The sequence below is a fragment of the Neopelma chrysocephalum genome, unplaced genomic scaffold, assembly GCF_003984885.1.
Source record: "Neopelma chrysocephalum unplaced genomic scaffold, ASM398488v2 Primary Assembly neopelma1_135, whole genome shotgun sequence".
NCBI lineage: Eukaryota > Metazoa > Chordata > Aves > Passeriformes > Pipridae > Neopelma > Neopelma chrysocephalum.
Genome location: NW_020897797.1, coordinates 275,583 through 419,120, shown reverse-complemented (window position 1 = coordinate 419,120; position 143,538 = coordinate 275,583). Strand labels below are relative to the sequence as shown.

The window sequence follows — 143,538 nt, the reverse complement described above, 5'->3', positions numbered from 1 at the left end:
TGGCATCAAGAAAAGGTTGGGCAGGTGCCCACAGAAAATGGAACAGAGGGAACTCTGTTTGGAGCTGGTGCCCTGCAAGAGCCAACAGACTGAGCTGTGAGCTGTGTTTACTCAGCTCCTGAGCTGGGACTAATAAACTCTCACAGATGGGCAGTTTGGTTCCTCTCTTTTGGCCTGTTTAACTCGATGTGCAGGTTTCCTGTGGGATGCTCCAGCCTAGACAGCAACCCATGAACTCCAACTGCTGCCCAAAGTCGACCCCTCCATCAAACCCATGTCACATAAAACTGATTAGTCATAACTAGGACTACAACACTGATTCATTTTCCCAAAACTCACTTCTAAATGCCCATGCTCTCTCCATGCACCAAACTCTCCAGACATTTCTTAGGTAGGCACTGAGTCCCTCCTGCTATTTGTTTCCTGGTGAACACCCTGATCTCTGGTGACACTTCTGGTGATGTTGCTCCTTCCTCCTCTTTGGACAGGGCCTGATCTGGGCTCCTTTCTCTTCCTTTGTCTCATGGCTCTCTCTTGCTGTTCCACAATCACTCTCTGCTGACTCACAAATCTGCCTTCCCAACCTTACCCCACACACATAAATCTCTCCAGCACATCATCCAGCATAACCCCCCTGCCAGCTCAAGGGCAACTTGGACAAAATTGAGCACTTTATTTCCCATATCCTCCACCCTCCCCCTTCCTGCCTTTCTCCATTATTTTCTTAATTTCTCCTCCCTTCTGCTCCCTCCCTTTCTCCCAGGCCAGCACTGTCAGCACTGCCTTTTATTCCTCTGCCACCTCCTTCTCACATATGAGCTGACAAGATTTAGCGAATTCACTTCTCCATAGTATTTGACCCTTTATGTCAGTCCAACCAACTCAAACTTTGCTATGCACTTTTTCTCTTCTCAGTCTCACTCTTCTACATCTCCAGCCTCCTCCTTCCCTCCAGGCTGTTGAAGATCACTGGTGTTTCCTCTCCAGCCCATCAGCCTTGTGCTCCTTCTGTATATTGTTTCACTGACTTCTACTGCAACAACTTTCTAGCTGTGTGTCCACAGCTCTGCCTCCTTTTTCCCATATTCTTTTTTGTTCCTTTGGTTTCCAGCTGGGGCAATCCTGGCATCCACGCCTCATGTTATATAGAGCACATCCTCTGTGCCTCACAGATTCCAACAATGTGCCTTTGTCTGTTTAAAACAGGAAAGCAAGAACAAAGGAAATTTTGGGTTATTTTTGAAGTGTGAGTTGGATGGACTTTTTTACCATGTCCAGAAATGCTTTCCTGAAGTATAAGAGCCCATGTTGTTTGGAAGCAAATGTAATGGTAGGAGGTGAGTTTTATTGGAAGAATTGTTCTTCATTCCTGCACAATGAAGGTGATGATGCACTGAGACTTTTCCAGCTGTAAAGCTGCAGTTGCTCAGAGTAATTCCATGTATATTTGAATTTCTGTTTAAACTGGATTGTTTGGACATGGCATTCTTTCATGGGAAAGAGGAGGGGACATATTTAGGGTGCACCCGAGGCAAAAGAAGGCTCCAGTATCATCCCTGGGAGTGTCAGCATCAACAAAGGCCCCACTAGGCAGCCCTTCTAAGAGCAGACTGCAAGCATGAAGTAAGGTGTGCCTTGACAATCCTTTACTTCTTGGAGTAGGAAGAGACTGGGTCTCAAATGTAGGAAAAAAGAGAGATGCCCTAGCTCCTCCCACCTTTCTTTTCTTTGGCTATTTTTACAAGATACTAAAAAGAAAACATTTCATTGCAAGGTCAGAGAACATGTTTTGTATTGGAGTATTTTACTTCTTCATTTTCATTTCAGGGTGAAAAACATCAGATCTACTTTGTTTTGATACAGAGTAAATTTGTTTCCTCCAAATTTTTGTTGTGAAATTGGAAAGCAAAGTCTCAACCCACTAGAAAGCTGATGTGTTTTGCTCCCATTCCTCACTAAGGGCAGTTTCAGTTGGGTCTTTTCATCTCAATAGTATAAAAAAGACTTTTTTTCAGTTCTGCCTGGATCCCTTCCAAGTGTCTCTCATTTTTCGGTCTTCCTCTGAAAAATAAAAAAAGGACCCTCTGGAGAAAATTATTCTCTAACCTCTGCTTTGAGTTCCTTCCCAGCAGAGTCAGTTCACTGGATTCTCTGTCCTCTTTGTATTTCCCAGTAGGAAATGGCTTGGAGCTTCATGTTCCCCTCAAGTGCCTTATGAATTCCTTCTCCTTATTCAGGGCATTGAGCTGAGTCCTGTCCAAACAACCCTGACTTGCACCCCAGAAAAGAGCCTGGTTTGCCCTTAGCGGTTCCTTGGGAATTTTCCAAAGTAAAGGAAAAGGAAAAAATCTATTGCATTCGCTAAGAAAGGAAAACCAGGCAAAGTCACAGCTCTGCATATCCCTATAATCCTGCAGCAATTCCAGACCTAGGAGGCTTCCTGATGTACTCAATGGCTTTCAAAAGACAAAAGCATTTTGTCTATATCCAGGGAAAATCCTGTGAACATTTCCATCAGTAGCACTGGGAATCTACTGATGTGAGAGGCACAGTGTGTAAAAATTAACTGTTAATGCAACCAAGTTTTAGCCCTTTTTGACTCTTGGGAAAAGCTTTCAAGTATATCCCAGCCCCTCCAGAAGCACCAGCAAAGGAAGAAGCCCCTGTTCCCACAAAAGAGAAATAATTCCTCTCGGTCAGGGCAGAGCAGAGCTGGCAGCAGGGAAGCAATCCAAGCTGGGTGTTCCCAGCCATTGTTCCACACATTCCCAGATCCTGCACGGGTCACAAAGCAGAAATGAAGATGTTTTGCACAGACAGGTGCAGGCACTGCTGTGATTAATCAAGCCATAATTAGGGACCTGTCGGCAGGCGCTAAATATATGTTCTGGGGCTTCAACCCTCTCAGAAATCCATGGATGGAAAACTTGCCAGGCAGGAAATTTATAAAAACAGAGAGTCTTTGGATGATGAATGTGTACAAGAAAGGAAACTTTCACCAGCCTGGGATAATGACAAGTCTTTCTATTGCTCCACATGTATAATTTTTTTCCTATTTCTCTGAGTTTATTCAAGTAAACTGACTACATTTAACAGATAAATTCTACTCTCTCTTCAGTAAAACAGGCCCCGTTTCAACATCTACAGAGGAGTACTGGTTTTACTGTTTTACACTGAGCCTGTGAGTCTGTGGAACACCAGAGTGTTCAGATACGCTCTGAGAACAAAACTGGTCTCCTCTGCCACTGCCCTCACCTGAAATAGCTGTTTACACCTGGGCAAAGGTAAAACACCTCCCTCTGACAGTGAGCAGAGAGTAGAAATTCAGTGGCATTTTATAATCTGCACATATATTAGTGCAAAGTGAAAGCTTCAGATATTGTACTTATTTCTATGCAAATGTAATATAGGGCCTCCCTTCGCAGAGCACAACATCACCCTGGAACTAAACTGCTCAGTACCCACTGAGGAAATTCATGGGGTTCAGGGGAAGAAAAGCAAGTAAATCCTGCTTAGACTTGAGAAGCACCATAAGACAGGTCCAGGGGAAGCCCAGCAAATGAAACAAGGTTATCTGGGGACTCTGTGCCAGCTAATGCTGCCCTGTTCAGATACAGCAGCTGAGGGGCTGATGCCACTGGTTTACAGCCACCACCCCCACAGAATTTAAGCTTCCATGTGAATATTCTCCTCTCTCTGTTCCATTTCTGTCTCTGTATGAACCAGCTCCTTCACACGATAAGACGGTTTTTTTGGACTGCTCTGAGATACAAACATGTTTCAGTCACAGCAGCTCACAGATCGACCGTCAATAGCATGAAGGTGCAGGGTGAGGAATTCAGTGCTTAAAAAGCTGTCCATCCATCCACCTTCTCAGGGGCCGGTAGCAGGTGCTGAATTTACAGCATTTCATTTCTGGATGTTGGTTAAAATATATTGAGGAAGACAAAGCGTTGGGTGTCGGATTGAGCTCAGTGTTATTAAATGCGAGGGGAAGTCATCTAATGTCTGTTTAATTGTGGCTGCCTTTGGTGAGTAATATTGATGATTAATCAATTGACCAAAGGGGACAAGCTGAGAAGGGGAATAAGGCTGAATTGATGTGCAGGAGAGGATGGGAAGTAAGATGGACTCTGAATCGATGGTGTTGCCACTTGTTCAGTTAGGCTGCAGATTGGGATGTGCCCCCTGCACGAGCTCACGAGCAGTGCAGAGAGGTTGCTTCACAACAAAGACATTTCACTGCTTTTTATTTGTATTGATTTCCCAGTGAAGTGTGTCTTGGCATTAGGGATTCCCACTGAGCAAGGAAGAAAGATCAGCTTCTTTCCTCAGAGGGTCAAGAAATCCTGAGTGATGAGTCTTGTCTTCTCAGAAAAAGAGACAGAAGCAGAGGTTTGAATCACAGAATCACAGAATATTCTGAGTTGGAAGGCTCTGCGTTGCCTACTAGAAAGGAAGAACTGAAAGTGTCATTAAAAGAGAGGAAATATAAAAGTATCTGAAACTGAAAAGCTGTGATTAGAAAGGAGGAATGTGTAAAAAAAATCTGAGCAACAGAAAGATTGATGATGTCAGTGTTGTCAAAGGGAGTATATCTGATATGGTGAAATTTAATTTGGTATTTATTTAGGGCTTTTGTACTTCAGACAAGTGTATTCCATAGACACCAAAGAATCACAGGCATGAGAGCTTTCTTTCTCAGCTGTGCTTTACCCCCAGCCAAGCAGTAAATCGCTGAGCAGAGCTGGAAGAAGTGCTGGCCTCTGCTGGAAGGAAATCTCGTGGCTCAGCTGGGTCAGAGTCCCTGAGTAAATGCTTGAAATCCTGTACCTGGTGCCAAGCAGGAGGGAAGGGGGTCTGTTGGGCTGCACTGCAATTCTCAGCTATTGGGTGCTAACTCTTTAGAGTTAGCAGGGCTTTAGCACTACATGGCTCTGGAGTTGTTTCAAGACTCTTCCCTCGTTCTTACTGATGGACAAACTGTATTAAACACAGAATAAATGGCAAAACTAAGACCAGCCCAGGCATCCAAGCTCCTATAAAGCATGCAAACAGCCAGTCACTGCAGCACCAGATTGTAAAGAGCCTCAGTAACACTGATAAATCATTCAGATAATGTTACAAATGAAGACAGTGAACACTGAACTCTTCCTTGCTGCTTTCTGTGCTTACTGAAAGCCTTGGCTGGTTCAAAGGAGAAAGTGTACTACACTGCAGGTAAAACAGGCCTGTGAGCAACTGTGCTTCCCTGAGGAGCTCATGAGAACAAGAAAAAGGGCTTGGGACTTTTCCCAGATTCTCTTGCCAGGTGATATTCAACGTCTGGATAATCCTGAGGCCTCACGTGTAACTTAAATCTTGCAGAATTTGTGTTCATGCCCCATTAGTACTACCTGGAATATTCCCCCACATCAGGATGTGGGAATAGACACTAAACTTCACCCTTACAGCTGCTCCTGAATGTCATTCCACAGCCACCTATCCTACACACTAGAACAAATGAATATGGATATTTTTCTCTCTTTTTGTTTCCCATCTGCATGAAACATATGCCACATACAGTGATTCCAAAAGATCAGAACAGGGTCTACAGTCCACATGCTAAAATTCGTAATAAAATATGCATGACCAAACCTTGCAGAGGAAATCACATTTCAACCCAGGAAAAGAGCCCTCCTTTTTAATGAGGGTTTAATTAATGTCAGATGGGCTCAGTTGGTAACATTCTTGCCTCTGGTGTAGAAGGTCATGGTTTTGAGCCCTACATTAGGCTCTGGGCTCATAACCAATGCTGACACTGCAATGTACTTCTGCTACACTGTTAGAGGTTCTGACCTTCAAATGAGGTGTTTAAACTGAGATTCCTTCTGCTACTCTCTGGTGGTTCTTCCAGCTGGAAGCTAAAGATGTCCTGGCACTTTTTGAGCAGCCCAGGGAATAGTGTTTGCATCCTAACTTACCCTTGCTGAATAAAGCAGGTTATTATATCCAAAGCTGCAACTCTCAGCCATTGCTGACAGTTGACAACACCCACTAATGAGCCTGTTGTGTTTATTTATGTGCTGACTCCACTCATCACCCAGGGAAAGCTGCTTTGTCACAAATGGTGAAGGACTTTTGCTCGATGCTCGAAGAAATATAGGGAAGACGTTAAAATAACATTAAAAGGGCTCAGTTCCAAAATGAGAATGCCCCATGTATTTTCCAAGAAAAATGGTACTACTTAGAATAGGTGAATATTTTAGGCAAGGAGAGACAGAGGAGATTAGAAAAAAACCCTGTGAGGCTTAGGAAGTAGGTAACAGCTGTTTCAAGATTTTTTGCACTCTAAGTTACATTAAAACCAAGACTGACCTTCAGCAGCACAAGGGTTAAAAATCTCAGGAATATTATTCATGAAATAGCAGTCAGATTGGTATCAATCTGTGTGATCTGTTAATCAGCTGAGTCATCACAAAAGACATCCTATGAACCCATCTGGAAATTACAATCTTTATGATCTGTCCATTCCAACCATCACATATGATTTAGAACTCAATACCAGGACTGATCCACTTCCAGCCTTACCAGCCCTTCTCCCCCCTGCCCTCCACCCCTCCTCCCACCACGAAATCATTTTAGAATCAAAAAGGTTCTGATTTCAGCTCCAAGGTAACTCTCTTACCTAAAGCAAGTCTATTAATGCAAAGTATTAAATTAGTAAGAGAAAAAAAGCAACAGCAAAGCCCAGAACTTCATCTTGGTGTTTCTCACATGCCCCCTCAAGAATGTTTGCAACATCTATTTAAAAATATTAGATATCAAAGCTACTGATCATTGAAACCTAAGAGGCTTCCTAACACCTAAGAGGCTTCCTAACATGGACTTTTTGTACTTCTGATGTTCCCTGGTGTCCCCAGTCACAGTGTTGGGCTATAGGACAAATTCAGCTACATCAAACTTTTTCTATTGACTCAAGCTTGGCTTGGGAGGAACAGCAAACTGGATTACACAATCAGCTCCTGTACAGCTCCCACAAAACAACTTGTTGAGAATAATCGAATATAGTGCAACAAGCCAAAGCTTTGATTATCTAGAATCTGGTTTATGTCTGGGTAAATAAAATACAATCAATTCACATACAGAAATTTAATTGGATTTATTTCTAAGACATCCTACCTCCTGCCTTTTGTTCACTCTGCTGGGCCTACTGCCACTTGAGCAGAGCAAAATTGAAATGATGCCATTTACCTTTATGAAATTACATCTAAGATATTTACAGAAGCTCATGTCATGAACATGGACTTTTTTTATTCTTCAGTAAATCATTTCTGGTCTTCAGGTAATAATTTTAATGTTAGAAAGGCCTGAAAGTCATTTATGTCTCTGAAAACCAGAAAAATTTGAAAAGAACATATATTTTTAAAGAAGGTAAGCTATAGTTCCTACGCATCCCAGCTGAGCTCCCAGCCAGCCTCCCGTGGGAATTCAGTCCCGAAGCTTTTGTATGGCTGTGTTATTCAAGACTCTGAGCAGTGATCATATTCTAACCCTGATAGCATCTGTAAATTCTATAGGTAGAGTTGGTCTTAGTGCAGGGTAAACGTTGCATTCAACTGTATTTCCTGTGATTTTATACACAGTGTAGTGTTGAATCAGCTTCTAAAAAGGCACAAGGTTCAAGCACAGAGCTGTACTGCAAGAACAAGGAACTGAAATGTCAGATATGAGAAGAAAAACTAATCCTTGACTATTTAAGCTGAGTGGGTGGAGTGAAAACAGTGTTCCTGCTGTCAGAGGAGCTGAAAGCAGGCTGGTGCAGCCACACTGCCCCTCTGAGCAAGGCAGGCACCCAACAGCTTGGGGCAGGTGGCACGGGAACCTCGGGGGGGGATTCTCTCACCTCATATTTTAGTCTAACTTCAGCAGGGCAGCAAGCCTAAATTAGTTGCCCGGGCTCTCACTATATTTACTGAAGAGGGAAGTTCAAAAAACCAAATAGAACAGTCTTAAAATGAGTGGGATGGATCATTCTATGAAGCTGTGTGTTTCCTTCCACTGACTCCAGAGGGAATTCCAAAAGGTGAAAGAAGACCTTAATGACAAGTCTGAAGACAGCACATGTCCTTGGTCCCCCATTAAAGATATGCTTGGCCAGGTTGGATGAGGCTTTGAGCAACCTGTTCTAGTGGAAGGTGTGGAAGTGTCCCTGCCCATGGCAGGGGGGGTGGAATGATCTTCAAGGTCCCTCCCAACCCAAGCCATTCTGTGATTCCATGATAAGGAAGGAAATTATCAGTAGAAAATGTTGCCCTTTCCTTGTGCTCTTCGTTGCACAATGAATTCAATGTAGAAATGAAAACAAAATATGGGAAACTATAGGATTCCCAGACTTGGACACTTGCCCCTCTGAGCAGCGACTCCTGGACTAAAGCTGATGGGATCACTCAGGGCTCACAGAACTACTTTCATGCTTACAATGAAGTCTCTTTTAAGCAATGTCACATCCTGCTAAACTCCAGCCAGGGTTTCCCAAGGCTTTTTTTTTTTTTAGACATGGTAGCTATAGCAACAGGAAGCCAAACAACCCCGTTCCCTACATGACACGACTTTGTTGGGTGTTTCTTACAGTTGGAATTGGGCTGTGATCAAACGCACAGGTGACAGCTCTGCTGAGGAGGTCTGACACACACACAGCACGACCTAATCAGGCTGCAAAGGAACCTGAGGAGATTAGAGCAGTGGGAGCTGTAGGCAACACACATGGATTTGGGAGCAATGCCAGCCCCAAACCACACAGGGAAGAAATCAATTGCACTGTCACAAAACGAAGATTAGAAATAGGAGTTTCTTCCTCCATCAAAGTGAGGAACATTAATCCTTTTTAGTGTGCTCTTTTATTGAAATGTGCTCTGGCTTTCAATGAGAGTGGCTGCTGTGCTTGGAACACAGGACATGGGGAAGTGCAAAATACTATTTCTGTGGTGAAAATCTACAAATGGTTCCAGAGTCTCTGCCTTGGTGACTTTTTCTGGAGGCCACTGTCCTTGCTCTGCTGCCCTGGCTCACTGGCACTACTTCCAGCAATGAACAGGGCAGTGCCTTGTGTTCATCCCTTGGGCAAAGATATTTTTACAAGTGTAGATTGAGCAGGCTGCAGGGCAAGCAGACTGATAGCAGCAAGCTGCTTCTATAGTGTGGCTCACAAGCATGACAGTGAAATCTTCTTTATTCCTCATCATCACCTCTGTCAGTGCATTTGAAAGCAAAGTTACAAGATTTAGCATTTGATCACCACAGTGTGTTTAACATCTATATACCAAATGAAAATATATTCTAAAGCCTTTAGAATAAACAAACCCACAAAAGTAACTTAATCATTTGTTGGTATCATCTAACAGTGCCTTTTGCTTAGAAATCCTCCTTAAAAGGAAGCTGATACTGCAGCTGAGCTGTTCTTCCCAGGCTCTAGGAGCACGGCCAGAGGCTGAAGGGACTTTCCTCTGGAAGATGTAGCCACTTCTAGATAGAATATGGGGCAAACATGTCTTTGGTTAGAATTGAATGGCCACAGTTCAAACAAATCAAACATTCAGGCCTGACCATAAGTCTGATAAAGAGTGATTTTGTTGTTTGCCCGTGGCTGTGAAGAAAAGTCAGACATACATCCTTGGAAATGGGAAAAAATGGAAAGAAGGCATTATTTCCAGAAGGGAAGGAGAAGCACTGACAAAAAATCTTCTAACAGGAACATTTCTGGAAAGCTCTTCCCAGTTCCAGGAGAATTATTTTAGCCAGTCGTGGAGAGAAAAGATTGGATCTTCTCCCTGTATTTGCAGAGAAGAGGCCTTTGGAAAAGTGTTCCAATGGGAGTGTATGCCAGAGATGAAGGCTGCAGCACTTGGAAGAGCTTTGGTAGCACAACAGTCTCTTACCACTGTGATCAACTGTCAATAAATCAGAAGTTTATTGGTATTCAGCTGCGGTGTGAAGCAACAGGAGACACAGACTCACCTCACAAAGTGGAGTTTCACGAAAAAATTTACCTATGTTTCAGTTAAAAAAAAAGTAAAACACTTGGCTAACATGATAACTGGTTTTAGTGCATTTTTCCTTTCTTCTGTTTGGGGTAAACCTGAAAATTCAGCTATTCATCTGGTCCCAGCTTTCAGAACACCAGTTCCCAAGTAGCAAAAAAGCCCATTGCTCAGGAGCTTTAATCTGGAGTTTGGTGTCAGAGCAGAGACATAAAAATGTTCAAAAGATTGAGTCAAATTATTGTATCTTTAAGCTCTTCTGCAGAAATGTGGATCCTGAAGAGTAGGTAAAAATGGCTGCAGAACAGGGCAGATGATACACTACAGAACATCCTAGAATAATTCTAGTCCTTCCTAAATTATAAATAAAGATATGTCTGTGTCTGACATTACCATTGCATAAAAACTACTGCCCAAATCTCAGTGCATCCAATCACTCAACTTTAACTTAATTCCTCCATATGACTTCCACAATCCAAGGGCATGAACCCACTCATTAAGTACAAGCATTACCCAACCTGAATATAATGCAGCAAATAACTCAAAATTGGTCATAATAGACATGTAAAACTCCTGTTATGGTGTGACTAATTTATTTTTCCTTCATACTTGTAGCTAAGGAAAATAACTTCCACTGATAAATAATTCCTCACACATTCACTCCACTAAAGAGCTGAACAGGTGTGGCCATGTCCCCATTATCCAAATTGTCCCGGAGATGAGTTTTAATTTGCCATAAATACTTTATGCTGCATCCTTTACTACTGTATTATTTATTTTCTAGCAAAATATGAGGCAAGTAGTTTCACATGGGAAAAGACAGTAGACGGATACTGGCTGGGATTTCTTCCTTTTCCAAGCAACCTTCAGGGTTTTCTGGAAAGCAGGAAAGACTGCTGATATTGAGAGAAAGTGGCAAGATCTCCAAGAAGTATTTAGGAGAGAATTTCCCTCTATTGGGAAATACTTCAACATTTTTGAGTGTTCCAGATAACAATAGAAAGTCAAGATGTGAGTTACATAAGAGAATAAATTCCCTCTCAGCCCTGAGAGACATTTCATTTAGATTTCAAATATTCTTACTTCAATAAAAGCACCAAAAGGAGTCATAATTTTGCACTAAAAAACCCAAAACCTATTCATTTTCAAAAGTATTCTATACTAACAGTTTTGTGTTTCTCCTCAAAACTTCACCCTAAAACCAACTATGCTCTAGTAAACTGCCAGCTTTCCATTATGCTAAATTTTTGCATTATTGTGAAAATACAGAAGCCTTTTGGGTGATTTGTTGATGCCAATCATTCCTTAAAGTACCCCTAAACTCAACAACAACTTGAACTTCTTGCTCTATTCTTCCTCAAATAATTTAACTCTAACAATCTAAAGATTATCAGGCAGCTCACAGTGGAACAGAACTTCCTGGTGAACACGCAGGAAAGTGATCCACCCTCTCCAGGAAAAAAGTTCTTAATTTAATATTAAATTTTCCTGACAAAAAGCACATTAGACCTGGCTCAAAGCACACTGAAGTTATTTAGAATGGTTTTTATCTGGTTATCAGACCTAAATAGAATAAACCTTGATGTTTCCTAACAAACAAGGAACCATCAGTGACATGACTCAGAAAATGTGTTACAACTTAGACCTCACAAAGCACTCTCAAATCTGGTCTTTCCTCTATTCTGCTCTGATCCTTCTTCTTCCCCCACTCTGAAAAAGCCGTGTAAACAGCCTTTCCTGCCCTTAGCAGTGTGTCACAGAGTCCATCCCTGTACCAGTCTGCAAACCTGCACATCTCAGCCATGCTGTCTTTGGAGGTAGACAGGGAATAAATGGATAATAAAAACAACCCAACAAAAGGACTCCAGGATCCTGCTCCAGCCCTGCTGAGATTTGTTCCCTTTGAGCTCAGGGTGCAGGTCTCCTGTAAGATCTTTTCAGAGTAACTGACAAGAACAAAGCCCACAATTATTAACCTTTCCACTTGTTCCCATAGTTTATTGTGACAAGACAATGCAATAAGCTTGAAGATAATCAAAAAGCAATTTTGTAGTAGTGAGCTTAAAATGACAAACCTTTCCTTTTCTAAATAAATCACCATTATTCCCACATGGTCCGTGCTTGACAAGTTTGTTTCCTTAGTAACAGAGTACTTAAACAGGGTTTGTGTGCAAAGATTTTACCTTTAGCCACAGAAGTGAAAGAGGAGACAAAAGGACAAATAGTGATCCACCCACCTGAGCCTGTGATTTGAGGATCTGTCAGCTGGGTAAGGACAGGAGCCAAGGCTGTGCAGGAGCCTCTTCCCTCTGTGCTTTTGGGGCACTTGCTGGAGTGCAGGGACTCAGAGGGGTTTTCAGACTGCAGTGCCTAAACTGAATGTAACAGTCCCTGATGTTTGTTCAATAGCTCACCTAATGTGGAGGTCAGCTGTCTTATAAATTATTGAGCACATTAACAGTGTTAGGACTGCAATATAAATAAAGGGTATGAGAGGCAGGAAAGACATACAGGGTGTCTGGCTCAAACACAAAAGAGGGAATGGACAGAGGAAAAGACTAATGTGCTCTGGTACACCCGAGAGCTGTCTGTTTGGTTTCATCAGTAATTAAATGAGTGATTGCTTTGTAATAGTAAATGTGTTTGACTGGATACACAAAACCTGATGTTATGTGGTACTGAGCTCAGTCCAACATTGGAGAAAATCCCTCGTCCCACTCTGTTTGTCAATGCTTAATAAATTCCTAGCTTTCTTCCATAAAATGTGGTGAAATCAAGTAAACACTGAAAGGCCAGGCCTTAGAAAAATTGCTCGCTGTAATTAAGGGACAGCTTTTCTAGCTTTCAAGTTAAGTTGGTGCAAAACAAATTGATTTTAAGTCTTTCATCATTTTTTTAATATATTTTCCCCATTGTCAGCTGATGGGTTTCAAATTCCCCTTGATAAGCAAATGTCCTAAAAGGCTCTACCCAGCCAGCACGTTGATAACTCTAAATCTGATATTACAGAGCCTACAATTTTTGCAGTCCTCCATTCAGCTCCCAGCCACTGATACACAATGAGCCAATGTCTATGCAAAATGCCCCGTGGATCCAAAATACTTCCCTCCTGACCTGACTGTGTCACCAGCTGTCCCAGAGAGCCAAGTCACAGCAGTTTGTCAAGTGCCAAGTAACTTAATATGAAAAGGAAAAGGAATATTTCTATGTCTTGCATCAATGCTTGAAAGGCAGTGTTGGTAACTGTGAGTAGCAGAGGCAAAGATTGTTTCTGCAGAGAAATTATCTGAATGAGTTTAAGCCCAGATTCAAAACTTAATTTCAAATAAAGCTGGTGAGATTGTAATGATGATGAATTATCTCTATTGTTTATAAGTAAATTTTCTCAGCATATGTAGATGGATGTCCATAAATGAATATTAAACTTGTGAGTTAGAAAAAACTAAGGCAGTAGATATAGTACCAGACACAGCTTATTTTAGATTCCAATCAAAAGCAACAGACTCCAACACTCATTATGGCCTGAAGTCATATTCATCAACACTTTGAAATGACCAGGATGAGCAGAATTCCCATTTCCTTACGTTTCCCAGCAGCCACACAGCTTGCTCACAGTTTGAACAACTCCTCAAGATTACAGAATTTGCTGCTAGTATCAGAAATATTGTAAATGCTGCTGGCCAAGAGACAACCAGATGGGTAATGCTGAAGGTCACTTGAGGGTATTGTTGCAATGAATGAGGGGAGGAGCACTGATGGATAAGTTACTCTTGAGGAGAGAGTTCTTACCTTAATCAAAGTCATCTGAGTTTTAGAGATGGGAAAGATTTAAGCAATTCACTTCTGTTCAAACCAGAGTTTTGTCAAAGTGGCCCAGAAAACAAGGCTCACATGTTGAAAAGTAAGAATTCCAGAGGAAACCTGCAGAGCTGGAGGTTTCATTAGTTACTGAGAAATACCACCAACAGGTGACACAAATCATTTTACTTCATTTGTTATTGGTGGCCACAACAACTGAGAGTCACTTCTGCAGATATCAGGAGCATAGGAATGTTAACCTCACAATCAAAAAGCTCTTCTCATCCATCTCCTGCCTCCAGAGCACCCACTCTCCCTCTTGCATCTTTTAGTGTAGCCAACACTTAATATTGAGGATGAAAATCAAGACAGAGTTTTGCTAGTTAACAATTTACCTCTCTGCATGGGCAATAATGAGCCCTATTCCTTTAATTCTCAGGAAATTAGCCTGTCTTTTTTTTTTTAATTTACTGAAATATAAAACTTGCTAAAACTAAATTACCGGCTTAATAACACATTTGCCCGAACATTCTTGGATGAAACATCAGTGTGGAAGAGGCGCCAGATTAGATCCATCAGAAAACATGTTGTAGAGTAATTTAGAAAATATTAAAATGTCAACTTCTCTCCAATCCTCCCTCTGAAATGTAGGAGAGGGTATTGTTCAGCTCAATAATTCTATAGCTTTGTTTTCTTTTCCCTCCCCCCACATTATGTTCTTTTCTAATCGTCTCCTCTTATGAGAGAGGAGGAAAATGAACCATTATCAAATGTTTTCACTGAGTGTTTTTTCTTTACTCTCTCTGATCAGGAGTGAAACTTTCCCTCCAAGTACAACTTTCCAAACCATGTGCAGAGATTAAATTCTGCTGTTCTACACACTCAGAGAGAACCTACCAAAATCAAAAATGGTTGTACAATTTTTAAGGAACAATAATTTTATCTTCCATCTGTGCCAACCCAAAGTCTATCAGGTCTTTCAGTAAGAAAGTAGCATTTTGCATTACAGAGATGGAATTGAGAGATATATTTGGAAAAAAAATTAGTGTTTGCACCAACTTCAAGCACTGCAGTGCAGATTTATGCATTCCCCACTGGCAATTTGCATTAGCAATAATCAGATATAAAAGCACAAGGCTGCAAGAAGGACACTTCCTTCTGCACTTAAGAAATCAGGTGTGCAAAGGTATTTTCTAACATTTTTTAAAGTTGTTTTAATCCCATCTATGATAGTCAAAAGTACCTGTAAACTGAACATTTAACCTGTGGTTTAGAATGCTTTTTCATTAACATTGGTTTACTTATTTACAATATTTTATGGAACAGGTTAAGCTGAATCTTGCTGCCAAGCGAAGACTCCAGGTTACTGTTTCTCACTCTTCCACAGTTGTCCTGTGTGATCTTTGGTAGATTACTTATCTTTAAACTTGAATATTTATACCAAGTACCTGTACAGAGTATTCAGTCCAGTAAGGTAAATCTTTAGGCATGGAAAGGATAACCCACATTTAGGTCATGAGGAAACCTATGAGCTAAACTGGCAGGATTTAACCTCTGATACGGAAATCCTGAAACAACTGAGAAAATAATAACCTATTTAAATACTAGGCCTGAATCTCTGATCCTTTGACTACAAACTATTGATGCCAGTAACTCCTGAGCGTCAGGAGAGATCCCTCATTCAAATGTTTAAACTGACAGAAGGCAGGGTTAGATCAGATATAGGGAAAAATTCCTCCCTGTGAGGCTGGTGAGGCCCTGGCACAGGTTGCCCAGAGAAGCTGTGGATGCCCCATCCCTGGAAGGGTTGGATGGGGTTTGGAGCAACCTGGTCTGATGGAAGGTGTCCCTGCCCATGGCAGATGGTTGGAACAAGATGATTATTAAGGTCCCTTCCAATTCAAACCATTCTGGGATTCTATGGTGACTGACTATATTCTATAACTGAGCCTATTCTCACCTCACTGACAAATCCTGGAAAGATCCTGACACTGGAATAAGGAACCCCAAAATTTAGTCTGTACTAGACTGTAGTAAACTTGTATCACATGATGGACACCCCCCACCCCAGGATCACCCTCCCACTTCTCAGCAGGTCTGTGTGACCCAGCCCTGGAGCAGGAACACAGGGTTGCTGAGAGAATCCTCTGCTCTGGAACAGACTCGCCTCTGCCCTAGGGATGTCCTGCTGCAGAAAAGGCAGGAAAAGGCAGCAGCCTGGTTTCAGGACACTCTTCAGGATGCCAAAAGGTCTGTGCTGAAAACCACTTGCACAGAAGGAAGGTTCATCATCTGTATTTGGGCCTTTGGATACTCAGTTGCCAAGCAGCAACTTCACCATCCCGTGAAGGGGTTTGTAGGTTCCTCTAGCAGGAGCCTGTCCCTCTACAGTCAGCAGGAAATAAATAAACTACTAAACTAATACAAAACCTAAACTACTAAGGAACATTTTGGTGGCCAGAGAAAGAATAATGACTGGAAGTTTGAGTGTCCTGCTCCAACTCTCATAAGACCACAACCAAAGTCTTCTATTTACCCACAGAGACACTCAAGATCTGCAAAGCTGTGCTTTAGATCTCAGCCATCACAACTGCACTTCACAAGAACGAAGGTGTGTGAGAGGAACTCAAGTTTACAGACAGATCAGTGGCATCAGGTTATTAATTACCCACTGTCTGTAAGTCTCTTTGAAATGCAATGTGTAAGCTCACAGCATTATTAAAAATTCCCAGTTACCACGCTGATGTGCAGTTCAAATGGTTAGAATAAACTGTTATCCTGCTCATTATTCAAATCACTAGGATAAACTGTAAAATCCTGGAATAGCATTACTGAGTGTCTGGGTGGAATCTAATAGTTTTACAGCTTCAAGTCCTGATAATATATTCCAAATGCAACTGAGACAGTGGTGTCCGTCTAAAGCTGCAGATACACTGAGACAGTAACTCTGAGAGTGTGAAATCCATGGCTTCAAGACTTGAAGATTCCCTTGAAGATTCATGAAGACCGTGCACATGTGAGAGCACATGGACAGCCCAATCCAAAGGGACAGTTTTTAGCCAGTGAGCCAATTCCTGGGTCTCCCTGCAGCTCAGAGAGCACAAACTAGAGCACAACACTGCCTCTGTTGGGGAGCACTGCAGCAGGGAAGGATCAAACAGACTTTGGAGGGCTGAATCACTGCAGAGACCTCCAGTCTGTAGAGTCTCTGATGCCCTGAATTACTTTAGTAATCACTTCAGGCCCAACTGCTTTTAGTGAGCACTTCAGCCTCTGGTGCCAGCAGTTCTTACGCAGATATACAATTTTAGATTAATTTCTTGATTAGAAGCTCATAGTTATCCAAGTCCTTTGCTCATCAGTAGTGTGACATTCACAATCTGCCAACACACCACTCTGGGAGATTAGGCAGAATAGATTTTAAATGCTATGTTATTGATATTTCAATTATTTAAGCCTCAGTAGAAAGTGACCAGATGAGGTTTAGATTATAAGATTCATCTCAGAGAAAAGTTCTGCTGGAAAGGATCAGATGAAAAGAAGGGATAAGAGGTGGCTCAGGTACCTATAGATCAGAGCTGAGGAGAGAGTGAGACGGGTTGGATAGACTTGCTAAGGGGATGGATCCAAAAGCGCTTCATAAAACAGTGAAAGGGATAGAAATGCTTTTCCTAAACACCTCAGGAAGACAAAATACCTGAAGGAAGAAGCATGAAGCAAAAGGGCACTGACAGCAAGAATGAAATGAAAGGGCAGCCGCAAAACTGTTGGTATAAATCAGCCCCAGCAGAATGAGGAAGTTTGGTGGGTGGTTTCTAATAGTGAGAAGACCAAGATTCTGAAATAACTCCAGTGGAGGTAAGACAACATAACTATTTGGGAATGGGATTATAGCACATGCTTGACAAAGTCAGCACCACAGGCAGGGCTCAGGGACTGGGACATCTTTCCTAGCCCCATTTGCCCAAGGAACACAGCACTCCGTTAAAACCAGTTGTCATATTACTGCTACAAAATGTGAGATATAAAAGTACAAGTGATGTAAAAGCCTCACATTCCTGCTCAGAGGGTATCTCAGGGTTATACCCTGTTCTGTGTGACAGTGCCTGCACCCTGGTTGGATGGTTGGAAGACTCCAACAACAAAATATCAGAACCACTGGTAGTCTGTCATTATACAAACCTCACACGTAACAGTCTGCCTTAGTTTGCTTAAATCTTTGTTAAATGTTCTATGTTACAAAAGGTCTAAAGAGCTGGCCAGCAGTATCTGTATTCTTATTACTAATTACATGGTCACAACAGCCAGACAGAACCAGGTGGACCCTCTAAAGAGGAATAAAATATATGAGGTTTTTGATTTTCATCAAAAACTGGGGTAACTCTTCCATTTCCAAATAAGTACAAACACACTGAACCTCTTGAGGATGGCTGCAAAGTGGGAGGAAGCAGTGAAGTATTTGAGGGTTTTGTATTAATAATTATAATAATTAAAACTGTCACTGGTAAGCACTGAAAACACAATGGCCAAAATGTCTTTATGCAGACATCTAATTCCAAATCCAGCCACATGGGCAGGGGACTCTTAAAAATGAGCATCTCTGGGGGGCTGATCTAAAGAACTTCAATAATCATCTCATTTCTGAACAACTGCACTTTGTCTTTTTAAGAAAACACTTCAGCATGTACTTAAGTGCTGATATAAACTGGGACATTATTTGGGAAATTGAGCAGAGTTTGGTGCCTAATTTAAACACACAAGTTAAAACACTTTGGCATAAATTTTACAGTTCCGCAAAGACACTCTCGCTCACAGAAACAACAAATCAGATGTTTTTCTTACACTGTAAAACCTCCAGCCAAAGTGTGAAGATGAGGATATTCCCTTCAATTTTTAAAGAATATCTGAGGCATATTAACTGCCAGACTAGGAGGGATGCTCTGCCAAGAAAAAGTGAAAGATTTTCCAAATTTCATTCCTGGGGAAAAGGTTTGTCATGCCACCTGAAGCCATGAAAAGAAAACAGTAAATATAATGCAGCATTAACACCCATCAGGCAGCATGTTTATAGGCAATTGTCTGCTTCACACACCTTGAGCTGTATAATGAGACACAGTGAGTTTTACTACCTATGAAGTAGAGCAATCATCCTCAAATGAGCTGCCTGGAAAGTATTATTGCTGTTATGAAATGGAATTTATATGTAAAAATAACAGAACAGATTTGAGTATTAAGTAGGTTCTTGTTGACATGATTGGAAACAATGAAAGCCAACCAAAAATTGCCTGTGATTTATGACAAAAAAGTGAGATCTGGGAAACCACTTTTTCACTCTTCTACAGACCCTGAAACATTTATTTTTTTAACTTTAATCTTCATTTATTCATCACCCTTAGGGCACCATGAAGTTTCCATTAGTAGCTAATTGGAAACTTGTCCCTACCTCAAAATAGGTAAATTCCTCTTTGGTCTTAGCTCAAACTGAATTTTTAGAAGCCATAAACAGGGTTCACAAAGCAGCCAGTGAACTGACTGCCAACCTAAGAGGCTCAGTCTCAAAGGGTGCAGAAAGCTCACCTTATATCCCTACCTGGAGAGGAAGGAGCAGGTCATGGACAGCAGCTCAACACCAATCCAAAAAAAGGCAGCATCACAGATAGATTTTGGCTACAGGACCAGACATCACTTTTAGACCTTTCTCCAGCAGGAGGGCCAAGATTCAGGGGAGCATAAATGAAGGGGTTTATGTGTGACAAAACAGCCACTTGGATGTTGAAACCACTCTTCTCCTTCCCCTTTTCCCCTGATCCTTCTCTCCTGTCACTCTACTGTAACAGAAAGCCCAGACACAGATAACTATGAAATCATTAACCGGTGGTTAATTATGGTGTAAAAATGGGGAGTGACTTTGCTGTGAAATTTTCCACTCGTAAGCGCAAAGAAATAAAATGTGGGGTTGGACTGGATAGTAGCTGTCTGACTCCATCTCCTCTTTGGTGAGTGCACTTCAGACAGCATAACTGAGGAGGGCATCTCTGCATGTAGACAAGCAGGCCAATAAATATGAAAACATGCACAAATGATGACATTCTGCCCCACATGTGGCACTCTGCACAATTACAGATTTTCTTTATAGGAACAGAAGAGGAACCTGAGTGTTCTGTGAGCTGGGCCAGCTGTCACATGGAAAGATCTCATACACGCACCCCAGAGGATTTGTTTCCCCAAACAAACTTGAAATCATCTGTCTTTTTAAATATAACTTCTGTGACACACGGAGGAGAATCAGAAAGCAATGCTGAAAGCTTTCCATGCTCTATTAATTTTATTATGTAAATCCACTCCCCAATTGATATTTTCATTCAAAACTAGCACAAGATCCATCATTATTCCTGGATGTGAAGGGAAGCAAAACAAGTAGTATTCAAGCAAGTACTCTCATTTGGATTATTATTTTAATACAGCAGTATTGTCTGTAGGTAATTTTTAAAGCATGTTTGCATAGCAATTCAATGCTGCTCCTTCCCAGAGACTATTTAGTTTTGTCAATATTTATTACTGCTGCTTTTGTAAATACAATAGAAAGCAGAAATGTTTGACTTGAACCTAATAAGCAGATTTTGAGCAATGCACAACATTGCTTTTTGAGTTATCTGTCTCCATCCCTAATAATGCAGCAACAAAGGGAAAGCCAAACTCATAAAGACCAAAACCCCACGGAAACACGTGCAAGGCATCCTCAGTGCCTGAACATCAGCTCTACTGCCAGAGGGGAGTGTTAAATAGTTGCTTAAAAACTGCTTTTAGTGTAGTTAATGTAATACACTCACCCAGTCCTATGGATATACAGACAAATGTATGTATTTCATTTAAATCCTACATTCCTTAAATACCTGGAAGTGTTCCACACTGTCATGGTCTACAGGTTGTACTTGGTCTAAAGGCCAAACACAGGGTTTGACTCTGCTGTGGATACTGGAGCTGAGATAAACCTGCACAACCATACAGAAGTTAATCAGAATAGCCAATAAATCGAAGCAACAGAAATTCTTTTTCTCCACAGAAACATATTAGTTATGTTTTCTCCAAAACATTATCAAATTGTGATTTATAGTACAGAAGCACCAAGTGTTTTCAGGTAAAACTTTTGACTAAACTCTCCAAACACAGAGCAGGAATCAATCCTCAAAGCAAAGAACTTCAAAACAAAAAAAGACAGCAACAGTAGGGAAATCGAGGCAACACAAAGCAGACGTGATTTGCTCCAGCCAGGAACAGACCCGCACACCAGTTCCATGAGCTGCTTGTGTCAATTTGGATATTCAAAGTACAACTTCTGCATCACAATTCCTAGGGGAATTCACCAGTACCTGGCAGTGACCATATCATGGATCTGCCAGACTGTCAGGGCTCTGAGGGCACTAAAATCCTTAATGGCCCTGACCAGTCTCACCTCTGGCTTCCACCCACACCCAGGAGACCACAAACTATTTAAGCTCCTTCCTGAGGGGGGTTGGTGGAGTGTTGGTTTCCACTGTATTGGAGTTGTGCCTGGCCTTGGTGCTCTTTGATCCAGACACAAATTGCAGACCCAGTTCCTGACTTGAGCTTGGCCCTGCCTCATCCATTTGGCAAGTGCTGATTCTGACCTAGAGATGAACATCCTGGTTTGATCTCAGACCTGTCTTTTCACCATGATGTCTCATGATCTGGGCTCCTAATTGGACTTGGCCACCACCTTTGTCCTGTTTGCCTGGCTCAGGTACTGTGGGATGTGGGCTGGGCTGGTGAGGACCCTGCTCAGCTGCTTCTTGTTGCTCCCAGGAGCTCCTGCTGTTCCCTGACAGAGCAGCTAAAGGTGCCCTAAAAAAGCATTGATGAAGGTATTAATGAGGTGTGTTTAAGTGGAGGTGTCATCTGGTAAGACATTGGCTGAAACTAAGTCAAGAGGGTTTGGTTTATGGAAAATGGAAAACTTCGACTCCAGAGCCAAGCAAATAAAACACACTGCTTCCAGTGTTGGTATTGCCACTTAGAAACCTCATGGCACAGGGATTGGGGCTGCTGAGCCAAACAGGAGGTGTTTGAGGCCAAACCTGAAAAATTTCTTATTCTATGAGGGAAATGAAAGGTTGTTTCTCTGTAGGACCTGTCAAGGCTGAATCAGGAGCAAAAAAAAATGAGGGTTCAGGAAAAGTCAGAACTTGACATTCACACTCTTGACGTGGTTGTTCCCTTTTCAAGGTCCACTACACATTTTCTGTCACTGAACAAAATTCTAGTTGAGGGTGGAAGAAGAGTTTTTCAAGAATCATGTGTAAAAACACATGTCCCCATTTTCCTGGGGAACACAACACTATCATATTTTTCACAGTTCTGTTTTCAGCCAGTTTTGAGTAGAGCTTAGTTGCTTATAGTTACATTTTGTTTTGGGTGTCTGCATTTTATGGCTTAATTATTCTCCTATGAACAACTACAACAGGGTCCATGTTTTACCAAAGGGAAAAAAGGCAAGTAAATATTCCAATTATCAAGAGGCAATGTAGCACTTGTGTATATCATTATGAAGCTGTTAACAAAAATGCTACATTTTCATTAGCTAAAAAGCTATTTACCCCTAATGGGTTGTTAAAGACTAAGGGCAAAATTCTGCTTTCAGTTACACCAGCACAAATCTGTGATCTATCCAAGTGCCTTTCCATTTATATTGGTGTAAGTGAAAGCAGAATTTGGCCTGAATGCTCTTGGGTTTGAGTTTGTAATCTGTTTCTACTTTAAGAAAGTTATTGTACACCAGTAAGGACCAATCAATAACAGTAATACTGGGGGGAAGGAGAAATTAAAGGAAAAATCAAAGGAAATTCTTTCCCCCTCCATTAGATTTAATAAGTCAAAGCATTTTAATAGGTCTGTTCTTCACAGAAAGCTTCGGAGGCAAAGATAAGTTCTGTTTGCTGTATTCTGGTACAGTAACAGTAGTAAGTGTAACCAGAAAGTATCACATTCCTGCTTGCCCCAGTTTTTAAAAACTAGCAGATTGTTGCTAATACATGGTTTTTTTCTGTCTTCTGTGATTGATTCATCTATTCCTTTTATCTACTTTCATCTATGAAAGTATTTGCCATCAGTAAACAAATAATATAAATATAATTAAATACAAAAGAGAAGCGAGATGCCTTGCATTGTATGAATTATCACCCAGAAATACATTATAATAAGCATGAATAAAAGAATGTTTACTGTAAAAGACGCAGAAACACACAGCTGTATAAACATTTCTCAGTAGTAGTAAAAGTATGATTTCTCACTCTCCTTTTCTTTACTTAGTTGAATTTAACTCTATAATCCCATAAGCCACTAAACCCTGGAGAGTATATTTAAAAGTAGAATCACTGAGGGCCAGCATTAATTCACATTACATGGCGTGGTAAAATATTAATTTACAATGAAACACAGGGTTTAGGAATCAGTGAGTCCAGTGTGGATATCTGTGTGGAGCAGATGGGGAGAAAAAAAACCCTTTCCAAGTATGAGTTAAGAGAGGAGGTTCCTGCAGTGACAATGACAGCATTTCAAGATTAAATGTCCCAGCCTCTTCCTTCCAAAATATTCTTACCCTCACTTGTCTTGATTGACATGAACATAATGTTACAAGCAAATACAGATTAGTGTCATGATACCACCAAACACCCCGTGGTCCTTGTCCACATTGTTCAGCCCTGCAGTTCTAACACCCGTGTTTTCCCATCCTTTGCAGGTAAAGAAGCAATTGGATCCCTTATTGCTGCTGCACTGGAGCACAACTCCAGGAACTGGTTTGCCTGGGTCGTACAGGAAGCCTGTGACAAAGCAATAAAATGAACCCAGGGCTCTTGAGTATAGTCCCAGGCCTCTGAACTATTTATTCTTCCACTCTCTGGGGTGAAAGGTTGGGAAAGCAAATCTATTTCTTTGATGGTCTCCAAAGGAGAACCCAGCACAGAGGCTCAGGAGGTTTTGTTATTTGTGTTACTGGATGGTCTGTGCAGTGCAGCACACATGTTCACCTGTCACACATTTTCAGTCTTTGCCAAAATTCTCCTTTTTTAATCCTTACTTCCTCTGCCTTCTGGGTTACAACCTCTTTCCTTCCCTTTATTTCTCCCTTTTAGCATGTTTATCACATCTTTGTACAGCGTCCCACTGTACAAAGCAGCAGAAGCTGGTGGAAGAACTGTGCACCTGCTGCTGATGTGTGTAGAGTACACAGAGGGTGAGACGATCCCACTCTTCTCTGCATCCTGGCTGTCTGAGTCAGGGATAAACAAGGATTCCTGGCTCTCATAGCTAACTACCTGCTAATTGTGTATTGAGGTTTGAAGTCCTGGGAGAATATCAACCACTGTAGAATTTCTTTCAAATTCTAAGTGGAAAAAAAGCAGATTCAATATTCTATTGTTAAGGAGAATTATGTTTTTAAAGCCATAGGGCAGAAAGCTCAAGCCTTAACTGTTTCCAGGTTGTGATGAATATGAATGTCACAGTGAAATAGCAGATACTCTTTGGAAAGCAAAAGTGAAAAGTCAGCCTTGAAAGACAGTTCATGAAAGTGTTACTTGAGGGCCTTGTAAGCGAGCAAAAGTATTTTAAAATCAATATGAAATGTCAATCACAACAAACAGATTTCAGAACTACACTTGGGCCTGATGTGAAAAGTGAAGTTTGGAGTCAAACCACCAAACTAGTTGTTATTTAAGATTTAGAAGAAGATTTGGCCCTCGGCCTCCCAAGTCAAAGACTAGTGCAACAAATATTCAGTCCCATACATTGCTGGTCTTCCTTCCCCATTCAGTTTAACTTCCGAGTCTCATGTGACCTTTTAAAAGCACTCATTTCCTCATCTCTGGCCTTAAAGCACTTGCATCCATTCTGCATGGGCTTCCAAATGCCCTCAGTGCCTCATCAGTCAGGAACACTTGTTCCAAAGCATCATCCCAATCCCTTTTAGTTTGTGTCTTTTTACACTTACTTTCCCATTAGTCTATGGCCAGAATAAAGAGCAGGCTCCACTGACAATACACCTTGCACAAGTCCATGAAATGCAACCCACTATTTCCCACAAGGATCCCAGCACATTTACTTGAAAAGCTGAATGTTATTATTGATATGCCACTGATTTATATCAGGAAGGCTCAACATCCAGCTATAATTTATCTTGGCCTAGTGTTTGGAAAATGAAGCATTCAATATTGTGTCCTTTGACAAATGTACATAGGCACTGGATCCCAGAGGTAGCTCTAACAAATGGGTTTATTCTTGCATCATTCTAGAGATGCCTAAATGCAGCAACTTCACAGAATTGCTTTTGTAGGTTCACACCAAGTAGTCTCACTGCTTTCAGAGAGAATTAAAACCAAACCACTGACCCTCAAGCTCAAAAGCTGCAGAACTAGTTTTTTTAAAAACAAAATAATTAAAACACTAACCACAAAGACTTCACCTTTAGAGTCAAAGAGCCTGATTGAATTTGTCCCTGGAAAACTTATAGCAGTAGAGAAAGAAACACACATTAAAGCCAGGGTTTGCTTTCTGAGTGAATGTTCCATCAAGAAGCAAAAATCTCTTTATTTGCCTTGGATGCAGCCATGTATCTAATCTTCCCATAAATACTGCATGACTGTGTTAGACTGATTTAATGGCAACTCTATAAATAAAAAACCCCTTGACCTAAAGTACCAGCTCTGCTGCTGCCATGAAGATGCTGTTGGAGCTGAGAGTGTGGGGCAAAGTCCCAGAGCTGTGCCCTGGCCTCAGAGACAGGCTGTTGACAGTGAAAACTTGGATCCCTCCTTCCCTAAGTGGCTCAGGCTGAGCTGGGAGAGGGTGGTCTGGCACAAATTTCCCTGTGGCAGGAATAATTTGCGAGTTGTTTATGGAATGCTGACTGCAGACAGATGCACAGGGATTGCCATTGGGATGTTGACATTTACAGCTGGAAGTGCTCTGTGTTTCCGAGGCATTCAGGGCACGTGGGGCACTGCAGGAACCGTGTGTACATTTCTCAGAGGACTCTGGGCATCTGCTCACTCATGTCTAGCTGTTCTTGGCTCAAGTACAGCCAGGTGGTAGGGCAGAGACACTCATATCCCATGGAACCTTGGGGATGGATTGACCCTTCCCTGCAAAATGGGATTTTGCAGCAGGTAGCTCTAACCATGACTAGACACAACAGCCAGCGCTGACCCGAGAACCAGCCCTGCCTGTGTCCTTTCCCAGCTGACGTGCACATGCCCAACACCATCACCTTTCCCAGAGACCATATTTCCTATCCACATACACTTTCTACCAGTGAGAGAGGGAACTGAGCTCCAAGGATAGAAAAATCCACTGCCTGATCAGTCCAGAGAAAAGACTGGCTGAGAGATGGGAGCTGAGCTTGCTGTGCAGCACAGCCCTGTGTCAGCCCCTGCCCTGCCTGGGGAGTGCTGCTCATAGTGCAGGAATTCTCCCGGCAGCCCCAGTGTGCCTCTGTGGAGGGGACATCATGATATCAAAATGAAATGAGACTATTTAAATGCAAGACTATGGTGGTGCCAGTACAATGTGAAAATGGAACTAACTCAGTGTAACCCCACAGGGAGCAAGTTACAGTTTGAGAGAGAAATAAAACAATGTAAATGGATGTTACACTGGACTTAAAGAGCCCGCTGAGGCCGGGGTCTGCTGCTGAATTTGTTTGGACATTCAGCTTAATTTGTGCCATATATCTTGAGCTGGATGCATTGTTTTACTGAATAGCTATTAACTAAAATTAACATGCAGCCAAGTGTGTTGGTGTTCAGGCAGGGTTTGACCTAAGCTGTGAAAAGCAAAGACACTGTGGAAGTGGGAAACAACTCAGTGATACAGAATCTACACAATTATGAATATCCTGGCCTAGTCAAAGAGAGATGTTTACAAACTCATCGGAAACTAAAATGTAAAAACATAAATGATATGGGTGGGTTGGGATTCAGTGGGAATCACAGCTGGATTCAGGGCAGGGAGAGGGAAGTGAAAATGCAGTGTCATCATTAAGTATCTGAGGGGTGTGCAAAGAGCAAAAAGCAAGTTTTAGTCCTTAGGGGAGCTATCAAGGGGTAATGGCACAAAACTGAGAATAAGAACTATCAGTCTGATTACCAGGAACAGTCTTGCATTAGTGAGATCTGCTGGGCTGTGACAGGGTCTCCCCTGGAAACACATTTCATCTGGATCTCTACTGGGAGTGCTGGGATTCCTAACACAAAAATGCGTGTTCATGTGCTGCTTAGAGTGACAGCAGTGATGCACATGCTGAGCTGGGCTAAGAACAGCTAAGGAATAGCAGAAAAACGTGGCTTTTTGGCAGCCAAGCTGCAGGAGGTCTTCTGGACAGTCCACCAGGCATCTGCTTAGGCAAAACCTCCAGCTGGAAAAAGGACATAAGCAGGTAGGCCTGGAGGTAAGGTCATCCTCCCACTGCAGTGCACCCATAGCTCAGTGTTTTCAGGTATGAAATAATAACAAAAATGCAAGGAGGTACCAATTTTCCAGATGGCACACACCTTAAATGAATTAATGAGCAACAGGTCTACAGGACACAGGAAGATTTTATTATATTTTTTGAAGAACCTGACCTTAGCAGTCTCCCAGGAACAAGAAGGGGGACTAAAATTTCCCTTCAACCTGCTAGTGACAAAAGGGAGGGATGGAGAGACACAACTAAAATTTCCTAGGTCACCCCAGTTCTTTTATTGACACACAGTACTGCAGTGAAAGAATACAAATGCTCCCAAAGAAATATTGTAGTTCACAAAGCCTATAATGTCAACAAGATTCAGGGCATCTGTAATCCAAATAACCAGGAGTACTTCAGCATGTCCTTAAAGAGCACTGAGTTCATGGCAACTGGCCTTACTACAAAATCCCTGGGAAATTTTGGCTTAGAAATACATGCAGGCACTACGCAATTCCTGCTCTGTTGAAGTTAAATGTATCAGCTACTCATTTAACAAAAACAATAATCTTAAAAAGACACAAAACAAAACAGAACTCAATTAGTCCAGATAAGGGATCAAAGACATGATATATGTTAGAGAAGTTTTTAAGATCCAGGAGAGTAAAATAATGTTAACACTGTGTTTGCTGTCCAGCATCATCATTATGAAACCCCTTGACTCCCTGCAGAGAACTAAGAAGAAAAGCACATGGAAACACAGCAGGAGCTGAAAGTACCAAGCTGTGAGGGAAAAAAAGAACAAACCCTTTGAGATCCAAACCAGTTACGGTTGCAAATTATCATCCTGACCATATTTAAGGAATTTACTAAGGATTAGGAAAAAACACAACTTAAGGTATAAAGAGACTCATGGAAAGATGTACATTCTTATCTTTCCAGAAAGCGAGAATATGAAAAAAAAAAAACAAAACAAAACTATGAACAATAAAAAATTGCACCCTGTAAGTCACACAGTTGTTTGGCATCTGAAAGAACTTGACAAAAACTCTGGTGCTGGGGCAGGGATTCAGTGCAGCTTTCTTAGCACTTGTGCCTGGGCTTGTCTAGACATCATCCAAGTTTGTAACATGATTTCTAAGCCTTTCCATCAGCTCTCCTAAAGGAACACAGCAGACTGTGACTCAGGAGAGGGAATTCCAAAACCAGTGAGTTGAAGTGACTGCCAGCATTCTTGGACATCAATGAAAGATTATTTATAAAAATTTACAGCTGCAGGCTGGTGTCTACAATCTAACTTTGAGAAACCCAGACCTTCCAACTCCACCTGCAGGTTTCAGACCCAGCACGGCAGCTCTCAGGTATATAAAGCCCATTCCCAAGCCATGGATGAGTGGGACTCTGGAAGATTCTGATCTCTGGGTGTGTGACAGATACAAATGGTGTGTGCAGGCCCTGTGACAGGCTGCTCCCTGGGTAACTGATGAGCTGCTGTCCCGGGGAGCAGAGCCCATGTATTTAGCGAATGACAGACCTGCGATGTTGATCGAATCCATGGGAATAGCAAAGAAAAGCAAATACAGGCTCTGCACTAAATGCCCATGATGGATAGATTTGTCTTGCTACTCTCATTCCAATGTATTCATTCAAACTACACATGTAATTCAAAATTTTCCTTGAATTTATTCTTGTTTACAGGAGCTCTGAAGGACTGTGCTTCCAAGTGTTTGCAAATGACAGAGTACTACGCTCTGCTCCAGGGAAGGATTTGAGTCCATATCCTGAATTAAGTCTATAGCACACTCTTGCTGGCTGCAATAAATAAAGGGAAGGCTTTGATTTGTCTATGTGACAGAGTAAATCAAAGCAAGTAGAGGGAACAAAGCCCCAACCACGTGGTACCTATGAAATGAGAAGAGGAGGGGTGGAGAAGGTGGTTCTGCTTCTTCCACAAAGCTTTGGCCAAAATCTAATTGGCTTTGAAAGAGCAAAAAGCTCAAACCTCCCACTTGGATCGACCTCGGACACATCACCTTCCTGTTCCACAAACAGTGTGCAAATCCACACGTTTTTCTGAAAAATTAATCACAATACTAGTTTTTTTAAAAACATTTATACTAAAGGAGAGAGTTCTGCAAGATTTTAAGTTTCCTAGGTGACTAGTTTAGGATCTTTGAAGCCCTCCTGTAAGAATGACAGCTACAGATATAGACTCTCTTTATTTCTTTTTTACTCTTTCCTTTCTACAAATCATACACAGCTTTCTGAGGAACCTTTGCACCAGAAGCTCTGAAGCCTCAGGAAGCCTGTACAAGCTGTATTTTGCCAAGGATTTTGGCATTGATTTTTATTTTTGTATTCTCTGTGTAGGCCATTTTTGTAGAAGCTCTAATTAAATTGTCTCAGTATGGACAGTTTCTTTGTTGCATTTTTCCTATTCCCTATTCACTGAATCAGCCTGATGGGCTGGAGTAGATGTAGAAACATGACCTCACTGAGTCCAAGGAGGTACTGCAGTCCAAACCCATCAGCATTAGCCTAAGAATGTTCTATTCTATATTATGCAGTATTATTTTAAAATATGTAGCATTTCCTATGCTAGGAAATCAACAAAGATACAGAGTAGCTGTGTCTCATTGAAAACATGGATTCACTTCTCTCTGCTTCCAAGATTCGTCTCAGAATTCGGATTGGCACAGGCCAACCTGCCCATCAGTCTCTGTGACCTGGCAAAGGTCATCCTCTTGGTAGAAGAGTTTTCTGACCTTCCAAAGATGGGGGAATCAAGTTCACTAAGCAGCTTCAACAGAAGCCTTTCATCCCTGACCTCCAGGCTGGATTCCTGCAACTCATTATACTGTTAGAGTGGAACATGCTAATGGTTGGCACATTAAGAGTCACTGATGTATCAGCACCCGGGGTGAAAGTCTCTGCAGGTAGAGTTCAAGACGCCAGGCATTACCTGCAGCCACTGCCCCACAGCGTGGGTTAAGCCACCTCAGCTCACCTGGGCTCTCAGCTGTCAAAGCTTTTCTTATTATTTGGAAACAGAGGCAGAAAGCTATCTGGATTTATCCCTGCATTTTTCACAAGCAACCAAGTTTAACCTAGAAAAGCAGGGAATAAGAAAAAAGGTTAGGTGGGAAAGCCTTAGAGGAAGACAGAGGTCACAAAGCAGCTCTGGGTAGTGTTAAAGAGGAAGAGCTGTGAATTGGACAAGATTGCACGTATGTGTTTTGTTCCAGGAGGGAAAATTGTGTACATAGTCTATAAAAATGACACCAAGTCCAAATGACTGCAAGGAACATTTTTTTTAGACATGAAAACTTGTAAACCATTATAGCAAAGGGTCTGTACACAGCCAGTGTTGTACACGGCAAAAATGTATTATTAGTGTACTAAAATGAAGCAAAACTGGTATAAATGTTTAGAGGGGTTTTGTCCTCTAAAAATAACTTTGGTTTCATTATGGCATCTTGGTATGACCCCTCTGACCATCAGCACCCACACCCCTTCACAGCCAGGCCTGACTGGCAATGAGTTCCAGCCTAACCCCACATAAGTGGCAACAGAAGGAAACGTGTAAAGCCCCCAGATCTGTTATTGCTCAGGAGACTGATCTGTGTCTCAGATATCAGCACACGAGAACCTTCTGAACATTTCTCTTTCCTAATGCTGGGCTTGTTTTATCCCCAACAAATTCAAGGTCCTCCTTCTTCAAGTTCTGGATGGACCAGCCCATGACAGCCATTAAGAAACATCCTCCATGATGTGATGCCTCTTGGCACGTACATCCTACAGGCACTGTGAAACTTTAAAATGATAAAACCCAAAGTCCAAAGCTAAGAGATGGAGATTTCTCCAGGGACAGCCTAATAAATTGGGACCTGCTCTCAGAGAAAATCAAGAAGTCCATAGGTCTCAATGGCTTCCACAGCCACATGGAAAAGTCATTTCAGTGGATCCTCACTCCTGCAATGCTGACAACAAAAATAAGAGAGGCCAGCATGTCAGAAGTAAGTTACTATAAAAGTAGTTTGACAAAAGAGACCAAACAGCCACAGAGAATTGAAACTGGGACACATTTAAATTCTACACCCAGAGACAGCCACGAGAAGTTCTCTGATTCCACACAGGGACAAGTGTGATATATGTTGTGTTAGCTATGCCCACAAACACCTCCAGTCACTGAAGCTGCAGCCAAGGCAGAAAGGAGCTGTAAGAGGTGTGGGAGTAGAAGATGATGCAGGACCAGCAGCACCACCAACTGAACACAGCAGCCACTACTGAACACAGGGCATCAGCCTCAGTACAGCCCCAGGACACACTTCAGCTGGAATACAGGAATGTGCCAGAGGTCACAACCCACCACATCCTCCAAAACTGTATCCATCATTATTCAACAATAATAAAGGCAGAGAAAGCACTAGAGCCTTCCTCAGACTTATCCAAGCTCAGGCTTAAGGGTTAGTGTGTGACCAAATTGTGCCATCCTGCATCACATCCTAAATGCATGTGCAAGTGAGGAATACCTGACATCTGTGATTCTGACACACATCAGCAGCACTGTGCAGTTACTTCATCTAAGTTCAAAAATAATACACATCATTTGGGGACCAGTTAGCTTCCTTGCTACCAAATCAACATAATTAATTTAACCACTATCATTACAGCTGAACTTTCCAGCCCAGTCAAATGAAATAAGTCAATTCCTTCTGTGTACTTTTTTTGGATGTTTTCCTTCCTCCGTGGCTAATTATTGAACATTTTTTTCCCAAGCCCTAATTCATGCCTCCTTCCTGCTGACTGCAGATAAAATGTCATCTGTGCAAGAGCTCATAATCAGCTGATTCTGAAAAGCAGAAGATAAACCACAAAAGGAAGAATATTGTTTTAAGGAGGGAGAAATCCAGACCTAACTACCGGGATTTTTGCCAGGGGTTTCAATGTGAACAGAAGAGAGGCCTCATTGAGACAGTGAAAATTAGACCCTGTTGCTTCTCAAGGGTTTTGTTTCATTTTAGCTTTTGGGATGAAAAATGGTGAGACACAGACCAGTCCAGCCCCATCTGCATGATCAAAGTAATGAGAAGGTGATACAGCTGAGGATATAGCAAAGGAGGGAGTAAACCCCACCAGACACAGCCAGCTGAGGTTCTCAGCACTTTGAGGATCATCTGCCATTTTGTTAAACTGTTTAAGGAAGACATAGAGACCTTCTCCAGGCTCAGAATTTGCTGTTCATATACCTGGCAGTCACTGAAATCCAACAGACACATGTTCAGCTCCTCCAAATACCAACCTCAATTACTGCCCTCCACCTTTTAATTCATGAAATGCCTCACATGGAATGGGGGGAGAGAGAGAACACCAAGCATTGAGACCACAAAACCAAATCAGAGTTGTCCCATTTCATGCCCTCCTGAACAAGCAGGGTTGGCTGATCTCTTCCCCTCCTCATTATTCCTCATACTCTAAAAATGGAACTCTAGAGAAGAAAATAAGAACAGCCTATCCTAATAAGTTCATTTTCTCCTCACCTCAGATACATCTCCATCCTGAAACATCCTTGAACTTATTCTCTCGCATCTGTTTTACAGAAGAGAAACTTCCATACTAAAAATCTATGTGCCCATTGCGAGATGGCACAGGAAACTGAAACCTGGAGTCTCCATTCCTTAGCTGGGAACTTTACCATTAGTCCACTCTCACATTACACAGTGGAACAGGCTTTCCTATCCCAGGATGGCTCTCATGGTGGCCAAATTCACCAGCAGGCCTTAATGCCCTGGTCAGCCTTGGCAGGGCCTCTGCACACGTACCCACCAGCCAGGGCTCCCTTTCAGCTCAGCCCCAGGCCTTGGTGAGCTTTGCTGGAGCCCTGTCCCTGCTGATCCTGACACATCGGCTGGGCCTCCCGCTCTGTCTCCTGGAATTTGTCTGATGATACTGGACTGTCAATGGGATCCAATCCCACCACCAACCCTGTGCTGCTCACCCTGCTGTGAGGTGACCAGTCAGTACTGTGGTCACCTCAGCTCCTGGCTCTCTCTCCCTCATGGAGAAGCCTCACTCTGGCTGAGAGGCTGTGGAGGAAGAAAAAAACCAGGCTTAAGATATCAGAAACACTGGTGGAAACATATCTTTTATCTCCTCAGAGCACAGCTCCTGCTTTAATCATTAGACAGAGAGAAGGATGTTATCAGCACCAAAATAAAACGTTCTGTCTTCATTTGTTACACTGCAGTTGGATGAAAGCAGACCAGACTTGCAACAGGGGCTCAAAACTGGCTACTTCAAGTGTAAATCCAAGGGTACATAGTTAATTTTTCCATGTACAGTTTTTCCCTCAGTCACTCCTTTCTGATCATTTCTGCTAAAGGAAAGTAAGGCTTGTCAGACAACTTCACAGAAAGCTGCTGTCTGATATCTGGATAAAGAACTGAAAGCCTTCAGCAGAACCACAAGAGATTCACTGGCTCACAGGGATGATGTTTCGAGTTTACTTCGAGGAGGACTCACTGACGTTAACACCGAGAGGGAAAATCGCCTGGATAATTTACGGAATCCGGGCTGAAAAGGCAGGTGTAGAATCCGTGGGTTTGAGGCCCGGCTCGGGCAGCCCAGCTGCCACCTGGTGACTGAAAAGTCACACTGCGCTTTTCCCGCAGCATTTACTCCTTCATTACTTATTCCAGATACGTATGGAATAAATCTGACAACGTATCCCAGGAAGGAGTAAGGAGCTCTGATTCTCCAGAGTCGAAATATACAATATAGATCAATGTTGGTAGAAAGGAAAAAGAGATCAATTTAATTAACTCAAGCCTTAGATTGCAGAGTCATCGGAGGGGAAACGGCTGGGTTGGGGCAGGAGTCATCTAAATTTGGGTACTATCCTGTACACACTGACCTGACAAAACAAAACCAACTTCAACACCCAAATGAAAAAAACATCCTTTAACACTTTGGGGGAAATATTTTATTTGACAATTGAGTCAAACACCCAAATGCAATTCTAGAAAAGAGGCAGCAAAGGAGTTGAGAAGTACCACTTTTCCAGCAGATTTTTGCATCTTTTGTGGCCTCCTGTGTTGATCTCAACCACCATTTGAAAAGATCTGAAGTGGTATTTGAGGCTGTGAAGAACCTGCAATAAAACTGGCACAAGAACTTCAGAGCTCCCTATTATCAGGTCTTCAGTAGTTTCTGTTGCTTACCCATGGATCATGTCACACCCTTTTTTCTCACTGACTTGATGCTGAACTGTTGGTTTGCTCACCCAATTTCTGTGGCACCTGGTGAATTTTCTACATTGGATTGTATAGGGAAGGCATAATAAGAACCTAAGAAAAACTGGAGAGCAGAGGCCACGACATCTCACGAGAACAGGCTGTACCATTTTGATGGAACTCGCTTTGAAAAAGTCTTTGTACCTGACACTACAAACAAAAGACTGAACGGCCACAAGGCTGTCTACAAAATGTCCCAGTACAGTTCTAACAGGTATTTTTCCCATGAAAATCCACATGGGACTGCAGGCTGAAGGAAAAAGTTCACTGGTCAGATCATACAGCACATGCCACAAGCAAAATTTTAATTTCCGCTTGCTAAATGAACTGATGAGCTATCAGAGTTTCTTCACATCTGTGCCTCCACTGACTTCCCACAGGAAGGCAGCAGCAAAATGACCAGGTTCCAAAGACCTATTACTTTTCTCTTTGCCTGTTCCCTGCAGTCCCAACTTGCACCACTGTTCTGAATTGCCTCATGAAACCGTGTGCTCTGAAACAGGTGACTTCAGTAAAATGATTTGTAGGCTGAATGCCACAAAATAAATTTCTTTGGCAGATACCACTAAAGAGTGCTGTCAGCCAACAGTGGTTTTATCAAATTAAGATATAGAAGACAACCATAGAAAATAGAAAGTTGTTCTTCAAACTCCATTTTCACATCTGTTTTGCTGGTCTCCAACAATATGAAAGACAGCATTAAGGATATTATACAGGTGACTAAGTTACACATCAGATTTCTGTCAACTGTTGTCCCACCAAATGTTGGTCATGGTTGTTAATTAATCCAATATTGTCAGAATCCCATTTTAAATGGAAATATTATAGTAAGCTGTAACAAAAGGTTTAGGAGCATCATTTTTAGAAGGTGATCGATATCAACAAACAGAAGGCTGCTTGAAAAATGTTTATGCTTAAAATATAATAACTACTGCACATATCCTTTTCAACTTTTATGCTCTAGTCAATGTATTATAATTGAGTTCTACTGAATTACTTTTTAGTGGATAAATACTGTACACGCTGCAGTGTGATGAGACATCATGTAATGTATACTAATTAAGCCATTATATCTGTGGAGGAGATCGTATCTGAAATATCAAATTAGCAGGAATTAAACATCTCAAAGGATTAATGAAATGTTATGGAGCCATTCACTTCCAGGTCAACAGGTTCAATTTCACCTCAGCTTAATAGTTATAATGAATTTATGTGCTGGAGATAACAATTCTCTGCATCCGTTCATAAATCAGGGCAAGAGCCCTCGGCTCGTACCAGGAGCAGCAGCCTTGAACCAGCACAGCCAGAACAGCAGAGCCAGGAATATCTGCTAGGCCTGTGTTTGGCACATGGCCCCAGGCTCCAGGAGATCAAACAGCACATTTACTGGATGGCTGCAATATGTGTAGGCAGCAGCAGCGACACCAGAGACACTCAGTCAGTTCTCTATACAGACCTGCCAACAATTGTCAACCCCAGCAATAAAGTTATCACAGGCACAACATTCCAGCCTCGGCTCAGTTCAGAGCCCTTCCTGCTTATCCTGATCCCTCTCTCAGCAGCCCTTGCTGCTTCAGCCTGCAGCACAAGGAAAAGGTGGGGCTGGGGCACGGGAAAGGAAGAACAGCAGCCAACTTTTATTGGCTTTCTCTTTAGCTGACGAGACCACAGATACCCAGCAAACCCCGGTTTTGCAGTGCAACCACGAATTCAAGACTAAACTTTTTTAGAGACTAAATCGCCACCACATCAACAGATTGAGGCATCAGCTCCTTAATGATAGGCAGTGAGCAAACAACAACGGGTTCGTACCTAAGAGAAAGTAAAGAAATAACCACATCAAGAACAAAAAACTGTATCTTAGTCATAAACAGGTACATCCAACCTCTGCAGATACACATAGAAAGGAGACAAATTGTAGCAATCACTGAAGGCCCATCAGTTCAATTTGCTGTGAGGACTCTGTCAGGCACACACAGACATTACAGTGTAAGTAAGCTAAGGAACGATTTTTTCACAAGATTTTTTCACGGACTTCTGCTGAGCTCTGCTAAAACTAAAATCTCACTGAGCCTGTTACAAGGATCACCTACAGAGGTATTATGGAAATAATAGTATTTATGAGGTGCTTCAAGTGATCTAGAAATGCAAGTTTTTAATATCAGTCCTTCCTGGAGGTGTTTAACCCATACTCTGCAATATGGATTGAGAACTTAAAGAAAACATGCTATACTGTGACAGGAAAGTCTTATGTTGCCACCTCTACCACCAACCACACTTTGTGATCATCCTGCTCCCCCACCAAATACTCCCAAGATCTGGAAAACAACGAGGACTTTCAGCAGAGAGAATGTGGATGGCTGTAAAACAGCTTACACAGACTAATACATTGAAAATAGTTTTTCAACCAGGGGTATTGAGATACAAACACCAGACCGAAAGAAAAGCTGTGGCAGCCTACATAAATATATGAAAAAAGCATCAGGCTTGCAGGATTGTTCTCTCTTAGTGACTACAAACAGAATTCAAGAACAAAGAGCATTCTAACAGCTGTTTGCTTTGCTTTCCTGGCACTCAGGTATTTCAAGTTTAAAAAAAATAAAGAAAAAAACAAAACAAGAAAAAAAGAGTAAACATGACAAACCAAAAGTTATAAGGAGCCATTTTTATTGCAGGACTGCCTTGAATGCACGTTCCCAGCTTACAAAATCTCTCAACACTCCACTACAGCAACCAAGAGATTGAGTGGAATTTGTACCATATATTTACTCTTTCAGCAGGAAGCTGGAAAGTACAGCACCAAGAACTGGAGCTGGAAATGCAGATGCATTTTTACTGGTCTTTCTTACCTTTTTCCACTTTAGCCACTGTTCTCCCTCTTTTATGACATGTGACTTACAAGTACTGAGTTCCTTCAACAGCACTTCTAGATCTACTTTCCCTGTGACATCCTAAGTTACACAACTGTAATGAAAAGTTTCTACAGATCATCAGAAGCTTGCAACCAGAGCATTTTCCTAAGGGATATATTTTGAAAGTATAATTTTTATGATTAATAATCTGATAATAGATTATAGTTTATATATTAACATATTACATAATTATATACGCACACACAAAATTATCATTTAAGAGTGCAATTTTTACTATGACTTCCCAAACCTTTGGAAAGCAATATTTTTGTAATTTCTCTGTTCAAGAAAGAAAATACTTTAGCAATATAGGCAGATGCAATAAAATATTCAGTAAGAATTTTAAACAAAGTGTCCTCCAAGAGGCAGATGAATTTAAGGCATTTTCTGTGTTGGACATGAGAGAAGCAGGAAGAATAAACCCTTCAAAAGCACTTGAGAAAAGTATTAAGGAAAGTTCAGAATGTAAAGTAAAACCTGACATTTTCAAAATCCCATACTGGATTTCAAATTATACTTTTAAAACCATTTAAACTGTATTTAAAACTAGAGTGTTCTAGTTTAGAGGCCTAACTCGTGTGTGTGTGTTTGTAAGGAGAGAAATATGTTTTATTAGACCACTATAATTTGAAAAAGTACATAATCCTTTTGGCAGTCTAGTATAAGAAATTACCCTTCCCTTGGAACCTTTTCGCTCACATCACCATGATTGTGGTTACAAGACTATCTACTTCCAAATTTTTTAAAATTTCTCTCTGTATCTCAAGCATTCCACTGCTGTACTTCAGTCACTTAAAGCAGAGAGGAGAAATATTAAATTTGTGTAGTTTCATACTTCATCTTGAACACTGTAAAACTCTTGTATGTTCTCATTCCTAACAGACACAAGCATCCAGTTGCATGTCAAGCAGGAGCCCTGGATAACAAAACAAGCTCTGACACTGGAGCGAGAGAGAGGCAGCAGCGTTGGGGTTTTGGTGCTGCAGGATAAACTCTGAGGTCCACAGGGAAATCTAAATGGTGTGTTTTTCTGTTTACCTTCAGGTGACAACGTCCAAATGCTGCAACACATCACTGAACGTCTGCTACAAAAAGTCCTGTCACGAAGAATAAAAATGGATGGATGAATAATGGTCAGGCTGGACCTTCTGCCTCCTGCCAGCAGTGCTGAGCAGAGATTTAAAACCAGCTTGTAAGCAATATGCAGCCAATCTAAACCTATACAATCAGCCCTAGAATCATCAACATTACAGAGACATCAACTTACCTCTGAATAGAGATAAGGGAGCTGCTGGTGTTTCTCAGAGGACCCAGCTTCGTGGACTGAAGTTAGAGAAAGAATTACTTCTTTCACAATCTGTTGTCCCAACTATATTCACTGATAGCACTGAACGGGGGGGGTGTTCCTTTTTAAAAGCTTGCATTCTGATTTAATTGAAGAAATATAATAAAGTCTTCCCTTCTCCATACAGAAAAAGAATGTTTCAAAATAGGATACACTGGAAAATATTTTTAATGTTTCCTTCATGTAAGACCCTACCATATATGAATGAGATTTTGTTTTGATCCAAGTAAGTAACAAGTTTTGATCCAAGTAAGTAATAGATCTTAAGAACTGGAGGAACAGCATTTCCCTTTTTTATTTTCATTCACTGCCACCTCTTTCTACACCTTCCTAGAAGCTGGACATTTCAGTATTTTCACCAAAGCAAGAACAGCTCAAACAGCTCAAACAGAGGTGACCACTCTGGGTTACAGTGGCCCATCCTGAAAGGCAGAGCTTTACCTACACTGTGCATATTGGCCTCCAGGGCATAAAAAGTGTGGCTTCAGGGGGACTGGGGAGGGAGGGATGCTCAGCATTAGATGCCAGCTTCCTGAAGAGAAGTCACCTTTTACAAGATACAGCTTCAAAAGCTGTGCAGTCAAAAAATCTTATAGTTGTCTTACTACATAATATATTCCACATCAGCAATCGTTTCTATCCAAATGGATATGTCCAAATTAAATGTTCTTGCAGCAAAACTGCTCTTTGATGAGGCACCCTGATCATTTAAAAAAAGACAACAGCCATCCTTGCAAAGCATCCTATTGCTACAAACTGTGGTTCTTTCAGTGCTTCTTTCAAAAGAAAGACTCCCCTGAAAATTATTTAACTTCTTTTTTTTTTAAACTGAACTTGGTGCAATCCTTTCAGGTTACTTTGAAGAAAAATGTTGAATCAATCCACATTCTAAAATGCCTCAGAAAGAAGAAAAATCCCAGCAGTAAATCCACCTAATTAAGTGGGGGTGTATCTAGCCCACAGCTATTATCACTTCTCAGCTTAATATTTTTAAACAGCCTGTATGTGGAGCAGGCAGTGAGCTCTCCTCATTATTTCTCAAATGAAGCTGAGTAGATCTAACCCAAATTATGGCAAGATAAACCAGACAACTTAAGTGATGAAAATTGTACTTTTCCCTCTGCTTTAGGGACGCTTCTGGCTCATCTGTCCTCTGATCAAGGTGAGCCTGATAAAGCTGAAAATTACACTGTGTCACTGGATTGTATGAGATTATCTTTCCCCTGAGAAGTGATTTATTTTAGTAACTCTTAATGAATAAGAAACTTTCTGCTCCAACACACTGCTCTTCTTGTGTGGGCATGGTTCCTTATTGCTTTGAGTGAGGGATCACATAAAAAGAATGGAGAATCTGAGTGGCTACATCTCCTTTATGGTTAAAAGACAAATTTATGTTATAAGAAAGACCTTCAGGGACCACCAGTTCCATAAAAAGGGAAAATCATTGTCATTAGTTTGTAGGTTTAACTGCAAAAGTTACAGGCATATCTTCCACTTTTTGAGTGTGAGCAAAGTCTGGTTTTGGCTTTGAGGGATCTTGCTTTGTAGAATTTGGGGCTTCTCGATCTTTAGACGATTCCAGGAGATGTTGCATGTTAAGTTTGAAAATAAGGCGAGGATCTGGTCCAGAAAGAGATGGGCAATTGCAGCTCTCTCTTATTTTAAGAGCCTGTGAACACATAGGAAAACAAATCAAGCTCATTTAAACAGGAAAAACAAAAAAGGTTTGTCAGTGACTTGGCTTTCCACAAGGTTTGCATTTGCACATAAAGCTTAGTGAGTAATGCTGAGCCTGAGTTATTACTGAACAACCTTCCAACAGAAACCAAGAACTCCTGTGAAGAAATGTAGCAACGTGGTAAAACAATGGGGAAAATGAAGAATGAAGAATGAAATGATTTTCTCACAGTGTCTCCAGGGATGGATACTGTAAAAGGGCACAGCATTAATAGATAGGAAGCTCTCTAACTGTTTTGTGTGATACTTGTGCACATCAGTACCTTTTACCTTTTAATTTACATTCACAGGTAAATTGAACTTTGTGTAACCCTTTCAGGTTACTTTGAAGAAAAATGTTGAATCAATCCATGTTCTAAAATGCTTCAGAAAGAAGAAAAATCCCAGCAGGAAATCCACCTAATTAAGTGAGGGTGTATCTAGCCCATAGCTATTATTGCTTCTCAGCTTAAAATTTTTATGTTTATATTTCCATGTAAATGAAAATGACTGCATCAGGAAAAAAAGGTCTCTGAATTATTTACTTCATCAGGTATGTTCTATTATTGATGTAACTATATATAGGTGTCTGACTCAAAAAAGGAGGGAAAAATCTCCAAGAACATAATGGACATTCAAGTGTTTGGCACAGAGATAGTTCAACAGTATAGTTAAGGTCCAGTGACACAAGTGATCTCATCTCCAAGAACTATTTGGATACACAGCTTCCAAGTATCAGGAGAGAATAATGTCTCTGGAATGTAAAAATTTACCTGAATAAAAAGATTAGTACTAAAAGACCAAACTTTAAGCTCACTGAGTAAGTGCCATTGCTTCCATTTTACAGATGAGAAAGCAGGGGCACGAGGGAGCCAAAGAATTCCCCAGAGAGACAAAATTCATTAGCACAGGCACATTCCCCCCAGATCATCCTGTGCTGTGGGGAATGAAGGTGTGACAATGGATGAATCTCATGTCTCAAAGGCACCATGGAGAAATTGGTATCAACTTGTAAAAAGTCAGCTGGTTTAAAGGATGCTGAAGTTGGTGTTATTGTAACAAAGTGAACATGCCTTAATTAGACCAACAAACAGGCAGCTCCTGGTGTGTGTGGCACATAACTAACTGAGGCAGGGGTTGCACACAGACCTGTATCTTGGCCTCAATTAACAGCATAAAACTATGAGCAGATTTACATCCTGCTTTGGTTTTAATCCTTTCATGGGAAAACAAGTTCAAATGTACATTTTATTCCACTTCACTTTATAATCATGGATTCTTGAAAAGTAATGGCCAGACCTGGCCTGAGTTGTATCCAGGTGCATCCCGGCCAGGACTCAGGACTGGCAGCAGAAAATGTGGGTCAAGTCATTCCTTCCAGATGGGTTAAAGAGGAGGAAGAAAGTAACAGTTTACACAGCACTCCTAGAATTGTACTTTGAACAGAGCAGAAATTTTTCATCTGTTCTATAATCACCAGCTTTGGCTGAGGTAACAAATCAAATATTCCAGCACAGGTATGCATAAGCACTTGCCCATCGTTTTGAAACACTCTGCTGTTCTTCCACAGGAGACACTGGAAACATCTTACTACAGCAGATTTTAGAATAGAAGAGCAGAGCTTCTTAACTCATTTCTTTGGATAAAGAGGTTCCAAAATATATTTCTCCCTAACTTTACTACAGTAAACTGATAGAGTTTGCTGTAAATGCCTAGAACCAAATATATTTTAAATTTAACAACTGGTTTTGGAAAAAGACACATTCCAGGAATGTAGCAAGAGTCTCTCCAGCCATTTCTTGGTGAAATGGAACATTTAAATTACTGGATACACGTCTGGATTAGGCATGAAATATTGCTCTTGTCTAACTTTTAAAAAATATGAATAAAGCTTTCACAGCTCATTTTTCTACAGCATGATCTTCTACATAGTCACCAAATATAACCATACTGTGAACACTCTTCTGCTTCAGTGACCAATTAATTTCTAAACTGACATTTATGACAAACCAAGAGTTTTCTCTTGTTCTCTCCTAGAACATAAGCTGCTGCAAGACTGCATCAATGTCAAGCAGTGTTATTCAAGGCAAATGGAAATACAAAGATTTAGGCTGCATCCTGGAAAGAACAAACTAATCCTCTTTTAAGCTAATTTGGCAATTTTGTATCTCTGTGTTTTCCTGGCTATACAGTCAGTGCCTGGCCTATTTCCATGGCTTCACTTACCTAAAATAGTAAAGTCACAACAGCAAAGGTGAAAAACAGCACTTTAGAGTTAACATTTTTACATCATTAAGATGCCAATTACAGGCTGAGGAGCTTAAAACATCATTCCTCCTGAAAGATAAATCAGCCCAACATGGTCAGCTGTCTGCATTTCCAAAATCCCTGGTAACTTCAAATCTGGTAATTTAATATTGCTCAAGTAGATTGGGTTTTGACAGTCTGGGTAACCAGAGTACATTCCCAGTGAAGCACATGCATATTGATATTATAATAAGAACATGTTTTATTGACTGTTTTTACTGAAGAGCTTTCTCAGTAAATGAGACAGAATGAGCCAAGGTTAACTAGCTGGAGTGAGTATGAAGGTTCACCTGGGAAGAGAGAGGATTTTAATGCTGTTCTTCCCAGGTTAACCTCAAGAGCACAGCACTGCTGCTCAGAATAAAGACCCCCTGCCTGCTCACTGCTTCAGGAGATCCCAGATCAAATATCCAAACTATTGCTTGTAAAGCATCACAGGTGAAGCTGGTTTTCTTATCAATACAATCACAGTCATCTCCTACAATGTGCTGGGAGCAGGGAAAGCGTAAGAATTAGGGATATCTGCCTCATCCCATCACTTTCATGTAAAGCCTACCAGGAGACAAATACAGAAATAAGGAATTGTTAGTTCCCAGCATTAATCCTTCACACTCACAGACACCAGGCTACCTGCTGCATCTTGAGCCCTTACGGTATTAATGAAATAGCAGTAAAAAGATGATTAAAAGAATTGATAGACTTTACTTGATACAGAAGAAAAGCAGCTTATATATAATGCTAATACTTCCAATCTTTCACTGCCGTTGGCACAGAAAGGAAAAATTGTGACAAAATATTTAACAATTTTATGGGGAGGATAGAAATGCAGCTCAGTGGTTTTTATTCTTGTTTTCACATTGATAGGGCTTAATTAACATATTCTAGTACTAGAACTATCTGAAGTAATCTCCATATCATAAGCAAAGGGCAAATATACCAACCCATTTTTGAAAAGAAAGCAAAATAAACATATCTTCCATATCCACAAGGCAGCAGATTGATCAATAATCAAAAGCTACACAAAAAAATAATAGAAGTAACAAACAGCCAGGGTGGATTTGACAAGAACAGGTGTTGCCAGAGTAAATTAATTACATTTTCTTTGACAAGTTAATTGACCTAACAAACAAGACAAGCAGTGGAGTTGATGTATCCCAACTTAATATTAGTCTCTAAATGATCTCACCATGCATTTTTACATGGAAGAGTGGGAAATGTGAGTTACAGGGAATCAAAAATGGAATCTGAGCCAACAACACGATGCCAAAAAAAAAATCAAATGTCATGTCAAGATGAATTTTTGTGTCACTGGAAAGGCTCAGTAGATAACCTTCTGCTTTATTCAGTGTGCTGTTATCCAGTAACTTCTCTCTGGCACTACACTTCCGTGATTTTTCTCTCCAGAGCAACACTAAGCACCCTCCCCACTATCACAAAATCATTTTAAGATTTCTCTTTCTGGAAATCAAATGCACAGGCCTTCATCGAGTATCTCACCCCCTTCCACGCAGGAATTCTAAGAGATTTCAGTTTCCTATTTAAGAGTATACTCTGTTTTCCTAGTTTAAAATCCAAAGCTCTCCCTGAGGGGGAACTGCTTTAAAAACATGGTAAATCTTTTTCATTTGCTTTATTTCATTTCCAGGACAGCACCACTCTGTAACTGCTCATAGCTCACTATTTACCCATTCCTCAGCTTGGCTGTAGGTTCCAACTTGCTCACAAAACCAGATGCAAGTTCTTCAACCATCATTTGATTTGTTCCCTGTCTTCTAATTACATATAAAGAGAATCCCTGTGATGCTCCTGCTTTAATTTACATTTCCTGGGACTGTTCAGTCAGCTCACTGAGATGTGACATTTCCTTACCTGAAGAAAAACTCTCACTTTACATGGTCACATTTTATTGTGAACTTGCTTAAAAGTCTGTAGAAAAAGATCAGTGTGGCCTCAGAGGTCCAAAAACTTGTCCCTGTTTGTCCCAGCTACAGTAGTTGGTCTAATAATAGATATTGTATTGTCCCCAAAACCAGTTCAGCTTCAAAACCAGCAGCACATGAACACAACAATGCTCACCATGGATCTGATACTGAGTCTTCAGAAGTACCAATTTCCTCACAGAATGATACTAGAGATTAAAAGGCCTTTTTTGAAATCTGGCTTCTCTCCCTGGGCTCTGAATATCTAATGGCTATTAACACATGGTAAACATACTGTTCTAAAAAGCTTTAAGCATGTGAACAACTGAACAAAAAGATGCTGATATTGAACAACAATAATGCCCTGGGATTCCCTCTAAATGCCTGAGGTGCAGCCTCCAGGCAGCAGCTCCCAGATGAAGGGAGTCAATGCCTCAGACAAGAAGCCTCCAACAACACCTCTACACACTTCCTTTCATCTTTATTCCACATTTGTAGTGCCAACCTCACTTACTTAGTCAACCTGTTAAAGACAGGAAGTCTTTTTTCTCATCCTACTCCAAAGAATGTTTAAGGTAAAAGGCAGACAAAAACATGTCCCCCTCGATTATCTTTTGGAAGAAAACTTCCCAGCCTCCCTTGCTCTTGGAAGAGAGAGTACCTATAAAAAGATGAAGTTGCTCCACCTGCTAAACTATGAGAGATAAGGCAGAAATAACAGCATACACAGTTGCTCAGTTATTTAACAGAACACAAGAACTAATTTATTTTGTTACCTCTTAATAAGGTAAATAAACAATCCTGAACCCTTAATGTTCAATCTACCTAAAACTAAGGCTCCACAACAAGTATCATTTTCCATTCAGCTGCTCTAATGTGTTAAAAATCCATCTAAAAAAAGTCACAACCTGCTTTTGCAAAGTACAGACTTTGTGTATATTAATTTAAAATATTCAGTCTAGCCAGTTTCCAGCCTCCTACCTCTAATGCTGACTTTGATTTATGCCACCATTTAGAATATTTACTGTATTCATCCTCATCAAAGGATTCGTGAAAACCTTTCTTTCTCCTTTGAAGTCAGCAAACACCTCAACATTATAGTGCTCCCTCTGCCAATACATCTTCAATTGTCTTTACAGTTTGGAACTGAGAAAGACTTTAGGTGACTGAGACTTTAAAAAAAAAAAAAAAGAAGAAGAAATCACTAGTTGGTATAAAAAAGAGTGTTTCCAAACATAGTTTAGCTGCTGAAAAACAGTGTCATTTTGAGGCGCTTTAACATCCTATTTCAAAACGAAAAAAACTAGGCAAAAAAAATTCATTTTATTTTTCTGTAGTTAAAACACCCACATTTAAAGAAATAGCAAACAAACTAAGATTACTAAACCTCAAAAGTTCTCTGTCCTTAAGCTATCAGCAAGTAGCACATCAAACTAAGATAATCCCCCAGTAGCTTTCTAGTTGGGATTCCTCTGAGAGGAAATCCCAAAGAAAGCAGAGGGAAAAGGCTGCGGATTGATGGGCAATTGTGTGAATTAGTTCAACTTCCTTGCAGTGAAGTAAAATTTGCTCCCTAATGTGCTCTCAGGAAATCTTCTCCTGGGGATCTGACATTCTGAAGCTCAGCTACTCAAGGTGTGTTCAGTGTCACAGCACTGAGGGGGCAGGATGGAGCACTCTCTATTTGACAGCCCAGGCAAAGCTACAAAAGCAAGAGAACTCACCACAGTTTAGGGATCCAACTCAAAAATTGACTTCCAAAGTGGAAAAAAGAAGAAGAAAGAGTGGCTGAGATCCTGACACTGTCACACCTATAGCAAAAGGCCATTCAAAAGCCAAGACTATACTTTGATCAGAAATCAGAAAAAAAAATCCAAACCTGGAATGTAATTACGTTTTATCTGTGCTATCGTAATTTTTCTCATTTAAAAAAACCTTTAAGGCTGAGAGCTTTGTAGCAGAGAATTTCTGGAAGGATGAAGAGAAAGATAAGCACAGTGCTAAAAGTGTAGATTGTGAATCAATCCCAGAGTAGCTCCTGAATCAATATCAAATGTTCCTAAGAGGGAAGGACCCTCCCTGCAGCTCTGCTCACCTGGGGGATCAGACGGTCCAAGTGCTCCGCTCTGTTCTCGTGGGAGGGGTGTGTGGAAAGCCACTCTGGGATCTTGGGCTGCCCTTGGATGGTTTCTGCCAATTCCATCTGCTGCCAGAACACGCTGCTCGCTCGGACATCCACACAGGCCTGAAAACAGAAAGGAAATGTGGACACCACTGCATTTTTAAGCTAATACACACTCTAATAGATACTGAATTACAAAATGTTAAGTCTCTAAAGGCTGTTTAGATGGTCCTCCTCATACCTGACAGGAAAAGCCTGCTGCAAACAGCTAAATACAATAGAGAAACTCATGCAGACACACCTAGATCTGTTCCTTTTAACATCTGTGTAATTCCACTGATCTTAAAAAAACTTATATCTGAATTAGACAATGCAGGAGAAAAACAGGTTCACAAATTCTGGCATGTATCTGTTCTTCAAAAAAACCCTCCGCTGTGAATTATAAGTTATATTTGCTAGATAAAGTACAGCAGAAGGAGAAATTAATCATCTCCACAGATACAGGCAAATTTACAGGAAGAAGTTTAGAGTCAAAAATAGTAAGCGATAATAATTCATCCTTAAATAGCTCCAAAAATGAGCTGCAAAGGCATTTCTGTAAGTGATTACGTGCTTTTTTCAGGGGTGATCTCTGTAACCCATAACAGATTAAAACAGTAATTCTGCAGAATTTCTGACTCTCTCCACAGAAGTATATATTTAACCACAGAAAGTCATGGAACAGTGACTTTTAGAATAGCTTTTGTGTATCACTAACAGACTCCTTTATTTTTGCATTTAAGTGAAGGAGAAAAAAAACAAACATGATTTCTTACACTGACTTTTATTTGTTAAGAAAATAAAAGACTAGAAGTTGTCAAAAGGTAAGAAAATTACTTCTTTCCCTCCCCTGCCAGAAATACAGTAGTGGTGCTTTATTCTTTGAATTTATTTCTTAAAATTATTATTAAAAAAAAATTACCTGCACAAGCAGAGAAATGCTGAGATGCCACTTTGCTTATTTCTTTCTGGTATGGCCCTAAATCTTTGGTATCACAAAACACTGAGCACAAACACAGCAATTATGGGTTTTTTATAGATTGTATTACTCCCTTAAATGACTTTAAATTAAAAACGCAGTTTCAATCTCAAAATCAAAGTTCATTTTAAAACTCTTCCTTGAAGAAACATAAATAATTATTAAGAAAAGAAAGTTTTCCTTATGAAATATTAACACTAGATGGTGCTGCTCACACTGTTATCTGACACCTTGCTCTATATTGCACTTTGCTAGAAACCAAAAAGTTAGTTTATTTTCTTTAATATAGAATTAAAATCCAGAGGGAGGGAAAAAAAGTAACTGAAAAAATAAATTCTGAGAAAAATGCTGAGTAGCTTCTGGCCAAATTTTTGTCTTACTTTAGCAAAGTTACACTGTTTCTATGGCTGCATTTAGCCTAAATTTTTAAATCTTTACATAAAATTAAAACCAACTTATGGTTTAGCATTCCCCTTGTTATAAATAATAGTAATAAAGTACACAGAAAATACACTGTGCAGTTAATGTGCAACTTCACAAACTTCCATTTTATGAGCTGCAATCAGGCAGCATGACTTTGTCTTTCCCTAAAAACTGTTTCATTTCCCACCACTTCATAAATCTACAGATCTTCAAAAATTCACAGCTTATCTCTGTATGAAGTGTGAAACTCCCTTCAATTTAAACAGAAACTGAAAACATTGTTAATAAAACCAACCAATTGCGGTTACCTTTGCTGCAAACTGAAGTCCCACTTTATCAGCCTCAGCCTCCAGTGTTCTGCTGTAGGGTCTGTCAAACATGAACTGGAAAGGAGCACATCAAAGCTCTGTTTTTGGGTTTGAATGTGCACAAAGCTGGAGCATTGTAACTGTCTTTCTAACCTTCCCATAAGAAAAGGGGTTTATCTATCTTGTTCACATTGCACTTGATCAGTATTCATTTTCTTAATGTAATCTTTAATTCCATTCTATGTAACTCATTGATCCTGTATTTAGTGGAAATCAATTCAAATTACACTTATTTTCATGGCCACTCTCATCAGCCAGTCCCATTTTGCAGCAACTGAAGGCTCAATACCAACTTTACACTAGAATTTTTTCACTTCACTCTTTTATTGACACCAAGATTTTTGTTGTAGCAAAAAAATGTAGGTAAAAATTCCAGTGGTTCCCTAAACTTTTCTGCTGACTGCCTTTAAGCCTGGGATCATCTATTTATTAAGGAAAGCAAACCCACCAGCCTTTGGGGAAAAGGTAGAACTGGAGCTCACATGCCCAAACACCTACAAAGAATCACTAAGAACTACTTAGAGTCAATAATAAAAAATACACAATAGTCAGTGGGTCAAAAAGTTAAGACTCTAAAGACATAAGAGAAAAACAAATATTGATAGAGAAGCAAGTACTGCCATGTGGCTTAAATAACCCTTCCACAGAGTGGGATGCTAAGGCTTTAAAAAGCAAAATACAGTTATGGAAGAAGAGGAAAAGAAGCATCCTGAGAAAGTTTGCAGAAAGGTTCACTTTCATGGAAGCACAAAAGGCAAATGTTGAATGGAGAAAACAAACAGACGCTGCACTCCTGGGTGACTGAAAGAAATGAAATTTTCCATTCAGCATCTTTTTCATCTGGGGTGAAAGGTCTGCAAGTATTAATCACTTCAATATTACTGAGGATGAGTTTGATCAGCCTTTTAACCCAGGACATTGCTGTACAGCAGGAGAGATGTTTCATACAGCACACCAGGACTATGAGCTTAAACCCCAATTCCATCTGCAACCTAAAGCACAACTCCAGTCCATGATTCCCAAATATCCATGCAGTTAGCCTAGGACAGGAGAAGAGATGCTGACAGGGAGTGGAATCTTGCTGTCTGAATTATGAGCAGTCTCAGGATTGATTCACACTCGTTCTTTGCCAAATTCAGCTCTTCAAAATGCTGGCCAGTGTTCATCAATGTATTGGTTTCTTAGCTACTTGTACAAAATATCCCAGCTCTTTAGAGATAATTTATGTTCAGAATCCACATATCTTCTCATTAGCATAAGAACTACCAAAACAGATTGGTTCTGTTTAATTTCATGTTTTTGAGGAACTGGGGGAAATCTCAGGAAAAGCATCAAGTCCAAGTAATCAAAGAGCTCTTTCACCTAAATTCAGATTCAAGTTTTATGACCTAAGCAAAATTTATTTTTAAAAAACACACTTTTATAAAAAATAAATGAATCAGTAACTGTCCAAAGGCAGAGAGAAAATTAGACTGTGGAAGAAAATTGGCACCACAGAGTCTCTGAATTTTACTTTGTTGGAATATATGCTGGCTGAAAAGATTATTTCAGTAAGTTTTACTACAGCATGATTTAAATACTCTTAAGGAGTATTTAGATTCTCAAATTTTTAATCTTGGAAACCATTCTTACCACTAACAATACATCTAAACAATTCCACATATTTTATTTGCTTTAGGAACAATTTCACAAATTGTTCCTAAAAGGTAAAAGAAAAACATGGCATTTTAACATACATAACTTTAAAGGGCAAGTTACATTTCTAAAAGATAATCATCTGCCTTAATTGGCAGCTGGTACCTGGAGCCTGTGCAGCTCAACCATGTCATGTAGGGAGATCTAAAGTTCTTCATGATGACAAATGAAAATCAGTACCAACTACAGCAGAATCACATTTTTAAAAATGTATTTCCTTCAATAACATACTCAAACATTAATTTTTGCTTATATTTCTCCTCTTACCTTTTTCCCCAAACATACTATTTACTGTAGTGAAAGATTCAAAATTATCACTAAAATTAAGATTAAAAACATCTTTCCGAGGTAGTCAGGAAAGATAATAGAAAATGTCAATCTTACCTCCTGCAACTTGCTCTGAATCCACTGGCCAACAACTGCCAAACTATCCCGAGGACAGATGGCCCAAATCATGGTGAGAAAGATGAGGGAGAGAAAATCCAGGAAGTGCACCAGGCTGGCTTTCTCTGCCTGCAAACAGAGATTGTCCCATTTTCATTCCTTACAGTCTGACATTTCTTTAGAACACAACAGAATTTGGAAACACTTTAAAAATCACAGATTTGGTTTTTCTCTATGCAGCCACAGGAACAAGGCACAAGATTCCCTGCTTGAACAAATAAAAAAATCCAGTTGGATACAAGGTACTTTCAGTCTGGAATCCACATCAGCTGTGGAATACAACTGGAACAAACACATCTGGCCATCACCCTATTTGAGAGACTCAAAGCTGGAGGTAAATGGGGATGACATACAGAGAGTTCCTCAGGAAAAAGGCCAAGAAACACCTCAGTTGGAATGAAAAATTCTTTACACTAATTTGAGAAGAGACAGACATCACTGAGACAGGATCCCTAATGGGAATAGGGGACAGTAGACATAATATATTTATCTTTTGTTTTCTGCTGCGTTGCTTTCATTTCAGAATCTGAGAGATCCTGAAGAAATAAACTGAAATTATTCTGTTTTCCAGAGCTCTATTTGACATGCAACAAATTGATCTGAGCACTTACAAGTGGGATCATGCAATAGTTCTCTTTATGCCAGCTGGGTGACACAGGTTCCACATAAACAAGGTAAGTTCTTTTTATTATGAGAAATGCATTTTTAGAAGTTTAAAGGGGTAGTTGGCTCAACTGAGCCCAAGAAACAACATTGTGAACTGTTGCTCACCCAAAATCACAAGAATCAGGCTCCAGGTATTCCAGAATTTGACATTCTAAAAGAGTGTGTAGCTATAATAAAAACACTATGGGTTTTAGGATAATTTTTTAAGTATATCCACTTCTGTAGGTATTAACAAGTATAGGAGTAAAAAACTGAGTTGCTGAGTACCTCCAGTTCTTTGTATCTGAGCTATAAGAGAGGCATCTGCAGATCAAGTTCTAAATGACTGTTAAAAGTGAGCCCTAATCCACCTGTGCAGCTGGGAAAAAACCACTGGCAGACTTTGTGCTGACAGGGACCAGTACAGGCCTTCTGACAGTTATTAACTACTACACCAGTAATAAGGATCTACTGTAGCAGACTAGACATTTCAAATTCCATTTTTCATTAATTAGATAGAGTCACATTGAAAACTCGGTTGGTATAATATGATCACAATTAAAGTAATTAGAATAATTTAGGAATATTAGACAGCTTTCTTTAAAAACTTACTGCATGTTCCAGCACAGCATGAGCTATTTCATGTCCCAAAATAAATGACAGCTGATGAATATCAGAAACTGCATCGAGCAATCCAGTGAAAACAAACACTTGACCATTCTGTAAACAAAAAATGAATAAAAATTAAGTGGAAGACACATAAATAAAATGCTGTTTCAATATTATTACTAATGTTTGCATTGTGTTCAACTTACTGGAAGCACAAAAGCATTTACACCTGGTTCATCCACCACGTGGATCACCCACTTGAGTGCCGAGACCTCTGGGATGTCCTTATTGCTTTCAGACAAATGCCCAACAACTCTCTCCACAACCTGGTATCTTGCATCTGTCTCAGGCAACATTTGATCTTTGAACTCCTCCATCCACTGAAAAAAATAATTCACTGATTGCCATGCAGAACAAACACACAGTAAATGACTAATTAGTAAACTAATTTAGCGGCTACACACAACTCAGTTTTATCTAAGTTTCCATACATTTTTCTTTCATATAGCCAAAGCCAATACCTTAGAGTTCAGGTTTTCAGACCCACAAGTAAAAGAATAATAAACTTAAAAGAAAGTAAACTGATCAGAGATCAAAAATAAGATAGTATAAACTTGGTGCTACAGCCTCCTGTATCTGGCATTTTGCTAAACGCAGTTAAGCTTGGCATCACAATTCAGAGAAGCTTTCTATCCCCTCTTGAATTTCCATCTGAATTTGTAATTTTTGTCTATCTGAATATTCCTGTTGTAATTTGTAAGGTGGGCAAATTTATACAAAATATGTATTTTGAAAATATCCTTATACTTGTTCTGTTCTTAACTCATACCTGAGAGAAAGGACTATAGTGACATTTGGATGTGGTTTATCAAGTTTCACTGACTTTAGAACAAGACACAGAACTCAAAGCTACAGAAACTAGTTCTGGACAGTTTAAATAGGCAGTTTAAAATAAGCCAATTAAAGAATAACAAGTTAATCAAATAAACAAAACAAAAAAAAAGAACAGAATGCAGGTAGAGAGCACTACCTTACAAAGTGACAGCTTCAAAGAGAGGACAAGTGCCAAAGAATGCTGCAATCAGCTCAGAAACTGAGACAAACCTCAGCATACACCTATTCTTCTAAGATCCTAACAGATTTCTGTATTTCTTTTACAAAATTCTGTTCAATCACAGTAACACAGAAATGTTTGTTACATGCATGTCATGTGGCCTTTAACATGCCCCTGATGGAAAGGGAACTCTTAAAAAGGATGGGAACAAGAGGAGAAGGTAACAGATGGGGGGGGTCAGCAGGGTTTTGAGTGTGAACTTCAAGACTTATCAAGGACACCACAAGGTTTGTTTGCCCATCTCATTAATAGGGTTATCTCATCACCTAAGAAAAAAAGCATTAACAGTTCTAGAGTATTTTAACTTTTTTTCTTTAAAATCTTACCATCTCATATTCCATCTGTGACAGTTCCCTAAAATGCTCCTTCCCAAACACCAGCAGTCGAGCACGCCCAGTGATGGGTGTCTCCTCCAAGTGAGTAAAATAAAACATGATAAATACAACTCCTAAGCTACTGACACCCAGGAGTATCTTCCATTTATTTTTTCTTGCACTTTCTTTAAACAGTTCCCGTTTATTAGGAGGAAGTGCCTTCCACCAATTTCTTATGCTCCTGTAAGATACAAATAGTGTTAACTTAGGACATAGTTAAAAAGAAATTTGTGTCTGCCCTCGCTGTATTCTCTATTACAGTTTTATCTCATGTAGCAGCTTATGGAAGGTTATATGATAATTGGCTTCTACTCCACTCCATTTCTTCCCTCAAACATGAGAAGAAGGGATGCCCCTCAGTGTGTTGGTTCACCTTCCTCTACCACATGTAAATGAGAAGGAAAAGAGCAAAAGATACACCTAACACCTCTGAAAATGGAAAAAAACCTTCTTGTTGAGCAAACTGTCAGTCAAACAATACCATAAACACACCTGCCATCCTCCACAAACTCACACTTTGCATGATGGGGTCTTGCACTGAGAGCAAAGTAACAGTTTTTTACCTGCCAAGAATGATGGCAAGTAATTTCTGAGCTGGCTTAACAATGATCCAGAAAAGAGGAACTGGTGCAGCCTGAAATGATGGTGATGTGCGAAGAGACCTGATGATGTGAACGTTCCAAGCAGAACAGTGATGTGGGAGTTCCCCTACGGAACAGATCTGGAGGGATGTGATCTTCTCCCCCTGTGGCCAAGAAGACTCGAAGCAAAACCTTCCCGAACTGTGGTGTGCATTCCTGTATACTCCTTTACTCAGGACATTCAAAACACACTTCAGTCCTTTACTGATGAAGTTTCTGTGGCAGGCAGCGTTTCCAGTCAAAAAACAGTTTCTAGTATTTCCACTCAAATCCAGCCTTTGGCATCTAAATCTGTTGATGTGAGTTCGGCACCATCCTGTGTAAGACCTAGAGAGGTTATTGCACTTCCCCTGCTTGCTCAAAGATACCAAATGAGAGAAAACACAGTTCCTGCCCGGCAGCTTTAGACCACAGATGATATTCATAACTTCTTTGGCTGGTTACCCTGAAACAAAGAAAAAAAGTAGCAGAGAGGTATTAAGAAACCCACCCAAACACGAAACTCTGAATCATTATTTCATTGCTCCTGAACAGATACTGTGTATTTGTTTGCCAACAGCTGCATTGCACAAAAACCGTCACAGTCACAAGTGCACCCGGTTACAGTTTCAAGATACCAATCCTTCCAACACTGAAGGAAATCCGTGTCGTGTATCACTGAAAATAAAACAAGGTGTGATTTATTTTTCCCTTTCACTTTTAGTACCACCAGTCCAGAGTGACTGCAGGTGTCGTTTGTGAAAGACACATGTCACCTTTCCCTGCTGCCCTCGGGTGTCATTCCTATTTATGAGGAAAACCAGGATCTATGAGCATGTTACTGGTACTTTGCTCCCGGCCTAGAACCAAAATGACTCAACACAGCGAAACCAAGTGTCTGCCAGCCGAGATCCTCTCACTCGCGGGCATGGACATGGGAATGCCTTGGGACGGACAAGCCCCAGCCACCCCCCTGCTCATTTTCACCCCCTGGCTCCGACCCGGCCTTCGCTCCCTCCCTGACCCCCCGAGGGGAACCGCGACTATCGTGACATGGGCTGACGTGAGGGGGGAGGGGGGAGAAGGAGACGCGTCACTCGGAGGCGCCCGCCGGGATAATGGCGGGCGGGGATGGGGGAGCTTTGGCCGCCTCATAGCTGCACATCCCAGCGACCGGGAACGACCTCCTGCACCAGGCTCCCTTACTCACCACCGCGGGAGGCGGAGGAGGGGGGGCGGACGGCGGAGACGATGTCGATACGGGGCGGAGGGTGGGAAGCGGAACGGGCTCCGCGTCCCGTCCCTCAGGCGGGGCCGCCGCCACTGCCGCCGCCGCCGCTTCCTTCAGGGGCGGCCGCCATTTTGTGTGGGCGCGGGGAGCGGGGCTGCCCCTCGTGAGGCGCGGAGCCCGCTCTGCTGAGCGCCTTAACCCTGGCTTTGCCCGCGGTGTTGCGGTGTCACCTTGTTGCAAAAAATTTAGTATATCAAAATTGCCATAAATCGGGGTGTTCTTTGATATAAGATCTTCGCGTGCTTTCAAGCCTAAGTCAGCGGAACAGGCAGCAGCCAGCATCCCCTAGTTAAGGACATCCAGGAACTAACAAGCTACAAGGATGCAGTAAATCAAGATGATGATGTATGTCTATGCATATATTGCTAACTTGGCAAAATATAGTCCATGTATCCTATAGCTGAACTGTGGTCATTATAATACTAAAAATCACGCCTACAGGTCAAAAAGACCCCTGCCCAGGTCAAGACCCTTCTCCTGAGCAAGTGTAGAAGTTCACTGGGGTTATGTAACTTGTATGGAAATTCCTAATCAATCATAATACAGGGGCTGTGCTTGGAAAGTTAGTAACTCTGAATTTCTGCCTGTAAATAATGGCGTGAAAAGTCCAGTGGCCGTGCTTGATTCATGGAACACCACCGAGCACCCAGCCTTTTGCAGCTCTGAAATAAATAATCAGCATCTCTCTCTAGTGCATCATTATTGGCTTGTTGCACACCTGGAACCCGATTTTGAGGGCAACAACCTCACAGCCCTGAGTCCTGACTGGTGAAGCATCCGGAGCCGGAGTGATGTACTGGGATGTATGGTAATGACAGGGCAGCCCAGGCTACACACAAGTCTTGGTGCTTTGCGTGTAAACAGAGGCCCTGTGGTTGTGAAAAGTAAAGAAACACAAATCTTTGCCTTCCACAGTCACATCCTCTCTGTGAACACAGTGAAGTGTTGTTCAGTGTTTGTTGAGACTCTAATTAGTCCATCCCTTTTTATCTGCAGAGCCCTCTGCTGTGACAGTTCTTAAGCATTGATGTCCACTGCCTATGAAAATATGTAGTGAACAGATACTGGAGTCCAGGCCAGAAAGAAACTTCATTTAATGGTAAGTAGAAAATCTGTTTTCATCAGATGCAATTCTTTTAAGACCTGCCCAGCCTCCATTGTCATAAAAGGCATGAAGAGTAAAATCTGTCAGTCAGTAACACGGCATTCATTTTTGTGACTGTCAGCTCCAATCACAAAACCAGCTGAGGTGTAGCAGCAGAAAAGCACTTTGTCTAACCTAAGGCTTGTGTGTGTCCCAGCTGTCAAGAAATAAAGAACTGAGATGGAAACCCTCATTAATATCCTTATTAGACTTTGTATTTGCTTGCTCTTCTTGTCTTCTTTATCTAGAATTCTCCCTTCCTAAGCCAAGCATTAGGGCTTTCTACCATTTCTTCTGTGGAGCAAATGTCATTTTTCCACCTTAGAGTCTCAACTTGATATCAAGTCTGCTGAAAACATATTGTTATGTATTATTTCTTGGCATATTTCTTTTTTCTATTATTTGTTTCTCCAACTGCATTGTTTAACTATCTGCATAGAGGGTACTGCATAGGAGCTATTTCTGCATTCCTGACTCACCTAAATTCCTGTTAAACACAATGGATGTTTTGAGTGTGCAAGGATGGGGCTAAAAGTTGTGTTCTGCATTCTGCTTTTCTAAAGTGGCATCACTTACAACTAAAACTTCAAAGAGACAAGCAGCAAATACAGCACAGGTAATTATAGGATATCTCTATCAAATACCAACACTAAATATATCTTAGATGAAAATCTGGTAAACAGTTGAGCAATTGGAGAGTTATAAAGTGTTTTTCTCTAAATAGACATGTTGTGAAAAAAACATTCTAACTAGTAATTTATACCGTGGCTTCTCTTGAATTTTAATGAATTTATATGCATATAACAATTTTTTTCCTGAGAAAATAAAATAGAGTATTCTGTGATAAAGAGAGCAGGTTAAGATTTGTTTTGTAGCTGAGATTTTACTTACAAACTTCATCTCTCCTAGAAAAAAAGACTGTGGTTCCCATTTCTGAAGAAGACCAGAAAGCAAGTTTTCAATCCTTAAGACTGCATAAGACCTACTTAGAGGTCGTGATTTCCTAAGTACAGTTAAACAATTAACACTTTACCAGGTACAATTTTCCTGTGTGGTTGTGTCCATTGGTATTTCTTTATCTCTCTATGTAAGTTGTTGTGCTGAACTGAATGAGATTTTGTTTATATATGAATTTATTCACACAAGCAAATGCCAAACCGAATAAAAGCAATGAAAAACAGTTTAAATTAAAAATAAAGGGTATTTTTCTGTATATTCGGATATTTGGTACTGAAGTCTCCCTGCTACCAGTTTTGTTCATCACTATTAAAAAGATGTCAGTTAAAATATATAGTTTTCAGCTTCAAATGAAAAAACTTAATATAAAATAATAAAATATTTGAATTCTATAAAAATCCAAGGAAAAACTAAGTATTAATTGATGCTTTTGTCATTCAAGTTTCAGTGTAATTCATTTCTGCTCATAGGTACTGAGCTAAAACCTTGGCAGAAACAATGCACTCCATCATCTTCTGCAAGTCAGAAACTGGAGTTAATGCCACTTAGCCTGTTTGGCCATTTGAAATCTCAGGAGCTCTCCCAGGCAACAATCCTCATAAATGCCAAGATTTTTCCAAATATTGTTCACTAGAAGTTCCTGTCTCGATCCCCCTGTTGTGTTGTGTAGTAACTGTCCCTTGCCCTCCCCTTCCCCACTGAGATACCAGTTAGTAGATCCTATTTAAGAATTGAATAGGTAATAACTATTTCTGCTTGTTATCTATGTTGTTAATGTTAAAAAAGTAGATTTAAAATCCAGAAGATGAAGTTACTGACCCAACCAAAAGTTTACTGCAAAACTATCTAAAACCTGTTATAAAATTCAATACCAAATTTAATTTCAAAACATGTGTGAAGAGGTTGTAAATAAGGAGTGCTCTTTTCTTTGCTTGCTATTTCACAACATTTTAATGCAAGACTCAGGAAAAGCTTGGATGCTTAATAGTTGCAAAACTGGCAGAAATTCTGAGAATCTGTCACTTAATTTCTATTCTCCTCGCTTCTTATTCTGCAAATAATTTGTAAACTGCTTTTAAAGCAGATGACCTGCATAAAACATCAGTGAAAATAGTAAATAACACAGAATTCTTCTACTTGCTGTCTAAAATGCCAAACGTATTTGGAGTGACAGAAGAAAAGGGAGCATGAATTAACTGTCTATACTTGAGAGATTTTGCTTAAGTCCTTCAGAATTGAGACAGTTATAAAGTATCTTATTTCCAACAACAGCAAAGAGCATGTGAAGATGGGAGGGGAAAAAGAAAACTCAACAGACAGGACTGGTTGGGTGCCACCAGTACTGTTGGGCCCATATGGAAAAACCTCAGTGGAAAATCAGCAATTCACATTTTCATAATTCAGTCTTTCATTTAGATAATACAAAATCTCCCTAATTGTTCCTGTGGCACTTGATTGGGGCTGGAGTGGGGCTGGAGTGTTATCCCTCAGGGACTAACTAGGGATCATCGGGAAAATGAGATGTGGATCTTGTCAGGCTGCCTGGCATGGATGAAATTTTAACTAGATAGGGCCTGGTACAAGGAATTTTGTTACAACTGCTGAGTAATAATTGTAAAAGTTCAGGAAGTTGATTTTTCCTGCTTCGATAGCAATTGTAATGACTTAAGATTAATTTTAGCATTAAAAAAAAAAAAGAGAGTAATTGCAGTGCTTAAAAGCCTGAGGCAAATCAGTGAAAATGCTTTGGAAAGGATAATTATACCTGCACGAGGAAGACATCTGTTTAATGGCATTAACTGGCCCAATTAAGGAGAAGTGGAGGAAGGGCCAATCTGTGATTTCTTTAACTGTGTTCTGAAAAAGTGGCTTTGATATGCAAGCAATAGAAATTGGTTTGGCTTTCTCTAAGGTGATCCTCCAAGGTTTAAACATTTTAAGGACTATTGGGGGGATCTTGTCTCCAGTTGTCAGTAGCGTCACAGACACGTGGTGTTTTACAACAAGAGTGGCCTCAGGAGTGTTTACAAGGAAGGCATTACAATTCACATCATCAACCTAATCTGGCCATAATTCCAGTCTAAACATCCCTAAGAGATTATCTTTAAGCAGGGGAAGATGAGACAAGAAGAGGATTCTTTGTTGTTCCAAAACAGTGGTAGGTTTGGCTATTTTACCACTGATAAGAGCTGGAAGCTGCAGGCTGGTGAGAGCAGTGGAGGATCTGCTGCCACAAAGCTTCCCCTGGGGCTTCCCTGCTCCAAGCCAGAGTAATGGGTGTGCTTTTAAATGTGGGTGTGGAGCAGGCAGTTGTCAACTCACACCAGTCACAAACTAACACAGGGATTTTGTGTCAAAGAATTTGAGAATACATATTTGGATATATAAGCAGGTTACTTGGATATATTTACCAGGGGGAGTAGAGAGAACAGAGTTTAAGAGGGTTTTAATCCTTATCTTTCATTTCCTTGCTGTAGTGCTGGCATTGCTTCTGGCACTGTCCTCAGATCTGGAGTGGTTAAAGAAGTTTGAGTTAAAAGCGAAGGCCAGAAGTCCCTTTGTGCAGTTGCACAAGGGCAGCAGGGCTGTACAGGAAGGGCAGCACTGGCCTCCTCAGAGCTGTAGCACACAGACAGGATCTTTTTTCTCTACCTATGTTTAATTTGAGCTTTCCAAGGCAGCCCTTCAGCAATTGGAATTGCAGAACATAATTTAGGCAACAGCCAGCTCTAGCCTGGTTACAGCAAGCATATCCTCCATTAAATAACCCAGGGAGGTAATAGCACAAGGGCACCCTCTCCTACCACCCACAGAACCCACTGCAAAGGGAACAGAGCCTGATCACTTAAATACAGGGAGAAAACATACAATTAGAACAGGATGATGTAATCAGGAAAAGGAGAACTAGAAATTTCAGAGTTAAAAATCTCTAAATTTGAATAATAAAAAACTTTTTGATTTTTCAAATTTAAAGCTGCCAAGGGGTTCATTGTCTCCTTTTCAGTGAGACCATCAAGAGTGGTCATAAATTCAAACAGGCTGAACATGATGGAGTGTTACAGTAAAATACAACATCTACCATGAGCAAAAGAGAGTGGTGTGAGAGGTGGCATGACAAGGAGGAGAGAAGTGAGTGCTCAGCAGGAGCAATGGGTCTGTTTGGTTTATTCAAGTCCAGATCCTACAGTAGCTTTACAAAGCCTTAGTCAAGAGAATGATCTAGTCCAAGGAGAGGTTCTCTGAGCTCAGTGCTGCAATTAATCTTCCCATTCTATTGATTAATTGCAGACACCTTCTCCCTCCTATGAAATGACCCTGGTGCATTGCCAGTCCCCGAGCAGCAGGCTCAGGACTAGCAAGGAAATACCTGACCACAACACATGGCTTTCATGGGCCAGTCCTTTCGTGATTAATAAAAATAAGAATGGCACCACAACAGCCTCTCTTCTCAATCTCAGCTTCTAAAAAGAAAAGCAGGACCCAAAAAAACATGCAGACACTGCTATGATGTTTTCAACAATCAGTCACTTTTGCCTCTCCTAATGAAAATTATGCCTACATGTTTATATTCTAATATAAAATCTCATCATTCACTTTTAAATTAATATTTCTTTTCTCATGACAGAAAAGAGAAAAATGCAGTGATTTTAAAAGACTGTTGAAAGCCACAGTAGATCCCCAGAAAAGACTGCACATCCCATGATCCCTGATGGAAGGACAGCTCCAGCCTCTCAAACACGTGGCTTTGATCAGCTCTGCATAAGAAATGGTTAAGCAATGTACTCCAAAACTTTTTATTCTCATCCCACATTTCTTCAGCACTGAGGGCTGCTCAGCTCTAGATTTTTAATTCAATCTGTTTTATAAATGGCTGATTGCAAAACTGTGTGGAGTTAGGCCAAGTTCTGAATTTTCTTATGACATGGGAAAGTTCAGCCTAGATCTCAAATTCTCACTTCATCTTCTATAAGTACAAGTGAATATTCCTGACTGACAACCAACCAGCTGGGATATGTTGTCATAAGGCACCTGATAAATTATAGACCCTGCTCCAAAACTTTGTGAATGTATTAATACTGCTGCTGCAATTGCATAAAAAGCTTATTTTGGGGAAATGGGATGCATCAGCCCCATTCTGTGTATCCAAAGCCCAAAGTTTTCAACAGGTAAGTGAACAAGAGTGAGGAAATGGAAGGAGTTTATGCTGAGCTAAAAAATATTACCCAACAGCACCTATAAACAAAGGCAGGAACAGAATCAAAGCCTTTCCCTTTTTCCTTGATGTCCTATTCATTCAGTAGAACCAGGGCTGCATATTTAATGGTTTGCCTTTGAATTGTAGTAGCACATTCCCTGATTATTACTAGAATTACAAACTTGTAACACTGAAACTAATGCAGGGAAGAGAAGAGCAGACCCAGCTACAGTGTCTGGGTGGAATGGGCACAGAAGCAGGTTGGAGGGATGGGATTTAGACATCCATACCCAGCACAGAGAATGGAACTGCCAATGTATCAACATTTAACAACCAGCATTATTTTCTTTAAAAAGTCCTTCCTCATGGATATGACCTCCCAAATGAGGAATGCAGCAGATGAGTAGGTAGCAAAGGGGCCCGGTTGTAGTGCCTTGGCCAAGTTCCAACTTCAGTAATTACTCTCTGGTCTTAAATTCCCCCCACAGCTCTGTTGGAATAAAGCTCTTTTTCAGTTTGTCCTGGAGCATTGTGTAGTGTTTCTGTGAAGCTCTACAACACTGAAAAATATCTCCTCCCATTAAAATTGCCCAGGGAATTTAGGTAGACAGAAAGCTATTACCAGAGTTGGAATGTGGGCAGAACACCAAGGTTAACTTACACTTGCATTGGGATCAAGGGATCTTTGCTGACTAGGAGTGTCAGACCCTTATTAAAGAGCACAAGTGGGAATAGCTCACTGTGCTGCCTGAATACAAACTCGGGAACTTGGGATCTCTGCACTTGGAAGCAACACAACACCTGGGATGTTTCCTAACATATGACTCTGTATAAAAGCCTCTGGTGCTCTGGAGTGTCTTATCACAACCTTATTTGGTTATTTAGTAATATTTATGAAATTCTTTGTTGATTAAAAAAGTTCCAGAAACTTTAAAAAAACTACCAACAACAAAAAACAAAGCACTTTTTAAAAGAAGTCTACCAATAGAAAAGCAGCAATATAACCCAAATATGCCGAGGCAATGATTTGAATTTCAGTAAGAACCCCACAGAGTATTTAAGTATTTAAGCAAGCTGAGCCAGGCCTGCAGCAGGAGTGAAAGCATTCTGCGTTATATTAAACAGACAAGTGTAACCGTTTTCTTATCCTCTAAAGTAGAACTGATTTAAAATATTTAGGTAACTGACTCCCAAATTCACTTATACCAAAAAATTCATTCTTACTAAACTAGAATAATTGAGAACAGTCTCCGTACAAATTCCTGTGGAAAGGAAAAAAACTCCAAATCCTGTTTCTCAGGGAGCGGCACCTGCCTTCAGCTGCCTCCTCTCCCTCCTCCTTGATGAGCAAACGACAGGGAACAGACAAAAGACAAGCTCCTACTTTGGCCTTCTGTTATGGATTAAAGACAAGCAGCTTCCCCTTTTCCTTCTTTAGACTTTGTATGGACTACATGTAAATGGATGTCTAAGGAGTTTCTCCCATTTCTGTTGGAAGAAATCCTACTGCTCCACTTCTGTTGTGGTTTTTCCTGCATCTTTCACCACAGAGCATCCCTATCCTTCTACTGTCTAAACTCTTACCACTTATGGACCTTCTACTTCCACAGATTTATAAACTAAAGCCTTTTGGAGTTCGATGTTTCTGCCTGGAGCAGCTGCCAATGCAGGAGGTTGATGGCTGCTCTCCTGCTTGGAGAGCACAGGAGCACAGTCTCATCTTCCAGCACAGAAAGCTTCTCTCCCCCCTTTCCTCTGGCACATGCTCATCCCAAGGCAGCACTAGGGATGCTGATTTCCGTGCTTGTGTTACCCTTACAAAGTTGTTCGTCGTTTCTAAGAAATGTTCAACCTGAACTTTGAGTAATGCCTTTCACAACACACTCCAGCAACTCCCAAGTGTCTTAATGATCTACAAAGCCTGCATTACCATTTCCATGTGTTTTGGCAGCAGTGGAAAGACATTTACCAGTTTGCATTAAGTGAGTCCCATTCATCTGATTTGTCAGACCCTGTCAGACTCTTTATAAATCGTTATTTTGGGACCACAGAGCAGTGTGTGCACTGCTCTCACACCCACCTGCAGTCAGCTCCTCCTACCTACGTACTGGTGACCCGAGGCTGCTCCGCTTCCAGTCCAGGCCTGCTGGGCTCCTTGGACTCATGGATTGTGTCTGCCTGGGAAGGACCCTGCCTGCCAGAGAGTATTTATAACTCAGAATAGGTGTAACATCAGAGCTCCAGGTGTAAATACAATGCAAATCCCCTCTGCCACCAGAGAAGGACACAACCTGGATATTCCTTCACATAAAAATAACAGTAGTTACCTTTCTTAGAAAATAACTGAGATCTATAGCTAAAATTATTAAAATTATCATGTTAAGTCTGTTTGTCTTATTGATAATTCTATAATAGTTTAGTAACTCTTTTCCTATTTTTAAGTCATTCATTTACCTACATTACAATAATATGCCTTTTATTTTTTTAATTTCACATCCCTCCTTCTAAGTCGAAATCCATTTAATGGTCATCTGTATCCTCATATCTTTCTTTTATTTCACATTATTCAAATGTCAAATGTGAAATATTATTCAGAATAAAAGTGCACTTTTCCACTGACTTTTTTTTAACTGGTGACTTTTCCCCTCTGTAAATAAGGAAAGAACAGACTTAAAGACAAGAGTTTTCAGAAATATCTATATACCTATATATATTTATATAGATATGTAATGCTTTTATGACAATAAAAAAAGTGTTATTTCTTTTAGTCCATGCTACGCTGTAACAGCAGTACAAGAGTTAATTATTTAGAACAGCAGGCTGCAAAGGGAATAATCCTGTAGGAAATGTGCATTATTTCTTTAGTGATCTCTGCTTCCATGGAAACAATTTCTCAGCACATTTCTAAATCTCGTAAAAATAGGGCACTAGGTCTGTGTAAAACAGCAAGACATTTCCAATTAAACAACCCCAATGCTTTAATCTGGGCCATTAAATATTTTGTCCACCATCAAACATGATTATGGGATGTTAAACCACCAGCTCCTTCCCATCTGCCAGCTCTGTGAGGGTAAAGTACCCCCCATCCCTCACCTCCTCAGGGGTGCACAGCACGTTCCCCTCCCTGTGCAGATGTTGGGGTGCACAGCTGTGCCACGCCACACTTTTGGGGTGCACCGTCCACCTCCATGGTGTCTGTTCTCCCTCCACACCCCGTCTCAGGGCTCAGCACTGCACAGCAGAGCCAGTTTCTCCAGCAGAGCCAGAGTCAGCCTGGCTCATGGAGCTGGAACCAACACACTTGGATCAGATCTGGGGTAGGAACATTGCTGGTGAAAGGCATCTGTGAGCATCTCCAGGATCACTGGGGTTGTCCATGCAAACAAATCCCTTATACTGTGTACCCAGTGATCCATCCTACAGCCAGGACTCTCTGAAACGCGTGCGGAAAATCCTGGCCTCCATCCCCACATCCCTGCCATGAGCACCACTGGATCATTTCTGAAGGAGACTAAAGCAGAGGGTGTGTAAGAACAACTGAAGGGGACAACTCCAGCCCCAGGTACAGCTCCTGCCCCGGGATGTCCTCACTGGCCAGCAGTTTACATGCACTGGGAAGAACAGCTTCGCTCTGAGCTCCAAACCTTTCCCGTACGAGCTGTAACAAAGCTCCCTCTGGTGGAACCGGACGTCGTTCACTCACTTGGTTATTGCCACCGACTCGGAAGAAAGCAATTCCAGAGCTGGTGCTCGGGAGGCATGGAGCCATCACAAACACGGACACATCTTTCAGGGCATTGCATACACAGTCTTTATTAGCAGACTCTTCTCTATCATCAGTCAGGAATAGCAGAGAAGCAAGCAAAGGAAAAACAGTACTTAACGTCAATGGCAACAGTGTTAACTTTCTGTTTGGTTTTGGGGTTTATTTTCCTCACCTGAATTGTTCTTGGAAAATTACTTATTTTAAAAACATAAAAGTAGAGGTGTTCCCTCCCCTTTGTACACAAGATGTGTGCCCTGTGAAGCAGCACTGCTGGAAACCGAAAGAGCAAAACATAATTCAGCCAACAAATGCCCTTCAAGGATATTTGCAGAAGTGACATCTTGGGGGGTTGTTTGTTTTTTTATGGTTGCCTGTTTGTTTTTAATTTGTTTCTTCCTATTTTATACTCGAATTCCAGTTTTAACTGTATCATTCTACTCACTACTCAGCCATTCCTCATCTCCTGAGCAACCCCTTGGCAGGGTGTAACACTGGACCTACAGAAAGGAACAGTGGATTAGTCCTCACAAGTGCACTGAAACAAGGCCTGGATGGGGAAAAAAAAGCTTTATAATAAAGAATTTTCATGCCTGATATGTGTTTGGTAGCAGAACTGGCACATTAGTAAAACAGATTTTTACCTCCTGGGAAGCCTGCAACTTCCAAACTCTCTGTATTAACCACTCAGACCAACTAAATGCTGAAAAGCAGGTTAGTTATTTTCTTACCACAGTTCCTGCCAACAAAATCATTACTCAGCATCACAACTGTGCTCTTTCCAATTCCCATACAATTCCATGTACAAGACTGGATCCCAATAGTACCAGCATTGTATTTTCTCCACACCACCCTGCTCACAAACTCAGAAAATGTGGAGTCTGTGCATGCCAAAGGCTCGGTCCTGCACCATGTCCTCTTCCCAGAGACAAACCACTTCAAAAGTGTGTGTCACTCAGAACTTCCTTATGTAACATCTCTGTTAAATCCAATTGATACAACCGTGTTACTTTAATTCATTGTAATTAATACAGAGAGAAGCAGCCAGCACAGTTACACAGTTACAGCTTGGGTAATCCTGATCCATCCTTAAAGGGCTGGGAATAGACCCTATGAGGACAGTGAACGGGATCTACTTCATACTGATGTTACACAGTGGTTCAAAATTCTCCTGCTACCAACCAGCACAAATTACAGCTGTCCGTGTACATTGATCCTGGGGGATTTCCTAGAGAACCTATGGAAAACTGAACCCAACACCATGCACTGCACAGCACCCACGACTGAGCAGTCAGGAATGCCTTCCCACTCAGAGTGTAGTTTAACTAGGAATACAGAAATCCATGCAGTATTAGGAGTGAGGAAGTGCCAAAGATGACAGTTTAGAGTAAGTGCAGACTGAGCCAACCCACTGGACACAGATGGGTGCACCAATGGTACATCACACACAGTAGTGCGACCAAAGCTCTGCACTTGCAGATCTGCACATAGAAGAGAGCACAGAACATCCACCAGTACTTTTGAGTCCACAGCTCTTGAATGTGGGAAAATCACTGAGTATCAAGAGCTCACATTTTCCTTTGATCAGGTTCTGCACCTTCCCCTCAGTGACAAAGAGTCTGACATTTCATGGTAAAAACCGTAACATCAACTTCCTGTGAAGGGGTTCCCTCCTTGGGATGCAGCTCTATGATTTTAAAGCTTTTCAAACTCTATATAAATGAAAAGCTGAAACATATAAAATCTTAAAATTCCATTTATGTTATGTAGAACTAGATATATACACATACATTTTTTTTCTTAAAATAAAAATTGAGCCCATTCTCTCCCCTCTAGATATAAACTCGACGTCTTGTTTCAGGTTTTCAAATACATTTTAGACCTCTCTGAGAAACTTCGCCCAAGATAAACCTCTGTAAATACCTGTAGACAAGTCAAGTTTCCTTAGAAAGCAAAATTTAAAACACATTTTTTCTATAAACAGTCACAGCGATACAGCTCACGAAACATTTCCAAGTTGCAATCAGGAAACTTCTCCAATCAAGATCAATCTGTGACAGATTTATCTGAATATACACCTGTAAGAAATCATAACTGAGAAACTGGTATAAACCAGTGTTTTCTTATTAAACTGTACATTATAGAGAAGACTGCGAATATAAAAGTTGGGATTTTTTTCTTTACAAACACAAATACTTTTCTGCTCGTTGCCCTCAGTTTGCCATCAACCCAGAGCTTGTGTTTCCACAGGAAACAGTGGCAATTCCAAGTGGACAAACGGCAAGGATCTGGAGAACAACGTAAAACCTCCCCATAGAATGGAGGGTCAGAAAGGTTGCATTTCCACTGGAAACAAGCACAGGCACTACTGAGAAGTCATGAAAACTTGCCAGCTTTTCCTCCCCAATACAGAAACAAGATGGCAAAGAATGTGCCAAAAAGCTACTTGACCATCAGGATGAATGGGGAAAAACAATAATAAAGAAGATAATAAAGCAAAGGAATCAGGTGATGTATTTTGCTACAACTGAATAAAACTTCAGGCTGGATACCAGGAGAGTTGGAGCTATGAAGTTCTCATTTCAGTTAAGTTTCTCTTCTGTGAATTCTTTCAAACTTACAACCTCTAAAGCATTAATTCATCCTGAGTTAGATGGGTACCTGGAGACAACATTAAGAGAAAATTCCCAAGCTGAAAGACCTGAGAGAGGACAAACTCTCCTTGAAGATGGATGCACAGTATTCCTGACAGGTGTCCTTCTCCCAGAGCAGCAGTGTTGGTCACTCAATTAATGCTGCATCCCTCGTTAGCCTGAGCCTCCCTTGGGCACTGGGGTCACACACAAAAAGAGCTTCCAAAGTATCTTTAAACCATCAAGATAAGATGACACTGGATTCTGTAACAGTCACTACTGAGGTGGATAACAATTCTGAAAGAGTTGACATAATGAGGAGGAAGGAGAGAAATCAAAAAGTAACATCCAAATTCCATCACTTTGGTTTGCCAAAGCCATCACAGTGGCAATTGGTGGGAACATTCCTTCTCACTTCCTTCAGCATTGCCCTTTTCCTCACTCTTGTACGTGGAAAGGAATAAGTTTTCTATCTGAGTCAAGAACTCTTCAGCAATGAGGCAGTTTGTTACCTTGCCCAAAGTCTTCCTCATGCACTCCAAAAGCTGGTCAAAACAAAAGAACATTTTGTTAAAATTGAAATTTTTCCTGAAATTTTTTTCATTTTTTATTACAAAGGGATTTTTATTTAGAATTAACACTAAAAAATTGCTCAAGTGTGCAATACAACTTTAAAAGGAACAGTGACACAGGAGAACACAGGTGGTTTAAATCCAATTTTTTAAAACCAGTTACACAACAACTGAATTCCAGAGCATTTTACCAACTCAATTTTAGATTTGCGCTGTTTGTAAGCAAAGTCATGAGAGGAAACAAAAGAATTCGATGTGGGCAATTACTGTGTACAAGTGATTTGCCATTAAATCTTCTCCAAACTGAGGGTCAAACTTGGTGTCTGCACATAACACATTCCCACCTCTCTCAAAGGAGGATCCTTATTTTCACTGTGTGAGTTGTGCCACAGCAGTAATTTATTGCCATTAATTTCCATCTCTGCTTTGTAAAAATGTAACTTCAGGTGACCTCTGCTAACATGAAACAGATTTGCATTTAAAAAAAACATTCAACATTAAAAAAGAAAACTTACTTTCTGCAAACAAGTCAGGTCAGAATCCCTATGAAAAATTTTATCCATGGGGACACTGCTGTTGGAAGAAAAACAAACAGGAATGCTGGAGAAAGGAGCCACAGGTCTTGACTGAAACAATAACAAACATACAACAATTCCTAACCGGCTGTTTGTAACAGCAGTAGACACATACCTGTGGCAAAATCTGTACTTTTCAATTATCCACCTTGTTTTTTCAAATACTAATTCCCACTGAGGCTCCTCCAACATCTGCTGCACTTCGAATTTGTAGGGCAGGCCTGCAGTCAATGCAACATCATCATTCAGTGTTTCTAGTGCACTCCACTGTTTTCTTTCTCTTTTTAGTTTTAGATGCAATCCCTTCCCCCCCATAACTGTTCCTGTTAATTACTGACTGCAGAAGCCTGTGGTTCTGTTACTTGACAACATTAAGGAGGTTAAAGCAAAAGGATGACGTGTTTTGGATTCCAAATTTAATTGTGGTGGGAGTAGGAACAAATCTGTTTTCCTCCCTGCCCTCACCAATTCCCCAGGCCATAAGGAAGGACACAGAAATCCACAAAAAACAGAGAAAGAGAAAAATTAATTGAGTGTTTAGTACCACTTTTGTAGTGGCAAATCTCTCTAAGATTTAGGTGATTATTAAGTGAATAAAAAAAGGTTTGGTTTTTATGTCTGAAGGGGCTGCTGATGAGTATTGTTCGCTATTTCAGAGGAATTTTGCTCTGAAAGGAAGAAAATCTTCTGGTTTATTGCAGGTGGGGGAAGAGGAATTTAGCAAGAAAATTATTTGCAGGTTAACAATTCAGTTATCAAAAATCAGGGAGAAAGAAGGAGAGTGTGAATTTCAGTAAGTCATTTCCAAAGAGCCCGAGGAGATGCCATTTAGTAAAACCTTGATTTCAGGAGCTAAACAGAAATACGGAATCCTCTCAGACAGAAAAAGTGACTACAAAAAAGTCTTCTAAGGGCAATGAAGTTTGTCAGTAATTTAATTCCTCCGCAAGGACGGGATGTGTGGGAAATGAGGATAAAATCACAGGACAATCAGTGTGGTAAACAGGAATTAGTGCACAGATGTGGCCACCGCTCCACTTCCCCCAGGACTGTGCAGTGAGTCTCCAGGCAGATGGTCTCCTCTGCTAACTTCCACAGGAAAAAACAGGGAGAACTGTTGGCTCACATGGCCTCAGCTACTGCTGTGCCAAGAGAACTGGAAACCTTGGAGTGGGGATGCAAAAATCAGAACTTTATAAATAGAGGGAGGGAGGAGGAGAGAGAACAGGCAGCTACCAGAACCATCTTCTGTTATCAGGGGATTTTTCCTCAAATGAATGTCAGGGAAAGATCTGATCATCACTGGAAATACCATGAATTTTATATAGTGTGTTATTAACTGTTCAAGAATGGAAAGGATCCCATTTTCATGAAATGACAATGACAATTTTAATCAAACCCCTTAGGCTGGGGTTCCTGCCAGCACACCCTTTCAGCCTTCCTAGCAAATTTGATCCTTTGACCTTCTGAATGGCACATTAGTCGAAAATTAAGGATTTTTGGCCACTGTAGCAGCCAATTCTATGGTATTTACTTCTGTTTCCTCAGGCAGAGGATCTGTTCAGAATGTTGCAATGCAGAAAAGCCCATGCTGTACATGTGAAAGAGTTTCTCAGCTGTTCATAAGGATTCTGCATGTAAATAACAGTGACTCTTGTCCCAAACCTTTCGCTTCTTCCACAGATTGTGAAAAATACTAACACAAAAGAACAATCTTCTATCTATCTAAATTTGTATATTCTTGTCATGACAGCAGGGACAACTTTCAGGATCACTCTTTCAGTGAAATTCCTGGGTTTGTCCAGCACATGTTACCAATAGAAACTATACCATTTGTACAATACCATCATCTTAGCAATACAAATACATAAATACCTATTTCTCAAGCTCAAAAGCAGACATTTTTCCCCTTAGTATCCAAAAGGAAAAGGATAAAACAGATGTACTTACGGTAGGAACCATCAGCACTGATCTCGTCACTAATGACCAGACAGGTGATCTGGGAATAGGGCAGGGGATTATTGCGGTTGTAAGGGCTTATGATCATCCCGATGAACATGGCACCTCCCCTGGAGAAATAGCTCTAAAAACCAAAAAAAAACCACACAAAAAACCCCACATATAAAAATCCAACCTTTTTTCAGAAGAGGATGCTGAAATCTGAAACCCAGCATTTATGTCATTTATGGCTGAGCTAAGACTAGAGCAATAATATGTATTAACACTGTAAATACCACAGAGGTTTTGGGCCTGGGGGTGTTTTTTGCTCTTTGTATGGTTTTGCTGTACCTGGTATTTGGCTTGAGTGTCAATGTCTCGTATGGAGGGGTTGGGATCGAAGGCTGGGTGGGAATGGTACCATCCAATGACCTGGAATCCTCTGGCAGCCAGTGTTTCCGAGGCCTGTGTCTGGGACACCGGATCCATCTCGCACTGCAGGCCTGTGCTGAGGCTGTTGCAGGGCTCTGCTGCACACACCTGGTAAAGAAACCTCCAGATGGATAAATGCAACAAACCTCCATCAGTTACATCAAACTTCATAAACAGAATTTTAAGAATAATTTACCAGATCTTCCTCACAATTTATTAGATCTTTCTCCTTCACAATTAAACATAACTCTAACATTTCAAGACTGCAGTAATTAACTTAGATTTCATATATTTAATTAGTTGCCCTTCAGAAATATTCAAATTATATCTATTATCGTATCAGTTTTAATATTTTAGAGAAAATGTAAAAAGACAAACACTTACTTCCACAATTTTATCAGCTTCAGAGTACCTTCCACCCAGCAGCCCTATCACTTCTGCCAGAGACACATGAGAGTGCTGGAAGATCAAACAGGTATGAAAGAAATGAGATTAAACAACTATGGAAGTCTAAGTTGTGTAATTTCTTTTTGTTTTGCCCTGCACTCAAGTCAGTAACTTCTCAATGACATTTAGAAGGAAAACTCAGAACAACTAAAACCTCTCAAAACCCCATTGTTTCCATTTAAAGCAAACAGAAAAGATTAAATTTGCTTATTATAAACACACCGGGGATGTAGTGCAAGGGTGTAACACATCCACAGATGCAGCCTGGGCACTGCTGAACAACTGCACAATTTTGGTACAAGCTGTTGTTCTTAAAAAAATCCCCACATTTTGCTTTGTAGACACAAAATCAGTTGCCAGACTGGTAGAAAATGAAGCCATAGATCTCAGGAGGACAGACTGTCAGAAAGTAGCTTTATGCAAATCAGATTTAAAGTGTGACAGAGAGTAGTAAGTAGTAAAGCAGCAAAACTCTTATTTGTTTTTCTAGAAGGTAAATGGTTGCACAGTAAGCACAATATAAAAAGTATTCATCTTTAGGGGCTTTATTTAATAGTAGGTTCTCACTTCTAGGTGAATGAAAACATTACTGTATTTCTCAGTCTTCCTGAGAAGAAGACTTCATTTAAAAAAAACCCCCACAACACAGACATCATAGCTTTTTGAAAGATAAAACTTAATCCTCACCAAATCCATTACTAGAAGTGCTTCAGAAGACACTTTCACCGTAAAAGGCTCCTGAAATGATAAAGACAATAATGAGTATAAGAAAAGTGACCCAAGTAATGAAGCCTTCTTGGTAATTCCCTCAGAGGTACATACCTGCTTTTCCTCCGTGAACAGACAGCAGGGTATCAGCTGAAAGGGATCAAAGGAACTATAAAATGAAAGAAAATTTCTCTAAAGATGTAGGACAGTCAGAAAACTTTTCAACTTTCCCACTGTCACCTCGGCTGAGGAGGAATAACCTTGTTTTCTTCACTGGATTTTCTCATCCCACACTAGGATGACTTCCACCAAATACAGAAACATCACTCCCCACACTCATGAATTCCAACAGGAAACATGTGAAATGCATCCAGGCTATTTCAGACCATGACACACGCTAATGCTTTGCACCTTTCCAGCCTGACACAAGACATTTGTTCAATCTCTGGCAGATCTGTGTTTGAACACGAGGCACATCCAGCAATACCTTTTGGTTTGTCTCGAACCTTTGGAAGATTTTGCAGGTTTCAGTTTTTCTTCCTCTCTCCTTCTTGCTAATTCTTCAGCTGAGAGATGCTAAGAGGATTTAATAAAAAATGAAATGTCTTAATGTCTGAAGTACTGTTTCAGCAGTGATTACAAAACCAGCCCAAAATAAATTCTTGATATCATTGTCCTCTTGATACAATTTGTGTGTTACAGAACTACTGATGGTGGAGGCAATAGCCATGAACCAGCAGTGTGGAAGGAGTGACAATCAGAGACCAAGCCCACAAGAAGCCTGATGAGAGAATTCTCATACGAAATCAATCAAATTCAGTAAAATCACCGCCCACATCACAAACCAGGTGTAAATCCAAGTGTGATAATCTGCCAGTACAAACCATGCTCAGAACTTATCACAACTCCTCTTTAGGGATGAGTGTTTTCAACCTTTTTTTCCATCCAAATATGTATTTTGCAAGAAGTGTCCGAATTATTAATCACAGTTAATCAAAAGTAGCATTATGGAAGTAATTGTTACAGGTAATTACTAAAGGCTGCAAATTAAGAAGGTTTTCTATACAAGAAAAATAGATGTTCTTCACTTTTCATATAATTTGAAATTGTAGGAATGGACAAGTATTTTCTTTCCAATTCTCTCATAAAATATTTAAACTTGTATGAATTTTTAAAGCACTTCATAAACCACAGAATTTCTGGGGATATTGCTAGTAGCAGAATTAATATTAGGAACTCATTATCACCTGCATAATGAGCACAAAGAAACCATACAGGACTGAAAAAATAACATTTAAATGGTATTCTCCCATCCCTTACCATTTGCTTTAAGGCAGTTAACTCAAAAGCAATGGATCATGAAATCTCCTACAAGACAAGGCAAAGAGCTTTAGGGGCATAAAACCCCTGTGCAAACACCAACTTTACTTATCAGCAGCACAAAGATGTACCAGCTGCTGCATTACTTTCAAATTACTGCTTCCACAAGAGAGGTTAAGTCCCTATGACACAACTGTTCCCTTGTCTGTTTGATGCAACACCACCTGCCAGCAAATAGCAAGAATTAATTCCTTAAGGAAAGTTAAAAACACAGGAGGGTCACCTCAAATGTCTGTCCTTCTAAATCCTTGGCATCACACCAGTTTCCCCAGGGGTCTCGCACTCGCCGCCTTCTCGTGCGCTGTGGAAAGAAATCACCAAGAGTCAGGGCTCTCACCCTGCAAAAACTGCGTTTACTTCAGCTGGGCAGCCCCAAGGACAGTGTCCAAAAGGGTTCTGCCACAGGGATGTTACCAACACCCTGCAGTTCTGCAGACTGGCACGAAATATCATCAGTGGAGTTTTCGCATTTTAAGGCAGTAAAGCCTGTTGGTGTTCCGAGGAAGCTCAGCAGCCCTGACAGCAACAGGGCACTGTTACCCAGCTCTGAATTCTAGCTCAGACAATACACAAAACTATAAAACCAGGATGTTTACATCCAGTGGATGCTACAGCTCTTTATATTTCAATTTATTATATTTTTAGTGGGATTGATTTTGTGTTTCCTCTCATCAACTGATGTATTTTGCTGTGAAGTACTTAAAAACACAGTATTACAAGTGAATATGAAAATTTACTCTGGCAAGCCTTGGTAATTCATGTAGTTACTACTGCACTTAACTGTGTGCATAAGACTCTCAGTAAGCCATATCCTACTCTATTTAACAGTTAAAATGCAAGCAACTTAATCACACACTGCAAAACACTTCACTATGAAAGCTGGACAGTTTCCCCATTGGTGCTGCCCCCCGGCTCCCCCTCAGGCCGCACCATGGACTGCAGGCGCTGTGCGAGCTGATAGGCTTCCACCGTGTCCTTGCCTTCCCGGGAACGCGTCCTGTCGGCTGCCTGGGGCCGGTTGTACACGGCCTGCTCTGCAGGAGACACAAGGGAGACACTCTGCATTGTCAGCAAAGCAAGGAGACACTCAGCACTGCTACACAGACAGGAGGACAGAGGTGAGTGGGAACGGCAAATGCCATCGTGGAAAAGGCAACAAAAAACCCCCTAGAGTAAAGACACATCTCTTGTTGGTCATAATTCTGTTATTTTAAATAGCTTTACTTCAGACAAAAGGTATTTGCAAGACATTGCTCCTCTCTCAGGTGACTGTCATTCAGCTTTGGACCAAAATCCACCCAGAGACTCTAAACCAACACCAAGTTCCAGGTGTATATACACTTTAAACATGTCACCTGATTCTAACATTTGAATTGTTTAAAAACTAGCCCTGAGGATGAAGACACTGATGTTTATTCAGGAAACAGTTATCATTCAGTGTGGGAAAAGTAACAGTAACTTGAATTTTGTCTTATAAGGAAGGAGGGCAGAATTTCAGATACAGTGGGTTATCAGGAAAAAAAATAATCCAACACTAGACACACAGAAAAGCACAAAACAAAACAACCAGCCCACCAGCTCATGTATGGTTAAACATGAGGGAAGGCAAAAAAAATAAAGAAAAAAAAAAGGTTTTGCGTAAAACCAAAAATCCATAATCCTGTAAGCAGGTTACAAACTCCTCCAGATTTTCCAAGGTTATGAGACACAATCTGCTCAGAGAGTCCTTCCTAGCAAGGATAACTGTGTACCCTCTGGGTGAGCAGTGCACCCTAACGTTAGGCAGTCCTTCAGCATTACCCCAAACCAGGCTATTTATTGGTTCCCACAGAAATATCCCTACCACAGCCGAAGTTAATGGCCCCTATCAGTTCCAGGTACGTGTGGATCCGGCCGATGCAGTTGACGTCACCGCAGTTCTTCAGGCCCGGACGCACCGAGGTCTTGTTCAGGTACTTGGGTTTACATCTCTCCCTAAAATCAAATCCAGCACATTGTCAGACAGCAGAACAAATCATGGGGGGAGGAAGGAATTGTGTGACTTTAACTGAGGTCCTGTTTTCACTCTCTATGCACTTATTGCTTCCTTTTAAACTGACACTGAACCTTTTCAGTTCAACACTTCTCTGAAAATGGAACTTCAGTCTTTCTTTCACCCACAACAAGCTGCCAGTGCACAAGACAACTGAGTGGGGTCTGAGTTAAACTCAGTAATTATTTCCACTTAAAAGCAAGCTAAGCAACAGAGTGACCACACAAACCAAAGTGGCAACAAGACAAACTGTATCTTGGGCCTGCTGCCACAAACCCCTGGGGTTCCTTACACCAGCTCTTTGGAGATGGAATATAAAATTTTCAAGTGTGCAAGCACTACTCCAAATTGATACTTACTTCGAGGCATTCTTTTGCTCAGCATCATTTATTCTAGCACAGACTTCTTGCTGCCCTTCTGTAAAGGCAGTGCCCCAATGCTGCAGACCTCATCACAGAGTTAATGCCACCAGTTATTTATTTTGAGGAACCGTTTATTAAAACCCTTCTTACATATAGGATGGCAAAAGTTGGAAGAAAATAGCACAACCAAAATGCATGCAGCTTGTTCTGATACAGGACACTAATTTTCATAATGCTTCAAAGTATTTTCATTGCTTAGCTTCCAGAATGCCAGGAAAAAAATGGGAAGACGCAAAAGAAGCATTAATAATGAATGCTGTTCACTGGCAAGCTACCATACAATAATTTTACTCTTTTCAGAAGCTGTTAGTACTAAGTAGTGTTTTAACTACAACAAACCAAGACACCTTAATCACTTATTTCAGTAAAAGAAATCAATGCATCTTACCATTGATCCAAAATATAATTCCTGATTTTCAAGTAACGCTCTGGTGTTTTGGCCTGGCGCCCTTCAAAGAACTCGGGAATAGCCTGCTTTTCCTCTTCCAGAATGATGCTCCTGTCAACCTCCACTTCTTGATCAGGGGGCTTCAGCTCCTCTGCTTCTTCTTGATGATCTTCATCCGCTTGGCAGGGAGAAGGAAAAAGCAATCCATTGTCAGCTGGGTTTCTTTGCTCCTCACTGGGCTCCTGAGCAGTCGCTTGTCCAGTACCGTGAGATGTTACTGCTCCTCCTTGTTCAGCTTTCTCAATATAATTATTGTACTGCTGGAAATCTAAACTCAAAGATTTATCACCATTCAGGTGCTGGGAACACGTTGCTGCCACAGCAGGAAATACCAAGGCATCCACTGTATCCTGCCTGGTCTGCTGAGGATCTTCTTTAGGCAAAGCAATTGCAGAACTGTGTCCAGCAGATGACAAACCGTGTTCCATTCCTTTTGTTTCTTCAAGTGGACTTTTTGGAACAACAGATAATTCAGATTTTCCAGTTTCTTGCTGGAAGGTGGGAGAGAGTAGCTCATCCATGTCATCAGTTATGTCTACTTCTTCATCATCTGACAGCTTTTCAATTTTCACTGCATTCAGATTGGGATCTGCGCGGCCTCTCAAATTTCCAGTTTCCTCCCTTATCCCATCTTCCATGGGAACGCTGCTCCCATGCTGACTTTGCTCTTCTTTTTCAGAATCACCATTTTTTGCCTTAGGAAAATATCAAATACTTTGAGGAGGGAAAAACAAAACAATCCCATCTGCCTCCCAAATAATCAGAACTATTTCATTTGAACAGCAGATATTCTGAAGTGTTTCTTCCTTATCTTACCCTTTTAATATAGTTTAATCCACTGCAACTGACTTTGGCACAGCATTAAAGGTATACTTTAGCCCAAGTGTAAATTAACATGTATTTCCAGTCACAAAATCCTAGAGAATAGTTATCTCTTCCTAAATGTCCCCAAAATCTCAAGTGAGGTTAAGGCTAAAACTACAACACACAGCAAGGACAGCTGTGTAGTGGAAAATAATTTTCATACTAATGACAAACAGTGTAAGAGGCCACAATTATACTACATTTTTTGTTTAGTTATACCAGCAATAAAAATACAGGTTATTCTAGGAATTTGAAATCAGGTCTGAATTATTTTAAATCTGCAAATAAGCATATTCCACTTTTCTGAATATGTGAATAAACAGAGTATGTGCTTTGCCAGCAAATGCCCTGAAAGGACAGATTAAAAGCAAGCTATACATGCAACACCACACTTGGCTAACAGCCTTTTTGCCAGCTCCAGAGATCCTCCATTTACCTTGTTCCTAAAGTACTGTCGAGCGTAGCTCTTGACTTGTAGGACAGTTCGACTCCCGATCAACTTGGCGATTTTTGTCCACCGGCGGCCAAATTTCACCTGACACAACAAAGCACATTGAAGTCACCCAAACTCTGACATTCCAGACGTTGCACTTCACGTGCCAAGAGAGTTTAAAACCTCAATTGTTCACTCAAATGCACAAACAGTACAGCAAACCCATGGTAAAGAACCTCAACATTCATGTTCTACCCGAAAGAAAATGGCATCCAACAGTAAGAACTATTGTTATTCTTCTCAACTAGAGCATCTTCTTCACCCTGTTCAGGCACTCTGTAAATTATGCTGCCTGCTATCCCAAGGAATCCTACTGAAACGAGTCTGTGCTTGGCAAGCAAACCCTATTACATTATATTACAAATAATCTCTGAAGACTTTACAACAGTAGTTAAAGGATTTCACTTTATTTGCCTTAAAAACACACTACACTTCCCATAGTTAAGAACAGCATTCTGACTGTGCAACTCATAATGCTGAGTATTTGAGGTATTTTGTTCTCTCAAATTGTAATCAGCCTCACATGAACAAAATCTGGTAGAGAAAACCATTTTGGGTTATCATTACACTCTTGGTAGATGGCAATTACTTTTAACATGTTAGAAGAAAAAAAAGCAGAAGCCTTAGAAGAACCATAACATGCTTATTCATATTAACTACTACTCTCTTATTTAGAATAAACTAATGAATTCAATTAAAAATATTACCTCTATAAACAAACTCACCAGTCCTTGTTCAAACAGCTCTTTTTCCTCCAATGTCCACTTCAGGGAGCAGCCAGGTGGTTTTGCAGGTGACCGGACACTGGGAAAGCAGGAAGCAAACGTTGGTGCTTTCCTAAAAACATTTAATCCTCCAATCCCAGTAACTCAAGGTACCTTCTGACAGGAGAACTACTCCCCTTCTTTGGTAAAACTCAAAGTATTGTTTTAAACATGAGTTTATAAACATGATAAATAAAATACTGAGAATCAGCTTCCCCACCACAAAGGATGGTTCAAGGCAACTCAATATTCATCAGTGACTAATGGTACAGAAATAAATAAAAGCAGCAAACAGAAAAGTTCAGGCAAAAAAGCCAACTAAAATTAACAATTTTTTTTCATAAGGACCACTGCGCAACAAAAAAAAACCCCAACTCCCCTATTTTACCATAGGGCCATTATTATACACAGTATTTCTTCCTGCTGAAAGGTCTCTTACATAATTTTGCACAGCCAAACAAAAGGAACTAAGGAACTGTAACTTTTTTTTTTTTAAATAGCTTCCAGTAACTTAAATCAGACACCACATTTAAGAATGCAACTCAATCATTAAAATGTACGTACATGACTTTTCCAGTTTTCTTATGAGGGCTGCAAATAAAAAACAGAGTGAAAATAAAAATTAGCGATTGTGATGCTGTTGCATATCTCAGCAAACAACCCTACTTTAGGAGAACTTTTCATTTCTTCTCATCTAATTTTTCCCAAGCACATCTTACCTTTTCACAGATCTTTTCTCCACTTCCTTTTGGTTGAGCCATATTTTTTCAGAAAGTGATTTATTAGATAAATAATACCTGAAATAGTTGCTAAGTAACTTTTTAAAGCATCAGAGATATTTGTACACGTGAGAATTCTAAAAATCATATAAATTATACTGGTTCAGAATTACCCAGTTGAAGAAACAAATACTGCAGTTTCTGCAGCAGTATTTCTTCAGTCTACCTACAAGGTGGCAGGGCTTCAGTCACTTTAACAGGAAAAGATTAGTGCAGTTCCTTTGGAAACAGGAAGTTTTCTGTTTTCCTACAGGAAAACACAAAACCAAATCAACAAAAGGATACTCTTCTTCCAGCAACATCTTCTCAATGACAGCCCTGTTTTCTTCACTAATGCTGCTGTCCAATGTCCAGGGCTGCAAACAACACAACTGTGTTTTAATATCTGAATTCCCCAGAATAAATATATAACACTTTCTAAAAGTAAGGAAAAAGCCCTGGTTAAAAACCTAAACAGCATGTACATGGAGGGAAGAGCAGACAGCAGCTGTGATAACCTTGCTAGAAGCAACACTCATTTAAAAATACTTACAAGACTGTTGCCAGTTCTCCAAGATGAATCGAGATAGTGATCCTGCAGCAGGCTTGATGCTGGGTTTTCATGATCTCTGAAAGAGATTCCAGTGTGCAAGACAACTGCAGTTTAATATTAAAAGTGTCATTGAGTTCTATTATCTCCACTTAACATTACTACACATTTCCCCCAATATGGTAAAAACACCTTCTTGTAAAGACTAACTTGTTTTCCTGCCAAGGAAAGCTCATACTTACACAAGGGTTAATTGTACAGGGCTGTTAGTATCATGGAATGGCTTGGGTTGGAAGGGACCTTAAAGATTATCTTATTGGCAGGGACACCTTCCACTAGACCAGGTTGCTCCAAGCCCCATCCAACCTGGCCTTGGACATTTCCATGGATGGGGCAGCCACAGCTTTTCTGGGCAACGTGTGCCAGGGCCTCACCACCCTCACAGGGAAAAATTTCTTCCCAATATCTAAACTAGTACTCTTACAGAATTAATTCAGTTTATGTTTGATCTTTTCTGTAAATAACTACTTATTAGAGATCTGTCACTGATTAACATCATTGATCAAATTTCTTTCATTTTCATGCAGCATAAAATCTGCTTAGTATAATTACTTGTTTAAAAAAATCTTTACTTCCAGAGCATTCAGACAGTTCTAATGACTAATTAGCCCTATATTCCCTACAGTGCTACTAATTTAAACTCATTTACTATTCTGAAATGCTTTATGCCAGCACCTCAAACATCTCTTTATAGGATAAAGAATAAATCTCCATGTACAGTCAGAAGCCTACACAACTCCTGCTTCTGTTGGAGCACAACAAGGACAGCGTGGGATGAACACCCCCTTTGCCCAGCAGCCTGTGTGCAGCAGTGGCAGGTGCTGCTCTAGGACAGCAAGTCTCTGCTACAAACCTCTTGTTCTCTCCCAGTACCTGCAGGTGCTCCATTTGAGGTGTTACAGTCTCTGCCCACTTTGCCATCCCTTATCCATGAATTCGCTGAAGCCCAGAAAGCCAACTGAACCCTGGGCTGCATCCAAAGGACCAGGGCCAGCAGGCTGAAGGTGATTCTGCCCCTCTGCTCTGCTCTTGTGATCCCACCTGGAGTGCTGCATCCAGCTCTGGGGTCCCCAACATAAGGAGGACATGGAACTGTTGGAGCAAATCCGGAGGAGGCCATGACGTTGGTGAGAGGACTGGAGCACCTCCCCTATGGATACAGGCTGGGAAACTTGGGGCTGTTCAACTTCTAGAAAAGAAGGTTGTGTGGACACCTCACAGCAGCCTCACAGTACCTGAAGGGGGCTACAGGGAAGCTGGAGAGGGATTCTCCATCAGGAACTGTAGTGACAGGACAGGGAGTAATGGGTACAGATTGAAAGAGGGGAAATTTATGTTAGATATCGTGAAGAAATATTTTCCTGTGAGGTTGGTGATACACTGGCACAGGTTGCCCAAAAAAGGTTTGGATGCCCCATCCAGGGCAGGGTTCAAAGCTAGCTTGGATAGAGCCTTGAGCAACCTGGTCTAGTGGGAAGTGTCTCTGCCCACGGCAGGAGTGGATGATCTTTAAGGTCCATTCCAACCCCTTTACATCCTGTGATTCTCTGACTCCGTTTTTGGCACCTCCCTCCCGGCGTTCAGCTCTCTGACCCTCTCTGCCTCCGCGAGTTCGCGAACACAGTTACACAACCCAGCACCTTCTCCATGTGTATTTTTAAGGATTCTCCCAGCAGCCTCCGGGCCGAGCTCTGGGGGATCCCTTGGCAGCAGTTCCGTGTTCTCCTCACACCAGCGCTCCCACAGCCCCGTTCCCTCTGCCCTGCCTGACGATGCTCCGCACTGGCGCAGCCCCCTCTCCACAGGCACTCCATGACACTCCAAGGTCTCTCCCCGGAGCGGCGGGAAGCGCCCGGCCAGGGCCGCCCCCTCAGGAGCGACCGCCCCCCGCGACTCCCGCCCAGCGCTGGGGGACGGGCTGCGCTGCCAGAGCCCCGCGGGACCCTCACTCACCCCGGCGGGGCCCCCGGGTCGCCCTCGATGTCCACCTCGGGCTCCTCCGCCGCCGCCATGACACCGGGACGGCGCTATCGCAGGAAGGGGCGGCCCGACGGCGGCGATGGGCGGGCGCCGAGCGCTGAGGAGCGGCCGGGCGGAGCCGGGCATGGCGCTGGGGTAGGCGGAGCGCGGGGCGGCCGGACCGGGCGGGAAGCTGAGGGACGGGGCCGGGCTGTGAGGGGGCATGGATGCGCTGAGTGGACATGGCCGGCGTGTGAGGGGACATAGCCCAGCTGAGCGACATGGCCGAGCTGTGAGGGGACATGGCTGCGCTGAGGGGACACGGCCGGCGTGTGAGGGGACATGGCCGAGAACTGAGGGACAAGGCCGGGCTGTGAGGGGGCATGGCCGAGAACTGAGGGACAAGGCCGGGCTGTGAGGGGACATGGCCCAGCTGAGGGACATGGCCTGGCTGTGAGGGGACATGGCCGGGAACTGACGGAGCGTGGCCGGGCTCTGAGAGTCACGTCCGGGCTGTGAGTGAAGAGGTGATGGTCAGGCAGGGGCTGAGGGGCAGCGCGGGATGCGACAGCGGGAGCCTGGAACCGGAGCCCGCCCTTGTGAGGGGCACCCCGAGTGCTGGGTGCAGGTCTGGGCGCCTCACTGCGAGAAGGACATGGAGGGGCTGGAGCGAGTCCAGAGCTGGGGAAGGGTCTGGAGCATCGGGAGCAGCTGGGGGGGCTCAGCCTAGAGAAAAGGAGGCTCCGGGGGGACCTTCTCGGTCTCTCCAACTCCCTGACAGGAAGGTGGAGCCAGGTGGGGGTCAGGCTCTGCTCCCACCGAACAAGGGACATGAGAGGCAATGGCCTTAAGTTATGCCAGAGGAGGTTTAGATTGTATATTAGGACCTTCTTCTTCACGGAGAAGGTGGTCTGGCATTGGAACGGGCTGCCCAGGGAGGTGGTGGAGTCCCTGGCCCTGGAAGTGTTCAAGGAACAACTGGAAGTGGCATTCAGAGCTCTGGTGTGGTTGACATGGTGATCAATCAAAGGTTGGACTAATGATCTTGGAGGTCTTTTCCACCCTTAATGATTCTGTGATTCTGGAGGCCTGCACAGGCCATACATCCCTTTGTCCTTCAAGCATGTGGTCATGTCTGTTCCTTCATCTAGAGATGACAGCACAGGGTGTTGTGTGGGTCAAGTTAAAGTGTTGTATTATGGATACCAAAAAATCACAGTTTTGTTCCCATGCATTCTTAAATCTGTGTTTCGTTTCACAAGAAATATTTTGGTGTTTGTGGTAGCTGGGCTTTTAATCATATACCAAAGGGAAGAGTTGGTTATCATTACCGTCCACTCAAAAAAGTGTTTCTGTTTATATTTGTATTGTCATCTCAATACAAATATTTTGAATCAATAAAGTCTGTTGGAACCTTTTTATTCTGAACATTTCCTCTTTGTGCTGGAGTGAGTTTGTAAGTGAAATTAATAAAGAACAAATGTGATGGTTTTTGTTATCTCTACTTGAAAAAGCAAAATCTAGACAAATGGCAGCATGAAAGATAGAAAGAAAAATAATAGTTAATAATTGTTATAGTCTTAGGAATACCTTGCTTAAACAATGCTTAACTAAGCTGTCCAAACAGGCTGATATTCACAAATATATGAAAAGTTATCTTCTATCTTTTCTCTTTTCATAAGTCTTGATTTATACTAGAGGCTGTCATCTACAGTGTGTTTAAGACTGGAGCGCTTTTTTTGAGTTCCAAGCATGAAATTCATGAGAGAAGCAAAAGACTGATCAATGCTTAAAAGTTTAACAGTGTCTAACAGCATTTCCACCAGGCTCAGGTGTCCTCTCAGAGCTGCAGCGTGCAGGAGAGTCTTCTTCTCCTTGTCCTGTGCACTGGGATCAGCTTTAGCCTTCAGGAGCATCTCTGCTATTGTTTTGTCTCCTCTCTCAGCAGCAAAATGCAAAGGGGTCTTTGACTGTCCTGAGTGTTCACGTGGGCTTTGTGGTGCAGCAGCCGTCGGGCAACATCAGTGTTGCCTCCTTGGCTTGCTGTGTTCACGGGAGTAACGAGCTCTTTAGTGACAGCATTAATTTTGGCCCCAGCATTGACTAAAAGCCCAACTAGTGCTCCCTGATCATGGAGCGCAGGAAAGGTGGAGCGGGGTTTCCCCAGCTTGGTTCCTGAGGTCAGTGCCCATCCCTTTGAGCAGGAGCAGATCTGTGATGGGAGTGGCCCCAGCCCGAACTACCAAATGCAAAGCTGTGTCTGAAGCAGGAGTTCTTATTCCCAAGTTTGCTCCCTTTCAATTAGAACTTCTGCTGACTCTGCTTTGCCCATTTCACACGCCAGCAGCAAAGGGGTGTAGTGCATTTCATTGTGGGCATTGATATCTGTGCCTCTGTCAATTAAAGCTGCCACAATACCAGACAGATTCTTCTGTACAGCTCTGAAAAGAGCTGACTCCATTGTTTCAGATGACAGATCTTTAGAATATTCCAGTAGTATTTTGAAGGTGGATGGGTGGTTGCTGTTGAAGGCTCTTTCAACCATGTTGGAATCAACACTGGCTCCAGCTTCTGGCAGTATTTTTGCAGTGCTTTCAGACCCCTGAGAAACAGCATAACTGAGAGCAGTCTGTCCTCTCTCATCCTTCCCATTTGGGGGGGCACCAGCCTCTGAAAGCGTTTTGGCCAGACTGCTCTCATCTTTAAGAGCTGCCATGTGCAAAAAGCTGTGCTGGTTCCTGCACCTTCTTGCCTCTTCTTTCAGGAGCTTCTTCAATATGTGACTGGTCATTCTCTGCACCCAGATGAAGGGATGTCTTGCCTTCCATGTCCAAATTGTGCATAGAAGCACCACCCCAGAGAAGCACTTTGACTGCATCCCCATGGCCTCTCTCAGCAGCCCTGTGCAGGGCTGTTCTCCCTTTTCTGTCCTTCACACCTGTCTTTGCACCTTTGCTGATCAAATATTCCACAATCAGTGGATGTCCATGAGCAGCTGGAACAAGCAGAAGTGTTTCACTGGTAGAGTTTAGTGCAGTGATATCATTATCTTTGAGTGTTTTCTCTAACTCAGAGAGAGAGCCTTTGGCAACCGCAGCAAAGACATCAACAGCAGCACCATTTTTTCTAGGCTTTGCTGTCCTTGGAAGTTGAGTTTCTTTTCCTTTCTTCTTAGTAGCCCATTTATGCTTTATTCATCCAGGGTTGTCTTTTTTCCCCTGGTGCTGTTCACTGCTATTTTCAAGCCAAACCTTATCTTTTTTGAATAAATACCCAACCAATTGTCTTCTGGCATCTCTAATGCTTTCCTTTACTTCACCAATGTATTTTCTTATCTTGCTATTAAGTCTTGGCTCCACTTGCTTTAAACATGGGTAAATAAAGAGCCTGCAGGCTCGTTCACCTTGAGAAATGAGTATGTCTAAAACCCGAGAGTTCTTTTCTGTTCATGTCCTGTAGAAACTCATGACCATCTTTTTTTCTGGGGTAAAAATCCCATTGTCTGTGAGCCAGTGCAGGAGCTGGTCTGGGTCCTTTATGTCTTCCACCAGCTCTTCGTTTTTAGTCCTCAGGACTTGGATTGCATATGGCTTTGCAAACAGGGAGCTTGACTGCACCGTCATGTTGCTAATCAAAGAGTGAATTGAGGTGTTGTGGGGAGGTAAATAGGAAGTAGCAAGGCAAGCTCACATAGTTTCTTTCTTTTCACAGAACTATGAACAACAACTGTTGTAGTTCAGAGATAAATCTTTAAAGAATGAGAAAGAAATCGAAACTCCCTCACCTTTGGGTTGTTAGAAGTCCTTTGGTCTCCTCTCTTCTTTTTTAGCAACGAGTGCAGTTTAATAACAAAAGTCTGTAATATGCAAAGATATTCCAATTGGAAGGCTTCTCCCAGATTTTTTATATGTAATTAGGAATAAAAAAAAAAACTTTTGTGAATCTGATATTTGAATAGAAGATATTTGTCGAGTTTCTCTGTTCCTCTGGCCAAGCCGGTTTTGTTACGGCATTGTAACGGCATAATTACTGTTGCCACAATCACACCTCTGGTATGATCTGACATGAGAGTCCACACTGCCAGCTATGGAGGTGAAAACCCTATAAAGGAATGAAATAAAAGCATAAAGACCAAGACAAAAAATAAACTGTATAAGCAGCTGGTTATAAGAAGTGATCCAGCCTTTCTAATATGAGCTACAACTGCAGTCTGGGGTGTATTTAACTTAAAGGCCAATTATCTTGTCATTGCTGCTCTAACCCAGAGTCTGTCTGGAAGTTAATTCTGTTACATGAGGTGGATCAAGGCATGTGATTCAGTGTGCAATACTTAAAGGATAATTAGAGCTTAGAATCTGTGCACTTGGAGAGTCTTCCATATGGATAGGACCTTGGAATCTAGCTGTAATTAATTTAATTTATTGGTGTTAAAAATCCTGATGGAGATAAGGACACATAGTAATAATTATCTACACATTTTGTAACCAATTGAGAGAAAAACTGAGATCACAGGGTTCTGGAAGACCTAGAAGTAAAATGATCCCAAAAGCTGAAAGTATGACATTCTTTAAGGAAATGGGAATTTTTGGCATCAGTTTCTTAGTTCAGTGCCCTTTCTGCTGGGTCCTGCTGCCTTTGCATGTATTTTCTTTAGTAGTGTGTACAGTGCCACTGATAAGATTTGTAATTTTTTTCTGTTGAATTTAATTTTGTAAGTGAGATCGCAAAATTTATTCTATTTTAAAAAAAAAGTTTTATTGAAGAAATAGCCAGGAAAGGCAAGACTTTTAATATATATTTTGAAAGCCAGCCAAGTATCAAGTCAGCAAATTTGACAGCCAATTTAAGAGCCCAGTAATTCCTCTGAAATGCAAAGAAGGGCACTACACCAAGAATAGCAAAACCTTTGTCATGTAGTTAATGATTGTTAACTCATAACATGGAAAACCATGGTTTATTGTAGGGAGTCAGGAGGACTGAATTTTATTCCCAAATCTGCCAGTGACTCAGTCTGGGATCTGAAAATTATTTAGTCTTCAGATTTCACTTAATAAAGTACTGAAGATCTGTCTGTGCCTTGAGTAAATTAGTCTTTACTTAACATTTGGGGAAATGGGATCTACTTGTTGTCGTTATTATTCTTCCCATGCCAAACAGAGATAACCATACTTGTCACCTCCACAGGAAAGCTGTGAGTTGTGGCAGTGGAAAATGTTGAGTGCTGAGCAGTGTTGTTAATAGAGATGGCACAATTTTTAGAACTCCTTAAAAAATTTACAAAAAGAAATGATGATATTCTTAAAGAGTCTGTTAGTATGGCAGTGATTTCCCGGGGTCCTGAATACAGAATTTTCCCTGGGAAGCAGCCCTAGTACAGATGGAAGGGTGCAGTTCTCCTCACTGGCCTTGAGGAGGAACATTTGAACAATATTTGCAGGCACCATCCCTTTCAGAGCCACTGTGGGACTTTATTTTGGGAAAGTAATAAGCAGCAAATGACGTGTCATGAGATGCAAATCACAGTCTTCAGAATATAATTATGCATTTTTTTTTAAAAGTTCCTCATTATAAATATGTGACTTAGGAGGAAATTCTGTCTTTAACAAGAATCACAGTTGGCAAGAAAATTTTGGAAGCTTATTGTATGAATTCATTTTTAGAAATTATGTTTTAAAAACCCTTATTTTTTAATTACTATTTTAACTACTTATAGAATTAAGCCTTTGTTCCAACAATGACTTCACAAAGAGGTTCAGAATTGGCTATTTGAAGGATGCTTTTTTGTTTGTATCTTTTTAACTTACTAACTCACTTTATTTGACATGTAAATGTTTTAGAGAGGGGAAAAATATTAAGGTTCCACACCTCTTCTCCTGTAATTAAGTGCATAAGGGCACAAATGTGTGCGATCAGCAGGAAGCTCTTCATTAAAAATCAAAATGGCAAAATTTAATATTACAAAAGATCTAAGAAAAGAAATAACTTGGAGAGAGGAAGATACCAATCCTTGGCCTTCTTTTGTTATTTTTTGTATTTATTTGTTGTCTGAGGAGCATAAGGTGATTGTGTTTTTCTTGCTAAGTACATCACAGACCTCTTTTATTTTTCTGGCCTTTTTTAGCTCCATGTATTCAAGGACTGGGTTGTTAGGTTATTCTAAAAGGTTATTTATTAGGTTATTTTAAAAAGGAAATGATTGGCTTTGCTAAATTTACAGATTTGAAGGACAGGTGATGCTACTGATAGGAAAGATCTCAGGTTTTGTCTCTGCTGAATGAGTGTCCATGCAGGGAACTGTTTCGATCCAGCTGTACCTGGGAGACTTGAGCCAGTTATTTCTGATGTGCAATCTCAGTTTTGCCACTAACTTGTGTCCTTGGGCCAATCCCTTAATCCCTGTGCCCTGTTTACACAAGCAGTAAAAAAGGAAATTTTTTTCTACCTCACAGACATGTCCTAAGTGTTTATTACTGTTGGAGCAGCGCTTTGAAGTTATAGAGTGCTTTGAAGTTTCTGTCCTTTGAAGTATTGTTTTCTGACTTCTCAGCGATGAACATTTATTTCTTAAATTAACGCGGGCCCGTGTTTTCTGGCTTATTTTACGTTGCCATGTCATCATCAAATACACGTTTAATTTTCTCTATTTTAATTTCTCCAAGATGAAAGCAACCCAAAGTACACCTTGAGTGTGGTTAGAGGGACTGAGAAGGTACGTGAGGCACCTGCAGAGGTCACCCTTCCTCCACCGAGGCTCTCACCGAGCTGGTTATTGGGAACGTCTCTCGCTGTGGAATAACCAGTCTGGAAGAGATAATAAAGCCAACTGCATTATCCAGACATGATGAGGGATGGAGAATTATCTCCTGGTAATCAAGGCATTTTCCTTAATAAACATGGCTCACGAATAAAGCTTTGTTTTGGATAACCAGGAATCTGAGTGTGGCCGAGCTGGTTGAGGTTGAACTATATTTAGGTATAGCTGGATTGAGAAACAGCAGTGCTACAAGTGCTCATGGTGATGATTAGAGTGAGCTTGACTTATTATAACATTGGAGGAGAAGCTGACTAGTCAGAATGTCTGCAAGAGGCAAAATGTGGTGCTTAGTTTTGCCTAAAGATGAAGTGCAGTAAATTAGGCAAGTCAGAAGGGGAGCTTTGGTGCTGAGCGATCAGTTTGTGTTAGTCATGTTTCTGTAGAGAGCAGGCTTGGGGCCTTCCTGGGGCTGAGCAACCTCTGCCCTGGCTGGCATTTAGATGAGAGGTGTTCCCTAGGAAAGTGCCATCCCCTGAGTGGAACTGGCACATGCAGGACATGTGGATCAGGGGGCCTGAGCGGGGCTGCTGAGGAGGGGAAAGCTGAGCTGCTCAGCCTCGTGTTCTATGTCTGACTCTGCTCCTCCTGCGGCTCGTTGGCAGGACAGAGCCCCCCCCCCGTGGGGTCTGTGCCAGGCACGGGGCTGGAAGCAGGGACCTGCAGAAGGCACAGCTTCCTGGATGTGTCCACTGCTCAGGGATGCTGTCAAGGTACTGACAATGCGACAGCTGGTGTAACAACTCAAGTATTTTATTCCATCTCCAAACCAAGTCACAGCCTTATCCCAACCCTGTAGTGCTGTTTCCTCAAGCATAACCAAACGAAGATCACGTTGTCCTGCACCCCTGCATTGCAAACTGTTCTTTTTTCCAAAGGTTGACATGTACTTTTATTAAGTTCCCGACCTGGGGTGACTGTGAGTGGATAACACACACCTGCAAAGGGCCCCTGAGGGCTGGAAATGCCCACAGAGCAGGAGGGCTGGATTGGCTGCAGGAATGAGGCTTAAAGAATATAACTCACCAAAGGGAGGATTAGGATTGTTTTCCAGTTTACCATGAATATATCAGTGAATTTAAGAATTTTTTTGCCATTCAAGTTTTTGAATAATTAGATTTAAGCATTTTCCCAAAGTTCTTCATGGAATTACTTGCCAGGTGGTTTTCTGAGAAGTTGCATAGTAGAGGCAGAAGGAAAAAAAACCCTTTCTATTTTAGCTTCACAGAGCTAAAGAAAAACAATGTTTTTGTTTCAGAACATAATAAATAAATAAATAAAAGTTGGTTTGAAAGAGGCAGAAAAAATGTTAGTTGTGATATGATGAAATACATATTTAGTTATTTAGCAATTTTCATAATACAAAGTTAAAAGAAGAAATATTACAATTTTTGTGTCTAAGTGATAAGTATTACTAGTTATTTGTTTCTATACATATTTATTCTGCAGAAGTGTTTACTGTCACAAGCTCAATTTAAATTTAAGAACTAATTTGGTTGTCAATCTATTGACTAAACATGGAAACTAATACTGATTTTACTAATAAGGAGTTACCATTTTCCAGTTCATTGGCTTGAAGTTGTATCAGTGTCATCATTTTTATTTTATAATTTTAGAGCTTTAAATGTGTCCTTCCAGCCCAAGGCTGACAGAAAGCAGCTATGGCAAAACACGAGCCCTCCTATCATTAGAATAAAATGTAAATGATGTACAAGTATTGAGTTACCAAATGCTGAGGCAGCTCCGAGGATCAACAAAACCAAATGGAGAGAGGGCCAGGGTTTTTCTCCAAAATGGGCAGATTTTTTTTTTTTGCTATTTTAAATCAAACAAGCCTTTGTGGTTTTGAGTCAGGAACAGAAACTTTGTCAGTGAAATCTTACAGAGGAAAATACTTTATGGAAGTTCTGTAGCTGTTGAAGACCAGGATCCTCCTCAAAACCCCTATACCCCACAGGCTCACCTTACTGGCAGTGTTGTCCTCAGGAGGTGGGGATGGCAGTGCCACTGCACTCCCACAGAAGCCTTTTGGCCAAATTTGCTTTGCTTTGTGAACTACTATTCTGAATTTACAGCAGTACACAAGCAGAATTTGGTTCTTAGTGATTATACAAATCTGTCACCAGTATCTTCATTGTTCTATCTGTAGCATTTTCTCAGCCTTTAGACAATTCAAATTATTCAAGGGGCTTCCTTGTGACCACATTTTAGAAAAAACATGGTATTTTTCCTTCCTTCTCCTGGAAAAAGATATGGAAGCACCTATTTCTTTATTTGTTTGTTTGTTTGTTTATTCTGGTTATTAGCATTTGTTGTATTCCAACTTGATCAACTAGTTCTAATTATCTTGGATTTTCAGTTACATTCACTCTATGTTTGTTGTATATCAAAATGAGGTTTAACTTTCCTGGTGTAGCAGTGCTAGAAAGTCATGGATATGGAATTGTTTCTTTCATATTAGTGTTTTAGTTTGCCTGTAATTCCTTATTTTAGTGAGTACTTGTTGCTCAGTTTCACAGTATTTCTCATTGCTAGAAGGTTTTCTGGGGCATATGGAGTTGATTCTTTCCCATGTCATCTCCCTTTCCCAGTTCTGACAGTTCCTCCTCTCTTCTGTTTGAATCCTCTGGCTTTGACTGTTTTGGCTCCCCCAGAATGTGTCTTGTATGTCAGGATCTGGATTCCTGCACCTCACTTTAGTTCCAGTTCAGCAAAGTATGTACTCACACATCCACCACTGCAGGGAGGTGTCTCAGTGCAGTACAAGTCTGACTCCTGGAAACTTTAGCAGGACATCAGCACCTCCTATCATTTCTGAATTCTGAACTCTGCTTTAGCATTAAGGAATTGATTAATTGGAGCACTGAATCTGGACCTCAGCTCTACTCCTGTCTCTTTGACTCCATGAGAAACACCCTTGTTGATTTGGAAAGCTCCCCAAATCACAAAGTCCCGACAACTCCTCCAGATTCACGGTGTTTGCTTTCCTTGGCATGTCCCAAAACATCCTTCTCTGTTGGGCTGCACCTGTGATATTCCAGCAGCTCCCTTTGTTCCCAAGCCATTATGTCTTCCTACTCAAATTTCCATTCAAAGGGTGATTCATGCAGCAGGGGAAAGGCATGACCTGGCTGCCCCCTCAGTTTCCATCACTCCACAGATCATGTGCAGTCTCATCTGAACCAGAGCTTTCGTTTCAGACTTCTCCATTCCCATTCCTGACTCTCAGTCTTTTATTCCTTGCTCCTCTAGTCTGCACTGTGAGCAGAGGAATATTTGCTGCATAGAGTTTGGTCACAGGAGCAATGCAAACACACCAGTATGGATTTTGTTTTCCCTGGGAATACCTTTTCTCACAGTATGGATACACACAGTGGGTACCTGTGCTGGAGCTACTCTGTGGACAAGGCACAAGTTTGAATCATTATTCCAGCATCCCTTTTTTTTTTTTAATAATAGCTTTCATAATTTGAATGTTTGGTTCTGCTGTGCAGGGCAGAGAACTGCACACCTCCCCCAACAATTTTTACAAGAGCTGCGCCTCTTCAGTCTTCCCTCCTAATGCTTTTGATGTCTTCCACTGTCCATGCACTACTTTGCTCTTCATCCTTTGAATTTTGCTACCTTATGCATTTTTGAGTCTCCTCCTCCACCATTATCCCTCTGTCATCAATCCACTCATTTACAAATCCAGTCTCCTTTGCTGTGCAGTTGAAGCATTCCATGTTTGAGAAAGTTTTTAAAGTTGTGTGTGTGTGTTTGTTTGTTTGTTTCTACATTTGTTGGTTGTTTTGGGTTGTTTTTTTTTTCTCCTTGCCTAAATTACAGTTCTGGGTTTATAAGACTCCCAGGGTTAAATTGAGTTCTCTGAGACTTGTGGGGCTCCTGCCAGGTGATGTGGTAGATGCTGAGGATGCATCTAGACCCACTGAAGTCCACCTGTAGGTATATTTTTGTATTACATGCTTCCCACTGAAGCAAAATCTTTGGCTCAATAAGTATAATAGTACACAGAGCAGTAATATGCTCACTGGGGATTTTAGAAGACATAGATTAAGGAAAGAATAGTGATTTTTAATAGCTAGAATCAACCTTCTTTTTCCCTTGTGTCACAAGACAGAGGGAAAGCTTAGTTTCAATTAAAAGTTAATATTGTGTCATGAAAATGGGATAAACGTGACATTAAGAAGTCAATAGAAGGGATATTGTGGTGACAGCTCAAGTGCTATTAGTGACTTCATGTTTAATTCAATAAAATACCTCTATTTAAACATTATCTGAGGCAGCCAGAGCTTGCAATAGAATTCAGAGCAAACCTGCTAGAGAGTGTATGTGGCCATGGCATGTTTGCTAGAAATATTGGCAAATTTAGCTTAATTGTAGCAGATTCCATCTCGGATTTGCATTTTCCATACTGTTTGGTTTAGTTTTTGTATTATTTTTTCTTTTTGAATCTTTCAAATCAGAAACTATTAAACATCTCTTATGCTCTGTAGACTTGTTTTTGTTAGTTTATTTTACAACAGGTTGCATTAATGTTGTCTAGATGTGACTTTCAGTTTTGTATGGATTGGCACCAAAACCACCAGGATGGTGGTTTGTTCCCCCTTCCCCTCTCTTACTCACTGGCATAATTTCAATCCAACAAAGCTTTTCAAAAATAAGGAAGGAAAAGGCCTTCCTGTACAAGCTTCCTGTGAATCCCATGCAGATATAAAAGGCTTGTGTAAAAGCTTGGCAGGCAATCCCAGCATATGCCACTGAGTGACTTCCTTATTTTCTGCTGTTGTTCCACGTACAGCAAATGAATCCGAAAATCAGAGTCATTTTCATTCATTTTCGAATCAGAAATTGTAAATGGTAAATTTCCTATCTGTGCAGAACACCCACATTTTAAATTCGAAGTTTTGAATGCTGACAGCATTAGTCAGAGGAAATCCTGTATGAACATCCAGCACTTAAGTTGGACCTTCCCCTGGATCACACCATAGAAGGAGTTCGCAGGAAAACATTCTGTTGCTCTTAAATACTGCATTGATTTTAACCCTTCACCTGCCATTGTCTCTGGTATGGCAGGGCTTTTTTTTTCTAGAGGCCATTTCCCATTTTCTTGTGATCAAAATGGTATTGAAAACTGATGTATTTCAATGCTAAAATTGTCTGTATTTTAATAATAAACCAGTAGCATTCTACAGTACAGATGTACATGTATACACCCTCCCTCATGAACACAAATAGTCTTTAGTGTTTGCTATTCAGAAGAAAAATAATTGGAATAGAAATATTTGTTTAGAATATTATATTGCATATATTAATATTCATGTATTAATTTTCAACATGAAGCTGTATAAGCCAGTAAAAATGGAAAGGTAAAAAAGGCAATTTGAGTTTGTACATTAAACTGTAACACAGCCAAGGCAATAACAGCACCAACCCAGCTGTGTTGCACAGGATCATTTCCACATTCCAGGGGTGAACCAACTTTGACAGTTTCCTTGCCTTTATTTCAAAGGGGCCATTTCTCAATGGACATAATATATCTTTAAAAATAAAAAAAGTCCTAGTTATCATTTTCATTTAGTGGGAAAATCCCACACATGTTGAGTTATTGTGGAACAGCTGGCTTAAATTAAAGCTTCAGACTTAAGGAAGGAATCTCAGAGCATAAAGTATCAAATAATAGCTAAATTCAACATTGGGATGAGGCTTGTGATGTTAGGTATGGCAAGCAGATATTAGGCAAATGGACTTGAAGAATCACAGCTTTTTTTAATGTGGTGAATCACAGTACTCCAGTTTTAGCTCAACATACACCAGTACTTATACATAGTTTAATACAGTTTAAGAAACAAATCAAAATACATTTTAATTTATCATTATTTATATGTGAGGGGCTTTAGACTATGCAAATACTGATGGATGTCCATAAAGGAAATAGAAAGCGATTAAAAATTTTCAGTATTTGAGAGCTCTACTTTTATTCTGACTCTTCTCATGAGTTGCAAAAGCCATTCATAGATTTTTTGGAGCTTTGTCATTACAAATAATCATTTTTGGTTGTAAGGAAAAAGTGGTAATTTTTCCTGGCAGAGACGTGGAGAGTTTCTGTTTGTTTTCAACCTGTACTTAAAAAACTTTTCTTTTTTAACTCATAGACTCAGAGAGTCACTGAAATCAGAGAGTAAATCTCTGTGAAGTCAGTATTATTCTGAACATCTAAACCAGAGGGAGGGTTTAGGCCAAGACACAGTTGTTTGGTTTGAGGTGTTTCGATTTTGTTTTTGAAGCCAAGACATGGAGTGCCTGGAAGAAGGAGAATTAAGCTCATCACTTCTCTTCTGCACTGTAGATCTCAACCAGCACTTACGGAAAATCACGTGTGGGACTAAGAAGTAGCTCCTCATGTAAAGCTGTAGGTGGAATTAGAACTCAAATTCATTGCTGATGGTGCTCGTGGCTGAAGTGGTATCAGCTGAACCCCAGGAACGCTGAGGAATCTGGGTTGATTTCTGTGTGGTGATTGCTGGGTCTTGCTTGTTCCTGATTCTATACACTTGTAAAGAAAAGGAGTTTTATTTCTTCCTGATTCCCTTGTGTCACCAGACCCAGTGTAGAAGTCAGACCCTCCTGAAGAGGCAGGAAGGGTGAGATGGGTGGCACTGCTTCCATGGATTGCTGGGGCTGTGCTGCTGTGCTGGGATGCTCCCAAGGGGATAAATGTGAGCTTTTCCTTCTTAGATGTGCCAAAACACTGAGAACTAAATTTCAGGAGAGGGCACCATTAGAAGGGCTACAGAAAATCAGGTGGCACTACAGTGCCCAGACTTCTGCAACTGAGCTGCTGGTGTTCCCAATTGGCAACAGCCTTGGGAATTGGGATGTTTGTAACAGAAAAAGAGTAACTTCGTAAGACTTTCCTTCCCTGATCTTATTACTTTGTTGCTTTTGTCACCACATGTTGTCACTGTTACCTTTAGAGTTTGATTGGAACTGTAACTAGCTTTAATAGTAGCAAATAGGTGTTACAGAGCCTGACTGGGAGAGCATTTCCTTAACCAAGTTGCCACATTCAACCCACAGCAATAAACATTAACATTTAGCTAAAATCCAAGCCTTTCTCATGTTGCCAGCCTGGCATTTCCTGTCCAGGGAAAAACACAGAAGCAGTTTCTGCACATAAGAATGATAATGCAGTGAACAGAGGGGGCCAAGGAAACAGCTTGAAATTAATTGTGGGTGTGGTAGTGTATTTTGTAAGTAAATTCAAAACAGACATGGAAGCCAATATCAGGAACATGTGCAAGAAATTCCATTTATAAGGCTTTGGATAATAACCTCACTGCCCTCTTAAATAATTTAAAATATATATGCATAAAGTTAGTCATCTAACAAAAACAGTTTCATAAGCAGGTACAGTAAGGTCTCCACAGTTCTTGTTCAAGTTAATGGGTGCAAGAAAAATGTTCCCTGTGAAAGTCAAACTACGTTTTATGGCTTTGTCCATATGGAAAGTTAAGCTTGTTTAACCAAAAGTGTGAATTCAAATTAATTGAGTAAAACTGGTGCAAAATCTGCTTGGGCATTTTTGTACTGTAAGTTAAACTGGGAAAATGAATGTAGGAGTTCTGCCCCAGTCTGTGGCAGTTGGGAGCATTTCTGTCAGCAGATGCCGCGTCCCCACTGCCTGTACCTGTGTTTATGTTCCACCTCTCTTGTTGCTCCCCATCATTTCAGGTCTTCATAGAGCTCTGTAGTTTACAGAATAAGGGAAGCAATGCAGGTTAAAATAAGTATCCTGCAATATTCCAAAGAGCACTACCAGCACAAGTGAGGGAGTGGAAAAGAAGAAGCAAAGGAGGAGGGAAAAGGTGGCTGCTCAGGCTGGCATTGCATAAAAAAAATGCTTATACACATCAAAGCAGAGCTCCCTAAGGCCAGGAGGAGGATCTGTGGGTGCTCACCTGGCAGCAGCAGCCCTTGTAGCAGTAGTGGCCAAATGCTTTAACTCCTGCAGTCCCCAAACTGGCACAGAAACCTGAACTGCTTCCTTGGAAACTTCATAAGGCACCACAGCTAAAGCTTCCTGAGGTCCTGCAGCGAGGCCCCAAGTTGTATCAAAAAGTAAAACTGTGCATATTTGTGTACCAGTTTGAAACCATCCCTTTGAAAGAGCTGGAGCTCAGTAACCTTCCTATGAAAATAAAAGTTTAATCTGAGGCTAAGATAAGGAAAAAAAAAAGGCTCCTGGCACAAAATGTTTTGCCCTTGTGCATTTTCTTTCTTCCTTTCTTTCTTTCTGGTCTGGAAATTCTGACATCCCCATTTCCCAACATAAAAAAATACAATGGTTTTTAAACATGTTTTTTTTCCAATATTTATCAGTGGCCTGATTTCCAAACCTGGGATATTCAGCATCTTTAGGACTCACGCTATGTTTTTTGGTAACTGTTAGTGTTTTGAGAAACAACCAAAGTGGTCAAATTTATTGTTACTTCTGCAAAATTACACGGAAGCAAAAGCTGTCAGTAGTTGTGAAGCATAGTCAGGGGCACTTCCCTAAATACACTAAGCTTAGGTGGTTTTTGGAGTGCAGAAGTGGGAAATAAAATCCAGAAGTCTCTAACCAAGCTGATGTATTAAAAGCACAGATCCATCTGCCCAGAGAAAAGTCGCTGCTTTGCTTTTGCACAGGTCACACTCCTGGGAATTGTGCTGCTCCCTGCAAGTGCTGCACTGGGGAGATACTGGTTAGAAATTTCTGCTTCAAGGAGGAGGGACCTGGGCAAAGAGCACTAAAATCTGCTTACAGTCCATCAGTTAAAGAAGGAAATTTGCTGTTAACTTCCCGAGGGTTGGCTTTGGTTGGTAACCTGGCTGGAGATTAACTGTAAGCTCTTGTAGTGCCAGTCCTGAAGTCAGCTGTACTTGCTGTATGGTTTTACATAGTTTTTATGTAATTCTGCATATTAAAGCACTTTGTTAACTAATTAGAATATATGTACTTATAAATACTCTACCTGGTTCAGTCAGGAAGCAGAGGGAACAGTCTGTATGATAGCAAAGCCAAACAAGAAAACCGGAGATGGATTTTGCCTGGAGAATTTGAGTTCTTTTTCTCCCCGTCAGGTATTTGGGTCAGACACTTGGTGATTATAAACATGATAAAGATCATATCTTGATTGGGCTCTGAGACACCACTGGAGGGTTCATAGTAAGCCTTGTTTTTAATGACTTCTTGTGAGGAATTTTGTTGGGGATACCATAGTATTTGGATAGGGAAAATAGAGTGTACATTATGTATGGGTTGCAGGAGAGTACAACTTTGCATAGGGAAATTGGTTCATCACAAACACGTGGTGGATGTTTGCAGAACTTCTCTGTTTAGTGAAAGGGAGTGTCTCTGATTCTAATCAGGTAATCGTTACTCCCTGGTTTCATCCTGACTGGAGGCTCCTAAGTTGAAAAAAGCAGCCTGCTGGGGCCCAGGCACTTCACTTAGCAATTTACTTTACCCAAATCACCCTGAAGAGGCCTGTGCTTTTCTGTGAGCCATAGGGAGAACCTATGGTGCCTCCTGAGCCAGCTCACTTTGTTAGATGTCAGGAGTTAAACTCCTGAGCTATATCTCTAAAGTGTTATGGCTTTTTAAGTCTCACTTTCCAAGCTGAAAATAAACCAGCAGAGCTCACAAGGTGGACGCAGCAGCTCACAATTCTCGCTACTGTTAAAAGTTCTAGAACTACTCTTGGACACAAATGAAAATGATCTTTCCATAGTTACCACGGTGCTTTGATTTGCAGGCACACTTGGAGAATTGCATCACTTGAACTAGGCAGGCCCTGCTTTTAAACCTACCAGTGACCCATTCAGCAGAGATTCACAACTCCTTCAGTTATCTCTTCTCAATACAAGTGCTGTGTGAAAGAGAGGCTGTGAGTTTGAACAGCGACACGTATTGGATAATCCCTGCGTGGTGCAAGTTTTCATGGCTTGTTATCTGGGACACAAAGGTGTGATAACAGCAATCATCTAAAAACCACACCGGCTAATTTATCACTGTGGATGAGAGTTCAGAAAAATAGCGGTGGATGCTTTGTTTGAACACTCAGTGTCCCCTGAAATAATTGTGGATATTCTATGACTAAAATGGTGTAGGATCTCCCTATCCATGCCAGTGATTATTTTAAGAATTCAGGGAAGCTGGTAACATTATTCTGGTTTTACTACACTTACATGATAACAGGTTTCATCTGAAGTCTTTTTTGGCTACTCCACCACCTGAGCAGAGGCTCCTCTTCAGGCATCTGTGCAGCTGCTTCCAGGACTGTTTGCTTTTGAGCTCCATCTGCTGGAATTGTATCGTTTCCCACATCTTTGGTGTTATTATGCTGCCAGGTTTCACAGGAATGGGCTTTAATTTAAAAGAGAATAAGGAATAAAGTTCACAGTTCAGAGGAATTTCCAGCAAGTTGCTGGTACTTTTGTTTAAGGATTCGACTTAAAGATTGCTTGGAGAATGCAAGACTCAAACCAGAAAATAATTGTGAGGCTGAGGAAGATAAATATTAGTTCTTCCTCCACTTTTGTTTACAGAGTTAGTTTCTAGGTGTTTTGTAGAGATTTGGATTAATCAGGTCAGTCATGACCTATCAAGTTTTGTAAGAGATTTCAAAAATAGGTTACCCACTCATTTTTCTGAATTAGATTTTTGTTTTGTTTTCCCCATGTCTGTTGTTACTCTATAACTAAGAAAATTAGCAGTGTTTTCAATATTTAATTAACTTTTTAAAATGCCATTCTTCCCCATTGTAACTGTGCTTCTAGTGTTTCAGAATATTCAAGGACAGAAGGGACCTTGATGAAAGTCTAATTTGATTTTTGTAGTTCCATTGTTTCTTAACAAAAATGTCCTGCAAGGAATAATGTGCAGAATTGGAAAAGAGGGCCCTGCTGTGCAAAACCACTCCAGAAGTGTTTCAGTAGTCAGAGGCTTTCACGGTGAATTATAGGAAGACTTTCTACAAGTTTGCTTTGTGAGAGGCACATTCTCTGCTCAGGGGACACCTTATACTGTGCGTGGCACCATTAATGTGTATGTGTAGAATTAGGATTGCCACCAGCTCTTGGGTGCAGGTCTGGTGTTGGCAGAGCATGTAATTCTGAGGAACAAGCACTTCTCTGGAAGAATTATCTTCCCAAAAAGCAAACCATCTGCATTTCGGAAGTTTCCTTTCCTTCCAAAGCTAATACCACCTTCCTTCCCTGTCCCTAATGCCAGATGTTCCAAAGGTATATTCTGTTTCATGATGGGTTTGTGTATATGGTGATTTCCAATATTATTTCCTTGCTGTTCAGCTGCCTGTTAGCAATATTTGGTGTTCACTCATGATGTTTGCAACTTTTTCTGTTCTACTTAGCCAGCTTCTCCTGAACTGGTTTTAGTTCTTGATGTGGGTAACTCCATGCTGGTACACCAAAGTCTTGGGAATAGGGGTAGGGAGGAAGAGGTGGAGAATAGGGGTGGAGGAAGAGGAAGATAAAGGACTAGGCTTGATATTAAAGATAAATGGAGTTTTTTCAGTTCTGCCTTGTACTTTCCTGGCCATGGCACACTGCACAGCGTGGGATTCTCCAGCAGTGCCCAAGCTTGTCCCAGCCTAAGCTGCTTTTTCAGAAAGTAATTATCGTAATGGATTTCTTAGACTTTTGCATGGGACAAAATTGCCAGTCATTTTTCACACAGGTTTGGAGGGATATTGTCTGGATTTCCTGACAGCTTCCTATAAAATAAAGACAGCTAAGGCATCTCTTGGTCCTGACTTCACTATTAAATGGGCATGTGCTGCCTTAGGCTGGTATTTAAAGTGCTCTGTTTTGAGGTTGGTATTGTTTAGACCTACAGATATGTAGGAGTACATAGAAGTACATACAAGTAACTTCTGTGTTCTGAGATTGAAACTGGCTGGTGTGTAACTCTGTCCCACTGTAGAATAAGTTAGATTTTACTGCTATTCCTATAATGACAAGTACTTTGGATTTAAAATTGTACAGTGAGTAATGGTTGTCAAACCCCCCTTTGTAGCTCACTTCTGTTCATGGGATAGAAGTGTGAGGGCTTTGTTGGTTTCAATAGAGACCTAAATTCTAATTAATATTCTTGTGTCCCAAACATGTTGTTCTGATTAGAGGCTCTTTGCCCAGGCATTTCTGTGCAGCCTGCCCTGTTTGAAACCCTGCCTTTTTCTGACTTCACTTCCTGAATCCGTTGACAACACTCACAGCCAAACAAAATACATGTTCACAATGCTGTTATTTGCAAAATATTCCCTTGTGAGTACAGCTGGGGCAACAAAAAGAGTTTCTCTCTGAATCTCAGAGAGAACTGACTATTCCTTATAGAAGTAAGGCCCACAGTGCATTAGGCAATTTAAATCTTGGCAGTTCAGTAAGTGTTAAAACTTTGCATTTCACCACATATAAAGGCAGGCAGGGCTTTCATTGCCCTTGTGGGTATTGATCACAGAGTGATCTGCTAATATCCTGAGAGTGCTGGATTCTAATCTGGGCTGAAGTGAACCAGATAGCAACAGGCTCCCGGCCCACCACACTGTTTACAAAACACATGGAGGTGGAGGGAATATAAACTTACTTTGCCCTATCCTAGGCCTGATCCTCAATTTTGGTGTGGGACCAAAGAAAGGGTTCATGTTAAATTGCTCCTGGTCTCCTGTGAAACTGCACAACTGGCACTAAACCCCACCTTGCTTGGGAGATTCTCTGACTGGCCACCAACTCCTTGTGTCCCAGGAACCAACCAGTGCTCAGGGACTTTTTTACCCTTGCTACAGAATGTCACCCTTGGGAGCACACACACAACTGCAATGTCTGTGTGTGTACGAGGGCAGGGTGGAGCAGACTGTCACTCAGCTGTGTTTAATTAACATAGTATTTTATATAATGTATTTATTTTTTACGTAATTAGGTGATTAAGCAAAATGCTTGCTAGTAACATCTATTCCATAACCCAGTGCTGCTGAGAGTTAAACATGCACCTTTGCAGGTAATTAATCTCCTTGCCCTGCTTATTTTGCTAGTTGGCACTTGCTAAATCCCTGTAAAACCACACCCAGCAGTGCTGTGTATTATCCCTCTGCTGTCTATTCCTACATATGGTCAAAATCAACTTACCTTCCGGGTTGCTGACATCAGCAAAATGTACTCTTGGCAAACTCCAGAATCCTCCTAGTAACCCTTTGTTTGGTTGGTGTTGTTACAGTTGTATTCCTCTGACAGCAGCAAACACCAGCCCAGCAGTGCCTACCTTGACACTTGGATTGGGATGTGGAAGGTGATTACCATATTTTAAACATTAAAACAACCCCTTGTGATAAAATGTATATAATTTTCAAGAAAAAAAAGTTAAAGGGAAGATACCTCTCTGCTTCCTGTAAGGAACTGACCCACAGTAGTTGCAAGGTTCAAGGTATCATTTTGATAACAGTAAAGGTATGTGTATATATAAAATTATCTAGTCATCTTGTGAAGTGACCTTAAGCAACACTGTCAACTTCAATTAAAATTACACTTATTCCTCTTCTAAGGAAAAAAGACTTTTTTCCTTAGAATAATGCCTGCTTGAAAATAATGAATTTCTAATATTTTCTGGCTGTCTTTTCATATCATCTACTTCCTCCTAGCTGTTAGGCTTCAAACAGCAAGCAGGAAAACATCTGGTCTCCTTTAAATTTGTTATTAAACTAAATGAATTGGGTACCATGTTGAAAATCCTGGTATAAAACTGCTCCACACCCTCCCTCTCCCAAGTAACGTAGTAGGTTTCTAAGCTATATCTGTATATTGTCATTGTACTAAAAACGAAGATTACATTATAAAAAAGTACCTGGGAAGTGCTAGAGAAGTTGCTGTTTTCAGCAAGTTGCTGGAAACAAGCAACAGGAGTTGGTGTTTTTCAACAAGTTGCTCTTTTTATTTCCCATTAAGTTCAGTTTTCCCAGCTTTTCTATTGCCAAAAAGTTTAGAACCCAGACTAACACCCAAAAGGGAAAGGACTTAGAGACAGGGGAAGGGTTATAAAATTATTTTACTGTTGACAGCATTGCCATAAATATTAACAAACAAGGATCACCTCCTACCTGGGAAAAAACACAGGAGTAAAGGTGAATATTTTTATTTTGAAGCCTACAGCATTTTTTTGAAATACAACTGCTTGCCTTATCTTCTTGAGGGCATTAATTTAATAAAAAGCATGTCAGATCAAGTAGCCAGTTGCTCCAGTTATGGAACAGTTTCATTCCCTGGCTTTCTACCCCTCTCCAACCCTGCCTGAAGTCACTCAGCTGTCTGAACTGGGCCTGGGAATGTGGCAGCCAAGGCAGTCAGGCTACAAATGGGAAATAAAACTCCAGGACAACCCAAAAAGTTGTATTGGTTTAGTGACCAGGATCTGGCTTCTCCCCCTCTCCTCTCACTTTCTCCAGGACATGTCTGGAGTTAGACAGCAAGTTCAGCACAATCCCTACCCTTCAGAGCCCAGCGCAAAGGGCATTTTCCCAACTCAGCCACTAGCAAAAAAAAAAGTGTGAGGGGGAAATACATTTTAATTATTTTATTTTTTTCTTAAATATAATAGAACCTTCTAGAATTTTTTCCAGAAACAGAAACATTAAAAAATTATACTTTATTACAAATGGTAAACTCAAGAGTGCTAAAAAAAAGCCTCTTATTTACAAACAATACTGGGCAGTGCCCAAATAAACAACATAAAAATAACTTACAAAGTCATGAAGTAGTTTATTGACATTAATCAACTTTCATAAAATAAAATAAAAAAAGATATGTACATACACAATTTACTTGAAGGCAGGCAGAATAGTTCTTTTTTTGTTTTTTTATCAGCCTCCCACAAACCTCCCTCCCACTTTGTTTGTTTTTTTTTTCTTAAGGAATACTACATAAAGCAATCTACAGTTTCTATTGCAGTTTAACCTTTAATACTGAATGATCATCGAATGTTAGGTCCATGCAGGTCTTGGTCAATGTTAAACGAAGATCTGACATCTCATCCGAGCAGGAACAGCCCTTCCCGGCGCGGCGCCGGCCGCTCCACTCCCGGCTCCAGCCGAAGGCTTTGCCAGTCTTTCCACACATGCGCCTTCAGAGCACAGGCAGGACAGCCTTCCAGCCTTTGCCATCAGCTTTACGCCTCTGCCGCTTTGGATTTCGCCCGTTTTAGCTGTACCACAACATCACAGTTCCCGCTGAAGAGTCTCTTCAAAACGTCTGCAACTGCTGTGTGAGCATGAGCTGACACCCGCTGTTGACGTGGTTCATGACCTTCTGCTTAAGCTGTGCAACCTGTTCTCTGAGCATGTTGGCAGTGGATGCCAGCTCTGAGTTCTGGGCTTTCAAAGTTTTCACTTTTTCCTCCAACCGGGCAATCCTTTCCAACTTCCTTTTCCGGCATTTGGACGCCGCGATTCTGTTCCTCATGCGCTTTCTCTCGGCTTTGATTCTCTCCTGTGACTCCATGTCAATGGGGGACAGGGGAGGGGTTTCCCCGGGCATTTCAGGTACAGTCTGTGGCTCCTCTTTCAGCGCCTGGAGCCGGGGATGCTGCACGGGCATCTGTGGGTTTATGTGGTGCTGGGGCGCGTAGCCCATGCTGTTCGTGTTGTAGCTGGGCGCGGAGCTGAGCGCGTTGGGGTTGAAGTTGCTGAGGTTGGCGTACACGGGGGGCTCGCTGTGCAGGCTGGTGTTGAAGCTGGTGCTGCCGGCCATGGAGGACACAGGTGCCATCCCGCTGGTGACGGGCTGCGCGGCCGAGGTGACGCTGGGCAGCGTGTTCTGGTTGTGCAGCTCGGCCAGGGCCCGCACGAAGCCCTCGGCGAACCCCTCCTGCTCGTCCGTGACATTCTTGGGGCACAGGAACTGCGTCGGGGTCGGCGTGGTGGTGATCAGCCCGTTGCTGGACTGGATGATGAGCCGCTCCAGCTCGGGCGAGGCCAGTTTTAGGAGCCCCACGTCGGGCGAGGTGAGGATGTCGGCGTTCTTGTTCCTCAGGTGCGGCTTCAAGTTGCTGGAGGGGTCGGACAGGTTCAGCGTCATGTTCTGCTTCAGCACCTTGGCGTTATTGTATCCGTACCCACCGCTCTCCGGCGGCGCGAAGCCGGCGCTCAGCGCATCCTCGTAGAAAGTAGGCTCCATCTTTGCACTCATAGAACACAGTCCGGGGAGGGGAAGCTGCCCGGCCGCCGCTCAGCTCCCCGCGGGCACCCCGACCCTCCCAGGGAAGGGGAACGCGGAGCCGGGGAAGGAGAAACGCGGAGCCTTACTGGAGTGGCTGCTGCTGCTGCCGCCGCGCTGGGAGCCCGCCCGGCCTGGCGGGGCGCCTCGCCGCCCTCCTCCTTGTGCCGGCGCTGCCGGGACGCCGCTCCGCCGCCACAAGTACTTTCCGTGGCCGGCTCCGCGCAGTTGCCGTTCCCGCTCCCTGTCCCGGCGCTCGCTCACTCTCCCGTTCCCGCTCCCTGTCCCGGCGCTCACTCTCCCGTTCCCGCCCGCTCTGCGCTCGCTCCCGCCGTGCAGCCCTTCACTTATCAGCGGCCGCGGGCCCGCTAAAAATAGCGCATGATGTCACCCCGCGCGCTCCCCATTGGCTGCCGCCGCCCCGGCCCCGGGGGGGGCGTGGCCCGGCGCGGCGCGCGGGCCCCGCGCGGGTCGCCATGGCCACCCCCCCCGCTCAGAAGCTTCTTGAGCGCGCGCGGGGCACTGTGGGATGACGTAATGGCGGGGGGCGCGCGCGGGGCACTGTGGGCTGACGTCGTTGTTTTTGAACTCTCTGGTTACCGCGTCCCGCGCGCGCGGGGCTGGCCCGGCGGGGCCGCCTCAGCGGGGGGGGGACACGCCAATCCTCCCTCCCCGCCAACCGCCGCCGGTCCCGCTGTGTCTGCGCCCGCGTTTGTTGCTTTGTCTCTGGGGTTATTTGTGGTTTTGTTTGTTTAGCGGCCGGCGCTCCCCCCGTGTTTCCGGTGGTGCTCTGTGTGTGTGTGTGTTTGTCCCCTCTCCCCACTCCTGCCGCCCCCCTCGCGGTGTTGGTTCGTCCCTTCAGGCGGCGCTCCCGGGGAGCCCCACGTGGTTTCCCCGTCCCGCCGCCCCCGCGGCTTCCAGGCAGCGCCGGGGGCGGCACTGGGGGCACCCCTCGCTCCCCGCCTTGACCCCCTCCCGGCACCTGCAGAGTCCCCCCGCGCCTGCCTGGCACGGCCCGAGCCGCGGGGTTCGGCGTTGGCGGACACCCCCGCACCTCCGCCACCGGCACGGCTCTGCCTCTATAGAGAGCCGCGACGTCAGTTCCCGGCCTCGGGAATAACCGGGATAACGCAGGGGGAAGTAAAACCCGACAGGAGAAAGCAGGGGTGCGGTTGGGTTTCTCTGAACTCATCCTCTGAGGGGAGGGGACAGCGACGGCCTAATTCTAGAGAGTGCCCCAGTATTGGTGTGGAAGTACAGGTTAGTCGGGAGGGAGAATAAGGGCTGGAGCTGAAGGATCGTTGTGGAGGAGTAGAAAAGTCTGTGCTGGCATGTTCCCCTCGCAGCAACAGATGGGAGATGTCTGGTTCGCTGGAGCCGCTGCGAGCGAGCGGCGTTACAGGGCACGGCTCTGATGAAAGGGATGCGTTTGTCTTACCTTGCCCCGCACACACCCTTCGCTCCGGGAGGTGTGGATTTGGGAATGCTGACGGGCAGCTACCTCTGGAGTAAAGTGCAGCAGGTATTTGAGGGCAGGCAGTGACAATGCGGGGTAGCACGGGGACGGACTGAAGGGCTGTGCTGGTGTGTTTTGTTATCGACAGTGCAACAAGTGCTCCTTACGCTTCCAGCACAAAATTCTTAGCTGCTTCTTGTCCAGCTTCTTGTGTCAGTGAAGAACTTGGTCTGTTAGCTTCAATCCCTTTTCACGATATGAGAGGCTGACAAACTTAAGTCCAGGTTTGAAAACACACTTTCAAATTCTCCAGTGCTATTTTTTTCCTGGATATAATGACATAATTACCAGTTACAGTATAGGAAGGAACAATGAAGCAAATAGAAACACAAGTGCCTGTGAAAGAAAAGTGAAGGTCCAGCTCCTCTCTTTGAAGTTGCTGACATTTTTCCTCTCAGTTTTCCCCTGTGTTCCCACTTGATTTCATTTGGCCACACTGTGGGCACTGGTGTTACTTGTGTGCAATAACAGATGCAGTATGTTCATGTTAACAGTTTGTGGCACAAAATATAAAGTTTTGGTTGGATGGGGGAGCTCTTGATGTTCTGCTGGTGCCCACACAGTCCTCACAGAGGCAGCATCTCTGAGCTGCAGGTAACTCAAATTTCAGCTGCATAAACAGTTCAGCCAAACAGCCCTAAGTTACTGCACATGCATAAGAAAATCTGTGAAATTCATTAATGCGGTGAGTGCTCAGAGCAGTTGTTCAACTCCCTTCTAATCTTTACATACAAGATAAATAGAGACCAGTGACTGGCTCTTGGGCACCAGAGCCAAGGGGCGTCAAATGGAACTGGCAGGTTCAGAATAAACCAGAGAAATGTCTTCACAGAATTGTAGTTCAGCTGTGGAACTCCTTGGCAAGAGTGGTCTGAGGGATTTTAAAGTGTTTAGATGAATTCACAGAAGAGAAATCACTTAAGGTCTGTTGAATGCAGAACATATCCAGCTCTGGAAATCCCAGGGCTGCAATTCACTTGTGCCTGGGGGAGCACCCCTGGTTTTGTGTGCCTTCCCAGGAATCTTGGCTCCTGTCAGACGTGGGTATCTTGTGGGACCTGATGCGGAGGTCCTGAATGTGGTAAAACTCCCCCAGAGAGTCCGTAAACGATCTGATTCTTTGTCTCCCTGCATATTTTATATTTATGAAGGGCTTGTCTCTGCAAGGAAGAAGTGCTGGATGTAAGAAGTGTAAGTTATGAATTAGTAGTTTATTGTGTGGAAATTTTGAAATAAAAATTACTTTAAGCTAAAAAGGGATATTTTTTTTGTGTGATTTGTGGTGCATAGGAAGCCATGCAAATAATTTGCTGTATAGACAAATGATACTAATAAAGTTTGTTCCAATTAACGATCGACATGTTTAATTTGTTAAGAGTTTTGATGTTTTGTTTCACCTTTTGGGTTTTTTCCTGCATGTTTCTTCTGTCCTAGAAAGCAAAGTTCAGACTACGAGGAACACAGTCAGTGTAGCTTTAACTCTATTTGGTACAGGTTTGTACAACCTGAAAAACTGCCGTTATAGCCCCCTGATCTCAGTGCAAGGTTTTGATTAACTTCAGCCAGGGTTGGATCAGGCTGGAGGGATTCATTTAAACTCATTTAATTTAATTTTTAATTTTTTTTACCCTCCACCCATTTCAGTTTTCTACTTCCTTCCTCTTGCAGAGGTGGAGTTTCAGGACTAGACATTCCAGTTTGCCAGGGACGTGTTGGTGCTGGGGCCTGGAGCTGTGGGGGGCAGTCAGGCCACTCATTATGGTAATTGCTGCTCACTGGAGGTTATTCGGTCCAGGCTGGAAGAGTCAAGCTGGTCCTGAAGGTTGAGCTCTGAAATCAAAGAGCTCTTGGCTGCTCCGAGGGGATTTTCTGCCTAATTTGGGACTGACTGGTGAGCGGGTGCTTAGGGAAGGCTCAGCTTAGATTTCAGCCCAAGCTCAGCACCCCAGACCCACAGAGTGGTGCAGATCCAGTGGGACCCATGGATAGTGATCCTTCATGGCCATTAGCCAAGGAGCTGGGAATTTTGATGACTCTGCCCTGATTTATTAAACACCTATTACTTTAAGGCTTTTCTCCCCCTCCCCGCTTCCTGATGTCCTTAAGAAAATATTCCTTTAGTAGGATGAAGGAACACTTACTGACCCATTTATAAACCAGAGCCATTTACATGTCTCAATAAACTAACTTGTGGGCAGGGATTGCCAATTGGATTTGTGAGAAGCCAACACACTGAGCAGCAGTAATGCAGATTTTGATTTATAAAGTTCTCTAATCAATCAATAGAAGCCTGAGTGAGGCAATCAGATAATCTGAATAATTAAATGCCTTTTCAGGGGCAAATTAAAATTTCTTATCCATACCACATCCGTCTAAATTATATTTGGTGTCCAGGAATAAATGGGGTTGTTGTTTTGTTTCACTCCTAGATCTCAAGTGCTTTTGGATTATTTTGAGACCATTTGGGGAAAAAAAAAAAATGGATAAATGACAGTTTCTGCTGTTTTATATTGGAAAATGTGCTCGCAGAAAGAAAATGCTTGTTTCCACAGTTTAAATATATTAGAGATTTACATATTACATGTATTCTATATTAGATATTTAAATATATTACTTTCTTTAGACATATTAGATAATTTTGCTTTTTCCTCTCCTCAGAGATGTTTCCACAACATTTTTATTATATAGAAAATAGAAAAATATATAGAAAATATAGAAATTTTTTATTACATAGATTTTTTCCTTTTTTTCTCATGTGCTTTCAAGTGTGATATCCTGCTTCACCTCTGCATGAAGTGAATAAAAGTGGGAACTACTGGATCTTCTCATACTGCTTTCCACTTGCTTAAGGAATTACTATAGAGCAGATTTCCCCAAATGGGGGATATGAGTTTGAAGAGTCAGAAGGAACAAGTATTTTTCTTTCATTTACTCCATCAGATCACAGTAAAAGAAGCTGGGAGTCAGGTGGCACAAGGAACAGAGTTTCCTTAAGCCAAGTGGAAGTACAATAATTCCCAGGTTCTGCCCTGTTCCTCAAGGTGTGTTTGCGCAGTCGGTTCAAGTCCACCCAAGTCTGCAGCACACACGGGTGTGGCAAAGAGGTGCCACCTCATCCACCCCCGGCTTCCGTGGCCTCTCCTCTTGCTCTTTGCTCCCAGTGGCCAGGTGGAGATCCAGGAACTGCATCTGGCTGAAATAAAAATAAGTAAATGAATTTGAGGATACCAGGAAGGAGTGGGAATGCACAGGCTGGGGGGGAATGGGAGAAGAGGAGACCCCACTCTACAAGGAGACCAAAAGCTTGTCTTGAGCCAGTCCGCAGTTTGCACATGAAAAATGCTGCTCAGAACCACAGGCAGTTGTAAATGAATATCGTGTCCATCTCCTCCACCCTCCATTAGTCATCGCTTAACCAAGCCATACGCATTCAGTCCTTTTCATCTTTCTTCTTGTCAAGCCCTTTGGCCTGTCCCCCTCACCTACTCATCCCACCAATCATTTTAATTAATCTCTGCATTTCTTTGAAACTAATAGTTTGTGGAATGGAGGAAAATGAGTAGGTTAGAGAGACAAAGATTGTGGATGATGGAGGTGGGGCAAAGTGAGGAGACTTTGCAAGACCTGTTGGGCGACCTCTGGGGCAGGACAGCAACGCTGTAAACACAGAGGAAGGCTGCACAAGTGAGGGAGGAACCACTAAAAACAGCTTCCATTTTCCTAAGAATGCTGCCTGAGCAATTCAAACCCTGGATGTTTATGTGCAGCAACACATGAATGAAAGCTGTGATGTGATTGTCTCTAAAGTGGACAGGAGGATCTCTTCACCCAACTAGATTTCTCACTGTTGTGCCTCCCATTCCCAGCTGGCTTTACAGAGGATTTCAGTGCTCACTGCAAGTGCTCAGAAATATGTTTCTGAGTATGACTACAAGTAATGAACTATATATTTTTTTATTCAAACAACTGTATGTATTTTATAATTTTTTATCAAAATTCTAAGCAAAGAGAAGTTGACATTGTCTAAAGATGAGTCCAAAAGGAACGCCGTGGCCTTGCTTCCCATGCTTTTTAGAATCCCAGAATGATTTGGGCTGGAAGGGACCTGAAAGATCATTTAGTTCCAACCCCACTGCCACAGGCAGGGACACCTGCCACTAGAAGGATGTTTAGGATGTTACAAATCTCAATGTCACACCATTAATGTCTCTATGTTCATTATTTCTATACCACAGCATAGCTGGTGCTCCAGGAAATAGAGAATGGGCAGAGTTCCCGTCCTGTGGAGCCTACAGTCAGAAAATCCTCTACACACCAAGAAGGCTGGCAGAGGAGCAGTTGATCCACAGTGGGAGCCCAGAGAGGGAAGGTGAGCAGGAGAGGAGGCACTGGAGGACGGGTGGCATATGGGAAGCAGACGGCTGTGCTTGGCATCGTGAGCTGGCAGCAGGAAAAAATTCCCCACACAAATAGAAGCATATTGATGCTGAGTGGTGGGGAGGGAGATGAACACCTTTGAAAAGGTATTTATTATGTTTGGGGAGAAAGATCCCACTGGAAGCCTGCATTTGTTCCCATATTAGTGAGTTGGGGGTTTGCTGTGAAGAACTGGAGATGGCTTTGTGGCACTTGGATATTTCCATAAACACGCATTAAAGTTGGTAGTGTCAACAAAATGGATTTATTTATGGTTGTCAGTTGTGACTGAAAGCCCCAGAATAACTGGATTTAACTATTCAGAGGTAAAATAGCTCAGTTTTGATGAGGGTCTCCAAATGCTTGGATTTTTAATTAATAAACAATCTGGCATCCTGTCAAAGTCGACACCTTGCTCTGTCTTAGCAGCTGTTGGCACAGTGGGCTCCTGGCAACCTGGGATAAAGCCATGCTTGCAACAGGAGAAGGGGAGGAAGCGAGTCTGCGTGAGACCAAAACTGCCCAGTGCAAAGCACCACAGAACTCAGGGATTTCCAGGGAATAGTCAAGCTTTCCTGCCCTGTGCCGTGGGCTCTGGATTAGACATAGGCAGCGAGTCCGTGTTACTGAACGTCAGCAGTGGCTGGTGGGTGACAGATGTAAGGACACCTGTCTGGATTTGGGCAATGTCCCTGACAAGAGGAGCAATAAACAGGGAAAGCATTCAACAGTGAAAGTAGGTCCTGCAGGTTGCTCCCTCCCAGGGATTAGAGTGGTGGAGCCTGTGGGGAAGTTCACAGAGTGCCTGCTCACGTAATTCAAATGGAAACATTCACTCTGGATGACAGTCATTTGTGTTGGAGTCATGGTATGGGAGCAGTTGTGGTTGCCAAAGAGCCAAGGAAGGCAGTGCAGGGAGGAACGGGCATAGCCTGGGAAGGACAGTGCCTGGAAGCACAAACAGGGATCAAGTCTTCGGTTTTGGAGAAGGTGCTATGGAACTGCTTCTCTTCCTCAGTCCCAGCTGATTAATAAACAACAACCCGATCTCTGATCGCAGCTGAAGCATCACACAACAACAATGTAGCTGCTCCCCCCTGGTCCAGGCAGCCCTGTCACCTCAAAGGGTGGGAATGTCCCAGTCTTGCCCACAGCAGCCTCTTAGGACTTCCATAGGAGAAGAACCAGGACAGTCAAACCCCTGAAAATTGCTGTTATTTCCTCTTTTCTTTGGTAAAAATTGTATGCAGCTGCCAGCACAATATCTGTATGTTGCCTCGTTTCAGAAGGAAGCAGAGAAGGAAAATTTAGCCCAGAATCCATATTGATCCCTACCTGAGATCCTGGTTTTTTTCACAGTGGGCTCAGGAGCACTGTTCCCATGTGTGCTAGAGCAAGTCCATGAACAGCCAGCAGTGCCTTTGGCAGATGCATTGTTCAGCTCACAGGACTGTTTACAGCCTGTTGAGAACATATGAAACATATAAAAAGCCATAACATTTAAATATATTAAAACCAACTTCACAAGATCAAGGAAAATTTTCAGGATAAAAAGACAATACTAAAGCAATAGCCTAAGGGCTATGATGGCTGTGAATTGAGATTCAGCTTGGTTTAAATTTTACTTTTTTTTATGGAGCAACTAGAAAGCCATCCCAGAAGTGGCTGTGTGGTATTTGGAGAGCTGGGTGCTCTGTGCACAGATTTCCAGTGGCTTCTGCTCAGTGAGGAGAAGGCTGTGGGCTCAGGTGAATGCTGTGAGAGAGGTGAGGCACGTGTGGTGTAAGAGTTAATGGCACAACACAGCCTTGCTCTATACGAGCACGTTTTGTGCTGATGTTTTCCAGTTCCTGCGTTCCGTGCAGTCAGGGTAGGAAAAGGTGTGTGTGTGGCTGGCAGAGCTGCAAGCCCAGACACAGCACTTCTGGGTGTGGGTGCTTCCAGCCCTGTGCCAGGTGCTTCAAATAGGCATTTGTGTCAGAGATCTGAGGTCAGTGCAATGATAGCCCATTTCAGCCCTGGATTATGACACAAATATTAATAAGAACAGTGGTGTATTTCACATTTATGTTATTGGGCAGCAGGGTATTTACCTACCCCTGTAGCAGTACTGGTAGGGAATATACTTCTCTTCAAGACAACCGAGAGAACTTAAAAAAGTTTGGCAAAACATTCGTTCACATTTTTAATGAAACCTTGTGACTTTAATGAGAAGTAATTTTCTGTATACCAGTAGAGGAAAAACAGAACAGAATAAACTCAAATGGGGTGGAAGTGCACTCTTCCCTGCTTTTGCCTCCCTGCTGAATGACTCTTAATCACTTTTTACATCTTTGTAGCTTGATTTCCCTGCTTGTAAAAGGAACATAATGAGACCGAAGTCCTATAAAGCATGCAGATCTGGGGGGAATAAATACTGGACAAGTGGTATGAACTATTTTTATTTTTAAAATGCATTAAGGAAAAGGTACAGAGAAGGAATGAATTTTCATCTGGAAGAAGATCTAGGATTAACTTGTTGGCATAAAATATTTGTTACTGCCCCCATTTGCTTTTAGGATATTAATCATTGACATTTTTATTGGTTCATCAGCCTTCTAATGCATTTTGAATCTGACCCAGGACTGTGTGGAGCAAATACTGGCACTTAGATTTATGCCAGCTTCACTCTCTGGTCACTCTTTGACATTTTTGACCAAATATCTTCCAGTTGCTCTGGGCCTGCTTTTTGTGTGTGGGGGGGGTTATTTTGTTTTCTTTACATTTCGAGTCTGTGCTTTGAGGGGCTCTGACAGTGATTTGGAGTTGTCCATGTCACAAATGCAGTATAGGGGAAGTATCACATGGCAGCTTCCCAGGAGGGGCATTGCCACCAGCACCTCTCCAGATCATCCCACAGATCATTTCTTTAAAGAGTAAGCCCTGTTCTGAATCCAAACCTTTGAGAAGAGGATGACCATGTGAAACACAGGAGCTCCCCTGCTGTACACAGCCCTCGGGGAAGAGGAGTGTGCATTGCTCTTCCTGGGGAGGCGAAGCTTATGGCCCCCTTGGACACCTCCTCCCAATAAATCTGCACCTAAGCCTTCCTGCCTGTTTTACACCTAGGCTAAGGTTTGGAATGCTGTCCATACAGCAATCCTTTTTAAGGCAAACTCCGGAGCGCTCCTGAAGATGTAAATCAGCAGAGCCTGGAATGACGTCGGTGCCCCGTGTGCTCGGCCGGCCCTGCTGACACAAGACAGTCCTGCCTTTTCCGGCTCCCACGCTGTCCCCTCCCTGGCGCTGACACAGCCGAGAGGTGAAGGGTGTTGGGAAATACAGCCCGTTCAGATCTATCCCAGCGAAAAACCTGAATGGCTGCGGAGCGAGGAATTTGCTCCTTTTCAGGGAGTCACCGGCATATCCCGGATTAAAGTCTTGTCAGAGCCACCCTGTGAGTGCCAGTCACGGCTCTCCCTGAAAGCCAGGAGTTTCCCTAGTGTGTCCCAACAGCTCCTGGCTAAAGGGAATTGCGCTGCAGCTGGAAACTCGATCAAGCGAGTGTCAAAACATTTCATTCATCCTCACTTGATGCTTAATACACCTTTACTGTGGCGGGTCGTGCTTCCTAAGCCTTGTCAACATCGCAGCCGAACAAAGGCTCGTCCCAAGGCTGGGTGTTGTGTAAATAAAGCCTGTGCCTCGCAGGGTGTCACGGAGTTAATGTGGAGTCTGGAGAGGGGAGGGCGTGGGAGCACATGCCAGTGTTAACGTTCTGCTTTCTGCTCAGGATTGCAACAGGATTGCAACAGCCCGGCCTATCTGAGCTGCTGCACGTCCCGACAGCCTGTCTGCTCTGAATTTGATAGGGGTGGTGATAGAACAACACACCTTTCTGGGAAATGGTCATGGACAGCAACACTTCGTTCTAAGGAAATTTCAAATAAACCGTAGCAGTTTTCTTCTCAGAGTGGTGATGCTTTCCAGGTGGCCAAAAAAAAGGAAATCTGTCTGGCAGCATTCACTCAAGGGATAGTTTCGGGGTGAGGAGGGGGAATGCTGGAAATCCCATGGACTTCAATAGCTGTGCTTATATCTTTGTGGTAGCTCTGACTCCTTCACTTGCTTCTCACAGATCAGTAATCAGGGGACAATTGACAGGAGTAACCCCCCTAGTAAAAATATACAGCTGTTTCTGAAACAAACAGCATTTGATTTGCAAAGCTGTGTGGTAAAGGACATGCTTAGGGTGTTTTTTCAGGCCTCATGGGAAGTTTTACGAAGAGCAAGCTACCTTTTAGCAAGTGCTTTTCTGTTAGTTTCGAAATTCTCCCTTGCTTTTCTCTAGAATTTTTTTTTCCCACAAAAGATGATAGAAACCATAAGAAAAATCTCAGCAGAGCTTACTGCTCCCCTACCCTCTTCTCTCCCTCCCTCCCTCCTCCCAAAAACACTGGGAGCTCTCAAAAAATATTTTAGTATCCTGGAGATTAAAAACAGTATCTTTAATTTGTATTTGTCTTGTAATGGCTCTGACTTTCACCGCCTTGTCCTCCCCTTTGTTGGGAGTACATGTGTGAGCACTCCCTCTAATGTTGTTTATATGCCCGCTGTCAGGTTCAATAAGCAGTTTCTTAGCAGGGCACCTTCCCACGTGAAGGGAATGTTTCCAGTTCTTGTCCCAGCTCCTGCTTCCTCCATGTGCAGTGTCCTGACAGAGAACAGCACAAATGGGTATCAGTGATATCAGTCATTGTTCGCTGATAAATGGAAATTAACTCTAAAACCTCATGAATCTACTGGCAGCTTAGTCCAGTTTACAGGACATTTTATAGGTGTTCCAGTTATGTGAGTTTTTATGCAATGCCTGTTTTAAATTTAGGCATTTTATTAATAGTGGATCAGGAAAATTTTAGAACTGTAGGACACCAATGCACCTCTTTGGTGAAATGGAAAAGAATGTGGTAACCAGTTCAAGGATTCTCTATGTGAATAGGCATATTGCTAAAGGGAGTCAAGATAAATGTAAATGTGAATAATTGCTCTGAAGACAAAGAAAAATTGGCAAGCAGCCACACGGGAATTAGAAATGTAACTAATTTTATGCCAATAAATCATCCTGGCGCAGTCTCAGGGCTAGTCAAGTGAGTGGTAAACCCACAGCCAACCTGTAGGACCGAGGATTTCCCCTTCACAGCTGGGTATAGGTAAGTAAAATTTCCCAGAGCAGAAAAACACGTTGTAGAAGCCTCCGGATTTTCAGCTTTGAAGTAGAAGAGATACTTTCATTTTCAGTATCTCCATTAGAGCTTCTTTTTTGCAAGACCAGGAGTGTGAACCCTTGTGTCTGAGCCAAAATTCCAACCTAAGCAGAATGTACTCATCTAAATTTCCCTTTTGGTTTCATTTGGCCAAGGTATTCCTGGGTGTAGTGTTGCTGTGTACTGTTACTGCAGTTGCTGTATTGGGAGCTTGGGAAGGCGCCCGCCTGGAAGAGGTTACATAAAACCCCAACCATTATAAGCTCAGAGAAACCCCTGAGTGTGATGATTAAAAAGAGAAAACGATTAGGGAAAACACATCAAAGAGCCCCAGTGAGAGTCCTAAAAGGAAAAATACTGATTATATTTGTTTTGATTTTGTCTTACATGAGGTAAAAGGCGTGTGGTGTGTCCTGGGTCGCCACCCTGAGGGGTGTGTACTTAAAGACAACAGAAGCAGACTCCAAGGCTTCCATGGGGTTTATTTTGGTTGCAGGGCTGGGAAGATAAGATATAATTGTACCATATACATAGTGGTGTATATCAATCTGAGAGGTTGCACTTCCCATACACCCCTGAGCACCTTGCTTACCCTCTGCCTGCTAATCTGTGTCCAGCAGGAGAACTCTGAGCCTTCTGACCTTTCAAGAAACTTTCAACTCTGATTTTTAAAACAATCACAGAAATGTTTTTCTTTCTCCAAATGTGCAGTTCCTCTCTCTGGTAAAAGAAGTCAGAGGCATGAGATGGGTAACATTGATTGCTAAAGCTGGTATGCCAGTTCAGGTTCAATAAATTGTGAGTCTTAGGGGCTAAAAATTCTTTAGAATTCCACTCCGAGTCTGGGAATAAGAGTAGACAATTATTGATGGTCCTGTTGTTCACACTCCACTGGATTCTCTTATTTTAGAACAATGTTAGATTCACTTTTTAAAGTTTTTTTAGACTTGCTCTGCCCTGGGAACCAGGTTAGAAAAGGTTTGAACTAATAAAATATGCAAAATGTGGTTTTAGGGCTCTCCTTTAAGGTGGAAAGAGGAAGAAAGGTTTTAGTCAGTTATAGCAAATCCAGTAAGGGAAGTGTTTACTTAACACTCTCACAGTTATTTATTTTAATATACCTTTTCAAAGCTTTTCAGCTGGGTTTAGTTCATGTGGACTCACATATTAAATAGTGTTTTTTACTGATATGTGTTTTTCAGTTGTTATTCTGACTTCAGTAGTTACAGTAATTTTCTTTCTGGATGCTGGCATAGTAGATCCCAAACAGCTAAAGGAAAATAACAGGACTTTGAGAATGGGGAAATACAAAATATAATCCTTATAGACTTTGAATTTAGATAGGAAGATAACATCTGAGTTTATTTACCCGTGAATATTGCTAGTATATATACATTTATGAGGCAATAGTGCCCATTATTTTCCTATATCAACAAAAATAATTGTAAACAAGGTGGAGGAACACACTGTGTTGGTGCCAGTTGTGTGATACACAGAGTTTGCTGGTTATTCATGTTTGTCTTTGGCCTTGTCAGAGCTTTCCTGAGTTGAGGTCCAAGCTGCTGCAGAAACTGTCTTGTCCTTCATGCTTTTGCATATAAAAAAAAGAGGCTGCTTGGAACAAAACAAGGAACAACACCTCTCTTCTAGGTGAGAGATCCTTGCATTATCCTTATATCTTGGTTTGCTGACATGCTGGAAAATCCACCTGTTGTCCTGTTTCATTTGGGACTCTGGAGAGCAATGGGTGAATCAGCCAGACATGAGAGACAGGATGAAGGGTGTGGGGAGCAACACACCTGGCAGGACAAGAGAATTTGTCTGTGTCTGGGGTTTCCTGCCCTTGTACATTAGTTACATGGAATTTTGTTCAGCCCAGGAGTGTAAACTGTTTTCCCTTCTTAAAAGAACTATTAAAAATCACTCTGTATTACCAGTGGACCTGGATTCATTTAGTTTTGATCTGATGCTCACAAAACATCAGAGCTGTTTGCAAAGCTAATAGCAGTGTAATGGCAAAAGCAGCAGTGACAAATACCTTTGTTTTTTCCCCTTTTCTCCTTCTTATATCAAAGCTAGAAACGTGGTCTTGATTTATATGCAGGATTACTGATGTTAAAGCTATATAATAATACATCTAAAGCCTAGCACAGTTTATAAATATACAATGCATGTAACTTAATTGCTATTTGTGCTGAATCTTTTTTTTTCCCTGCATACTCTGTCCTACCTTTGATACTGAGGGCACTAATGCTGCACTAATGTAAGAGAAACAGCTGCATTTATCTTCATTTTATTCTCCCAAGTCACAGCAACGTGCTGGAACAAAAGCCACTGTCTAGAGCAAACCTTCTGAAAGTCTTTTAAGGGCATCCATCTGGGCAGACTCTGTGGTTGTGGGAGGGCTGATGCTGTAAATGTTCATCCCACTAATGGTCTCATTGATTTTTATTTACGCTCTTTGTAGGTTGGGCAGAGTCTCACTTTGAGTAAGAGTTGCAGAGAATGTGCTGAATTCTGGAACTGCAGGCGGCTGTTCAACTAAACCCAGGTTTCTCTGTCTGTTTTTAGGGTGGTTGATCAAAGTGGTGCCTCCCAAACAGACTGTCCTGTCTCCAGTGAAGCAGAGGAGAAGTGCAGTTGGTGAGCAGTGTTAAAAACCAGGTGCATAAGTTTGAAAATGTTAATCCAAATCACATTATTATAAGTACTAGGGAAATGTCATGACTTACTGAGATTAAACAAAGACCTGCTTAGAATCTTGTGACTTCAGCTCATAAATGGATTTCATCACTCATTACAGCTGCATAAACAAATGCATGTGGTACATATGCATGTTTTGTTTTGGGAAGCTGTTGTTTTTAAAATCCCCTCCGAGTTTTTTTTAATTGCTCCTAATGAGCCAACGCTCCCTCATTCTGGAGCAATGCCTCGTGTACCTGAGCAGCACAGCACACTCATTGCTTTTAAAAGGGAACACTTTCCCTGCTTTTGTCCCTTCCTGGCAGCTGAACTGCTTTGGCAAGCAAGTTCTTTTAAAGGAGGAATTTACAATATGAAACCTGGTGTCAAAACTTTTATTCCTTTTATGAAAGTAGCCTTGCCCTGGTGCTCCTATGGAGCTGTGGAAATATAATCCCTGCCCAGGCAACAATTGGAGAGAGTCCTACACACGTCTGTGCTCAGACTGAATGAGTTTGTCATGTACCTGGATATTTTTCAGTTGTTTAGTTTAATTTTTCATGTGGTCTGTGGCCTTCTTTCTCCTGATGGGCCTCTCATAAGGAATCCTAGAAGTGAATGCTCTGTGATTACCCAGGGAATTTAGAACTTCTCCCATGTTTTCTTGCCAATATGTTCCAAGTGGGATGTGGCAAGATTAATCCAAGTTTTGGTCTTCCTGCTGTGATTGTTACCTGGAGGGACTAATGGTGGCAGGAGTTTGTGATGTAGAGCAGACACTTGTCTGTGGATTTAAAAAGTCATACAGATCAAAACTGTGGAGGTATTCTCATATCTTTAAGTTCAAAGTCGCTGTTTTCAGTTAAACCCACATTTTGTGGCATCTCCAGGCAGGCAGTTATCAAAGTTTAACCTCAAGAAACCAAGCTGGCAAAATATCTGGCTAATTTTTTGAATTTCAATGTGCCATTTCATATTCAAGACTGGAAAGATGTATTATTCCTGGATGGGTAATGTCCCATTTTAATGTTACACTGTAAATTGTTTTTTTAACCATATCTAAAGGGAAATCACTTCCCCCCCAAAAAAAATGTTCAAGGACTCTCAATTTTTGTGGCCATTTGCTGAGAAAGATTTGAAAATCAAATTTAAAAATGGATATTGCTGGGAAGAAATGGTACTTCTTTTCCCTATTTTAGTTGCAGCCTCCTCTTTTTACTTCTAAAAACTAGAATCAGGAAAGAAAAAAGTGCAACACTGTGGGACAGTTCATGTCTAGAGGTGCTTACACATATATCCTATTTAGATGGATTTGGCCTGAAGTGCTTTAGTTTATTTTACTCCCTAGAAAAATAAAACAGGTAATAAAAAGAAATATCACTTAAACTGAATGAAGCTGAAATATTTTTGCTTTTCTGTCAAGCAGCCTTAATTTTCAGGCAGCTGAGGAGGAGTCTTAACCATGCATGGTTCCTAAAGCTTGCTTGAACAAATTGCTGAGTGTCTGAGGCTTGGAGTGTCCTGCTCCTTCTGTTAAAGCCTGTGGAGAACCCAGTTGCTCCTCACCTCTGGAAACCTGCCCTCTTACGTAGGCAGCTAAAAAGCTGCCTGACATTAGAGCCTTGTGCTCCGAAATGTTGCCATGAACGCCTTAAAATGTCACATTAATATCGAGTACAGTTCACCCCCAAACCATCTGCCTTTGCAGAGCTGAAAATGATGTTTCAATTAATTAATTAAGCTGTTCTGTTCCCTAATAAGGCCTATTTGAAGCACTCGGAGGCTGCAGACAGCGGGGCCGTAGGTCTGCACTGAGCAGCTGTGGCCTGGCCAAGGGTCTCCCCAGGCAGTGGGGGATCCCTGGAAGCCCTGCCTCGCCTCACCTGGATGTGCCGGCTGGGAAAATACCTGGCTGTGTCCTTATAAGGCCAGCGAGCTGCTGCCAGCCCTGTTCCTGCCCCAGCGCTTCCCGGCTCCGCTCAGCCACAGTCCTAAAAAGGCAGTTCCTCGCTCCCGCTTCCCACAGCTGAGCTCCCCAGGGAGCACAGCCCAGCCCTCCCAAGCCAGGCAGTGCACTCACAGGGAGAGCCGGCCGGATGGATTCTGCTTCTCCAGGAAGATGTTGTGTTTACAGGCACTGCTGGGGTTCTCCTTCCTCTTGTTCAGTGAATAATGACAAGTACAGTGCAGTGTGGTGTCCGAGCCGCTCCGCTGGAACAGTTCAGTAACGGGATAGATCCCTGTAGGATCCACACGGGGAAGGAGACACTTGGTGTGAAGCAGTTCAGAGCTGTGGTCTTGAAAGCATATTAGGTTATGGGTTTATAATAGAAAGTCCTCAGCAGCAACATGAGCTCAAAGAGATTCACGTCCTTTTCCTTCCCTCCCTTGGCTGCCATTCCTGCTCTTTGCCTGAGCTCGCTCAGTTCTTGTGGGGCCACGCCGAGTTCTGGGGTTCATTTGTGCTGAAAGCCAGAAAAGGGATTTCTGCTCAGATTCACAGTGTGGCTTCACAAAACCTTGTGCTTATGTAACTGAGTGAGGGCTGGGTAGGAAAGAGGGGGAAAAAACTTAGTTATTAATACCCTGTGCTCTTCCTAATGTGAAACCAAAGCTGCTGTACTCTCCTCCTGAATAAAAACTGTTCAAGTGCTGAATATTTTATTAGATATTTTTACAACTCTAATTGAAAATTTCTGAAGGTTCTGATTATTGGCTTATTTATTTCACATGCCAAGTTACAAGCTTAGTTACAGTCTGATAGATTTTAAGGACAAGTTCTTTACTGGAGCCAGATTTTGGAAAGGCTTGAATATGCTAATTCAAAAGAGGGTTTACACGAGATTTTTTCCTTTTTATTAAATCAACAAATCATCCTGGCTCAATTTGAAAAAATAAAGAGGAGTGTTTCTTGAATTTAAGGTCTGTGAAATCCTGGCACTGAAGAGTCACACGCTCATTTCAGAAAGGGGCTTAAAATAATTCTTTTTTCAGGGGGCTGTTTGGGAACAGTCCCTGGATGGTGTGTTGTGTGGAGCATGTGGGACGTTGGGGTTCAGCTCTCAGACCTGAACACGCTGTACTCAACACAGCCCTTTGTCTCCTCAGAGCCAGGCGCTTCCTTCGTTTATCAGGCTGCTCCTGGCAATCCTGCTCAACCTTTGGACTTTATGGCCTCTCTCAGGATGTAGCACTGGTTCCCTAATATCTCTTCTCTTGTCTTTTGCCAAGTTTCCAGCAGGCAATGAGGCCGTGACAAGCAGGGTCACAGGTGCTGAAGGAACTCAGCAGCACAGACAATTGTTATTATAAAATTGGATTCTGCAGTTACAAGGATGAAATGCTGCTGCTCTTTATGAATCTGGCATGCCATCCTCATCTTTTTTTCTGAGTTTCTAAGGTGTTTTCAGGTGTTTTCTAGCTCCTTTTGTTCCAGTGCTAGGTGTGTGCTGTGGATTTAGTAGGTGGGGTTAACAGTACTGATGGTAGAGATTAAAACAGAAAAAAAAGGGAGATTGCCATGCATTCATTTAATGCACGTTGTTAGCTGAGATCTGCTCTGTGTTTTCTAATGTTGTTTTTGTACTGCTGGTTCCTTAAATATCTGTCATGTAAAATGGTAAAACAAGTTATTCCCATGTTGGAATGGTAGTAAAGGAGATATTTAGGAAGAAACAGATCAGGCAATAAGGAAGAGGGTGATTAGAGAGAATCGCTGATCGGGCAATAAGGAAGAGGGTGATAGACACTCTGGTACCATGAGGCAGGAGATGACACACGCCTATGGAATTCAGTAATTTAGGAGAAGCATTTACAGCTATAGATTTTGGACACTAAATATAGCAGAGAATTGTTTAACAAAACCCCGACTGGAAAAGGGGTGCTCCTGCCTCTGCCAGGTAGGGGGTAAAGGTCATGGTAAAGGAATATGGGGAATGCCACTCCCTAAAAAGTTCTTCCCCTCAGTGTTTCTGGTTGGCTGTTGATTGTGGTCCCAACATACACCATGTGTTGTCATGGTTTGTGACCCCACAGCTTTGGAAGATGTGTGTTTTTGGGAAGACACACATATGAAATGACAGTGGGACAGCAGTTATTCTGAATTAAGAAAGTGCCCACATGTATTTTTTAAAGTGAAAATCAACATTGCTTGTCTTCCATACTCTGTGATTAAAGCAGATTAAACTGTCAAGGTCTGGGCTGGTTCTCCCCTTGACTCTGCTCTTGTGAGACCCCACCTGAAGGACCATATCCAGCTTTGGGGGCCCCACCATAAGGAGGACCTGTTGAAGTGAGTCCAGAGGAGGCCAAGAAGATGCTCCAAGGGCTGGAACCCCTCTGCTCTGGAGACAGGCAGGGAAAGCTGGAGGTGTTCAACCTGGAGACCTTAGAGCCCCTTCCAGAGAGGGACTTTGGACAAGGGCCTGGACAAGGGGAATGGTGTTAAAGAGGGTTTTTAAATTTCCTGAAGAATTTCTTCCCTGGGAGGGTGGGGAGGCCCTGGCACAGGTTGCCCAGAGAAGCTGTGGCTGCCCCACCCCTGGAAGTGTCCAAGGCCAGGTTGGAGAGGGCTTGGAGCAACCTGGGATAGTGGAAGGTGTCCCTGCCATGGCAGGGGGTGGAATGAAATTATTTTAAAGGTCCCTTCCAACCCAAACCATCCTGTGATTCCATGAAGAGTTCTCTATATACACGAAGCGCTTGAATGCACCCAAACCACCATCAGTCTGAGTTAACAGCCCCCATCTCATGCTCACTAATGCTTTTCTCAACCTGTGATTGTATTGCTTTTCTTAGTCCAAAATGCAGAGCTCTGCTTGGGGCTCTCACTAGTCCTTGGTTTTGTATAAATTTGTAGCAACTTTAGTGATGTTGGTATTTTTTATAGACTATTCCAACTGCAATCTTTGAATGCAGTAATGGTGAAATCAAGGACACAGCCTCCTTTCAGGATGTGAATTAAATTGTAGAATTCAGAAAATATAAACTTACCGGCCTCAGAATGTTTCACCACTTTAACCACACTGATAAAACAGTGAAAAATTGTGATTTGAAGGTGAAATTTAGAAAACCTTGGGCCCTTCCCATCACTAAGGTGGTCTGAAGACCTGCAGTGTAATGGTAACCCTTGTGTTAGCCTGTGTGCAGGCTCAGCCCTTTGTTCATTCTCTGATCATCAATCTTCAGTTAATTCAGTGAGACTTGTTGTGGAAAAAGGTGACTAAAGGTATCTGAATTTACCCTTTAACCACAGGAGGAATTGAGCCCCCGTTCTGATAACACAGGTTAAAGCACACTTTAGAACAAGCTAATGTTGTTAAACCCCTGCATATCAAATGTCATCTGTGTTTGTAAATGGGACCTTTATCAGGAAACGTCACTAAGAATCTAAGGAATCTTTAACCAATGGCTTATTACTTCCAGGGATGGGCTCTGCAGGTAGTTTATGTAAAGCCAACATTTTACTGTTAATGTATATTTGGTCAGGAAGCAAACACACCTTCCTAGTAAGTGTATTTCCATGTAAACAGTACAAACCCACGTGTTCCAGGCTGCCAATGGCATTGCCACTTGTGGAAATCAAACTTACAGAATTCAGAGAATCAACCATCAGAGCTCAGCTTGCTCATTGCTTTAGCAGAGTATGTTGGAAATCAGAACAGAGGAGTTAGTGCTGGGGAAACCTGTGCTGTTAATTCGCTCCTGTGGCAGTCTGTGGATCATATTCATTGATATTTCGAAGGCTGTAATCGTTTCTCTTTCACTAAGTGCAAATCCTTGTGTCTTAATGCAAGAACCAAACCCTTCAATGCTTGCAACAGACATCCCAAAGGCAAACAGACCAGTCAGAGCCCTGAATGACCTGGTGTGACCTCAGAGCTGACTCTGCTTTGGGCAGGAGGTTGAACTACATGTGCTTCTGGGGTCCCTTTCAGCATGAATTATCCTATGATCTTGTGATTTGTAAAAATGGTTAATGCTGGTTTTTATCTCCTTTTGGGGTTTCATACTTTGAACCTTTTTCAAGATGATTGCTTTTCAGAGAAGACTTTGACACTGAGAACTGTCACCTGCTAAAGTCTAATCACACAGTCCCACTGAAGTGAGATGTCGTGTTATCCTTTGAACGTGGTCACTCAACTACTTTGCACACAAGGTAGTGCCAGCCACAGGTCTGGGTGTTCAGTGTATCCCGCGAGCTGGACCATGTGTGTATTATCCACTTTTTAAAAAGATTTCATTGAAAATATTTGATCTGGCCTGCCAAAAATGTATGATCAGGCTGTTTTAAATACCATGGCTTCAGGATTCCTTTGGGCTGGGAGGGACGATATTAATATGTCATCCCCAAGTATGTGAGATGTCTCCTCTGTATTCCTCAGGTTGCACAATTTAAATGTCTTTTGCCTTGCCAGTAAAATAGTGTCAGGGGACTTAATACAACTCACAGGGCCTGAGTTTCCTTCATGGGCTCCAATAACAAGATATGGTGATCCTGAAGGAATTTACCAAAAGAAAGGTGGCATTTCCCGAGGCTCTCATCCCTGGTGGGTGCAGCCCAGCTTTAAAGGTACTGACCAGAAACACCTTGAAGTGCTGGGCTGTAAAGTACAGCAGCTGTTGTGCAAGCTGTGATTCCTGTGGTGAGGATGCGAGACTTAAAAATCGGGTAGGGTAGAGAGCAGGAAATGGGAGCCATTACCTCTGTCCCAAGGGAAGTGGTTCCCCTGGTGAATCACAGCCCTGGTTTCCCTGTGCTGTGTGGGAGTGGCGTCCTGTCCCACGAAGATATTCCCAGCTCCTGGGGCTTGCCAGGTCCCACTGCTGCAGGGGGAAAGAGCAGGACACTCAGTCCCACCAGCATCCCTCCTGTGCTGCCTTCCACCATGGCTTGGGCAGCTGGAGCAGGGCAGCATCGGGGTGTGCCAAGCCCTGTTTGCTGCATGGATTCAGTGACACGGTCCATTGCTGTTACGGAGGTGGCCAGAGGGGGACAAGGACTGCAGTCCTGTGTGGAGGAGTTTGGCCACGTGCCACGTGGGCCTCGGGTTATCCCGTAGAGAACAAAACCTGCTGCTGTGTGAGACAGCCCAGGTTGCCAAGTCTTGCCTTTCCCCCCCCACCTCCGTGAGTCACCCGGTTCTGGCAGAGCCTGGCTCCCGTCTCACAGTGGCACAGGAACCTCCTGCCCTGGCTCACACTCCAGCCTCTCCTGGAGGAAACCTCCGTCAGCATCTGAGCCCGCTCTGGCTGTGCCAAAGAGCTGCCACACCCTGGGTTCCTCAGGCCTTCTTGTCAGGGCACCACTGACTTACTCACAGCGGATACAGACACTGAAACCAAGCAGTGCCTCCCCTGCTTCATGTGCTCTGTGGCTCCCAGAGGCTTTCCCAGGGCTGGAAGGAGTGTGCACCTTCATTCTGTTCTGTCTAGTCCCAAGCTTCCTAACAGGCAGAAATGAGGCAGATCCTGGCAGTGGAGTGTTGGTGGTATTTATCCTTCCTAAGGCCAATACTGAGATAAGTCCCCAAACCACTGTTCATCCCAGGCTGTGTGTGTTCTCTGGAGCAGTGCCATTAATGACTCTGCGCTGGGAGCACAAACCATGGATGTGCACAGTGGGTGTTGTGAAGGGACTGAGCTGTGCCTTCCATTTCCATGTCTTTCTGCCCTGATTAAGTCCCAGAGCTGTCCCACAGCTCACTCACTATGAGCAGATCATTTAGAGGTTTCTGTTGTTTGTAAGTTGTGGTGCAGAGAAAGCAAGACCTGAGTCCCCAAGGCTCCTGGTGACATTGTGGCTCACCAGAGATCTTTCATATCAGCCCTCATTCCTTGCTAAGAACTTGTCATCCTAATCTTGGAGCTAGAGGTGCAGCAGCACCTCTAATAATTACCTCTAGTAATTTTAGGAACTTAGGTCTTTCCTATAAATTTTGAGTTAATTTTATGATATTAGGAAGCTGATGCAATGGAATTTTTGTATCATGAGATGTCTTTGCAGCAATAAAGTCTGTCATTAAATCTTAATGGCAATCCATGAAAGTGTTGCAGTTTGGGACAAAAGGTGGCACTTATCTAGTAAAGTTAACAAGGGAGTGAACGTCTCTAGGCCTGACAGGAGTGACCTAGGGCAGGTCTATTGGTCTTTTGTGGATGGACTTCAGTTTTATCTGCTCATATGCTAAGATAGCCAGGTGTAAACTATTTCTATTAGAGAAGTTAAGCGTTCATGGTGAAGTAGCTTGTGCCTGAAACAATAATCCTTGCTAAGGACCTGAATTTATTAGAACAATAATTAGCTTATTAGGCATATAGCCTAGTTTGAAGTTCATGTTCCATCTGACTTAGATCCAATGAGTTCAGGTAATTTGTAAAAGACAGCCCATGTATACTGTGAGAGGCTGTAAAAGGATTTGTTGAAGAAACCAAATGGGAAACCACACATAGAAAATCTTGGGCTGTGTGGGAGGGGAGAAGAACAGAATGTACCTGTTCCAGAGAAGTTAGGTTTAGCTGAGGGGCCAAGTCATCAGGGGCAACAGAAGGCCCCTGGATGTAATAATTGGACTCTAATTCTCAGGAAGGAACACTGGAAAGAGGATCCACATGTGTGCTTAGAAAAGCCAGACTGGATTATGCTTGGACTTTGCTCACTCCATAGAGGTCACCACACACTGGAACAGGTGGGTTCAGAAGTCAGTGATGTATTCAAACAGGGAAGGACAATCAGATCTGTGACAGCTCTCCTGTCATTGGCACCTCAAAAAAGATGCTTGCAGGTGAATTCCCCTCCTGCCTATAGGCTTAGGTAAGGAAAACCAGGCATATAGTAGGGTCTTAATGATAGAAAGGTTCTGACAGAGAACTGGAGAGGATGGAAGGGGCTTCAGGGGTGGGAGTGCAGTGTCCTCTGAAAGGCAGAAAAATACTTGCAAATATTGTATCTATTCAGATGGAAACAATTTCTTGTAGGGACATCTGATAATAATTTTTGCAGTCAAATACAATTTTTACTTTAAAAGTGTGAAGAGATTCTTTTGCTTTTGGGTAAACTAAAAACAACTCAAGCCGCTGATATCCCTCAGAAAACACCTTTTTGGCCTTTCCATTTCATTTGTCCTTCCTGATAAAAGGGGGACACCTTTTATTTCTGTATAATAAAACAGTCTTGCCAAAATCATGGTAAGGTTGCACAGTAAGTTGAATCAAGCTATGTACCTGAACACAAACCCCACCAATCTTACAAGTTATTTTGTATTTGTTATTTTATGGGTTTGGTAAAGACAAAATAGCCAGGAAATTCAGCAGGGGAAGTGAAACTGCTGGCTACCAAATTTTAGTTGTTATTTTTAATGTAACAGTACCCCGTTCCTGGATAGGGAATAAGCATGAGGTGACAGGTGGATGCAGACGGAGCACTAGGAAACTGGAAGGTCAGGTCAGGCCACTGACACCAGGAATTGAACAAGAGCTAGGGCTGAGATTCCTGGTAAACCTACAATTAGATATTCGAGCTAATGAAGGAGAGGCTTAGCCTTAAGGACATCCTCTTCCTGGTGGTTTCTTGTGCTCCTGGGTGCCAACACTTCTGGTGTTACGAGCACAAATCTGCAACAGCAGCCTTAATGAAAGGGGTACATACAGCTCTATCCGTCCAGCATCACATGCTGAATTAGCATTTCTGATCAACCTCTGCTTTTTGTGCAAATGCTCCAAGGTGTCAATCCTTATCTTAGTGTAATAAGCTGGAAAAGCTTTAGGTTGAAATCCAAGCGGCATCTTAAAAAACAACGAATGTTTTTGTTGTTGTCCTGACCCAGCCTGGTCTGATGATTTTGCAAGTAAGAAATATGCTCAGACTGACACCTTGTACATCATGTTTTATCTTCCAAAAGAATTTTTATAGTCTCTAGTTATCAGCTTTAAAAACAGCATAGGTTTATAGATGAAAGGCTGGCAGATGTTTGGCTGTTGTGGATAAGAGCAAGGTTGAAATACAGCTGCTAATTTTCCATGCTGGTATCATGTGAAGCAGTGCTGAGGACCAATGTGTTATACTTGGCTTTTAAGGATCCTGGCACCCTAAGAAATTGTTTCTGTCTCTCCTGCCTATTCTTTGTACCTCTCTGTAATGCTTCCAGTGACTACAGTCCTATACTGAGATAGAAGAGCTGATCTACTGGAGCCTTACCCCGGGAATGAACTCCACTAATTAACTGCTCATGACTCCAACAGATGTTTCTGGTTTTCAGACAATTGGAACCTCATGTTCTACTATATTTTTAAATTTTTTTTCCTTCTTTTGATACTGGCAGCAAATGCCCCATTACACATGTGAGCTTCAAAAACTTGTCACATGATAGCAGGAACAAATTGTTAAGCCAGTCAGCAAAGTTCAGGTTTGAAGTGGTGGTCCACTGAAGGCAATGGGGTCTTAGAAGCCGAAGGAGTGGTTTATGGAATTACTATGCTGTGGTTTTGTTGTAAAAGCCAATATTCTATTTCAGCCTCTTGTATGAAATTTGGAAATGTCAGAAGAACTCAGATCACAACTCTTTTTTTTTTCGAAGACTGAATCACTTTAGGATGTGGAGATAAAGTTAAGTGATTCTTTTGAGGATATGAGTATTATACTCTTGAAACCACAGAAAGGGGATGTGAATGGTTTATAGGATGTTGTTATACAAAGACTTATCTCCCATGGCAGGTCAAAATCTGTGATTTTTCAGACATAGTGCAAATACAGATGTGAAGAATTTACTTTTTACTTCAGTTTATTTAGTCTGTTGCATTTAACTTTCCTTTTCTAATTGATAAGTGACCGATGGATAATAATCAGTCAATATCTTTGTATGATTTGGGCGAAAGGAAAAATAATGAGTGTGGAAAGGATGATAGACTGTCACCCCATGAGATGCAGTGGCTCCACTGCCAACAAACCCAGAACTGCTCAGTGGAAGCAAAACACCTGTTACAAGAGCACAATGGGCCCACACAAACTGTGGGCACTGGAGTCACTTCTTGGGGATTAAAGCAACTCATTTGCAAACCATTCTGCTGTCAGCAGTGAGCAGTTAATCACGAACCTTCCCCTGCCCACAGCTCACCCACGCTGCAGGGATTCAGGAGCCCTGGCAGGGCACGGCTGGAAGGCACAGCTGGGAAGTTTATCAGCATTCACACCCCGTTAGCCACATGTGGGAGGCCATAACCAGGACTTGTGCCTTTCTCCCTTTCCCACAGTAAACAGCTTAACTTGCTGCTGTTGCTGGTCTTGGTTGGAGTGATAAACACAAATACAAAGAGCAGTGTGAGCTGCAAGCTCTTCTATTAATGGAAGAGGTGAGAGGGAGGGTAGAGAGGGTCAGTGACAGCTCTGCAGCCACTCTGGGGATACTCAGTACTTCTGAAACGTTTCTCAGCTGATAAAGATGTAACCAGTTAAGAACATGGCCAGTGATATGCATTGGGCATGTTGGTAGTTGTTTCCAAGCTGGTGATACTCTCTCATTCCTTCCTATTGTTTGAAAGCCAAACTCTGACCTCCTGGTGCCATTGGCATGTATTTGGTGGAACTTGAACTTGGGTTGAAGGTCTGGAGTGCAGAGGGTTTTCTGTCTGCATAGAGATGCTGTAGGTTTTTCATGTCCTACATGAAGGAATCGTGACCTTTCATGAGGAAATCATAAGATTTCTTCTTTGCTTCTTGTGCTTTCTGTTTAGAGCAGGAAACTGAGGAGCCCATAAAATGTGGTAACAGAAAGCTGGTGGATGATCCTCATTAGAACATGTGCAGGCGTGATGGGAGTGGGAGAAAAGGAGTCATTAGGGGAAAGAATCATCTAAGCCAAGGGCTGACAGGAATTCCAAAAGAGCTTGATTAGAAGTGTTGAAGTTGGCTGACAAGCCATGGAGAGGAAAAATATAGTGTTGATTTGAAACTTTGGTAAATGCCTTTGGAAACTGAGAGAAGAGTGATTTTGGTGGAATGAAGGAGCAGGAGGTGGACTGAGCAGAGTCTGGCATGAACCTGGAGGAGGAGAAATCTGGGTGTTGGAAATGGTGACCCTGTCGATGTTAGAAATAAAAGGAAGAGGGGGACACAGAGTAGGCAATGCTGAAAAAGGCAGAGTTGGGCAAAGAAGGGATTTGGGTTCTTTTAAGTTATCAAAAATGTAAATGAGCTCAAGCATGTGCTGTAGAGAGAGAAGATAAGCACTGGAGCAGGAGAAAATATGTAAAGGTGAACAAGAAGAAACCAAGGATCATTTGTGGATCAGTGGAGAGGCTGGAGGGAAAGCAAGTGAGATGTTTCCTTATGGCATGTGAGAGGGGCTTATTGGCAGAGAAGAAAATGAGCACATTATGCTCTATCAGTTTATCCTTTGGAAGTGATAAACCTGCTCCAGCACAGAGAGGGAAGTGGGGACAGAAAAAAGGAAGTATTTGGGCAGCAAGTTTCCAGGGTGGGTCAGAGGAGCTGAAAGGACTGCTAAGAGCATGAATGTGGGTTACAGCTAAAGTAGAAGTGGGTTTCTAGTGGTAGAGAGGTGGCAGGACAGAAAAGGATGGAAATCAGTCTCCAGGGATAGACTTTCACCAGGAATTTTTGTCTGCAAAAGCAGAAGAAGCAAGTACGGGGAAAGAAAGATAAGGATTAATTGAGAATAATGAAACATGGAGAAAATCAAGATTGCTGATGAGAGAAAGGGAAGATAAAAGTAGGGAGAAGATTGATGTTGGTGTCTCAAATGCTAATTGGAAAAAGCATCCCTGTCAAGATCCCTGACTTTTCCTTTGGCTGAGTTTTCAGTGTTTCTCTCACACATGTCCAGGAGAGTTACACATGAAAAGCACAAATCAAAATGTATCTTAAGGAACAGGTCAAGAAACCAGTTTGAATGGAGCTGAGTCTTCTGGACAGCAGAACTTCCACAGTGCTGGTCTCGTACTGGGAGACGGTGATCAATGTCCTGCTTTCAGAGCATCCAGAGAAGACAGCTTTCTAAGGTAACCTTACCTTGGAAAACAGGTCTGGGGTGCACAGAGAGACCAGAGATCTGATGGCCAGTGAGAATAATTTCAAGTGGTTCATCAGACTCAGGAGAACTTGGTTCAAACAGTCCCCAAACACAGAGGGATGCGAGTGAAGATACAAGGTCAGCCCAGGAGAAGGATTTCCCCTCCCCGTTCTGGGGCAAAAGGTGTCAGTAACCAAATCCAGCTTTGCCTGTAACCCTAAGGAGCTCCTGTAGGTTTTTGGAGGGGTGTAAAAAAGCTCTGGTACCCTCTGTCCTGCATCCAGCCTTGTGGCCAGGGAGATGCAGACATTCCTGCTTCCGGGAAGGATTTCCAAAAGCCTTAAATCTGCTGTAGAGTTGACCTGTGGTAATCTCGTGTGAGTGTTTGTGTGTGTCCAAAGCACATGACCTGGGTGAACGGGTCCCCTTGGGAGGGCGATGATGGGAGCCCTGTTGTGTTCCAGCCGGGCAGAGCAGTGGTTTCGTGGATTTCCTGGGCGAGTTCAGTCCCGGGGGTTTCAATCTGGCTCCTGTCCCTGTGGTTCCTGTGCACTCTTACACACACACGCGCTGCCATCGATGAGTTGTCATCTGCCGGCTGCACGCCCACAGCAGGAAGGAAATGGCTGGTCCTCAAAGCCAGGAGGAGTAAAAAAAAAAAAAAAAAAAGAGGGGGAAAAAAAAAAGGCAGCAAACAGCAGGCAGGCTGTGTATTGTCCCGATTCCTCCCGGACTGAAGGAATCCTTTGCCCCGTGATTCATGCTGAGCTGTCTGCTCCATCCGGCAGGCTCGGAGCATCCGGAGCCGTGTCAGGAGCCTCCCACTGCAACTGGGTGCTGCTGGCACCGCAGCCTGCAGCGTTCCAGGATTCTTTTGTTACTCAGGGCACTGGCACTTCCTTTGGCATTTGGCTCCAGGAAGGCTTGTGAGTGAGGAGGGGCTTTCTTGGTTTATTTTTTGTTACTATTTGTTCGGTTTCGCATTTGGAAGCCGAAGATTTGATTCAGTCGTCTCCCTCACTCCTGGCTTTCTGGAGGTTGAAGGCTCTGTTTTCTGATGATTAGCCAATACCAGCTGTTCTGGCAATGGACATGTCTCGAATCAATCCTACCCTGTCTGGCTTTCCAGGAAGAGCCGGCCCTCCCCTCGCTCTCCACAGCCCCTGTCATCCAAGACTGAGTTTATCAGAGCTGCTGCGAGTAGGAAATGAGCTCCTTCACAACTTGTTCTCCATTGCTTCTTATTCATTTTATTGTTTTAACATTTTCCAGAAAACAAGGCAGAAAACAAACCTGCTTCCTCTTCAGAGGAGTTTTGCTGTTAACATGTTAAAAGCTTATTTCCTTGGCAGGCTGCTGCTTATCTTTATAGCAGAACCACGGGATTAAAATCAGTTAAAGCTGAACTCAGATAATGAATAAAACACTGGAAAACATTTAGTCATCCTTTAAGATCCTGAAGATAAGGATTTCTACATATTGGCATCAAAGCTGTGATGAACACCAAGGGAGGGATAGGCTCAGGAAAAATGGAGGGAAGGGTGCTGCCCACAGATTTAGGAATGTGCCTGTGAGGAAATTATTTGGGGGCCTGGGTCTTCAATACCTGTAGGAAGTTGACTTGACTTCCCTGAAGATCTGAGCACCAGCCACTTCCTTGCATGCAAAACTCATCTTAAAATTGCATTCAGGTAACAGAAAAGTGTTTTTCACTTGCTTTATGTCTGACTTTAAATATGGATATATATATTCATGTTTTCTGTGTGTCTTTCCAACAGCAACATTGGAAGATTTATTTTTTTTAATATATGCAGAAGGAAGACACTCTCTTAATTAGTATCAGACGGTTTTGGTGTTGTTCAGCATTAAAAATAAACCTCTGCCTTTGCCAGAAGTAAATTTGGCAATTGTGTGCTCCCTGCTGCAGGAAAACAATGTCTCTCTTTAGAGCTCCGGACCAAGCGCTGGCAATGAAATGGGGCCCAATGTCCATTGATCTCAATGGAAAACCTATTATTAGAAGGATCACTGTGACCACATCCTGCCATCATTTTGTACCCAGAACCACCACTGAGGTCAGCAGGATTTTTGTGCAAATATTTATGGCAGGATATGGCCCACTTCAGGGTGTTCTGAGGGCTCACAAGCCGTCAGCTGAATTGTTCCTTCCTCGTGTTGGTCCCATCAGGCTGCTAAAACCTGAGCTGGGAACAAGTCAAAACCCCACCATCCAGGTTGGTGTTGACTGAAACCCAGTCACGCAGTTTGGGCACTTTGAACGTGGACATGAGGCAAGGCTCTGGCATTGCACAATGTCCTGCTGGATTGTGGACACTGCATGGGTTGTGTCCTTCTAATTCCTCAAGAAAGCAGCAAGGAGCGACTTCGATAGGTCTGTGGTTTCGGCAAGTGAAAACTGTTGATAATTGAGTAACTCAAGATTTTTGTTTGCAGCAAATGCTTTGCATGTGTGACTAGTGCAGCTCATTTCCTGCTTGCCAAGTTCAGTTCTATCAACACTTATTGGAACCACGAGCTTGGAGAGCAGAGGGAATGCTCTCTCCTTTATCCTTTTGATATGGGGAATAAATGAATTCTTTTCAGCTTACTGTACATCTGTGTTTTCACTGGACAGCAGAAAACTGTGTCACTGACTCATTGTTTGATCTTGGGTAAATCATCTAATCCTGTCTGTCCCAGTACCCTCGTGTGCATAAATAATGTAATGACTCTCATCTGTCTTTACAAGCTGTTACAATAACTTTGGTTTATGTAGTTTTAGCTTTACTTTACTCTTTTCCACAATGTTTTATTGGTGAAAGAAGGATACTCCTACCCAAAGGTTTCTTTCCCTGCTGAGTGCTGAAATATTCACTATTCACAGGTTTAGATAATTTGCATAAACAACACTGCTTTGGCTAAAGTGTTTCTCATACCTGTGGGGCCAGACTTGAAGTTTGTACAGATTTGTCACTGCAGAAATTTCTCTGATCAAATGAGAACGTGGCATTTTCAGCAATAGCTGTTGGAGCCCAGCAGGGCTTTTGGAAGATGGGAAAATTGGGAACCCAAGTTACATTCTTCCCAACCCTGTACATAGGTCCCCTGTAAGAGGTGAAATAGGCTCAACAAAGAATTGATGCTCACCTGAAAGAGGAGTTACTCCTTTGCCTGGTCCACATGAAGAGAGTATTTTAGATTGAAGCCTAAAAACTCAGAAAACAAATTAAAAGCTTAATCATTTCCTTGTGTATCAACAGCTGTTAAGAGAAAAGGGGAAAAAAAAAACCAAACCAAAACCAACAGAAACCCAAACAATGACCTGAAAACACAAATGGGCCATTCCACAATACCAAGCCTGCAAGACATTTTCAACTATAGGCTGCACAAAATGATTCTTTGCATTATAAATTGAATCTTGAGGCCCAGGACTAACATGGTTTCTGGCCTCTTCCCCGTCTAGTTACATGCCTAAAGAAAATGTCTCTCTAATGCTGAGGAAAAAATGTGTGGCTAATAGCAGAACTTCAGGCAAAAATGTATCAGTTTGAAAGAAACTGGTATGTTGGAAACCTTCACTCAGAGATAAAAGTTTTGTAGGGAAGAGACAGCAGGTTCTGGGGATCTGAGAGTACGGGAGGTGGGTGATATTCTCACTGAGAGCACTTCTAAGGGATGGGGGAGAAAAAGGTTTGTGTCTCTGCTTTGGTGAAAAAAAAAGTCTACTTTTCTATTTTAGTATTATCCCAATGCAAGAATAAAACTGAATGCAAAACCTCAAAAATGGTTGCAAAATGGAACTCTTATTTTCCAGCCAGTTTGGGAGGGAATGATCCTGTGTTTGTGTAGGGCTGGAGAGAGAAGTTTCCTCTTAAACAGGAAGAGGGTAATCCTGCTCCTGCACCTTGGTCAGAGGAGGTGTCTGGCTCCCCAGCAGAGCTCCCCATGGAGCAGTTTCCATCCCATCCCCAGCATCCATAGCACAGGCAGTAAGTGTCTCTGGACACAGCTCTGTGGTTAAAGTGCTGAGTCAGGACTCAGACTGGGTTCAGTTCTGGCTTGCCCCAAGGTTTCTTATTTAATCTTGAGCAATGCACTTAATCTGTCTGTGCTTCAGTTTCCTTTCCGTGGGGTTTGGTCTGCATGAGGCATCAGTGACCTGCTTTAAGCACAGATATATTGATTTAGAACAACATGTGACCATGTTAAGGTTAGTTTATGCTTTTGGGGACAGGTTTAAACTGAAGTAGCTAATTTTCAACTCAAAGTACATATTTTGCAGAGGTGCATCTGAAAGTCTGAAGTTGAATCAAGACAGTGAAAACTTTCCAGGCAGTCCTGGAGGTGTGGTACCAACAACTGTATTAGTTGGGGCACTGGGGTCTCCTCCACCTGAAATGGCCTTATATTCATATAGGTTTTTGTAGGGAGAAGCAATACTCAGACTTCAGAAGGGGCACAAAACCTTATGATTGATGTTCCTTACGAGGGTCTAACAGAAGTGAAGTCTTTACATTGGTCTCCAACACTGCAGAGGCTAAAACAGTAGGAGACTCTGAATTCAGTGACTTTCTTGCTGCCCTTTGAATGAAAATGTGCAGGTTCAGCCCGCACGGAGAAGTCTCCTCACTGAAACAAAAGAGAATCTTTTAACTGCTTCCTTCTATTGTCTTGTCTTACTATCTGCTTTGCCACCCATGTTCTTTTTTTGTTGGAATTACCACGTAGTTATTCTGTTCCCAGGGGTAATAATAGCAATAATAGAAAATTACTGCTTTGCAAATAATTTTGGAAAGTACACACGGAAATCTTTAGGAGTGAAAATAGCTGCAATGGATGGCAGTTGCTACTAGCAATGGAAATGTTTAGGTATAAAAAAAAAAGTATGTCAGAGATGCTGAAATTTCATCTGGAGGACTAAGTGCATGATCTTCTCAGGCACTGGAAGGATAGAGGGGAGATTGTGAATACCCCAAAGTCCTGACCTGCATGTGTAAAGTTCTCCTCACCACAGGCACTAAGTGTTCTTTAATGCAAGTCAAGCACTCCAAATGAGGAAAGAGAGAGAAATTAGTCTGAACAGGAAGCTTCAAATATTCTAAGACTAATTGAGTTTAGATAATTAAGGGGTTTTTGAACAGTAATTCAGAGGAGAATGGGAGGGGAGGATAGTTTAATTGAGATTGCCTGTCCATCTGTGAATTCTCCATGCATCCTTCTGTGGCATGTCCTGGTTGTCATTCCTTCTGACCTAAAGGAGCTGATGTCGTTTGTATTGACCTTATTAGCAGCACTGCAGGCTTCCCCTTGCATTTTGGAGCTATTTGTGTCCTGCCTCTGGTGCCTGTGCTGTCCTGGACTGCAGGAAATGCCCTGCTCTGGCCCCTCTGCCCCTGGGAGCCCTCACAGTGTGCCTGGGGTCATGTTGGAAGCTGGGGGATGAGGAACAGGGTTGGAATGCTGCTCTGTACTTCAGTACAGGCTGTTCCATGTGTACTGGAGATTAGTCTTCATCTCTGCTACGGTAAGGAAACCAAAATTGGAATCAAGACCCAAAACTTTGCTGCCAGGAGCGGGTGGATGGTGGTGATAAGCCTGGCTGGTTCAGTGGGTGAGAGGAGATGGCAACCAAGCCCCATGGCTTGCCAAGGAAAAAGGTTCCCCATAGCTTTGCTACTAAGGAAACAACTTTTTTAAAGGATATTATCTTGTATTGTGCACCTTGGAAGCAACCATGCCCCGTGGTGCAGGAGAAGCACTGGTTGTTGAGGATCCCACAGCCATCGGCTCAGCTGCTCCCTGACAGTGTGGGCAAATCTGGAGTGCTGAAAGATGGTGACATCTGAATTTTGATTTAGCATTGAATAAATAATGGGAAACATGATGCCAGAGCTGTGTCCTGTCCCTCTCTAGGGCCACGTCCACCCCGCAGGCAAGTGGCGTGAATTCTGATTTTACGCTGACTGGTGCCCGTGGATACTCCAGTGATTTAAACAGGGCTGGCCCAGCACCTTGCCAAGTGTAATCGAGATCAAAATGCTGTTCAAACTGCAGCAGGTCACGTTTCTTAATTTAGAAAGCTGCAGCAGACATGGGGAGGAAAGGCCTTGGAGCCTCTATGAGCCCTGACAAATTGTAACACACTTCTTGGACTGTGATTGTAAGGACAAGTAACTCGACTCGGTGCCATAAAGACCTCTGAGAAAATAATAAAGGCACCTGAAGGGGATTGTCTGGGTTTTCTTCTTGTCTCCTGCTCCATTACAAGTGTTGCAGTGGAGGAGTTGTAGCGAAGTACAAGGGGCCCTTTCCTGACAGACCATCCCACTTGCACCAGGAGTCTGCCCGTCAAAAATGGGGAAACAAGCTCCAGGATGTTTTCCTGGGGAGAGCCAGGAAAACTCTGTACTAACCTGCCATCAGCAGGTGTTTTCCTAGTGACTGTCTCTGCTACTGCCCCTCTGGGGCTATTCGGATATGGAAAGTGGAATAAATAATCAAAGAGGATGTTCCCAGCTGCTAATTTTCAGTCAGATTTGATCCTGGTCCAAGATTTAACACTTCTTTTCTCTGCCAACCACATACTAGAAATAACATATTTTCAGGATATTGGAGACCCCTGGAAACCTGTGGTATTTGGCACTTGAATGTTGTCTTTCGTCTGGAGATCTCAAAGCAACAAGTTGGAGCCTCATTGCAACTCCTTGGAATTGGGAGAATTTGTGATATTTTTGGAGCTGTTTGAGATGTAGGTAAACAGGAGACAAATCTCAAAAGGTCTGAATTTCCTTGTTGAGTGATATATATTTAAAAGAAGAAAAAGCACCTTTACCTTGGCTCATCTCATGGGTCTTCTGGCTGTGCCTCAGAGAGGTTGGTCCTTCCTGGGGCCAGGGGAGATGCACTTGGTGACTGTAATGGGGATGGTTCCCTCTACAGAAAGATTACTGCCCTCAATAAAGGTTGGAGAGGAGTCAATTCATGTATTCTTATTAGGGGTTTGTTTGGTTGGTTGGTTTTGTGGGTTTTTTCCAAGTTAATCAGGGCTTTAGACTGCCCTCCAGTAATAAGACTTATTAACTAATATTTCTGGCATAGGGAATGTTTTTTTGACAGAGAGTTTGGAGGTTTTTTTGCTTTCCTTGTCTATACTTTATTTTTCTCTTTGGTCTTAGTCATCGGTTAAAATAGAGATGGTGGAAGCAACTACAAAAATAAAAGCCCTGTTTGGCTGGCAGGAATGCAGCAGATTGGCTCTGTTTGTGTAGATGGGTTGCAATGTCCCTGAGTCAGGAGGGTTCCCTGTTCTACCCTGAGCGTGACGTGTCAGAAGGGTCTTCTCAGGCCTTGGGAAAGCAGCTGCTTTTCCTCTGTTGGGAAAACAACACATAGGTGATGGGCTTCAGCCAAAAGTCCAGGGAAAGGGCTGAAATAGAGACTGATCTGAAAGGCAGGCTGAGAGCAAGATTTAAGTTCCCCAAGGAAAAAGGATTTATTTGGATTCTCCCCTCAAGTAGTTGAGCACTTTTCTCCCAAGACTCAAAGTAGCTGCAGAGTCTCTTCCTTTCAAAGGACAACTAATGATTTCTTGTATTTGATAGTTTTGGTTGCTCTGCTCATTTTGATAATTCATTTAAGTCTCTCAAAGCAGCTGTAATTTAATCAAAATGCCTGGAAAACAGCAGGACCGTTGATCCCAGATGGGGGTTTGCACAGCTGCCCATGGAGGCCACGGGAAGCTGCAACATTTTCATCTTGGGGTGATTGTCATCTTGTGCTGCCTCTCACAAAATGGAGGTGGGTCAGGCCTCGAGTTCTCACAGGTACTGGGATGTTTTCCTTTCTGGGAAGCGGCAGTTCCACTCTTTGATGTTGGCAATGTGATGGCATGGAGATAACAAGAGCCTCCTTTCTGTGAGCAAGCACCGCATTGTTTATTTGGCATCAAGAATGAAGTCACCTGCCTGATGAGAGATTTAAATGTTAGGGAAATGTCAAAACTGCCCACAACTGTTTGATTGCCAAATCTCAGGGAAGTTATCATTTCAATCCTGCTTGGGGAAGCTGGTTTTGTTATGCTAATCAGAGTGGCTGTGCTGTATTGTCTACCTGACTGCAATGAGCCAAGTTTTGGCTCCTGCTTGCCTTATCTCTCCCCGTCCTGACAGATGTGAAGGAGCACAGGTTCTTCATAGATTCTTTTTTCCCCAGTGTTGATGATAAAGTACAAGTACCAGGTCTGGTTAGAGATATTTCATGGCTGACTGTTGCGTCATGCTTAGTGACCTTCAGACTGCTGCTGGTGTGAAGGCTGTGGGGACCTTTTGATTTACAGCACTACTGAAGTGGCTGCACACCTTGGCAAGGGCCTAATTACTATTTCAGTTCAAGTCTGTGGATGATGAGTGAAGAGATACATTTTGCACTCCCATCACACTGATGAGAGATTTATTTAGTTTTGAATGTTACAGATTTCATTTGAAGTAAAAAACAAAACAAAACAAAACCCCCAAAAGACTTTTTTTTATCCAAAGAAGAAAACGCCTTGATGAAATATTTCTCTGTCTCTTTACTTCTCAGTCCTGGGGTTGCTTCCTCAAGGAATCTCTATCCCAGCTTCTCCTCCAACTTCTGACTGTTCTGGACCTTTCTCTCCATGTCAGTAATTTCTATCTCTTGCTTGGGTTTCTTCCAGCACCCTTCTCTTCATCTCCACTTGAGAAAAAAAATCTTTCCTTTGCATCTTGACTCTTTTTCCCTTGGCAGGAGACAAAAGGGAGGCACTGCTTGTGGAAAAGTAACCTGTGAATGCAAAGGGAGGCTGAGAGAATCCATTGCTCCCCAGCCCTGGAGAAGCTGTGCCTGATGCAGAGATGAAGAGATAGTGGATGTTTGGGGGATTCCTGCTTGGGGCTGGAGGAGCAGCAGTGAGAGACACAGCAGCTGTGGGGGGAGCAGGATCCATTCCCGGCTCTCTGTCTCACTCTCTGGCCCTCATGGACCATGACAAGCAGGTGCCTGTCAGTGGATTGCTGTGGGAATTGCACAAGGAGCTGTGGGCTGGTGGAAAGGCTCCAGGGAGCCAACTCCAGCCTACGGACAGTAGGTTTGACTCCCTTAGTCTAGACACTCTCACGGGGATTACGTCACCAATCATTTGTCAGTCTCTATTTGTTTCCAGTGGCATGGTCAGTATTTACTAGTGCTGAGATTCTTCTTATTTTCTTCCATAGTCTGTCATACAAGAGGCACTTGCAGCAGAGCCGCTTCCTAGGCCGCAATTTCCATGGATTTTTGAATAATGTGAGTGATATTTGTGCTTAGGAGAAGGAAAAGCCCTAGTCTCAAAACTACCAATAAAATGAGTGTCAAAATTTCATTTTTTTACACAAAACCTCACCACTTCTAGACACAGTAAATTTACACATGATCTCTGGGGAATGTGTCCACAGCCCAACTTTCAACATGGATGTGCCTGACATGAGGGGCCACTGTCTTGGAGTTCTCTGGGTACTTAATGAACAGACACCTTTGAGCTGCCTTTTGCAGCAGATTTTCAAGTAAACTTCTGCTCTGACTCACCCTCTGGAAGAGTTTTCCTCTTCCTATGGACTGGAGAGGAGGACTATATTAAAATACAATTTAAAAATAAAGCTGTGTGAAGAACCACCTTTGAACTTCCTCCCTTCTTTTCACAACCAGGGTAAAAGTTCAAGTGCTGACGACATTTTACGCCCCAACTTCTGGACTCTATCCCCTCCCATGACATGTCAAGACTCCATAATACAAAGAGAGGGTAACTGAAGATTGGGAATATTAAGAATCTGATATGAAATATCCCAAGTCTACAAAATGTGGACTTCTTAGAATGTGTTTAGTGCAGAGCTCAGCTTATGCAACAGGACAATACAAATTTTGCAAGACTTGTCTTTCATGTTTTGTATTTCCCCAGAGAGTACTGAAAGGGCATTAAACAACAGTTTAATACATAAAAAATAAAACAGTTTAACTCCTTGGTTATTGGGGAAAGGGGAAACCCATGGAAAAGTAAATCTTTAACTCCAAACAAAAATCAAGGAACTTTCTCAAACTCAGAGGATCGATGTGGTTTTATTATTAAACCACTGTGCTGTTGTTCCCATGGAAACAAAGAAACAAATATTTGGAGCTGTGTCACACCTTCCACCGAAATTCCAGCTAAGAATGTTTTGGAAAGTGTTCCTGTCAATGACAGCCCTGAATGAAGGCTTTGTGCAGCCTCCTGGACTCCTGTGAGGGTGACAAGGTGAACTCCCTACTCAGCCCCGTGGACATCCCTTGTCTTTACAGTTCTTTACAGGGAATTAATTGCATCAGGAGGTCTGTGGCCAGTACAAAGGATAAGTTTGAGCCTGCAGCAATTACCCAAGTGAAATGTGTGACTTTGGTCCTTTGCTGTTAGTTTGGGTGGGGGGTTTTAATCCATAATTTTCTACAGATCAATCCTAGCAAATGATTTCACCTTGAACCCAGCATGATCTGCTCAGAAATGGAAGGGAAAAACCCCCCCCATGAAATACAACTGAGACTTTGGCTTAAAATAATATTTACTTTACTGAGATAATATGATCCATCTCCTCATTACCAGTGGGAAGAGATCTTTCCATGCTGCCAGATATCTTTTACCTGAGGCACCCCATCTGTTTAGATTTGCAGGTTGGGGGAAGAGAAGGAAATCTGATCAAAGTTAGCAGGTGCTCCTTTTTTTAATTATTTTTTTTTAATTAAAATGCTCCTCTTCTCTTTGTCCGCACATTTCTTTCACCTTCAGATCACCATCACATTTTAACTGTTTTAACTATAAAGTTCTCTTGTTACCCTGTTTTCCAAACAAGGAGTTTAGTCAAAACAGGGAAAAGCAAAATGCATTGACTCTGGTATTCTATGTTGGATTTTTTTAGTGAATATAAGGTCAAAACTGTAATTAAATATCTCACCACTGGGAAAAGCATCATATTTCTC

The 143,538-nt window shown here is 42.1% G+C and overlaps 3 protein-coding genes and 1 long non-coding RNA gene across 11 annotated transcripts; 1 reads left to right on the top strand and 3 right to left on the bottom strand.

Annotated features, from left to right (window-relative positions):
- Positions 1-37,211: 37,211 nt before the first annotated feature.
- OMA1 (OMA1 zinc metallopeptidase) lies at positions 37,212-55,518 on the bottom strand. 3 transcript variants are annotated; one of them, XR_003536775.1, is made up of 10 exons: positions 55,407-55,518; positions 54,140-54,662; positions 53,529-53,757; positions 52,295-52,468; positions 52,092-52,199; positions 50,775-50,903; positions 48,636-48,710; positions 46,860-47,009; positions 38,745-40,491; positions 37,212-38,574 (listed from the first exon to the last, which is right to left on the bottom strand). XR_003536775.1 is itself a non-coding variant. In XM_027698957.1 (9 exons), exons 2-9 carry the CDS (start codon positions 54,640-54,642, stop codon positions 40,273-40,275), a joined length of 1,587 nt encoding a protein of 528 aa, XP_027554758.1. In that variant the 5' UTR covers positions 54,643-54,662; positions 55,407-55,518; the 3' UTR covers positions 37,212-40,272. The 3 variants fall into 3 exon arrangements, 2 of the variants coding, with proteins under 2 accessions (XP_027554758.1, XP_027554759.1); XM_027698957.1 differs by having other exon boundaries at positions 37,212-40,491; XM_027698958.1 differs by lacking the exon at positions 55,407-55,518 and adding an exon at positions 55,121-55,234 and having other exon boundaries at positions 37,212-40,491.
- A 67-nt stretch (positions 55,519-55,585) lies between these two features.
- Positions 55,586-62,309, top strand: LOC113975192. 4 transcript variants are annotated; one of them, XR_003536779.1, is made up of 3 exons: positions 55,586-56,586; positions 56,714-57,667; positions 61,214-62,309. It is a non-coding gene; the product is annotated as an uncharacterized LOC113975192 (long non-coding RNA). The 4 variants fall into 4 exon arrangements; XR_003536778.1 differs by lacking the exon at positions 61,214-62,309 and having other exon boundaries at positions 55,586-55,949; positions 56,484-56,586; positions 56,714-57,663; XR_003536777.1 differs by lacking the exon at positions 61,214-62,309 and having other exon boundaries at positions 56,714-57,247; positions 57,541-57,663.
- A 3,261-nt stretch (positions 62,310-65,570) lies between these two features.
- Positions 65,571-82,702, bottom strand: MYSM1 (Myb like, SWIRM and MPN domains 1). 3 transcript variants are annotated; one of them, XM_027698923.1, is made up of 20 exons: positions 82,576-82,702; positions 80,566-80,641; positions 80,319-80,389; positions 79,974-80,051; positions 79,819-79,845; positions 79,216-79,294; positions 78,434-78,532; positions 77,074-77,828; positions 76,075-76,205; positions 75,162-75,265; positions 74,455-74,532; positions 73,339-73,427; positions 72,966-73,020; positions 72,831-72,881; positions 72,081-72,155; positions 71,616-71,804; positions 71,277-71,409; positions 69,442-69,547; positions 69,267-69,324; positions 65,571-68,724 (listed from the first exon to the last, which is right to left on the bottom strand). In XM_027698923.1, the coding sequence occupies exons 1-20, from the start codon at positions 82,632-82,634 to the stop codon at positions 68,560-68,562; spliced, it is 2,478 nt and encodes an 825-aa protein (XP_027554724.1). In that variant the 5' UTR covers positions 82,635-82,702; the 3' UTR covers positions 65,571-68,559. The 3 variants fall into 3 exon arrangements, 2 of the variants coding, with proteins under 2 accessions (XP_027554724.1, XP_027554725.1); XM_027698924.1 differs by lacking the exon at positions 82,576-82,702 and adding an exon at positions 82,263-82,421; XR_003536772.1 differs by having other exon boundaries at positions 68,599-68,724; positions 71,616-71,817.
- A 21,301-nt stretch (positions 82,703-104,003) lies between these two features.
- JUN (Jun proto-oncogene, AP-1 transcription factor subunit) lies at positions 104,004-106,020 on the bottom strand. The gene has a single exon (XM_027698925.1). The coding sequence runs from the start codon at positions 105,626-105,628 to the stop codon at positions 104,684-104,686; it is 945 nt and encodes a 314-aa protein (XP_027554726.1). The 5' UTR covers positions 105,629-106,020; the 3' UTR covers positions 104,004-104,683.
- Positions 106,021-143,538: the final 37,518 nt, after the last annotated feature.

What these genes read in the sequence shown, in the direction of transcription:
- JUN (XM_027698925.1), bottom strand. Translation starts at nt 105,628, where the DNA reads ATGAGTGCAAAGATGGAGCCTACTTTCTACGAGGATGCGCTGAGCGCC.
- MYSM1 (XM_027698923.1), bottom strand. Translation starts at nt 82,634, where the DNA reads ATGGCGGCGGCGGAGGAGCCCGAGGTGGACATCGAGGGCGACCCGGGG. An exon ending in AGCTGTTTGAACAAGGACTG is followed by an intron (nt 78,533 to 79,215) that starts GTGAGTTTGTTT and finishes TTGTTGTGTCAG; the next exon opens with GTGAAATTTGGCCGCCGGTG. An exon ending in GACAGTACTTTAGGAACAAG is followed by an intron (nt 77,829 to 78,433) that starts GTAAATGGAGGA and finishes TATTTTCCTAAG; the next exon opens with GCAAAAAATGGTGATTCTGA.
- OMA1 (XM_027698957.1), bottom strand. Translation starts at nt 54,642, where the DNA reads ATGAATATCATCTGTGGTCTAAAGCTGCCGGGCAGGAACTGTGTTTTC. An exon ending in TAAATGCTTTTGTGCTTCCA is followed by an intron (nt 52,200 to 52,294) that starts GTAAGTTGAACA and finishes TTTTGTTTACAG; the next exon opens with AATGGTCAAGTGTTTGTTTT. An exon ending in TTCAGAGCAAGTTGCAGGAG is followed by an intron (nt 48,711 to 50,774) that starts GTAAGATTGACA and finishes GCTCCTTTCCAG; the next exon opens with TTCATGTTTGACAGACCCTA.